We start from the raw sequence: 144179 nt of genomic DNA on the forward strand, positions 1-144179 counted from the left end.
TCCGAATGAACCGATTAAAGCCAATGAGGGTGTGTTCATAAGTGTAAGGGTCAATGGCAAATCACTCGCAAATCACTGTGCCATTAAAAAAACGACCGAATTTTGTCATCAGAAACAGTGATTGTTGGACAGTGATATGGTCTGGTTGGAACAGTAAACCCCTGTCATACACAGAGGGTTTCACTTCCATCCGTCTGCAAGCTCATCATGTGGGTCTAAAAAGGGAGTGAGAGAGACGGAACGGGAGCACTAGCAGGATTAGGGCTGTGAACCGGCACCCGACAGCTGTGAATCGCCCCACAGACGATCAGCATTTTTCCCAACAGCTCCACGACTGGCCCCCCTTCCCCCTCGGCAGATACTATACTGCTTAAAGTAAGGGTGCTTAGTAGTTCTATAGCTAACGTTCTTGAGAGCCATATGAAGCCACCCATTGAACCCATGTTGGTTTGAAAGAGTATTAAAACCATTTCTTCTGGTAGTGTAGAGCTCTAAATATGAATGAGCCTTGAGGGGACAGTCCTCAGTACTTAGTGCCACCCGGCTAAATGTGGCCCCTCAGTCCCAATCTTACTTAGCTGGGTGATTCAGATAAACCAACAGTCACTATTTCCAGCCAGGCGAGTGGCTTTATCAAATGTCTAATTTCAGTCAGGTGGCTGCTTCTGACTTGCAGCGTAACCACATTCCAACGGTGTGGGTCTCCTTTGGTGTGACTCAGAAACAGAAATAGGAAATGTTACCATAGTTCCCACACCCTGGGAGAGAACCTCACGCTGATCACATAACACAATTCAACTAATAGAAAACATATGCAGCCCAGACTTTGTGATACCACTCATGTTAAAAGAGGCTGATACATGGAGATGGCTATTATGATCATCAGGGCCTAGAATCACAGCTTCCTCTACAACCTTGATCTGTAATGGTTCCGTTTTGAAATAATGTAAGCAATCTGCATTCCTAGCTGCCACAAATAATCATCAAATGCCTTTGTACCTCAAGAAACGGGTCTTGGTAAATAACCACTATTGTCACTTAATTCCAAGGCCTATCAGGAATAGGTCACAGCCCAGAGAGATATAAGATACTATTGGATCATAAGGACCTTTGATGTTACTCTGTGTCCACTGTTCAGCCAGTTAATAATATATCTGGTTATCATCGACCTGTCTTGCTCTCTCTCTCTCTCTCTCTCTGTTTCTCAGTACGACCCAGGTAGAAACGATTTAGGTCAGACAGGCACGCAACCATGTCTTTATCAGACTAAACCCCCCATTCGGAACGATTGAATGCAAATGATGGCAGCGCGCCATGGTGAGAATGAAACAATCAGAACACCCAGGTCGGGAAGATTTCTCCGGAATCTTCTAGGATGCTGTAACATGCAGATGAATCGGTTCTGAGTGTAGCCCACTGAAGTTATACACTAGTTTTCTCTTCTGTCTGTCTTTTTGTGAATCAAGAGCTCCACCTCTCCTAAAGTTGTCACGAGTCGAGGAACTACCTCCTTTCAATGTTCCCTCAATTAGTTGCAGAGCGAGCGTAGTGAGGGACAGCGAGCGGCGAGGACGCCGAGGGAAGAAGCTGACTGAGCATTTAGGAGATATATACAGCAAGTTTTAGTTTCAAGGCATGCAGTTTAGATAAATAGGTACAACAACCACTCCACAAGCTCTACGGATCTGAAAACATTAGAGCAACTCAGGTGTTGATTAAAACAAAACACATTTTAGTGGATTCATTTAGAAATAGAATGGGTTCCAGAAGATACCGTTCGGAGAAGCCGGGAGAAGTGAACTACCCATTCTGCTGCATTGGGGTTTGTCTGATAATTATCCTACAGTTGTGTGCTGCGTTCAACTTGGACGTGGAAAACCCCACGGTCTACAGCGGACCTAATGGGAGCTACTTTGGATATTCCGTGGAATTTTACTTGACCAATTCTTCAAGGTACGTTTTTTTCTTTCTAACTTGGAAGTCATTTGGCAAGTTACTGCAAACATAGTGGGACAAATTAGGCATTTGTTGGTACATTTCATTATAGGCTCCAAGTGGCAAATATGATCCAAGGAGTTTAGAGTGTTTATTCTCGGGTTCATGCAAATAGCCTATCAACAAAATATTTTACAATAGCCTACATTTCATAAATCCAATTAATATATATGGTAATTGCACATTGAATTAGATGTTCTCTTTGATTTTGGTTAGAAATCCATCCTTTCTTCACGCGCACTGAAGAAAGGTCCTTATCTAATGACTTGACCAGTGAGTGACCACCCTATACTAGAATTCGGAATGGCCCGTGCCTCTGTATAAAGCGCAAACTTTCCTATCAGAAAAAGTGTTTTAGTCCGTGTGTTGGCCACATTATTTCCTTTATATGTCAGTGGCAATTAACTACAGCTTCAATTGTAACTAAATGGACTCAAAAAACAACAATTTTGCTAAGATGTACACTTGTTATCATACCTCATTAAGACTTCAGCGCGCACACCCATCAGTTTTAATAGAAAACCGTCAGGGCATCTTCCATTTTAGTTCGTCTCAGCCGTTGAGATTTCAAGATCACTCTGTTGCATGGATCTACCTGTGTCAACCCCTTTAAACCAGTCGGCGTCTGTGAGGTATCCAGTGTGTGTGTGTTGTCTAAGGTAAAACTGAACAATTTGGGTTTAACAGGCCGATTTTCTTTATAACCTAATTTACACAAATTACACCTAAAAAAAGTGTGTTCTGCAAGCCAGAGAGCCTGAAGCCTTTAGTTGGAAAGCTGGTCTCTATAATTTAGGTAACATTAGTAATCTGTGATAATTCTATGGGTACTCTATTAGAATGCTATAGAATATAAACATATAGGATCAAAAGTGAACATCAAGCTGAGATTAAACTCAATAAAGATGACATTTGTGCCATATTTGGGAAAACCTTTTCATATAATAGTCTTTAAACTGTAATCTCATTGTCCTAAAATTGGATTTCATTCTGATCTCTAATCTCTCATTGGCTCTAAATGTCCAACACAGAGCCAATTAGAAGCAGCTTTACCCTCAACTCTGTTCTTTTGATGTGATCACCATCCACCTCTTCCTCCATACCAGACTTATTGGTCTTACTCTGAAATGCTCCTGTGCAATCTAGTGTTATGCCGCTTGGCATTATGGGAATGTGATCTCTGTGTCTGTGTCACAAACATGCTGTGACTGTTATCTCAGCGTCCTGGCATGCAGTGGCTCCATCACATCAGTCCTGTCTATATTGCTGCTGAGTTCACTCATTAAGAAGGGCTTAGAGCTTAGTCCAGACTTATTACGGGGTAAACAGACTACTGGAGCAGCACAGTTGATATGTGGTCAGGTAAATGGACTGATAGATAGTCTGAAGACAGACATAGTTGATGATGGAAGGTGCCCGGACGGCCACAATGACATCCAGCAAATGACAACATCTGGTCTTTGTATCAATAACCATAGCAACAACAGCTCTTATATCAGTAGGAATACAGCATGAGGGAAGTAAATGACATGCTGGCAGATTCACAGCTGTGTCGCTGCCATCCTGGGGCTATGTGTGTCAGAATAAGATTGCTTTGACTGAGTCGACCACCACTCATCAGTATGCAGTGTCAGCGACTCAGCCTGGACCTAGCTGTCTGCCCTGTAATTGTAATAATCATTATCCAAAGTGAAGCTAGCGGCTAGCCGGGCCACTGCGGCCAGACGCAATCAGACATCCTGGCTGGCTGTGTTTTTTTACTGTCTCGCCAGCCAGCCAGGGGTTTAGGAGAGGGGCTTTGTGCCGAGTGGGCCGCCAGTGGCTCCAGTTTCTCCTCCCCACTTCACTAGTTCCTTCGACTACAGTTCAGACACAGACAGGGTGGGATTCTCCTCCTCACTCACTCCTTTAAGGGGCTGCTGCCATTGGTCTATATTTTTCTACCAGGCAGGGGCTCTACGTCTAGGAACACTATGATTTAGGACGTGAGGCTGGCAGTCTGTGTCAAGAGTGTATTAAATCCCCTATACCTCCCTCTTTGCCCCCTTCCTCTGGTCTGATGTAATTCTGCAGGGTCTTTTCTTTCATTTACCCCCCCCCCCCGTCCCGTGAATGAAGTCACAGCAGCAGCTAGAGCAGCAGTCATTTCTCTGGTCGATGACTTCATCTGAACTTTTAACAGCGGAGACGTCATGGCTAGGGGGAGGAGAGCTAAGACAATGGGTTGGTGAAGAAAATGTCTGCATGAGGGGGATACTAAATTTAGCATATCTACCCACTGTCTTTTACTCTCACTAATGCTACTGTTCAGATGCTTGCCAAACCAGACACGGGATGAGAGCAAAGTTTAAATCTGGTCTCAAAAATCTATCTTTGACTAAATCATTGAATTTTTCCCCCACATTTCACACGTCAGAAACATAATCCAGCAGGGAACAGAAACATACGTTTCCAGTTGTCACCCGTCTTCTTCTCCGTGAAGTTTTATTAGTTATCAGACTGTCGCCCATGTTGTGGCCAGTACAGGAGTAGCTGGAATCCATGGGTGAGGTCAGTCTCTGTCTGGGATGGGGGAGGATGTTCTCTGTGCCTGATGCAAGATGCACACACAGCACCTCTGACCTGTACCTGTAGGATAAACTCTTGTCTGGAAAACATAAAGCACGTGCCAAAGACTCCTCTCACGGCCAGCTGTTTGAAGACTCCTTTCTCTATCGTCTCTCTCTCTCTCTCTCTCTCTGTTTTATTTAGGAGCCTCAACAGTAGCATAGGCCTACGGAAACACACAAAAGTGAGAAAGGGCGAGACGGAGCGTACTCATACATTCATCTCCCACCCTACTACACACAGACAGACTTTCTCTGTCACTGATAGCGTGGCTCCATGAGTGTATGTGTGTCTGATTCCTGTCATGCCCCCTGGCCTGGTCTAATAGAATGAAATAAGCTAGCGGACAGAGAGGACACTAGCCCTGCACTGAGACCACCGTGGTAGACTGCCTGAGAATAGGGTTCATGAACTGTGTGTGAGGGCCCCTGTCAGTTAGACACCGGCGAGACTTTATTTATGGTCCCCTGTATGTAGAGTCTACAGAGAGAAGTAGCAGCACAGTATGGGGCCTTGTCAGGACAGGTCTCCTCCTCAACCTGACTTGGCTCTATGAATCTCAGCGAGGCCACAGCAGATCCACCGGGCTGAGAAGGAGAACTGCTTAATACCTCTCCGTCCATCCAGCAGCAGCAGAAGCACATTCCTCCTTCCCTGTTTCTGGAGCCAGACAGGGATTCAGGGTGTGGACTGTTAACATGGCTGAGGTCAGAGGTCAGACTATAGATGACAGGCCTGGCTGTCCGGGAGTGTCTCTGTCTGGACTGATCGATGTCTGCTTCTGGGCCGTATATTTATGTTATTTACTCCAATAACAGCAGGTAGTCCTGTCCGTCGAGAAAAGGGCGATATGTCAAGAGACAATTTTAACTTGGATGAAGTGAGATAATGTGAACCCTAGGAAGAGTAGCATCTGCAAAAAGCTAATGGTGATCCAAAGAAATAAATCCTCTGGGAATCACAAATGTTGTGGGCTGAGCAGAATGGGGTCTGTCTGTCTCTGTCTTTCTTGTGGGTCTGGTGTAGTGTATGTACAGATTGCATTGGAAGGCAGTCATAAGGAGATATTTAGTCATGGATACCACGTGGTTGAGATGGGCTTGGTGGTGTTCTCCATTAGATCATGGATGGTTTAACTGTGTCGTACCCAGATCGAGGTCAGGTCATCGTTCATGTTGGTCACTTTCCTGGAGTTTACCCACTTAAATAAGGTTTGTGCTAAACCAATATAAAATACTGGACCAGGGGCTGTGTTAGCTGCTAAAACAGAAATATTTTCTGTGTCTGCACTGTCTCCCTCACCATATGATCAAGCAGATTTCTGGTATTGTTTTCATTTTTGCTATTTTCTTTTGTGAGTTGCTGTTTATAAATCACAGTTCGTGTGAGGGGTGGACGTTGTTTAAATTGGGCCTGTATATTTGGGTTGCCAAGGTATTCTTCACTCAGGTTCTCTGCTCTGCGATTAGCTGCTTTTCATGGCCCTCTGTGTTGGACAATGGGACTCTTTGTGTGAATGTTTGCTGTTTTCCATCTGAGAAACTTTCCATGTGACTCCCATGTTCTTTATTTATTTATTCCCTTTTTAAAAGGCCTATTTGAGTCTTCCTCTGTTCTCGCTTCTGGCCTGTGAGGTTGGTCTGGTCATTCTATATTATAATAATAATAATCATTTGGGGGTGCTTATATTTGTCCTGTTACACACAAGTGTGTAATAATAATGTGTATTTTTGCATATCCCAACTCCGCCAGGGAATGCCTTGCTCAAGGGCACAGTGACATTTATATATTTTTCACCTTGTCAGCCCTGGTATTCAAACCAGCAAACTTTCGGTTTTCTGGCTCAACGCTCTAACCTCAAGGCTACCTGCTGGCCCAGTGTGTTGTTTTAAAGGTTAATGGGGACATGCTTAGCCTGCTGACCGGGGCCCTGAAACACCCCAGGAATCTTTAACTGACAGCAGTCCTGGTTTCTTTTGCCCTATTAGGGTCAAAAAGGGACTCCATTCATTGTACAGACTTGTAATGGCACTCTCCTTTTGGGGGAAATGGATCTAGCCAGACCAAACATTGGAATCAAAATAGACTTATTGCCATCATTCCAGTTCAGATTCAAATCTTGAATGACAATTTTAGTATTTATTAGGATTCCCATTACTCTTCCTGGGGTCCACACAGGAATGAAACAATTACATCAAAACAACAGTCTACATCATAAACAAAATTAGATTATTACTCTATTACAACTTTAATATAATATTTACAATATTAAAATGATACAATGCTTGTGTGTTTGTAGAGCGCGTGTGTGTGTGTGTATGTGTGTGCGAAATGGAATTGACCACAATGCTGCTACTCTCACGGTTAATGTTTGCACAAGGGAGACAACAGAGACAGTTTGTGTGACTCTCCTTCCGTCAGCCCCAGTGTCTTTCCCTTTAGAGGTATGGACCCCCCCTTGGTGGTCACTGTGGAGAGGTGTGAATGACCTGGTGTTAAAAACATCCCTCATTGTGTTTTTGCGGTCTGTGACTAGGGGTTTGGGGATATTTTTTTTTCCCGGGCTGGGGGTGGGTTGCAATTTGGCATCAGGAAAATATAGTCTCTCTAACCTCAGCTCCATGTTTGAAATGACCAACTTGCCACTTGTGAAACCCTTGCTGCAGTGAAATTACATTGCTGGTGGATTTGCTGAATGAGCCACAGTGCTTAGAAAGAGCTACGTCTCTAAGATCCTCACTAGCATGGAACACCTACATAATATGAGGTTTTATTCATTGAGATTTTTTTTATACCTTTATATAACTAGGCAAGTCAGTTAAGAACAAATTCTTATTTTCAATGACGGCCTAGGAACAGTGGGTTAACAGCCTTGTTCAGGGGCAGAATGACAGATTTTTACCTTGTCAGCTCGGGGATTCGATCTTGCAACCTTTCAGTTACTAGTCCAACGCTCTAACCACTAGGCCACCTGCCGCCCCATTAACATTGAGCCCATAATCGCAAATCAGCCCATAATCACAAATCAATCAAGTCTATTTCACAGATGTATTTGTTTTACAATGGAATTGAGGGTATCTGAATCCCTGTTCATCGTTAACTACCCTGTATCAGAGCCACGGAATTTATTTATTTATTTCACCTTTATTTAACCAGGTAGGCAAGTTGAGAACATGTTCTCATTTACAATTGCGACCTGGAATACATGAAGACGAATGGGAAAATCCACCCATATTTCAAACATCAGTGTCACTGTATGTTAGAGTACAGAGGACTGGCAGACTGCACTGACTAAGTCACTCTGGATAAGAGCATCTGCTAAATTACCAAAATATAAAGGTAAAATGTATTCACCAGTGCTGCTTTCTCCCTGTCACGAATACTAAACAGCAGTGTAGTGTAGTTAGCTCTCTGCACCTGGGACATCAGGCTGCTGAATAGCCACCACTAGTCAGCGACCGACTCCACCCTGGCCCCCTGCTGCTCCCCTGGACATTCCCCACCCTCAATGATCACTTACCTTACCTGCTGCTCCCCCTATTGACATTCTCAACCCCCCCCCCCCCACGGCATTCATCACTGGTGCAGTTGTTAATATGTATATTATTACTTTTTAAAATAAACATTTGTATTGTTTTTATTTCATTTGGTCCCCACACCACCTCAATGGTCATGCATCTCCCCTTATGGTCATCCCCCACCCCCTAAACAGTATTTACTCTGCCTCCACCCCAATTGACATGTATTTATTCATCTCTGCTACTGTTGTTATTATGTATATAGAGCTATTTCTATTGTTGTTTTTATTACCATTTTCATTATTTTATTTCACTTAGACCTGCAGGTTGGAGCTCGAAGGCTAAGATTTTCACTGTACCCTGCAATCACACCTGCAACCCTGTACATGTGACTGTTAAACACTGTACCCTGCAGTCACACCTGCAACCCTGTTCATGTGACTGTTAAACACTGTACCCTGCAGTCACACCTGCAACCCTGTACATGTGACTGTTAAACACTGTACCCTGCAATCACACCTGCAACCCTGTACATGTGACTGTTAAACTCTGTACCCTGCAGTCACACCTGCAACCCTGTACATGTGACTGTTAAACACTGTACCCTGCAGTCACATCTGCAACCCTGTACATGTGACTGTTAAACACTGTACCCTGCAGTCACACCTGCAACCCTGTACATGTGACTGTCAAACACTGTACCCTGCAGTCACACCTGCAACCCTGTACATGTGACTGTTAAACACTGTACCCTGCAGTCACACCTGCAACCCTGTACATGTGACTGTTAAACACTGTACCCTGCAGTCACACCTGCAACCCTGTACATGTGACTGTTAAACTCTGTACCCTGCAGTCACACCTGCAACCCTGTACATGTGACTGTTAAACACTGTACCCTGCAGTCACACCTGCAACCCTGTACATGTGACTGTTAAACACTGTACCCTGCAGTCACACCTGCAACCCTGTACATGTGACTGTTAAACACTGTACCCTGCAGTCACATCTGCAACCCTGTACATGTGACTGTTAAACACTGTACCCTGCAGTCACACCTGCAACCCTGTACATATGACTGTTAAACACTGTACCCTGCAGTCACACCTGCAACCCTGTACATGTGACTGTTAAAAACTGTACCCTGCAGTCACACCTGCAACCCTGTACATGTGACTGTTAAACACTGTACCCTGCAGTCACACCTGCAACCCTGTACATGTGTTAAACACGGAATCTGAATCTGCTGTTGACTTGCAGGTCTCCTGCTGTACTGAACTAATGTCCTTTGGGAGGAAATGTTTTTGCAGTGACATTAAGATCCGGTTCTGGAGAGGGGGGAATGTTTATCAGATCAACATTGGTGGGTGGGTAGTTTTTGTTGTAACTGCTGCTGTTGAAGTACAGTACTCAAAATGGGAGTGTGAGACAAACAAGGTTTTAACCTGGTCGCTGGGCAGTTTTGTTTTGGAAATTTGGGGTAAATTTATAGAAAGGAAACCATAATGAGATTGGAACTCTTCTATACCTTAAAAATAAGAATTTTCAGAACAGGTTCCTACCTCATTTACAGTAATTAGGTTCCGACTGTAGCAGCTGACTGTATGGCTATATTAGTACCATTTGGGATGCAGCTTATGAATGAGTGTTCTGTACAGTGTTCTCTCTTTCAGCATTAGCCATCCCAGCAGACACTGCTACTCTCATCATCTCCCTCTGTGTCTGGCCCAGAGGAGTAAGAAGGTCCTGGACAGCAGTTTTTGTGTGTGTGTGTGTGTGTGTGTGTGTGTGTGTGTGTGTGTGTGTGTGTGTGTAACTGAATGGGTGACCAGACAGAATAGCAGTTGGGAGACAGTCCGTCTCCTGGTCTGGCCTTGGCTTGGACCGAACCGAAGAACGTGTGTCAGACTGAAGGCCGTGTGTCTCTACATGGTCCAAAAAGTCTGAAGGCCGTGTGTCTCTACATGGTCCAAAAAGTCGTTATTATAGTACAGCACATTTAACTGGTATTCCCCTCCACAGTGACACAGTGAGTCATAAATAGCTCCAGTAATTTGGTCTAGTGATAATGTGACAATGTCATATTTGGTGTTCTTCTGACGATCCCATTTGACAGTTTGTTGGCATTGCTGACTGAAGACCCTCCTCTTGTACAGTAATGCATTATCTTAAGTGTATTTGTGTCAGTCCGCCAATGCTGTGCGACAGCCGGTTCCTCAAAGTGGAAGAGGAAAGCTGCTGTAACGGTTTACTCGTTGTGTTTGGGCACAGGCCAGATCTCAATATCTGCTGAGAGAGAGAGATCCACCCACCCACAGATTCAGTTTGAGTCACTGTACTTTAGTTAGTTCGGTTTCCCCTTGTTGTGAGGAGATTATTTTGAAGAGTTAGTTGAGTGACTGCATGTTTGTGATTTTGTTCAGATAGTCCCATCCCAAACTGAAGGTTGGACCAATGCTTTTGAAGGCTGTTCTACTTATTATTTGTAACTGTTTGTGGAGCAGAGGGCCTCAACCAACCCACTATCACAGATTATTGTGAAACAGACACAAAATACTTTTAGGAAATTTCGCATAGTAACTGCACAAAAAAAGTTGTGTCCAGTACACAATTTTGTATACAGTGCATTTCAATTACAGATAGAGAGTGGGTTACTTAGATAGTTTACCCAAATTACAAAATGACTTATTGGTTTCCTTACCCTGCAAGCAGTCTATGGACAAGGTATGACAGCAATCCATGCTTGGGTATAGTTTCCCTGGCACTGTTTCCACATGCTAACAGTGCATCTTGAGCTAACTCTTCTGTTTGGCAGTTTTCTTTATTTCCTTCTTTCCAGTTTTTTAAAACCTTTATTTAACAAGGCAAGTCAGTTAAGAACAAATTCTTATTTACAATGACGGCCTACACCGGCCAAACCTGGACGACGCTGGGCCAATTGTGGCCAATCCCCAATCACGGGTGGTTGTGATACAGCCTGGACTCTAACCAGGGTGTCTGTAGTGACGCCTCAAGCACTGAGATGCAGTGCCTTAGACCGCTGTGCTACTCGGGAGCCCAGGGCAGTTTTCATGACTGCATTCCAGGGGATTCCTGCCTTCTTAATTTAATGGCTCCAGTCCTCCTGCCCTTTTTTCCAATCTTTACATCATATGCAGGCCTACCAGCCCCCTGGGCATCTGTCTGTGCCATACCATTCCCATGGCATTCAGGGTTAACGACTGCAGATGGTGACTGCAGCCGTCCGGCCTGCCGCTGGGATGCCAAGAAAATATGAATGTGTTTTTTCCCCGACTGGCTTAAAGCAATTATAATAGTGTTCAAGTGACATACGCTTTGCAGCTGGGAGGAAGAACATTCACTGTGGAATGGGTAAAAAGCTGTGTTTGTGGGTGGCAAGGGGGCGAGAGGAATTTGGCTTCTGACTGCCTCTCTCTAACCTCATCAGAAAGTCCATTGTGTTAAGCCTGGGAAGATCAGTGGAAGATTAGTCGTTTCCATCATTATATATTACCCCTTAATTTGTCAACCCTGTATAAATAGTGGCAGCAACCAGTGGAATTATTGCCTCGCTTATGTATTGTTTAACATTTCTGCTGATTGCAGAAGCAATTATTTATACTGAGGAGTCTGTTTATGGTCTCAACACTAGCAGCCTAAACCAATGAATTTAATGCTGGAACCATCAGACTGAGGTCGGTTGGGGTCGTTTGTGTGTTTCTGATGGCGTAGGTGGGTATCGCTTTGGGAGATGAAGAGAAGCCACAACCGTTTTTCTTGCTTCCACCTACACTCATTCCCAACAATATTCCCAGCAGTAGATTGCTCAAGGTCTCCTTATTAAACCGTTGGCTATGCTGTAGTTTTATTTTATTTATTGCAACATGAAAACATGCTGCCAAAAAAGAATATATTTGGTAAGAAGTTTTAGGTTGTAGTCATTATAGGACTATTTCTCTAAATACCATTTGTATTTCATATACCTTTGACTATTGGATGTTCTTATAGGCACTTTAGTATTGCCAGTGTAACAGTATAGCTTCCGTCCCTCTCCTCGCCCCTACCTGGGCTCGAACCAGGAACACATTGACAACAGCCACCCTCGAAGCAACGTTAACCATTGCTCCACAAAAGCCGCGGCCCTTGCAGAGCACGGGGAACAACTACTCCAAGTCTCAGAGCGAGTGACGTTTGAAACGCTATTAGCGCACACCCCACTAACTAGCTAGCCATTTCACATCGGTTACACCAGCCTAATCTGGACATATTTTCACAACGATAAACAGTTGTCTCTGATTGGGAACCAATTCAGGCCACCATAGCTCTACATTTACCTAGACAATACCAAAACCCCATAGATATACACAAAAAACCTAGACAAGCCAAAAACACACATACCACCCTCGTCACACCCTGACCTAACCAAAATAATAAAGAAAACAAAGATAACTAAGGTCAGGGCGTGACAAAGAGAAATGACACAATTTCCCTAGTTTAATATTGCCTGCTAACCTGGATTTCTTTTAACTAAATATGCAGGTTTAAAAAAATTATACCTCTGTGTATTGATTTTAAGAAAGGCGTTGATGTTTATGGTTAGGTACATTCGTGCAACGATTGTGCTTTTTTTTCCACAAATGCACTTTTGTTAAGTCATTCCCCGTTTGGCGAAGTTGGTCTTCACAGTTTGCAACGAGCCAGCCGGCCCAAACTGCTGCATATAGCCTGACTCTGTTGCACAGAATGCAAGAGAAGTGACACAATTTCCCTAGTTAAAAGAAATTCATGTTAGCAGGCAATATTAACTAAATATGCAGGTTTAAAAATATATACTTGTGTATATATACTTGTGTATTGATTTTAAGAAAGGTGTTGATGTTTATGGTTAGGTATACATTGGTGTACGACAGTGCTTTTTCCGCGAATGCGCTTGTTAAATAACCGTTTGGCGAAGTAGGCTATGATTCAATGATAAATTAACAGGCACCGCATCGATTATATGCAACGCAGGACAAGCTAGTAATATCATCAACCATGTGTAGTTAACTAGTGATTATGTTAAGATTGATTGTTTTTTATAAGATACGTTTAATGCTAGCTAGCACCTTGCCTTGGCTCCTTGCTGCACTCGCAAAACAGGTAGTCAGGCTGCCACGCAGTCTCCCTCTCCCTCTGACCCTAAACCAAACCTCTACCAGCATGTTTCTGTTGGCCATTCTAGAACCCAGGGGCAGACTGGGACTATAATTCGTCCCTGGCATTTTATCCGCACCAGCCCGCATCACTATATGAAGAGGCTGTTGACGTTGAGACTGGTGTTTTGCGGGTACTATTTAATGAAGCTGCCAGTTGAGGACTTGTGAGGCATCTGTTTCTCAAACTAGACACTCTAATGTACTTGTCCTCTTGCTCAGTTGTGCATCAGGGCAGTGCGATGGCGATTGCATCGTCTGTGGATCTATTGGGGCGGTAAGCAAATTGAAGTGGGTCTAGGGTGTCATGTAAGGTAGAGGTGATATCCTAAACTAGCCTCTCAAAGCACTTCATGATGACAGAGTGCTATGAGGTGATAGTCATTTAGTTCAGCTATCTTTGCTTTCTTGGGTACGGGAACAATAGTGGACATCTTGAAGTGGGGAAAGCAGACTGGGATAGGGAGAGATTGAATATGTACGTAAACACTCCAGACAGCTGGTCTGCGCATGCTCTGAGGATCCGGCAAGGAATGCCGTCTGAGCTGGTAGCCTTGCGAGGGTTAACACGCTTAAATGTCTTACTCACTTCAGCCACAGAGAAGGAGAGCCCACAGTCCTTAGGAGCGGGCCACTGGCCCTGTGTTATCCTCAAAGCGGGCGAAGAAGGTGTTTAGCTTGGCCGGAAGCAAGACGTCGGTGTCCGCGACATGGCTGGTTTTCCCTTTGTGGTCCGTGATTGTCCTGCCGCATACGTCTCGTGTCTGAGCCATTGAATTGCGACTCCACTTTGTCTCTGTACTGACATTTTGCCTGTTTGATTGCCTTACAGAGGGAATAACTACACTGTTTGTATTCAGCCATTTCCCTGTCACCTTACCATGGGTAATTCTGCCATCTATCCATGGTTTCTGGTTTGGGTAGGTTTTAATAGTCACAGTAGGAACAACATCCCCTATGCACTTCCTGATGTACTCAGTCACCGTATCCGTGTATTCGTCGATGTTATTCTCAGAGAATACCCGGAACAAATCCCAGTCCGCGTGATCAAAACAGTCTTGAAACATGGATTTCGATTGATCAGACCAGCGCTGAATAGCACTTAGCATGGGTACTTCCTGTTTGAATTTCTGCCTATATGAAGGGAGGAGCAAAATGGAATCATGATCAGATTTTCCGACATGAGGGTGGGGGAGGGTGTAAACCTTTAGAAAAGTTGAGTTGTCCAATGTCTTATCAGTGTGAGTACTACAGTCAATGTGTTGGTAGAACTTCTGTAGCATTTTCCTCAAATTTGCTTTATTAATATCCCCAGCTACAATAAGTGCAACCCCAGGATAAGTGGTTTCCAGTTTGCATAAAGTCCAGTGTAGTTCTCTGAGGGCTGGTATCGGCTTGAGGGGGAATATACACGGTTATGACTATAATCGAAGATAATTTTCTCGGGAGGTAATGCGGTCGGCATTTGAATGTGAGGTATTCTAGGTCGGGTGAATAAAAGGACTTGAGTTCCTGTACGTCATCACAATCACACCATGAGTGGTTAATCATGAAACATACACCCCCGCCTTTCTTCTTCCTGGAGAGTTCTTTATTCCTCTCTGCGCGATGTACTAAGAACCCAGATGGCTGACTGGACCGGGACAGTATATCCCGAGAGAGCCATGTTTCCGTGAAACAGAGTATGTTACAATCCCTGATGTCTCTCTGGAAGGAGTTCCTCGCCCTGAGCTTGTCTACTTTATTATACTCCGTCTACTTTATTATCCAGAGACGAATCATTAGCGAGTAATATACTCGGAAGTGGTGGTAATAGTGTGCCTCCTCCTGAGTCGGATTAGAAGTCCACTCTGAATACCTCTTCTCCACCTGCAGTTTTTTGGAGCAGCCTCTGGAATAAATTAAATTGCCCTGGTGGGTACGAACAAAGGATCCAATTCGGGAAAGTTGTATTCCTGGTCGTAATGCTGGTGAGTTACCGCTGCTCTGATATCCAAAAGTTATTTCCAGTGTATGTAATAACACAAAACAATTATGTAAGAAATAACACACAAAAAAAATTATTGCAAATCTGTCGGCTCCATCTTAATACATAGACTACTGAGGTATTCAAGAAATAAGTTGTTTCATCTAACACATCCATGCAGGAATGCAGGATTCAAGCTATTTTGTTAAACCCAATCCAGTGATAGTCATGAATTCTGGGTTGACAATTAGACCATAGTTGTTATGTTTTACTCCAGGATTTCCAGATGTATGCAATTAATTTCTATTGAAATTATAAATACATCTTTATGTGCACTAACTAATATCATAGGCTAATTCATTTGGGGTTCAACACCTGAGGAAGTGTAAACTCAAAACACATGAACTAGATCGCTTACTCTAAATATAATACCCACTGCTAGCCATGTATTCACCCAACAGTAAATATAATGTCCCCAATTCTTTTTTTGCAGTTGTAGGCTATGACCCATGAGGCCCATTGTCCCATGCCCTCGCAATGGCTGTTGCACATCTATATCTCAAAGCCATATCAAATATCGTGGTTGTAAAATAGTTGCTGTTGAGAAATAAAAAATTACAGGAATCATGAGGACAATGTTTGACCAAATCATGGTTTTTATGTAGAATCTATGTAGAATGTGCTTTTGAGTAGTTGAGTAGTCCACATAGGCACCCTTTTAGTTTTTTAAGATCCATGATCTTGGCTGTCTAACTGATGACAGTTGAAGCAGGTCTCTTTGCTGATGCCGGGTTTGACTTTGAATGTGAGTTTGCATGACCGCAGCTCAGCCTATCAGAAAACAGGGCTGGCCCATCTTGGTAGGGGGACTGGGACGTTGCCCACGTAATAAATATTGCCAAAATCCTAGAATCTTAACAGGCACATGGGCCGTGTCAGCCATGTCACCTTTTTTCATTGTTTTATGTGTATATGTAAATATATATATATATTTTTCTGTCAATTTCGAGCAGCCCATCTAGCAGTTGGCATATTAAACCTCTACATATAATGTGGAACTCTTACTTCTTTTCTAAATCTCTGAGATCACTCATTCAAATTCTGATGTAGATATTGTAATGATGTCCCCCTAAAACAGTCAACGACATTCCCTGTAGATTTGAAAGTGCCTGGTGTATGCATGAAGCATCCGAAATGACTGCCCCTTTCCACTACACCTCCCCTCTGCTCTGTCTTAATCTTCAGAGGGCCAGACGGTCTCCTCCCTCCATATACACATAAAGCCGTTTCTAAATCCAGCAATCAGCCAACTACACTTAGGCCTTTATGAAAATGCTAATGCTAGCTAGACTGATCCCCTGCCAGATAAAGGCCCATTAAATGCTAATTGTTCCTTATTTACAATACTTTCAGATCACTATCAAGGTGTCAGTGGGTGTGTGGGTGGTGAGGTAGTGAAAACACACCCCTGTTTCCAGTTTGCTGATGAAAGCCTTTCCCCTCGTTTTGTTGTTTCCTGAGTTTTTTTCCCTTTGAAATGATATCCTCACTGAATACTGTTGGCCTGTATTCAGATCAGATTCCCAATAGATGTAGTAAGCCTACTTTCTTTGGCTTGTTTTTTCCCCTCTTACTGTCTTTGTTTGAATTTACACTGGACAAGGATTTGTAAAAAAAAAAATTAAAATAATATTTAACTGTACTCATGCTAATTTTTACATCTTCAAATTATGCAATATTGAATAACATTTGTTGAAAGTGTCTTACTCAAAAGTTCAGCCAAAACATATGTGTTTATATCTTCTAGGAGTTGAAGAAAGCGAAAGGTGACTTTTTCTCTGTGGATCTGAATGTTTGCGTCGGAGTCATCTCTTCCTGTCATAACTAGCACTGAAATATGAATGGCCAAATCAGATCCCCACAGCATTGTGGTCTATTCATCAACAAATGATGAACCAAAGAATATGCTATGGAGTTCATATGAACACATTTTTGCCAAACTTCTCTGTGTGTTTAGAAATGTGACGAGGGAATCAATCTGTGACTGCGAAGGATCTCTGGGATTTCCATTATTCTACAGGTGGAGCACCTTTAGCTGCTCTTCAGGGAGCTTCCCCCCTCAGTACACACACACACACAGCCGGAAACCGGTAAACTCTCTCTCTCTCTCTTTGAGCCAGATGGCCATGTTTTTAGTTCCCTCTTCAAAAATAAAAAAACAATGGATTTCTGCCCTTCGTTTTGGTTGGGTTGCTCTGTATCTCTTTAGAGATAATGCGACCAGTCAGAACACCACTGCTAATAGTGTGACATTAAATCCATATCCTCAGATTCATGACCTTGCCCTGTGTTAGGCCTCAGTATGTTTTCAACACCATAAGGTTTAGCTGGCACCTACTCCTTCCAGGCTCTCAGTGTAGTCTCCTACAAACCATGATTCTATGTAGAAAGTATTAAAGTCATGGCCAATGTCTAAATCCTAACTAAGATGACACTGGCAAGGATGACCAAAGATGTTTGACTAAAGCTGGTTTCAGAGTCCAGGGTGGCTCCTCTGGACTCTGTCTGGACCCTGCTGGGTAGTTGTCCCCTGAGGGAAGATGTTAAACATAGCGGTACCGTAAACTACCTCACATCATTGGGTGACTGACCTGGAGCAGGAAAGGGTGGGCTCTTCCTGTGTTTTAGGAAGACCCCTCAGGCTCTACTCCACTCATTGCCCTCTTCTCTTCCCTCTGTCTTCTGCCCACTTCACTGTCCAGCACCATGCCAGTGGTGATAGGATAATTGGAGCCGCAATGAGGTAATGGCTACACTGTGCTGGTTCAGCCAGACTGTCTACTGGAAAAAATGTCTGTCAATTTAGCCATGGCTCTTAGTCCTGGTTCAGTGGTTCGTATCAAAGTTCTCATTCACAAGCATTTCGCTACACCCGCAATAACATCTGCTAAATATGTGTATGTGACCAATAAAATGTTACTTGATTCCGTGGCTGTCTTTGTTTCTCCGTCATTGAATATTCTGTCCTTGTGATCTTTAGCCTGGTTGGCTGGTCCTCAGACTCACCTGTAAGACCACGTGTTGCTTGGGTTCATGCTATCCGGGATCCTTGGGATGTCCATACCCCCATTGAAGTTGACATTTAAAATGGTGAAGGTAAGGGTTAGGTAAGGGTTATGGTTAGGGTTTAGGGTAGGGACGTTCCAAGGATCTCGAATAGCACTTATCATGTTGCTGGTGGATCTGGTGAAGGGGTTCTTTGCTCTGGCTTTACGTTTACCACAGGGTTACAGCCAGCTAAATGTTTGTCCCAGACCTGACTTTACGTTTACCACAGGGTTACAACAGCTAGATGTCTGTCCCAGACCTGTCTTTACGTTTACCACAGGGTTACAGCCAGCTAGATGTCTGTCCCAGACCTGTCTTTACGTTTACCACAGGGTTACAGCAGCTAGATGTCTGTCCCAGACCTGTCTTTACATTTACCACAGGGTTACAGCAGCTAGATGTCTGTCCCAGACCTGTCTTTACATTTACCACAGGGTTACAACAGCTAGATGTCTGTCCAAGACCTGGCTTTACGTTTACCACAGGGTTACAGCAGCTAGATGTCTGTCCCAGACCTGGCCTTACGTTTACCACAGGGTTACAGCAGCTAGATGTCTGTCCCAGACCTGTCTTTACGTTTACCACAGGGTTACAGCAGCTAGATGTCTGTCCCAGACCTGTCTTTACGTTTACCACAGGGTTACAGCCAGCTAGATGTCTGTCCCAAAGTGGGACCTGTCTTTACGTTTACCACAGGGTTACAGCAGCTAGATGTCTGTCCCAGACCTGTCTTTACGTTTACCACAGGGTTACAGCAGCTAGATGTCTGTCCCAGACCTGGCTTTACGTTTAGCTTACTGCAGGGTTAGATGGGTTAGCTAGATGTCTGTCCCAGACCTGTTTTTACGTTTACCACAGGGTTAGATGGGTTAACTAGATGTCTGTCCCAGACCTGTTTTTACGTTTACCACAGGGTTAGATGGGTTAGCTAGATGTCTGTCCCAGACCTGGCTTTACGTTTAGCTTACTGCAGGGTTAGATGGGTTAGCTAGATGTCTGTCCCAGACCTGGCTTTACGTTTACCACAGGGTTAGATGGGTTAACTAGATGTCTGTCCCAGACCTGTTTTTACGTTTACCACAGGGTTAGATGGGTTAGCTAGATGTCTGTCCCAGACCTGGCTTTACGTTTAGCTTACTGCAGGGTTAGATGGGTTAGCTAGATGTCTGTCCCAGACCTGTCTTTACGTTTACCACAGGGTTACAGCAGCTAGATGTCTGTCCCAGACCTGGCTTCACGTTTACCACAGGGTTACAGCAGCTAGATGTCTGTCCCAGACCTGTCTTTATGTTTACCACAGGGTTACAGCAGCTAGATGTCTGTCCCAGACCTGGCTTTACGTTTACCACAGGGTTACAGCAGCTAGATGTCTGTCCCAGACCTGGCTTTACGTTTACCACAGGGTTACAGCAGCTAGATGTCTGTCCCAGACCTGGCTTTACGTTTACCACAGGGTTACAGCCAGCTAGATGTCTGTCCCAGACCTGACTTTACGTTTACCACAGGGTTACAGCCAGCTAGATGTCTGTCCCAGACCTGTCTTTACGTTTACCACAGGGTTACAGCAGCTAGATGTCTGTCCCAGACCTGTCTTTACGTTTACCACAGGGTTACAGCCAGCTAGATGTCTGTCCCAGACCTGACTTTACGTTTACCACAGGGTTACAGCCAGCTAGATGTCTGTCCCAGACCTGACTTTACGTTTACCACAGGGTTACAGCAGCTAGATGTCTGTCCCAGACCTGTCTTTACATTTACCACAGGGTTACAGCAGCTAGATGTCTGTCCCAGACCTGTCTTTACGTTTACCACAGGGTTACAACAGCTAGATGTCTGTCCCAGACCTGGCTTCACGTTTAACACAGGGTTACAGCAGCTAGATGTATGTCCCAGACCTGGCTTTACGTTTACCACAGGGTTACAGCAGCTAGATGTCTGTCCCAGACCTGTCTTTACGTTTACCACAGGGTTACAGCAGCTAGATGTCTGTCCCAGACCTGGCTTTACGTTTACCACAGGGTTACAGCAGCTAGATGTCTGTCCCAGACCTGTCTTTACATTTACCACAGGGTTACAGCAGCTAGATGTCTGTCCCAGACCTGTCTTTACGTTTACCACAGGGTTACAGCAGCTAGATGTCTGTCCCAGACCTGGCTTTACGTTTACCACAGGGTTACAACAGCTAGATGTCTGTCCCAGACCTGACTTTACGTTTACCACAGGGTTACAGCCAGCTAGATGTCTGTCCCAGACCTGTCTTTACGTTTACCACAGGGTTACAGCAGCTAGATGTCTGTCCCAGATCTGTCTTTACGTTTACCACAGGGTTACAGCAGCTAGATGTCTGTCCCAGACCTGGCTTTACCTTTACCACAGGGTTACAGCAGCTAGATGTCTGTCCCAGACCTGTCTTTACGTTTACCACAGGGTTACAGCAGCTAGATGTCTGTCCCAGACCTGTCTTTACGTTTACCACAGGGTTACAGCAGCTAGATGTCTGTCCCAGACCTGTCTTTACGTTTACCACAGGGTTACAGCAGCTAGATGTCTGTCCCAGACCTGTCTTTACCTTTACCACAGGGTTACAGCAGCTAGATGTCTGTCCCAGACCTGGCTTTACATTTACCACAGGGTTACAACAGCTAGATGTCTGTCCCAGACCTGTCTTTACCTTTACCACAGGGTTACAGCAGCTAGATATCTGTCCCAGACCTGGCTTTACGTTTACCACAGGGTTACAGCAGCTAGATGTCTGTCCCAGACCTGTCTTTACCTTTACCACAGGGTTACAGCAGCTAGATGTCTGTCCCAGACCTGTCTTTACGTTTACCACAGGGTTACAGCAGCTAGATGTCTGTCCCAGACCTGGCTTTACGTTTACCACAGGGTTACAGCAGCTAGATGTCTGTCCCAGACCTGTCTTTACGTTTAGCACAGGGTTACAGCAGCTAGATGTCTGTCCCAGACCTGTCTTTACGTTTACCACAGGGTTACAGCAGCTAGATGTCTGTCCCAGACCTGTCTTTATGTTTACCACAGGGTTACAGCCAGCTAGATGTCTGTCCCAGACCTGTCTTTACGTTTACCACAGGGTTACAGCAGCTAGATGTCTGTCCCAGACCTGTCTTTACGTTTACCACAGGGTTACAGCAGCTAGATGTCTGTCCCAGACCTGGCTTTACGTTTACCACAGGGTTACAGCAGCTAGATGTCTGTCCCAGACCTGGCTTTACGTTTACCACAGGGTTAGATGGGTTAGCTAGATGTCTGTCCCAGACCTGGCTTTACGTTTTGCTTACTGCAGGGTTAGATGGGTTAGCTAAATGTCTGTCCCAGACCTGTTTTTACGTTTACCACAGGGTTAGATGGGTTAGCTAGATGTCTGTCCCAGACCTGGCTTTACGTTTAGCTTACTGCAGGGTTAGATGAGTTAGCTAGATGTCTGTCCCAGACCTGGCTTTACGTTTACCACAGGGTTAGATGGGTTAACTAGATGTCTGTCCCAGACCTGTTTTTACGTTTACCACAGGGTTAGATGGGTTAGCTAGATGTCTGTCCCAGACCTGGCTTTACGTTTAGCTTACTGCAGGGTTAGATGGGTTAGCTAGATGTCTGTCCCAGACCTGTTTTTACGTTTAGCTTACTGCAGGGTTAGATGGGTTAGCTAGATGTCTGTCCCAGACCTGGCTTTACGTTTAGCTTACTGCAGGGTTAGATGGGTTAGCTAGATGTCTGTCCCAGACCTGGCTTTACGTTTAGCTTACTGCAGGGTTAGATGGGTTAGCTAGATGTCTGTCCCAGACCTGGCTTTACGTTTAGCTTACTGCAGGGTTAGATGGGTTAGCTAGATGTCTGTCCCAGACCTGGCTTTACGTTTAGCTTACTGCAGGGTTAGATGGGTTAGCTAGATGTCTGTCCCAGACCTGGCTTTACGTTTAGCTTACTGCAGGGTTAGGTGGGTTAGCTAGATGTCTGTCCCAGACCTGGCTTTACGTTTAGCTTACTGCAGGGTTAGATGGGTTAGCTAGATGTCTGTCTAGAGGAACAGGGCCATACAGCTGTGGAAACAACAGTGTGACTCCACTTAGGCCCTTTGCTTTCTTGTTTTCACATCCAATTTGCCCCACGGGGATCTCTCCGTTGTGTGTGTGTTTGATGGAGAGAGCGGTAGAGAATGTCACATGCACACATGTTTTAGCAACAATTACACATGGTTAGAATATTATGTAACAGTACTGTCGTTGGAACCTGTTCAAATGTTTTTGAAGTAGGGGTATAACTTTGTGAGCAGTAAAACTTGTGTACCGGCTCTGCATCAGGCTAAAACTGTTGACTGGGAGGTGTGGAAGGCATTTTAAAATTCATACCAGACCAAGAGTAGATCTTAACCAATTACAATGACAAAAAAGACTACAGATAGCATTAGCGAACCAATCCCACTGGTTGCCATACCTCAGCTATTATGTTGCTGAGGGAGGTAGCAGGTTAGGTCGAGGTGACATAGGGACATTTGAATGATCGAATCTTTCTTCTCTCTCCTAACAGTGTCAGTGTGGTGATCGGTGCTCCCAAGGCCAATACCAGCCAGCGCAACATCACAGAGGGCGGGTCCGTGTACTACTGCCCATGGAGTCTCGGCCAATCAGAGTGCCACAACATTGAGTTTGACAATCAAGGTAAACCCAGTCATTGGCAGACTACGATCAGTGTGACTTCACTACTTTAGGTCCTGAACATACCTCCTCACTGTCTGAACTTGATTTGAATTAGATTTTAAGATGATAAATTACATAGACTTACTTAATCACAAATGTACATTGACCCGTGAAGACATGGTGTTCCAGCAGATTTGATGATTCCATAACATAATAATGACAGCTGTCCTTCAGTTCCTGTAACACACACCACGTATCTCCTCATGGTGACTCGAGAGCTTGAGGCTCTTGCGACTGTTGTGAGCTGGAGATTTTAGAGGATGGTTACACACAGTTAAGCCGGTCTAGCCGCTCAAAGCACTTCTTAAAGCCACTGGTCCATGGCCACCATGCTTTGGTGGCCCGGCAGGTGATCATCTGTCACTGTTCTACTCCACTGATACTCCTTTGTTTGACACTTTGGTTCCTGGAAACTAGATGATCCATTTGAGCATGTCATTAGTTTCTTTCTTTTTGGGACGGAAAGAATAACGGAGTGTTTTAGACAAGGGTATCTTCCCTTTAGGCTAGATACAATTATGTTCCAACCCCAGGTGCTGTAGGGAAATAAACAGCTAATAAACAGTTGAAACAAAAGAAACGTCACTACATCCAACGACGATACAGTGCATTCGGAAAGTATTCAGACCCCTTCCCTTTTTCCGCATTTTGTTACGTTACAGCCTTATTCTAAAATCATCAATCTACACACAATATCCCATTATGATGGTGACATTTAAAAAAAACATTTTTGCAAATGTATTCAAAATTAAAAACAGAAATACCTTATTTACATACGTATTCAGACCCTTTGCTATGAGACTCAAAATTGAGCTCCGGTACATCCTATTTCCATTGATCATCCTTGGAGACTTATATCTCCCTCACTAACTTTAAACATCAGCTATCTGAGCAGCTTACCGATCACTGCAGCTGTACACAGCCCATCTGTAAATAGCCCATCCAACTACCTAGTCTATGTCATGGAAAGAGCCGTTCCTTAATGTTTTGTACACTCTGTGTATTTGGTCTAGCGGATATTGCCAACAAGCTTCATTTGAACCTGAATGTATAAAAATGTAGAACGACAGTAAGGGTCCCTGGTTGATGGGTCAACGATCATGCGCTATTCAGAGAGGTGGAGCAATGTTCCAGTGACTGGACAGTTGAAGGAGCCGTTTGCCTTTAGAGGAATGAGTAAAGGGTAAGTTAAAGAGTGACAGAGCTATCGGAGAGAAATCTGCTGTGTATTGTGTAAACTAGATCACCCTTTCTCTGACGCACACACACACAAACACACACACACACGTGCACGCACACGCACACACACACACGCACACACACACACACACACACACACACACACACACACACACACACACACACACACACAACACACACCCACACACACACACTCCACTGTCTTATTGCATGTGTTATACATGGATAGTGGTGTGTGGGTGTGTGTGCGCTCCCCAGTCAGTGCAGCGGGGGACTGTTGGCTTGTTTCTTGGGAAATCAAAGAGAAGAGTGCTGAGAGCCAAGACTGATTTACTGGCCATAAGGCACATTAGGGGAGAAATATTCCCCTGCAGCAGATTTCTGTTTTCACAAGCCCCGTTTAACAGTTGATTTGAAGGAATCCAACTGCAGGTCGCCTCTTTCTTCTAGTGTTTTCCTTCCCTTTTCTCTAGAAACAGATTAGAAAATGTGTTGCACATCCTTGGATGCTGGCCGAGGGCCATGATCGTCACAGTGATGTAATGTGCAGCAGGCAGGCGAGCAGCAGGGCGTTGGGGTGAAGGATAGTCCCTTAGGGTTTTAGACAGTGTGTACTTCATTTTACTTAATGGGCTTTGAAAGCACACATTTGATTTGTGTGGAAGAGCCAATTCAGCCACCTGGACCGGCATACAAGAACATAGCACCCCTGTCTGTATGACATAGGAGATATGTTTTCCTTTATTTTCTTATGACATGACATGGCTAGAGCTCAGCTGACTGTGGTATATATTATACTGCTAATATATTAGTATTGATGCTTTTTTGTGTGACATTATTCAGGTTCTTCCCTAAGTGTGGGTGAGGTCTTCCTTGAGCCTGACCGAGGGTACAGGCCCACTTAATTAGAGCCTCCTAATTGGGTCAAAGTGGTCATGGGAGGGCCTACTCCACCCCTCCTCGCCTACCTCTCCACTTCCCCTTCCACTAAGATAAGGAAAAACTGCCCAGGGATCTGAAGGAGAGAAAGAGGGAGGAAACCAGAGCCCTGTCTCTCCATCTCTCAATCTGACCCTCTTCCTCTGGCCAGTAACTCCCCCAGGGACAGCTGATGTGATGAGTGAATTCTGCCATTTTTCTTTGACCCCATCCGCCCTGCACTCTAACCCAAGACACAGGCTCTAAACTCCTCTAATGGGTCTCCTCTCGCACAGTTCAAAGGGGGGAGTGTCTGTGGACACACTCCAGACCTCACCCTATCCCATCCACCCCTCTGCTGTCCTGTCCCAGGAGAGAGAGGGGTAGAGAGACACTAGTCACTGCAGCACTTCTACCCACGTCTACCCAAGTTCACTGAAATAACATTACATGACATGTTATTGCGACATGTGTCTGCTAGCTTTTTCTTCAGATCCTGTTTGTATCAACGCGTGTTAGGCTTTGGGCATTTTTGCATGACTCAGGCTGACTTGTCTTGCCTGCAGCCACGCAAGAGCCTCTTAACCAACTGATCTTTTCATCTCTCCATCTGTCACACTGTATGAACACCAATGTACCATCTCTGACATGGACAATAAGAGCAGTGACAGACTCTGAGCTCACGTCACAGCCGCTCAGTGTAGCTAGAGAACACCCCAAAACCCTGCATGTTTTTTGTTGTTGTTGCCAATTTTGCCTCATGGCTGACAGTCTTGCACTTTGAACGTAGCGATGATGTCACTGACATAACTGTAGAGATGGCATGTAATTATTTTCTGTTTTAACATGACCAGTTGCTTTAGAAGAGCCCGACTACTATATTGGCCTGAAATGTGAATAAAATGTATTTCCCTGCTCATACTCATGGTTGCCAGGGTAGTGTGTCCCAAACACACATGCCTGTTTGGCTTGCATGTCTCCTCAGTGTCACCCCCTTCACTTTATCAAAACAGAGGCCCCCGAGTTATGAAAAGAGGAGGAAAGTAATGCTTCAGGGAGAGGGACTGTGACATGTGTAGCGCAGATTATTGCAGTGCAGTCGAAGAAACAAGTCTCTTAGATCTTTTAATGTGTTAGGCATGTTATTTGTTGTATCGCTAAAGTGTGTCTTTCCACACGTGAAGGAGTGGCACACGTGTATCCCGGTAGGGAACAGGGGTGCTGCGTCCCCATGAGTAATGCTGGAGAGAAAGCCTGGTGATATAGTAAATCTACTGTGATGTTATTAAAGGGCCCTAATCCCCACTTATTTCCTAGCAGGGCAGGGGGAGATCAAACTCCCTGAGAGAGGAGGGAGGGAGTGAGAAAGAGGGAGACGGAGAAAGAAAGTGAAATAGTGGGAGAGAGTAGACAGGAGAGAGACTATTAGAGAAAGAAGCGAGTGTGCCTGAGCAGGGATGACTGAGGTTGCTAGGAGGAAACGGAGCCAGAGCGTTTGTTTTCCTTGGACACAGCCCCCCCCCCCTCTTTCTGTCTTTCCACCAAGACACAGAGCAGAGCAGGCCCTCACCCAGATCCAGAGACCTCAGAGCTGGCTGGGGCCAGGGTGGAGGAGGAGGCTGACACACGGTCTACTTTCCTCACGTCCACAGGTCACAATCTCTGGCTCTCACCACCAGGCCCCCTTCCCGACAGATGGATATGGCTCTATTGCAACACGCTTCTGGTTTAACTGTAGAGAATAGTGATGGGGAAAAGAGAAGTAGGGTGCGCTTGCTGAGCTGCTGGGGTTAGTGGTTCAGAATCCAAATGAAATTTGTTTGGTACAAGTTCCACTGGATACGTCTTGTCCGAATTCCAAGCGTTTAGACAACTTGTTAGAGGATGTTTCATGGTATGTGAACTGTATAAACCAATTTGTGTTTGGGTTTTGTTTCTCACCATAGCAACACAGATGTTGCATCAGTCCTGCCAATAAAACATCCTGTTTGAACCTGACTCCACAGGCCATCTGTCTTGTCACCTGCTCCTGTCCTGTCAGAGAGGCAGCGTCCTAAATGGCACCCTATTCCCCACATAGTGCACTACTCTGGTCAAAGGTAGTGCACTATATAGGAAAACGTGTTCCATTTGGTAACGCTCTGGGTTACAGGCCAGGTGGCCAAAAAGATCCAGGGTCAGTGAAGTCACGCCAGAGAACTGTCTCGAGTTGACATCTGAACAGTGAGGACAGGAGCTATATTGCGGCATAAGGCTCTGGTGAACACCAAGGTTTTTCTCTAGATCCTAGATACATTCAGCCCCTGAACATTGAGTACCAAATACTTTCAATTTCTTCCGCTATGTTCGTCTCTGGAATGTTCTTCATGAGAAACTTGGTGTGTGTTTAATGATGCAGTATGTAAGTTCTGTGGTGCCAGATGACTAGATGTTTGGATGACGTTGTCTGGAGGAGAACTACAATGATTCATTAGGGACTTTTTTTTAATAGTCATCACTCATTCACTCTGTTATTTTTCTGTTCCTCCCAGGGGACCGAACAGTCACACTCAACAACACAGACTACCAGGCTGAAGTCAAGTCCCACCAGTGGTTCGGCGCCACCGTCCGTTCCCACGACGACACCATTCTGGTAAGATGACCCTCACTGACTCAGGGACAGGGGCGGAGAAAGTCAGTTTACTTTCAACTTTGGTCTCTACAGCTCAGAGTTCCTCAACTGTTATGATGACTGGGGTTCATGTCAAGGGGTTGTATATGTTCACTGTTCAAAGTTTGTCTTAAAGGTCTGCGTCTATCAGTTTGTTGTGACTGTTCCAATTTTCACCTCCAGTTTCTCTCTGAGGAGAAGTGTTTTGCGCTCCTGTGACTTCAACGTTGAGATGCCTGTATTTTCTGCTGATTGTTTGGGACATAACCTGGATTTAGTTACATGGTTACTTTGCTCCAGATGTAACATTGCTGTAACTGACAAAAAAAACTCCCCCCTCTACCTCCCCCTCCTATAGGCCTGCGCCCCTCTGTACTCCTGGAGGACCAAAGAAGACATGCCCCAGTCAGATACCACAGGAACCTGCTACCTCTCTGTCAAGAACTTCACTAAGTTTGTGGAATATGCTCCCTGTCGCACAGGTAATTATTTTCTGTGAGGTGATACGTTTCCCATAAAGACACGACATAACCCCAAAAGAACGTTCCATCCTCCTTCCTGTAGCCCTCCTGGTTAAGAGTACCACTCCATAAATAACATAGGTATTCCTTTTACATCAGCACCCATCTTTCTAATGCTGATCTCTCTGCCAGCCAACTACCCCACCACCCCACACTACAGGTGACTCCTGTGGCTTACCTCTGACACGGCAGCTGTCCACACAGCAGGCTATTAGAGAGGGGTTAAGTGGAGTGCCCGAGGGCCACAACAGACGGGATGTTTAGAGTTTCAAGTAACAATACCGAGTAACCACTTCCAGAGACATCACACGCTAGCTGTGGAGAAAGAATTTACCCCCCTCCGATGCAATCCATCATGTTAGCCCCATATTGACTAGTCTATCCCTACTGCTGTGGTAGTGACTGGCTGGCTTGGTTCTGTTCAGGATGCCCAGCTGAGTCATTGAACTCCACAGGTTCTAAAGTAATACAAAATTCAACATTCTAAAGTATTGGTTAAATATAAGGTAGAATTTATGGATCTTTCAAGTTGCTTTTTCAAGTCGGAAAAATGACTGATTTATGAACCTCTGTTTTTTTCAGAATTCATTAACGAGGGAGGCCAGGGCTACTGTCAGGGGGGATTCAGTGCTGATTTCACCAAGGTAACACTTCCTCTCAGTTCAGTACCAGAGCTTTATCAACTAATATGGACTAGAAACACATGATCTCATTCTGCCTCTCTCTCAGGATGGGAAAGTGGTGCTTGGAGGACCAGGCAGCTTCTTCTGGCAAGGTACACATCTCAACAACCCCTTGAGACAACAAGTTGTAGTATTCTGAAGTTATTTGTGTGTAACCTGAGAGGATCTTTCCATTCACTCCCTGCTTCCTGTGTCTTCTCAGGTCAGGTGATCTCAGCAGCCAAAGAAGAGATCATCAAGGCTTACTACCCAGGGTACTTCATGCAGTCTGTAGAGGGACAGATCCAGACCAGACAGGCTCAGCTCAAATATGACGACAGCTACCGCGGTAAGATTTTTCCTCTCATAATTCTACCACTCCCCTTACTTTCCACACATGCTGGTTTCCTGTGCAGGCTACTTGAGTCAGAACTAAGATTGGGAAACGTCACCACAATTCTTCTAAATCAAATCGTTTCCCAATCACCACGATTCTTCTAACCTTCTGACCTCTGATAAAAGGTGGACTGATGTATATTTGTTCAAAGTACATGCCTTAATCCCTAGATTACTCATCAAGAGAAATGGAAGTCTAAGGGCTCTGAACACTTCATATCAAATGACTAATGTCTGCTTTCTTGTGGTCTTGCAGGTTACTCTGTTGCGGTCGGGGAATTCAGTGGAGATGAGGTGGAAGGTAAGAGATCTGTACCACAGACCTTCACAGGCCTGCACAACAGAGCGCCATTAACGATATAGAATGTTTACTATACCTGAAGTAAACGCAATTCAACTCAGCAGATTCTGTCCCCCTACTGAGCTGGAAAACTGCAATCTCAGGAATTCTCAGAGTTCGACAGCTGTGACCTTTGTGATATTTCCCTTCCTTAATCTTCCACTTTTCTGTTTTCCCCCCTGTCTGTGCACCTCTCAGATTTTGTGGCTGGTGTCCCAAAAGGAGTCATGCTATACGGTTTGGTAAGAAAACCTCATCACCACTCTAATTTTGAGAGGAGATTGATTTTGAAAGGGAGGGCTATATAGGCTTGGGGGAGAAATGGAGCCTAAGATAACGAAAGTAGCTGTGTTTAGTGAAAGTAGAGGCGATGAATACCATATCACTGGCCTACTCTATACATACAGTATGTTGGACCTCAGGGATTCTGACCATATGTTCTGTGTGTGTGCGTCTGTGCTCCGCAGGTGTCTGTTTTAAATGGCACCGATCTGAAGTCTATGCTCGACTACACTGGTGAACAGGTGAGCATTCAAACCTCCCCAGCTCTGACTCATTAGGGTTAGAACACACATGACCCATTGGTTTTAACTCAAGTGTGGTTTTTCCACACAGACTGTGGTTCTATAACTTGCTGTTTCTCATGGCAACTCTTAATCTCTCGAGTCTGTGTACTGGAGCACTGATGATATAAGCAAAATAATTTCCTTTACAAGTTTCTGTTAACTGGGTTTCAAGCCCACTGTGGTTTTCTGTAAAAAAAATCATTATTGAAGTGAAAGTGCAGAAGCAATTTTCCCCCAAATGAGAAGCATGATTCTTCCCGCGAATGGAATGGAGGTAGCGTGAGCCCCTTTTTCAACGGTGCTGATTGGTTCAGCTGAATAAATCAAATCATAAGAGTGTGTTTGCTAACCCTGGGAGTCTGGGAATCAAGCTGTTTCTGTCTCTTTGTTGCTTCAGATGTGTTTTACAGACAGGACAGCTTCAAGTCAGACCAAGCAAGAACCATCCCTTTTCATTTACCATTTCTTCTCTCTCCCAGGAGTTTCTTCTACTGGATATTTTTATTCAAGTAGATTCACTGGACGTTAGAAGTCCCTTTTTGCTTAAAAGCAGCGTTTCTATTTTGAGCCTTTTTGAACCCAGATTCATGGTGATGTTCTCGAGTTGTGACGATGATGCTCTCTGATGTTTTCTCAGATGGGCTCCTATTTTGGGTATGCCGTGGCCACAGCTGACATCAATAACGACGGGTAAGTACAGTCTAACAGGACATTCTCACCATATATTCTCACCCATGAGTTGGGTGGTGGTGGCAAATTGGATTTGTCCAGTAATGTTACAGGACATTTTTTTTTGAATCAGTAATGAAGGGTGAGTAGGAGTCAGTTCTCACATAGCATTCTCAACCATAGGTTCACACCCATTTTTAATGTGCTCGGTTGTGACGACATTGTATTGGACTTGGCCAATGACACATTTTTATGGGAAACTCCAGTCATCGATGTCAAAAAGGCATCTGGAAACTTAAATACATTTCCAAGTTTTTCCAACCAGTATTTCTGGAAAGTATACAGCATTTTGCCACCCTAGTCTGTACACTATATACAGGTATGTCTGTAACCGTGTGTGTACCTCCCTCCCTTCAGCATGGCTGACCTGTTGGTGGGAGCTCCCATGTATATGACCCGGGGGTCAGACAGTCGCCTGGAGGAGGTGGGCCGTGTGTACGTCTATCTGCAACGTGGACCCCTGAACCTGGAGCCAACCCTCAACCTGACCGGAACCCAGGTGTTCGGGAGGTTTGGTAGCACCATCGCCGCTCTGGGTGATCTCAACCAGGACGGATACAATGGTGAGAGACGGAGGAGTGGTAGTAATGGGAGTTTAACGGGGAGAAGAAAAGGATGTTTCACAAGCATTTTTTTTCGTGTGTCACAATCTTGGTTTTGAGAGTCTACTACATGTAGTTTTGTTAGTCTCATGCAGTTCATTCAAAGTCCTAGTAGACTGTAAAGTTCTGAGTGATCTCACGGTCTTCTCCTGCTCTCTCCTCTTCTCTGATTGGTAGATGTGGCCATCAGCTGTCCATTCGGTGGAGATGACAAGCAGGGATTGGTTCTCATCTACAACGGATTTGTTGGTGGGCTCAGGGACACCCCCTCTCAGGTCATAGCTGGCCAATGGGCTTCAGGCACTGTGCCCGCAAGCTTTGGATTTGCCCTCCGAGGGGCTAAAGACCTGGACATGAATGGTTACCCAGGTGAGTGACAAAATTAATTTGTTTTGAAGACCTCTCATGCTGCTGATTTTAGCATATTATCAACTTAATACTTTAAAAAATATATATATTTATAAAAATAATAATAATAATTAGGGGGTAGATCAGCATTAATATTGCAGATAGATTGTAGCTTCCATCAATATAATCAATTTGTAAGTCGCTCTGGATAAGAAAGAGCGTCTGCTAAATGACTTAAATGTAAATGTTAAATGTAAGACAGACAGAGCATTCGGAAATATTCAGACCCCTTTACTTTTTCCACATTTTGTTAAGTTAATCAATCTACACACAATACCCCATAATGACAACGCAAAAACTGATTTACATAAGTATTCAGACCTTTTACTCAGTACTTTGTTGAAGCACCTTTGGCAGCGATTGCAGCCTCGAGTCTTTTTGGGTATGATGCTACAAGCTTGGCACACCTGTATTGGGGGTGGGGGTTCTCCCATTCTTCTCTGCATATCCTCTCAAGCTCTGTCAGATTGGATGGGGAGTGTCACTGCACAGCTATTTTCAGGTCTCTCCAGAGATGTTCGATTGGGTTCAAGTCCAGGCTCTGGCTGGGCCACTCAAGGACATTCAGAGACTTGTCCCGAAGCCACTCCTGTGGTGTCTTGGATGTATGCTTAGGGTTGTTGTCCTGTTGGAAGGTGAACCTTCGCCCCGGTCTGAGGTCCTGAGCGCTCTGGAGCAGATTTTCATCAAGGATCTCTCTGTACTTTGCTCCTTTCATCTTTCCCTTGATCCTGACTAGTCTACTAGTCCCTATCGCTGCAAAGCATCGCCACAGCATGATGCTGCCAACACCATGATTCACCGTAGGAATGGTGCCAGGTTTCCTCCAGACGTGACACTTGGCATTCAGGCCAAAGAGTTGAATCTTGGTTTCATCAGACCAGATTATCTTGTTTCTCATGGTCTGAGAGTCCTTTAGGTGCCTTTGGCAAACTCCAAGCGGGCTGTCATGTGCATTTTACAGAGGAGTGGCTTCTGTCTGGCCACTCTACCATAAAGGCCTGATTGGTGGAGTGCTGCAGAGATGGTTGTCCTTCTGTAAGGTTCTCCCATCTCCACAGAGGAACTCTGGAGCTCTGTCAATGTGACCATAGGGTTCTTGGTCACCTCCCTGATCAAGGTCCTTCTCCCCCAATTGCTCAATTTGGCCAGGCGGCCAGCTCTAGGAAGAGTCTTGATGGTTCCGAACTTCTTCCATTTAAGAATGACGGAGGCCACTGTGTTCTTGGGGACCTTCAATGCTGCAGAAATGTTTTGGTACCCTTCCCAGATATGGACATCAACACAATGTCTTGGTGCTCTACGGACAATTCCGTCAACCTCATGACTTGGTTTTTGCTCTGACATGAGCTGTCAACTGTGGGACGTTATATAGATGGGTGTGTGCCTTTCCAAATCATGTCCAATCAATTTAATTTACTATAGGTGGACTCCAATCAAGTTGTAGAAACATCTCAAGGATCATCAATGGAAACAGGATGCAACTGAGCTCAATTTCGAGTTTCATAGCAAAGGGTCTGAATACTTACGTAAATAAGTTATTTATGTTTTTTTTTCTAAAATCCTGTTTTTGCATTTTCATTATGTAGTATTGGGTATAGGTTGATAATTTAATACATTTTAGAATAAGGCGGTGATGTAACAAAATGTGGAAAAAGTCAAGGGGCCTGAATACTTTCCGAATGCACTGCATGTACAGTACCATTCAAAAGCTTGGACACACCTACTCATTCATGGGTTTTTCTTTATTATGACTATTTTCTACATTGTAGAATAATAGTGAACACATCAAAGATATGATATAAAATCATGTAGTAACCAAAAAAGTCTTAAACAAATCAAAATATATTTTATATTTTATATTCTTCAAAGTAGCCACCATTTACCTTGATGACAGCTTTGCACACTATTGGCATTCTCTCAACCCCCTTCACCTGGAATGCTTTTCCAACAGTCTTGAAGAAGTTCCCACATATGCTTAGCACTTGTTGGCTGCTTTTCCTTCACTCTGCGGTCCAACTCATCCCAAACCATCTCAATTGGGTTGAGGTCGTGTGATTGTGGAGGCCAGGTCATCTGATGTAGCACTCCATCACTCTCCTTCTTGGTCAAATAGCCATTACACAGCCTGGAGGTGTTTTGGGTCATTGTCCTGTTGAAAAACAAATTATAGTCCCACTAAGCGCAAACCAGATGAGATGGCGTATTGCTACAGAATGCTGTGGTAGCCATGCTGGTTAAGTGTGCCTTGAATTCTAAGTAAGTCAGACAGTGTCACCAGCAAAGCATCATCACACCACCTCCTCCATGCTTCACGGTGGGAACCACCCATGTGGAGATCATCCGTTCACCCACTCTGCATCTCACAAAGACACAGTGGTTGAAAGCAAAAATCTCAAAATACAGATTTCCACCAGTCTAACGTCCATTGCTCATGTTTCTTGTCCCAAGCAAGCCTCTTCTTCTTTTTGGTGTCCTTTAGTAGTGTTTATTTTTGCAGAAATTCGACCGTGAAGGTTACTTGAACTCTGAAGTATTTATTTGGGCTGCAATTTCTGAGTCTGGTAACTCTAATGAACTTATCCTCTGCAACAGAGGTATCTCTGGGTCTTCCTTTCCTGTGGCGGTGCTCATGTGAGCCAGTTTCATCATAGCTCTTGATGGTTTTTGTGACTGCAATTAGTTTTGAATCTGGTGTTGTTTTGCATATCAGTTCATAAACAATTTTGCCGTCAGCAAACCACCCTGCATCCCACTGCTGGCTTGTTTCTGAAGCTAAGCAGGGTTGGTCCTGGTTGATCGCTAGATGGGAGACCAGATGCTGCTGGAAGTGGTGTTGGAGGGCCAGTAGGAGGTACTCTTCCCTCTGGTCTAAAAAAAAATCCCAATGTCCCAGGGCAGTGATTGGGGACATTGCCCTGTGTAGGGTGCTGTCTTTGGGATGGGAAGTTAAATGGGTGTCCTGACTCTCTGTGGTAACTAAAGATCCCATGGCACTTATTGTAAGAGTAGGGGTGTTAACCCTGGTGTCCTGGCTAAATTCCCAATCTGGCCCTCATACTATCATGGCCACCTAATCATCCCCAGTTTACAATCTCCCCTCCTCTCCCCTGTAACTATTCCCCAGGACGTTGGTGTAAATGAAGATTGTGTTCTCGGTCAACTTACCTGGTAAAATAATGGTAGAAAATCAATGTGCCATGGAATCCGTGCGTCAGAAATCTATTCCCACTATTTTGCAATCTATATGGCACCTATGTGGCACAGCTGTTTGGTCCTTAAATGAAACTGGTATACTTTATTTATCACAATTGTCTTTAAACAATTTTGGTCTGGTTGTTTACCTGTAGTCCATGAACTTGATGAAATGTATTTTCTTGACAGATCTTATTGTTGGTGCTTTTGGAGTTGACAAGACAGTTCTGTACAGGTAACACTCTCTCATAGTCTCCTATCCGTCAATCTATTGAGTGATGTCTAATATAAGTTTAGTTAAGAGGTTTACCAAAAGGTGTGCCTCTTTCGTTTGTTAACCTGGCTTCTGTTCCCATGTATTGTACCACAGATCCCGGCCCATCGTCAACACCAGTGCCTCCCTGACTGTCTACCCCACCATGATCAACCCTGAGGAGAAGAGTTGTTCAGTCAACAACGGCAACACCACCATCCCTGTCTCCTGGTAAGTTCTGCAGTGTACCCGCCTCCTGGTACGTATTTCAGCATACATGTCTCCTGGTAAGTACTGCAGCATACCTGTCTCCTGTTGAGTACTTGTCTAGTCTCCTGGGCCTTTATTCTGGGCCTGTATGTGAAGCATCTCAGAGCATGAGTGTTGATCTAGGATCAGGTCCCCCCTTTCGATGTGCTGTCTCTTATACATTATGATCTAAAAGGCTAAACTGGTCCTAGATCAGCACTCATACCCTGAAACTCTTTATAAGTAAGGGCCAGACTTAATTTGCTGAACGTGTTTTACACTTGGCACAACACCAGCAGGAAGGAGATCCTCAACACTGGCACACAGTTGTACTTAGACAGGAAGACCCATTGAGAACATATTTACTTGAGAAACAGTCAGTCTTATCTGGTGGTGGTGACCTGTTATCACAGCAACTTCATAACAGATTATATTTCTTCGAAAGGAGAAAAAGTCAAATAAAATGCTGAATAAGGGCATTGTGGCTGGCAGCTATTTCCCCCTTCCGTTTGAGTGTGCTGCATGGTATTCCCCATCCAATGGGAGAGGAAAGAGAACTGAACAGGTCTCCTCTAATCTCTGGCTGTGCTGCTCAACATGCTTGACACTGTGCTTGTGTGTCTGCTGCCCCCCCCCTCTCTAGTCCCCAGATCCATAAAGGAAACTGTTGTATACACGTCTTGATTACACTGCGTTGCCTGGTGATGGGGAGGGATGTAGGTGGGGGTGGAGGGAAGGAGGGCGAGTGAGGGGTCAGGAGGTTTGGCAGTGGCTTTTGAATGAGATATTGTTTGGTGGTGGAACACAGCTGGGAAACATCAGGACGTGGAGACTCGTGCGCATGCACACACTCAAACACTAAAAAACCTAGAGACACAGGAGCACAATATATAATGGATATATATCCTAGATATAGACATCCTCTTTCTGGCTCTTTCATTCTCTTTCAAATATGTTCCTTCCTTTGTTCTGTCTATACTCGTCGGTTTCGCTCCCTCTTTTTCTCTTGTTCCCTTGATCCCTTTCCCTCGCTCCCTCTCTTCTTCCCTCTTTCTTTTCCCGTCAGTGTGAGTTTGGTTGTCGTTCTTGGGGTTTGGGTTGCTGACTCTTGGAAGCTGTGGCTCATGTCATGGGAGAGAGCAAGAGCCCCCGGCCCGTATAGATACAGACACTGATTGACTGTCCTGCCTGTGGGGCTACATGAGATGACGCTCAATTTCATCCTCATAAACTCCGGGGATGGGGCTTGGGCTGGGGGACACACACCATGTTATTAGCTTGGCTGGCTATAGCAGGCAGATGCCTTTCCCAACATGACCCATTGCGCCATATTATACAGTGATACCCATTATGCCGCTTGTCTTGTAAAGTAAGAAAACTGAAGAGTTAGAGTTTAGCCAAAGAGAAGAGGAAGAGAGGGAATGAGTGCGGTGTCTGTGCGTGTATGTTGACTTTTTGCCATGAATGCATATGCTTCCCTCATCATCATGTCTTTGTTATGTTCTCCTCTGTTCGAAACAGTGTCAACCTGAGTTTCTGCCTCTCGGCCAATGGGAAGTACCTCCCAGACAACCTAGGTGAGCCAACTGTCCACATCTGGTCCAGATGACGTGCAATACCATACTTTCAATTGCACACGGATATCAATTTATATAACAAGTTGTTGCATGTATGTTGAATGACTTTGTTGTTGCTCTGTATTGTATCGTGACAAAGAGATTAAGAGCAGAGTCTGGGTTCCAGAATCCCCATATCTTCCCCGATCCACTTTTAATGAGTTCCAATCAAAGCACAAGGCTCCTCTTACGCAACCTCAGCAATTATTCCACTAATTACCCCTCTATGCATATGGCTACTCTGCTATTTGTAGCATATGGTAAACGAACTACATAGTCTGGATTCTCTATTTGCTTGAGAGTGTGCAAGTGTGTTTTAATGTCTGATTGATGGTGTATAAAACAATGGCACATTCATGGTTGTGTCCTGTGTGTGTGTGTGATCCTGTGTGTGTGTGTGTGTGTTCCTTTGTGTGTGTGTTCCTTTGTGTGTGTGTGTTCCAGACTTCCAGGTAGAGGTGCAGTTGGACCGTCTGAAGCACAAGCAGAAGGGAGGGGTGAAGAGGGCTCTGTTTGTAGACTCCCAGCAGACAGTGCTCACGAGGAGTGTGAGGGTGCGGAACAGAGAGCGTGTGTGTCATGACACCAAGATCTATCTGAGGGTAAGTCTCACACACACACACACACACACACACCCCGCGCGCGCACACTCACACTCTTTCTAATGAACCCTGTCTCTCTCTATTTGACTCCAGGATGATAAGGAGTTCAGAGATAAGCTCTCCCCCATCTACATCTCCCTCAACTTCAGTCTGGATCCTCAGGCAGCTTTCGACTCCCACGGCCTCAGACCCATCCTCAACTACCAGTCCACCGAGCTCATCGAGCAGAAGGTACTTCAATACCCTCCCCCCCTGTCTGACTCTGCCCCCCCCCAGCACTGCACTCCTAACCCTGAAGACTGACTCGACGTTAACAGGCCCCGTATATCTACTGAGGTGGAGCACTGCACACGTTTTAATGAACAAGACGCAGTGAAAGACCTGGCTGGAAATCCATTCACTCACTCAGAGCTGATGGTAATGTTTTCTCCTTGACTAGACCTCCACCCCCTTAAAACGACTCAGGCTGCTCTCCTTGTTGATTTCCAAACCGCTCTGCTGGGACGGGGTCCAGAGGGTCTGGAAAGCAGTTTTCAACAAGAGAAATGTGAGGCGTGTGCATGGTACAGTGGAGATGGAGTTGGAGAGTGTTTGACTGCCCCACCAGGAATAGCTGCTTTCAGCCTGGCTGGGCTGTGTAACGGATCACAGGAGTCGTGTTCCGACCGAGAGGTGCACAGTAAGACCCCGACACACAGGGTTAATGGATATTTTTGGGTGGGGCCTCCGGGGCCCTTTGCTCGCAGCACACAGGCCATGTGCCATCTGGTGTAGATTTGCCAGTTTTATCCTGGCAGGGAGCGAGAGACGTGAGCAGGCCTCAGCGTGTGGGCTGCCTGCCTTCAGCTGTGGCGTGCTGCACCCTATGTGAGCTCAACAATAACCGCTGGATTGGATTGGAGTGTTTTGGGAAAGGCCCTGGCCGAGTTTGCAGTTCGACACCCACCCCCTCCATCTTTTTCTCAGTATTTCTCTCTTCTCCCTCGGAGCAGGGCAGTACTGAACCCTGTCATTGGTGTTCACTTGTCGTATCAAAGCTGCTGGGGATTCATCAGATGTGGTGCATTGTACTTACACTCCAACCAAGAGCTAAATACTGAACCCTGATAAAGCTATGTTGTTGTAGTACCGAAACTGAACTTCAGATAACATATTTCATTAATCATTGATACCCAGTGTGAATGTAGGGGATGTCTACTCACTACAGCCTGGATTGAATCAGATACATGATACCTTATTATGGATTCCTCCGTATGGCATCGTTTGTACTGTTGCAGCATAGGCTACATACAGGTAACTACCAAAATAAAGGAAACACCAACATAAAGTGTCTTAATAGGAAGTTGGGTCACCACGAGTTAGAACAGCTTCAATGCACCTTGGCATGGATTCTACATCTGTATGGAACTCTATTGGAGGGATGCGACACCATTCTTCCACACAAAATTCCATCATCTGGTGTTTTGTTGATGGTGGAGGAAACGCCATTTCAGGCGCCACTCCAGAATCACCAATATGTGTTAAATTGGGTTGAGATCTAGTGACTGAGACGGCCATGGCATATGGTTTACATCGTTTTATGATCATCAAACCATTCAGTGACCACTCATCCACCCTGTGGATGGGGGCGTTGTCATCCTATGGGGGTATAGCCAAGGTAACTAAAATAATGCCCTGCCCAGCATTTTTACATGTCACCCTAAGCATGATTGGATGTTAATTGCTTATTTAACTCAGGAACCACACCTGCGTGGAAGCACCTACTTTCAATATACTTTGTATCTCGCATTTACTCAAGTGTTTCCATTATTTTGGCAGTTACATATACCTGCTGGCTCACCCCAGTTCTCACACCCTCTGGTTGCTGAGTGAGAGTGAGAGATCACCGAAGCCTCTCTGCATAGTTTAATCGTTTCTCTATAATGTGCCCCACATGTTGCCGTGAAGCCAGAGCAATGGGAACATAATAAAAATGGATCCACAAAACGCCACTCTGAGAGTGAAGCTGGAAGCTCCCATGGGTGAATGCCTGATACATTCCACACACAGGGGCCGTGATTTATTTTCGCTGATATTGACACAGTTATTGAGTGAAACTGTATACTACACACGGTACCCTCAATACACTGACTGCACGCTATTCATCTGGCTTCCCTCTGCCAGTTGTTGTTTAACGGCAGCCAGGATAGGAATCTAAATAGCTTTTACCCTGATTGACTGAGTCTGTATATAGGCCAGCACACGCTGAAGAGGCCGAGTGAGTGAGCTGGTGGTTACTATGGTTACCCCGGTGTCTTAAATTAGAAAGCCCGGCTGTGTAATGACAGGGGAGGCAGTGCGCTCTCTTTCTAATCTACTTCTATTTATTATCTTCGTCGTCATCATGATCATCACACTGTGATGGAATCGCATGGGGCAACTATTACCTACGTCAAGCCTGGGCTTTTCCCTGCTACACAAACACATTCAGTGGTTACTGGGAGCCCTTTACTGCTTAGCTCATGTCTTTCTACTATTTCCACCATAGCCTCTAGCCCTCTAGATTACCCCCTCCTCCTCCCCCATGTCTCTGTACCAGCTTCAGCCCCTCCCTCCCCCTGGTTCATGTATGGTCCTGCATGCGGAGCGCTGGGTGGCGTCGCGTGTGGCTAGCTTGTGGTCCGCTGCAGAGCGCTAGTGGTGTGGGCGTCAGTGTGCGGCGCTGGTGGATGCGTGGACAGAGAGCTGCTGGCCTCCCCAGAGAGGCCCTCCTGGCGTACCGCTTCTCCTTCTTGTCCTCCTGTCTCTGGGCTGCGTTGTGGCGCTGCTCCTGCCTGCTGGTCCCTCCGTCCCCTCTCCTGAAGGGGAAGTCGGACACTCTATGATGGAGGTGGTTTTGTCACCCTACACACAGTCGGACGGCTTCTCCTGCCTTCTTATCGGCCCATTTCTCTCTGAAAGGACGTGAAGTCAGACACGGGGCTGAATTAGGGTTGTTTGTGTCATCACACACGGTCATAGTCACTAACCTCCCCCAGAAGATAAGAGCGTGTAACAGGGTTATTATTACAGGTGTTTGGTCTGTAGTGATGACACTTTGCTCAGGGGGCGGTGGGTGGTTGGGGCTCGGACTGGAATGTATTAGTCATTCTGGTCTGCACGACATGTCCTATCCCGCTGCAATTACTCCATTGTATGTTCACCACCAAAGCAAAGTGTCTAATTCTGTATGTTAAGTCTAACTGAAAGACGTGTAGGCCTCATTTTAATGGGAACTGTGGATCCTGTGTAAGCTCTGTCACTCTTTAACTTATTCCTCTCCTCCTCTTTCCTCCTCTAGGCCCAGATTCTGCTGGACTGTGGAGAAGACAACATTTGTGTTCCTGACTTAAAGCTGGCGGTGCACGGGTGAGTTATTCCAAACACCCATGAAAGCCACTAGATCAGGAGAATATATCTACTGTGTATGATGAACGGTTGAACTATTCACCCAACTATACAGATGAGTCGGCCTTGTTGTCGTTCTGATCTGATGGATAAATAAAGCTGTGTCGTGCTCCACCCGTTTGTTTAGTTTAGCTTGCAGAGCAGACCAGTCTGTTATTACACCCACAATGCTCCACTCACAGAAGATACTATTCTGCTTTGGAAACAGGAAGAAGCGCTGGTCCCTGGTCTAGGTGCAAGGATTGGTTGTCAGGCAGCTCGGGGAAAGAGACATGAGAGATGAAAGGGATTTGTTTTGAACGTATGGAGAGGGAGGTGTGTGTGTGTGTGTGTGTGTGTGTGTGTGTGTGTGTGTGTGTGTGTGTGTGTGTGTGTGTGTGTGCCAACCAGTTCTAGCCTCCTTCTATCAGCTTCTGTTGAAGTAGTATTCACAGCATCTCCATACTTCGATTTGAGAAATCTGTGGGCATTTTTCTCCAAAATAACATGCCCCCTTGCTCTCTTTCTGCCCTCTCATGTTCATATTTGTTTGTGCGCTAATTCCATTTCTCTATTGTAAAAGTCTATCACGTACCCTGAGTGTACAAAACATTATGAACACCTGCTCTTTCCCTGACATAGACTGACCAGGTGAATCCAGGTGAAAGTTATGATCCCTTATTGATGTCACTTATTAAACCCACTTCAATCAGTGTAGATGAACTGGAGGAGACAGGTTAAAGAAGGATTTTTAAGCCTTGAGATGATTTGAGACATGGAGTGTGTGTGTGTGTGTGTGTATGTATGTGTGTGTGTGTGTGTGTGTGTGTGTGTGTGTGTGTGCCATTCAGAGGGTGAACGGGCAAGGCAAAATATTTAAGTGCCTTTGGACGAGGTATGGTACTCTGCTGCGTTTTTCATGCTCAACAGTTTCCCATGTGTATCAAGAATGGTCCACCACCCAAAGGACATCCGGACAACTTGACAAAACTGTGTCAAGCATTGGAGTCAACATGGGCCAGCATCCCTGTGGAATGCTTTTGACACCTTGTAGAGTCCATGCCCCGACGAATTGAGGCTGTTCTGAGGGCAAAATGGAAGGGAGGGTGTGCAACTTAATATTAGGAAGGTGTTTGTACATTTGTCTGTAAGGGCATTCAAGCAGGATGAAATAAGGGATTTCAGTTGAGGAAAATCATAATGCATGAACTACTTGCCTCTGGCAGTCAGACTATAGTGATGATTCATTTAAATGCTTTGTTTAATAGTAGCTTGGGGCAAGGGGTCAATCATGAAATTCCCAGCATTGTATCCATCAAAATATTTCTTCTGTTTTCCTGCCAAAGCACACAACCTGTACCACCAATGCCCCTTAGGAGAGGTTTTAGGTTTTTGTGGGTTCTTCCAATGTATCCCTTTTGTTTTCTTTAAAGAGCGTGATGGCTGTTGGAGTCTGACTAGGCTGGCTGACTGGTTGGCCAATAGAAGATCAGTGTTTGAAATATGGTCCATGTTGCTTTCTCTCTCTGCCTGGTTTTACGAGTCCAGCTCTAATTAGAAGCGTCTGTGTGGCCCTCGTGTGGAATTCCTCTCTCATTGTGTTCAGAAAGAGAGCGAGAGATGGAGGAAGAAATGTGGGGAGGGAGAAAGGGAGTGAGTGGAAGGGGGAGGTGTTTTACATTCCTATTCTGTGCTCTAACGCATGTATGACTTTGTTGCTACATTTGAAAAGTTGTGTGTGAGGGGGATGCAGGGGAAGGGGAGGGGAGAGGGAATTTCCTGACATGAATCTAAGTGATGTGTTTTGGGCTGTGTCCCATTTCGAGAGAGATGAAGCACAGATATCAGGCTATAGCAACAGAACATGCAAGTACGTTAGTGACCTGACACTGCTTTATACTGTATACACTGTGCACACAGCCTTCACAGTTGTCTCTAGTATAATGGCACCCTCTCCCACCTCTCCAGAGTCTTATTTACACACGGAGACCCGACGCCTCTTGACCTGACGTCTGACCCGATTAGTAATCAATTTCTGTTTTTTTGGGGCCCTCAGGGACCGGAAGGAAGTGTACCTAGGTGACGACAACTCACTGACCTTGACTTTCAACGCTCGGAACGAGGGTGAAGGAGGGGCCTACGAGGCTGAGCTGTACGTGGTGCTGCCTCCTGAAGCGGACTACAGCGGTATAGCCCGCAATAACGAGGTGAGAGGAACTACTAAACATTCACCTGAACCCAACACTACTATTAGATGTGAAGTAATATAAGAGTCACAGTCTATTGGCTCATAAGACTTGTGATGATAGATCTATAAGGAACAGGGCTGTTATGGAAGTTATGAAATCACAAAATGGAACTAAATGTTTGTTCTTGGTGTTTGATCTGTAGACCTGTATCTATGATTCTTCTTTGTTGTGTTCTAACCAATGATAAACACATATGAATGTATATGGTTCTAAACCAGCACTCTTTCTCCTTGCTCTCTCTCTCTGTCTCTCTGTGTCTGTGTCTGTGTCTGTGTCTGTGTCTCTGTCTGTCTCTCTCTCTCTCTCTCTCTCCCCCCCCCAGAGCCTGACCCAGCTAACTTGTAGCTACGAGACAGAGAACCAGACCCGCTACCTCAGCTGTGACCTGGGCAACCCTATGAAGTCTGGCACCAGCGTAAGTCAAGGATTCATGTTCTGTTTGCCCTTCTGAAGATTGGTCATGAGAAGGGTCAGGAGTATTTCCTGGTTAGGTCACATGGGTGGAAAACAGGAGCAGCTCTGGGTCTTGGCGTGAAAAATCATTGATGTTTGTTTCGGCCATCTTGGTCTCCATCAGAATGAGAATAAGGTCACATGACATAAAAATAAACTTTGGGCCTGGTTCTACTCCAAGACCTTTCTGAAGAGCATTGGTTATGAATGGGGCGAGCAGTTTTTTCTGGTTAGGTCACATGGTCCTGGCCCTACTCGTAAGCAATACTCTTGTGTCTGACTGCAGAGGAAGACTGTAAAGTGGACATTGGTGGAGAGGTTAAGAAGGTTTTCTGATAGAATGGTTGTATTCAAAGTGTAAACAAAAATGTAAAAACTTTAGTGTGCAACAAACATATAGTACAGATCCCGCCATTGTAGTACCCAATGTGCTGAGGGTATTGTACTTTGCGTTAGTTATAATTCATAATGGCATAGAATGTTTATGAGCAGTGTTCTAATTGTTTCTACAGTGCACATCTGCAGTTCCATACACACTCACACTACACAGTTAAACAGCAAAAGCTCTAAACTAGCTGGAAAACAAAAGGGGCATGAAATCCCAGTTGAAATAAAGGGCAGCAAAACAGAACACTGTAAGCAGGAAGTCCCAGACTGTCTGGACCTGCAGGCCCAGGTGTATTACAGCTGTGTATGTGCCAGCCAGGCAGACAGGGAGTACCGACTGGTTGACAGATTGACCCCTGAAGACAACAGAACAGTTGGGAGGAGAGCGAAAGAGAGGACAGGACTGTTATCCTTTCGGGGACTCTGGCCCCCGCTATGCTGTTATGATTGTATAACAGAGAGTCTACTCACCGTCGCTGTACTGTATGTGTCAAAATAGTATCAAAAATAGTGCACACGTTTCCCAATGCCCTTACAAGGTTAGCTTTTTAGATATGTTGGTTGCATGATCCCCCTTAGACATTTGGAACTCTCTCGCCTCACATCATGTTGACATCGACCCCTTGTCCCTGATCACATTGCTTTTCCTCGTCTGCAGCTGTGGGCAGGTCTGCGCTTCACTGTGCCGCGACTGAAGGACACGCGGAAGACGGTTCAGTTTGAGCTGCAGATCCGCAGGTATGACTCCGTTCCATCGCCTCTCTAGGCATACGTTTGAGCCGGGCCTATAACTGGACACGTGTTATGTGTCACTGACAAAATGAATTCAAGGCTAAACTCGTAGGACGCAGAGCGTCAAACATACCGCAGTACTCCAATATCACCATATAGCTGCAGAGGTGTGTTGTCTCTGATTCATCACCCTCTCTTCCTCTCTCGCTTTCCCTCCACAGTAAAAATGAGAATAATTCCCACAGCGAGGTGGTTCCCTACAGGTTGGAGGTGGTTGTCCAGGCCGATGTTATTTTACAAGGGTGAGTCCAGAGGAAGTCAGAGAGAAGTCCAGGGGTGGGAGGAATCTCTGTGTTAGATTTCCCCCATCAGAGCAAAAACCCTTTGCAACTCCATAAAAGTTGTTTTATTTTTCTCCCCGCACAGTCTCATGCTTTCCTTTCCCTCTCTTTTGAAGAGTCTCCCGGCCAGACAAGGTCTTCTTCCCTCCTCCCAACTGGAAGGTGTCCAAGAGCCCCCAGGTGGAGCAGGACATCGGGCTTGCAGTCCAACACGTCTATGAGGTAAGGAGTTAAAGGGTTGGGGTTAGGATTAAGGTTAGGTTGGGAAGATCCAATGGGACATTCAGTGCATGGACAAAGGTGAATGCAGCCAAACTGTGAGTGGACATGTTTCTATGAAAGGAGCCAGAGGCCCTCCAGGAGGATAGCTGCTAGCTGGCTGGGCAGAGAGTTCTATACAGCAGACTCATCAGGATGTAGTATGGCAGAGAGTTCTATACAGCAGACTCATCAGGATGTAGTATGGCAGAGAGTTCTATACAGCAGACTCATCAGGTTGCAGTATGGCAGAGAGTTCTATACAGCAGACTCATCAGGATGTAGTATGGCAGAGAGTTCTATACAGCAGACTCATCAGGATGTAGTATGGCAGAGAGTTCTATACAGCAGACTCATCAGGATGTAGTATGGCAGAGAGTTCTATACAGCAGACTCATCAGGATGTAGTATGGCAGAGAGTTCTATACAGCAGACGCATCAGGATGTAGTATGGCAGAGAGTTCTATACAGCAGACTCATCAGGTTGTAGTATGGCAGAGAGTTCTATACAGCAGACTCATCAGGATGTAGTATGGCAGAGAGTTCTATACAGCAGACTCATCAGGTTGTAGTATGGCAGAGAGTTCTATACAGCAGACTCATCAGGTTGTAGTATGGCAGAGAGTTCTATACAGCAGACTCATCAGGATGTAGTATGGCAGAGAGTTCTATACAGCAGACGCATCAGGATGTAGTATGGCAGAGAGTTCTATACAGCAGACTCATCCGGATGTAGTATGGCAGAGAGTTCTATACAGCAGACGCATCAGGGTGTAGTATGGCAGAGAGTTCTATACAGCAGACTCATCAGGTTGTAGTATGGCAGAGAGTTCTATGGGGTGGCAGGGTAGCCTAGTGGTTAGAGCGTTGGACTAGTAACCGAGAGGTTGCAAGTTCAAATCCCCGAGCTGACAAGGTACAAATCTGTCGTTCTGCCCCTGAACAGGTAGTTAACCCACTGTTCCTAGGCTGTCAGTGAAAATAATAATTTGTTCTTAACTGACTTGCCTAGTTAAATAAAGGTTAAAAATAAAAAGCAGACCAGACACTAACCTTTGTGTAGATGCAGACCAGACCAGACACTACCTTTGTGTAGAAGCAGACCAGACCAGACACTAACCTTTGTGTAGAAGCAGACCAGACCAGACACTACCTTTGTGTAAAAGCAGACCAGACACTACTTCCTGGGGCTGCAGACAAGTCAAATGAGAAAGAAGAAAGAGAAGAGACACATTCCAGGAAGCACAGGGATTTGTTTTGAGCTTCACATCATTACAGGTCTAACTCAATTCGTAAGGGCAATTCGTAAGGGCAACCTCCCGTGATAGACATCACACCGGACCACCTTTCACAGTTCACAGAAAAACACTGCTCAAGTTTAGATGACATCACACCAACATGCCATTTCCTGGAAGTCTGGGTCAGTCTGGGTCGGGTTAATTTTTAGCAAAGACTAGCTGGGGGGGGGGGGGGGTATATGCTTGTAATATTCTTTTAACTAATTGCTCTCCTTTTCCGTCTTTCCTTCCGTCTCTCTCCCTTTCTCTCTCGTTATTTCTCCTGTCTGTCAGCTGGTGAACAAAGGCCCCAGTGGTATTAGCCACACAGTGTTTCAGCTCAGTTGTCCTCTCAGTGTTCAGGGCCAGGGTCTCCTCTACCCTCTGGAGATCTCTACTGAGGGACCCCTCAACTGCACCACCAACCACTCCATCAACTACATGCAGCTCAAGGTGAGCAATCAATCATTGGAATGTCTTTTGATGTATGACGGGGAAAGTTATTTTCATGTTTTAATGTTTATGTTAACACCTGTTTGCAAAAAGTTGTTTACACATTTGCAAGAGTACGGCAAATCTTGAACTCATTGTCTCGCTCGGTCAACACACACACACACACACACACACACACACACACACACACACACACACACACACACACACACACACACACACACACACACACACACACACACACACACACACACACACACACACACACACACACACACACACTCACATGAGGCTGACAGACATCTGTGTGAGGCTAGAACACTTCAGAGAGACGGGCACTGTGAAGATGTCCCACAGGTTCTAATTCAGTGTGTGATTAACAGTCTCTACACCCACCTCCACCCTCCCTGCCCAGCCAGCCCTAACCAGCCCCACCCAGGACACCATCCCCACTAACACTTTGATCTCTCAGCAGCACTTCCCTCAGCTCAGCACAGCTTGACAAACCTCTTCTGTACTGATACACTCACTCAACTTCTAACATTTAGGTCCCCTTCTGCAGGGTTTAAGCCTCAGGTTTTTCATGGGAACCGATGACTCTCGGGTAGTCGCTTGTTTCCGCTTCAAACTTCTAAATGGCCAGATGCTGAGATGAGGCCGGAGAGGTTTCCCATTTAGCTGTGATCTGATTTTCTTTGCGCACTACAGTGTGTTTCTATGGGAAACCATGTGAATGAAACCTCACATTCACTAGATTAATAACAAGGAAAATGATGGGTCACTAACTTCACTCCCTATATTGACAGAAAGGGCGGTGTGCTCGTCTCCCATGTGTGAGCTTTCTGTCTGTAATGTATTGACCTAATGGGTGGTCTGCTCGTCTCTCATGGGTGAGGTCTCTGTCCTAATGGGTGTTGTATGTTCTTTCCCTCGGTCTCCTCAGCTCCAGCAGTCGTCCACAGAGCAGCCTCCCCTACTTGTGCCTGGCCAGGATCACCACATCGAGAGGAGAGACGTCCACAGAGACCAGTTGGCTGAGCACACTAACCTGGTGAGGCCCTTAGCAAGGACAGATGGGGAGAGTTATTGGAACAGTGTGCTATTAATGCAACTGGCTTTTTGTGTGATGAGTAGAGCTTGTTGTTGCCTCTGGTGGTATTTCATGTTGTCAAATAGTTCAAATAGTTCAAAACAGGACAAGTGGATGGAAGTGACTAGAGACTTTCCTTTGGAATAGAGCTGAGCTGGAGGGTTGAACCTCTGCCTCTCTGCTCCTCTGAGTTGCCTGAAGCCATGGCATGTATTGATCTGGGACAGTGGCTCTGGCCCTGCTATTGGAAAGCCTCCTGGGATTGACTAATGAGGTTATAAGGTAATTGAGAGGAAGGGGTCAGAGGGCGTGGGGTGGTGGTGGTCCCGCTGTGGTGATTAACATTAAAGGGCTGCAGGGAGACTGGGAGGGTGGAGCTGGGGCAGTAGGGACATGGAAATAGGGGGATCTGTGGGACCAGGGGTATGATGCGCTGGTTAGTTCACAGACCGCCCTCTAATTTTCCACTCCGTGGTGTTGTTAGTGTGAGTACCACTGCCCCTGGCACACACTGGCCCTATTGATCCAACCAGCACCAGGAACAGGTAGCTCTCCCTCTGTTCTCCCCCTCATTGGTCTGTCACTACCCAGAGTGGTGAAAGAGGTCTTTGTCCCCCCCGCCTGTCGCTCTTAACCGCCCCTCGTTTATCAAGCCTGCTCGATGACACGTTTCTATAAAGGCCGCCATTCTTTGTTTCACTCTTAGCACTTCAGTTTCTATGCTGAGTTGGAACTAAGAACAGACGTCTCTGTTAAAAAAATAAGTTTCAAGAGAAAGTGTGTTAGTGGTCAGAGCTGTGCATAATGCCGTTGTATAGGCCCTTGATTGAATCTGGTTGTAGTAGGGGACTGGTAAAGGAGAGAGACCCCTCGCTATGTCTGGCCTTGTCCTAGAAAACCTGTAAATGAAGTAGCACTGTGAGCTTTGTCTCTAAATGGCTTTTAGAACAATCTAGGAAAATGTAGATTGAATTATTGTTTACATTCATGTCACACAGTAGCTGCCATTGTACACTTCAACACACACACACTGCAGGTCTATTATATAGCCAGTCACTGCTGTTCTACTCATTGTGGGAACAGAAGCTTCCCTCCCAGCTCCTGCCCCTGACCTCGGCCACCCCACTAGGGAGGATCTGGCGCTCTACCATATCCAAATGGACCATTTCCCCAGGCCTACCAGAATCCCTTAGCCTCCCCCAGCCTCAGTTAGTCTCCAGTTTTAATCAAGTGTAATATTTTGGAAACAATTGTCTGTCTGTCTGTCTGTCTGTCTGCCTGTCTGCCTGTCTGCCTGTCTGTAACTGTAATGCCGTTATTAAGCCAGTCTTAACTGTAAGGCCCTGAGGGAGGTTACAGGCAGTAGGGTAGGTACTGGGTTGTGTACTACACCCTCTCCTCCTGCGTTCGTTTGCCCTCCTTGGCTCTTGGCTTAATAGGCAAACTAATTCGCTCCCGCAGGAAGCCCACCAAAACCGCCCAATCCGGCCGGGGTGGTCTGTCTAACACGCCAGCATTAAAAGTCAGTTTGTGGAGGTTTACAATGCAAAGCGCCCAGCTACCATTATGAGGATTTAATTAAGATTGTGTATTCTAACAGTCTTGTGAAAAGGGAGCTGGTGGTTGGGCAATGATGTTGAGTGTCGACTGCATGCTGGATTTTTACAGTCTCATGACATTCACTCAATCTTTCTAATTGGAAGCAGCCCTGCATTGGATCATAACATTGACCTCTTTGTTCTATTTATTTGGCCTCCAGAGTTAACATTGCCCTTACTGCTCTTCCCACCCACCCCCTCCCTGTCTACTGACCTTCACGTCAGGTTTTAATTCACGCACTTACAGTAATTACTGTTAAGTTAAGCCTGACCGAATGTCAAATTAAGTTTGTTTTGTAGCTGTTTGGTTTTCCTTGCTGAGGACAGCAGTTATTGCATGGCATATCTCAAATGATGGCATATTTTATGTAATTTGTTAAGCCTTAACCCACTCTCTCTCCTCCTCCCTCCTTCTCTCTCTCTCTCTCTCTCTCTCTCTTCCTCCCACCCTCATTCTCCCTCTCTCTCTTCCTCCCTCCCTCTCTCCCTCTAGTCCTGCTCTAATGTAGAATGCTGGACGCTGCAGTGTGACGTTGGTCTTCTGGAGAAGGGGACCAGCGCCATCCTCAAAGTGCGCTCACGCATCTGGGCTGAGACCTTCATCGAGGTAGGGACTGGAGATGAAACCAACCACTCTGCATACAATTGCTCCCCTACATACCTTTTTAAAATTGCGATTGAAGAGTGGATCTTGGTCAGGTTCAGATGCAGAGATTAAAACCAACCCGACAGAACTACTGGCCTCCTCTCAAACCCACTGCACATGTAGATGCATGTTTCTGCCAGATGACATTGGCACTGATTGCATGAGACGGACTGTCTCCGTTCACGTTGTCGTCTGTGTATTTTCTCATGTCATGGTTTGGCTGAGTATAAGCAGAATGATTCCCTTAAGCATCTTACAAAGAAAAAATCAACACTCAAAACCTCAAATTCAAGACTGTGAAAGATGAATGTCCAGTCAGACTCACACATGTGATTGTATTGACTAGATGTCAGTATTAATGCTAGCTCAGAGCTAAACTCTGCCAGTGTCTCAAATAGTTGGCCCAAATGAAGGGAAAGTTGTAGCTAACAGAGAGTATAATTCAAATCTAATTTCAATAGTCGTATGTGTGTGTGTGTGTGTCTGTAGTGTTATAGTGTTCTAGTTAGAGCTGGATGGTATATGTCCACAGAAGCAGTTGTGAGAGGCCTTACACACAAAGCCTATGTGTGAGTGCATTGAAAATTCATTAGCTGGTGGTCGTGGCTTCTCATAGGATTGGAATGTCAGAGGGGTTTTGTGAGAGACAGCCGGTCTGGAAATAGAGTTGCATCTCTGGGCAGCACACGACCGCCACCTACTGCATACAAGAGAAAGTGCACCCATTACCAGTCCACACTAGCCTCGCTAACACATATACAAGCTGCAATTCCCAGTACTCCTACACTAATTATTTGCAGAATCACATTGAATATCCAATCTGATCCAGTTCCTGTTGTTTTGCTTCTATCCTCAGAGAGCATACAAAGGGTATGTGCTTGAGTGCCTGGCAAGATTCAGTGTGATCAAGATGCCCTATGCCATCTTACCCAAGGAACTACCAAGTGGATCTAAAAAGGTAGGTCTATGTGCAATACACCCATGTTACCAAACCTCTCTATGTTACTGTTTTGTTAGTCATGCATTACCATACAGTATGTCAAAGTTTTGTAGATCACTCCGCTGTTGGGAAACTGCAGGAAGCCTGGAATCGAGGCTATTATAGTATAAGTGGTGGTCATGACTAATTCTCTGCCCCCTCCTCAGGTGGTGACCCCGGTGGTGTGGAACAAGCCGGACAGCCAGTACTCTGTGCCAATGTGGATCATCATCTTGGCCATACTAGCTGGACTTCTTCTGCTGGCACTGGTGATTTACGTCCTGTACAAAGTGAGTGGTCAGGATGGTGCTGATGTTAACATCAGGCAGAATGGGTGGTTTCCATCTCTTCAGAACGTCCCGGATTTGCCTTTATAACTAAGACTTATTAGTCTCAGGCCAAACTCCATCTTGCTCTTAGCTCAGCCTTCTCCAGGCCTAAATGTAAGGCTGTCTGGAGAGACGAGAACCTCATTGACATATGAAGATTTGAGACGATGTTATAAATATTATATTCAGTTCAAACCTTTTCTCTTTTTTTCTTTCTCCCTCCCAGCTTGGCTTCTTCAAGAGGTCGCTACCCTACGGCACGGCTATGGAGAAGGCCCAACTCAAGCCCCATGCTACGTCTGAGGCCTAAACTCCACAGAAGGATTAAAACAAGCTACTTTGTTGTCAAAGAACCAAAGAAACCTAGATACCCACATGATTGCAACAGAGAAACGTGGTTCATTTAAATGTCCAGAGAGGATCAGACTGCAGTTGAAGAGTGAGGAAGAGGAGGAGAAAAGACCACTGGAACTCCACTGTACTGCACTAGAGGAAGACAACCCTAAGAACTCCAAACCAAATGAATGTTTTTAATTTAATATGTGTTGTTTTGTTTGTCGTCGTCGGGGTTGGGGTCGATCACCAAGATGAGCTTCAGTGTCACAGTCAGACAAACAGGCCTGAGACTTACTGATCCTATTTGAGTTGAAGTCCAAGACTAGTGACTACAGAAGATGGAGAATGGGAGCCCTTGATAAGCCCAGGATGGAGGACGACGCTTGGTTTCTCCCTCCACATCTTTTAAAATAGCTTTTAATTATCTCGGATCCTTGTGAAAGATAATAATGTTTAAGTCTTTTTAATTGCCTTCATTTTGGTGCTAAAAAGTACAAATGTGCTCAGTGCTTCAAACGGGATGGCCACATCTTTCTTCTGGTGTCGAGGGGAGTGAATACCTCTCTCTTCCTTTTCGTAGCATTAAAGTATCACAGCTGATACTTTCCCCACCAAAGACCTGGAAACTGCATGATCAGGGTTTCTACCCAGAGACAGATGATTGTGTCTGTATCATGTTGCCAAACTCTCTACACTTTGACTTTTTTACCTATGAACATTTCTACCAAAGATTTTTTTACAGTCTCGTCTGTTAATGTTTTATGTAGGATGTAAGTGCAGCCCAAGTGCTCCAGTAATGTTTGTCAGGCTCCTCTGTTTTATCTAAACCTACCTACATGGCTTCTGCCCGCTTCTGAGTGGTGGACATGCAGTGCTTGGTTCAGTTGTTTTGCACACAAAGGAAATCTACTGATGACTAACAAGATGGCAAAAACAGACAGGATACTGACCGACTGATCTTCCCACGAGTTTGACATGAACTCTTACCGATCACCTCGTGTTGATCCATGTTCGTTGTGACAAAATGAAAGCATTGCCTCAAAGTCGTCTGGGACTTGACTGGATCCACCACCATGGGCCTGTGAGATAGATCTCGCTAACAGCTTGAAACAGTGTGGTGCTTTGCCAGAACTCTGGCTGGTGACTTGTAAGCAAGGTTTCCAGACTTTGCCTGTGCTGCAAGAGGCAGTATGGAAATTGGGTTGAAGCAAAGGCCATCCAGGTATATCCTCAGCCTTGGTGTGTAATGATGTCTTGAAAGTCAATATATACCTATCGTGTGTGTTGCCAACAGAGATCAGGGAAGTTGCAGTACATTCTGAGTGGGTTGCTAGCAGGTCAGGGCTCATTCCATGTGAGTGTCAGGGAAACAGCCAAATGTCCAGTCCCTACACATTTGGCCTCGATCTTAGTGTGCTGCGAGCATCTTCACTTTGGTTGATTTTTTTTATTTTATTTGATGCCCTTATGGATAAAGAGAACTGACTATGAGTACCAAATGCACTCCCAACACAATGCTGCAGCTTCACCCAGGGACTGAAAATATGTGGGGTTCATTTATTTGTCATGTTTTTATGTAAATAAATAGTCTGTGCATGAGAGAGGTGTGTGTGTGTGTGTGTGACTGTGTGTGTGTGTGTGACTGTGTGTGTGTGTGTGTCTGTGTGTGTGTGTGTGTGTGTGTGTGTGTGTGTTGGACTGCGTGTGACTTCATGTGTACATGCTCCTGTCTGTGTATGTTTTTCGTGTCAATCAGAGAGATCTTTCCCTTTGCTAAGTCCGCTCCTTCCTCCCTTGCATCACTAGAGAAGGGTAGACTTGTCCAGCAGTAATGCTGATCATCGCGCCACTACAATTTGTGCTCAGGATAGGATGAGACTGCTGTTCAGGACAGCTAGGACCAGAGTAGCTATTCATTTAATGCAATAGAGAGCATGTACATACATGTCTGTACTGTAAAATCAGTTTGTGCCTCTTGTAAAGGAATAGCAACTGGGCATTGGGAACAAAAATCATCTTGTTTGTACGTGCAATATTATTTACTCTGGTTAATATCGTTTTCCTTTTTTGTTGTTTCAGTTTTTGTTATTTTCTTTGGTTTTGTTCCGGAGGAGTTGCGCTAAACCCATTGTATCTACCATCTGGTGATGAGTGTGAGATATCAACCATACATAAACTCTCCTCGTGGTCGGAGCGTTATGGTCAGATTTTTTCTCTCTAGGTCTTTCCCATTTTTGACCACTTACATTTTGCTCCACCATTATAACTAGCCAATCTTTAGTATCGATATTTTAGATATCAGTGGTAAAAAAAAAATATATACATATATATAACGACCTCCATCAAACCTCTGAGTTGAACTCGAGTTGGCCTATGTTACTTGTGTGATAATGTATGTGCAGTTCAATTGTATCAGCTATCTAAACACAGCCATAGTGTTACACATCTGTTTTGATCTGCTATGCTCCCTGGATGATAATGGGGATTTCATTCTGTGATTAGGCTTTTCATGAGAGAGCTTTATCCAGACTCGTGGTGCAAAGACTGCTAATGCCTCTCAGTGGATTCATTTTACACATATAAAATTGTTTTGAACAGTATTTGTATGACGTTAGTGTCCAGACTGAACATTTCAACCTAGGGTTATTTATATGTTGAGGATGTTTTAAACATAATCCTCTGTGGTTAAAGCAGGAGACTACACTGGGTTTATCCTAGCCCCTTTTTAATCATTTTTTTCTCCTTTTTACCAAAAAGTTGTAAATATATTTCTGACAAGGAGAATGTTTTTAGATCCAATAAAAAATAATTGCTTGTTGTGAAATTGACTCTCCTCATATTGGGGGGGTGTTAGTCTTTCAGTGATAATTTGTATCTTATTTTATGGTTTGCATTTCCAATAAAAAAAAAAAAAAACATTTTTTTTTACAAACTCATGCTTTGATTGAATACACATCATTTGGAAAATAATTTATTTAGAAAAAAATAAACGTACATGGTATGAAATGTTTTACACGTTTGTGTATGCGTTCTGGCAACATAGCTGATTGCTAAACTATTGTACACAGTTGTATTACAAAGTGGAAAAAGGTCAAAACAAACACTCCATAACTGCATGCTATAGCATATATCTGCTCTGCTGTATGTGCTTATGTAGACGGGTTACACCTCGATCACACCAACATTGTTTGGCAATTTGGTACACCGAAAGTACATTTATTTCAAATGGAACGCTGCGTTTGCCTTGCAGCATTGCGTTGCAGTTGCAGTGCGTTCAGTGTGGTACATACGTTGGATTTATCGAACGTAGCGCCAAACTGTATGCGTGGACGGCTTGACAGAAATGGTAGCAGAAGATGAATGTTGAACTTTGTTGCACACATCCAGATGATGCTGCGTCCTATTTTGTGCATAACACTATCGGTGTGATCAAGGCGTTAGCTAACAACGTCATGAAAACGACGCACTCGCATCAATGGGGCAGAAGTCTGTGTTGTGATTCAGGATGGCCAGATAGCTAGCAACAATGACAAGAAGCTGCCAGTGGGGAATCGTAGTTGGCTCGTTTCAACTAGTTTTTATCTTGTTCTTGATACCATGTCTTGTTTTGAGGTGTTTTGACTGATGTCACATCTATGCTAATATAGCAAAAAAAAATCGCTAGCTAGCTAACCAACAACTGTAACGATGTATTTGAGAGAAGTGCTCATTGTGCAAATGCATTTGTTTTCAAAAAAACATTGGAGACTAAATATAGTTTACATGTTGTCAACAATCTCAGCCAACACCGTCTCGTTTGCCCCAACCCGTATATGGCACTTGTGAAACCATAAGATTATCATACAAATAGTCTGCTATACATATGATCGTATACATAATGACTAATGCCAAAAATATGCACTTCTTCCTCCGGAGTGTAGTGGTATCAGAGACAGCAGTCACAGGACCAGCAACATCTCTGGTAAGGCACTAGGGGTCACTAGATACTGCCAGTTGGATCCCTCCTCAGGTCCTAGTCACTTGATTAGCAGTCCAAACAGCTGCTTCTCTTGACTGCGCTCTGTGTGATACTGAACAGCCCAGAAACATCCACAGTCCTCCATTCTTGACACCGGACATGCACACACGTCTATAGAAGAGCTTGCATGTGGATTAGTATGACCATGGAGGTGTGTGTATTCCCCTGCCAACCTCTTATTCACAGGCTGTCTTATAGACAGTCTTTATACACCGAGATATGTAGATACAGTACTTATACACTGGTCTGGTTCAGCACTCAGCGCTCCATTCCCCTGGACAGTTGTGTCAGTTTGCGCTGGTTGTCGATCACTTCAAAGTTCTGAACATAGTGGCGGATGTTGCTGGGATTCCGGAGAGGGAGGGACTGCTCAGAATCTGGACAAGCGACAAAGAGGGAGATTGTTTCTTAACACCTAAACACAGAAGAGCTACATTTACTTAATCTCATTTGAAGCTCTGAGTGGAAAATGAGTTAAGCATTGAGGCATAGCTATGTGGCATAGCTTACACGTGGACACCCGAATGGAAGGCGCCTCCAGAAACATTCTGTCTGCGAGCCCCTTCTGAGGCGAGGAAGGCACTGCGGGACAAAGAGCCGTTGAGTGTGAACACCATGCCCCAACATTGTCCTTATTCCATTCTTTCCTACAACTTTTTCATTTTGTTGTCTTACCGTAAGGCGTGCTTCGGCACCCTCGAACGATCTTCACTGTCTTGGCAATCATGCGCTGAAACAGTGAAAAGACAAGGCGGCTTATTTAGCCAATAGTTTACAAGACAAACAAAGAGAAGACATAACTTGGGTAAGGGCCGATGTAAGAATTTGATATTTAGGCTCGACAAACTCACCATTTTCTCAAAATTGACCAGTTTTTCAGTGTAGTTCTTGTTTCCCTCGTGGATGAATGTCATGTCTAGAGGAACCGATGGCGAAACAGAACAACATACTGGCTCAGTGTAGGGCCATGCAGACTTTACTTAGGTATCGAATGCTACATCTACCACAAGAGGTTTCTAACAACGTATCACTACTACCTTTTAGTAGCAGGGGCATGAAGGGGATGTAGGGAGGACTGAGCTTTGCCACAGCCAGTCTGTAGGCTCTGTGATTACGTGATGGATCCTGACACATGAAGAGAAATACACACACTTCTCCATTAGCTCTAGTTATAAAGGAAATATAGGCCATAAACAACGCACATATTACAAAGGAAGGAAAACATGATTCATACACACAGTGGAAATGAGGGGGAGGGATTGACAAGTGGCCTGTGATGTCATCTGTTGTTATCTATGACATTTAATAGAACACTTTGTTATGAAGCTTGTACACATTAACTCACTCACCATTAACCTCTCGTAGGCACAATAGACCCTTTTCGTCTTACTCGGCACTCTCTTTCAACAACAACAACAACAACAACTGTTACTCCTCTGATATCCATTTCACATATGTTATAAATAAAATACATTGTTATTATAAGCGATCCTAAAAACGTAGGTCATTGTCCCCAGCAGGCCTCACCTCCCAGGTCTTGTAAAGTCTCTGTACAGCACTGTTGCTTAGACCAAACATCACAGCAAAGAATGAATTGAGGTTTTTCTGCTCCTTCAACCTGAAACAGGAAACACAGCCAGTAACATCTGTGGGAAGACTAAACATATACATTACCAAAATGGTTATTAGAGCAACAGTGTCTACAGACATGACCAATATTTTATCTGGATATGAAAACATGATTTCTGCTGGTATGTTGAATATTTTTTGTATATAGAGTGTTATTGTACAAAATCACCAATATAGTATACTGATATGTAGGGATATTTACCCCGAAGATAACATAGTCATTAATCTGCAAGTTACAAGGTAAACTGTGTCTTAATTTAAGTGAGACTCACATGGCGGCCATCTTGATGAACTTCTTCAGCAGCATGGCTCTCTTCATCAGGTCAGCACACAGACACACCTCCGTCACCACCCAGTACTGCACCTCGTTGAAGCGATGCACAAAACGCTCCAGGTTAGCTGTGGTGGCGCCTTGGAATTTATGTCGCCCAAATATATAGTACACTAGTTCCACCTGGTGGGAGAGACACATTCATTTACCATCCGTATGTACTGTGGCACATTAAACACAGATCCAAAGTATTTGTATGTACCCAAATACAGGTATATCAAGCAACCATCCAATGGACTAAACCTTCAATTTGGCATAACATTTGAACTTGACTTGAACTTGATTTCCTTGTCAAAGAGGTATTTTGACCTCAGTGGGACAACCTGGTTAAATAAACTTGCATAAAAAGAGGTGTGTGTCAGATGAACACGTGGCTAATACAAGGTAGTAGTGTGTCAGGTGAGGAGTCGACCTGATGACTGATATGATGCTGCAGTAACAGTTACCAGAGAGAGGATGCCTCAGACACATGCCCGAGTGACAGATAGCGAATCCTTTAGGCCTGTTTATACCTGATGCTAAAATGTGTCCTGTGCCCACTTTTTCAGACAAGTGTAGACGATTCAAATACATTTTGTTAACCGATTGTGATCAGATCTTACAAGTGTAAACAGACAAGATCAAGACAAGATCAGGACGAATGATGCACGTTAGAGTATAATCAGGGCTATTGTTGTTCTGAGACAGACTGAGACAGCTCACATCTGAGTCACCAGGCCTTGTCAAACCAGCTCCCCACCACGGTGCATACCCACATGTGAGATAGATGTCATACCCTTAATAGACCTGTACATTCGAGTCATTTATAGCAGATGCTGTTATCCAGAGCGACTTACAGTAGTAGTGACTGCATACATTTTCAAACTTTTCTACCTCATTCTTATTAACTAAGCCCTTTTTTTTCAGGGAAATGGGGCATACTGGTGATACTCGGTATTTAAAGCTGGGTAGCAAATGATCCCACTCAAGCGCCTATTGCAAGCATACGTCACAGTTTCTCCTCTTTGAACTCTTATCCTGCTGGTCCCAAATCCATAACTTCCACTCCATAACACTGGCAAAGCTCTGGCATGGGCTCAGCTCATTTCCTTCCTTACCTCATGCATGGCGGTAAACAGTTCCCAGTCGTAGTTGGTGAGCTGGCTGGCGATGTCCTTGGAACACATCTGCTCTAAAGTGTCAATGGTGCTCTGATCAGGGCCCTGCTGCTCCTTCAGGGGCATCTGTCAAGATGCCAGAGAACAAACACCATAAATAATGCCATGAAATCACACAAATATCTATGAACGGTCTGGGATGTTTTTCTCTGATTCACCATGCGATGTAGTTCTTAAGTTATAGATAAGTTATATATGGTCATCTCAGCACCCATGAGAAACTATAGAGTAGATGTAGATTGTAGGTGAGGTTAGGACTCACCAGTTGTTCCACCTGGGTGGCAGTGCAGAGGAACAGTCTCTCATTCAGCCCCAGGGAGGTGTAGACTGCTGTGGCGTCCAGCTTCAGCTGAGCCCTGTCTATGATATGGCAAAGACAAGCCCTTTAACACACAATACCTCAGAGACACACATCCCGACTTAACATCAACACTCACTGACAGTTACACACTCTCTCAATAAAACTTACCATCATCTCAAATGACATGTCACAAGACATTAACATGCACCTATACCAAATTGTAAAGTTATGAATATAGCTGCTCTTGCCTGAAGGAGGGAGTATTGTACCAAGTGTACAAACTGAAAGGGAAAAAAATGAATGTCCTGTACAGCTGTATCTTAGAAAAGGGCTTCATATTGCTTCCAGATGACATGGAAAAAGAAAGAATAGCCACGCACCTCCCATGGAGTTCATTTTGACCAGAACGTGGTCTCCTCCTGGATTTACCAGCGATGACATCATTTCCTGAACAGAGGTGTTCACCGGCAGCATCAGAGTGATTGACGTATGGTCTGGCCGGAAGATCTCATACAATACTAGGAGAGAAAACACAGAGACACGGGAAAGGAAGTTAAAAATTAAAGGCCCAGTGCAGTCAAAAAATGGGATTGTCCTGTGTTTTATATATATTTCCACACTATGAGGTTGGAATAATACTGTAAATTGTGAAAATGATGATAATGCCCTTTTAGTGTAAGAGCTGTTTTAAAAGACCACCTGAAATGTCAGCCTGTTTTGGTGGGATGGAGTTTTAGCCTGCCTGGTGAAATCCTCAGGATGTAAATGAGTTAATAGACCAATAAGAAAGAGTGTTCCAAACCTCTCTATCAATAACAGCTAGTTTTCAGTTTTCCTCTCCCCACACCCAGAAATTGTTCTTTGTTATCAAGCTATTTTTGACAATTCTAATAATTTGAAACAATCACAATAAGGTACTTCATTTTTACTCAGAAATTATTTAACATTGAGATTTTAAAAAACAAACAGCTGCATTGGATATTTTAAACAAAGTATAGCAACAACCATTTTGTCACGACTTCCGCCGAAGTTGGTTCCTCTCCTTGTTCGGGCGGCGGTCGGTGTCGCCGGTCTTCTAGCCATCATTGATCAATTTTTCATTTGTTTTGTCTTGTCTTCCCACACACCTGGTTTCAATTCCATCATTACATGTTGTGTATTTAACCCTCTGTTCCCCCCCATGTCCTTGTCCGGAATTGTTTATTGTAAGTGCTTGTGCACGTATTTCTGGCGTGCGACGGGTTTTGTACCCATTGTATTGATTGTTCTGTTTACTGTGATTTTTATTATTAAACTGCACCGTTGTAACACAGTTTTTGCTCTCCTGCGCCTGACTCCTCTGCCGCCAGTACGCACCCCTTACAGAAATACGTGCACAAGCACTTACAATAAACATTCCGGACAAGGACATGGGGGGAACAGAGGGTTAAATACACAACATGTAATGATGGAATTGAAACCAGGTGTGTGGGAAGACAAGACAAAACAAATGGAAAATGAATCAATGATGGCTAGAAGACCGGCGATGCCGACCGCCGAACGCCGCCCAAACAAGGAGAGGAACCAACTTCGGCGGAAGTTGTGACACATTTACATTGATCCATCTGTAAGTGCATTTCATGGTTACAGTCGGCTGCCAATGGTTATCCAATAGTTAATAAACAGAAAAAAAGGCAAATTGTGCATTTTGTGTCATTATAGAAAAGGCATTGCCATGCTATTCATGACATAGTTATTACCATGCTATGGTAGTAGTAGTCTCACTGACCTTTGTCCTTTGATCTGATTGGCAGACACTTCCCCACTGGCTCCTCACAACTGGAAAACCAGTCAAACTGATGGTTAAGCTAATGGAAACAAACAATAGACAGAGTAAGTCAGCCACAAGTGTGACTTTTAATTTCTCTATGTTTTTTTATGCTTTTAATCTTTTATCTTTTAGCTCCAGCAGCTCTGAAGACTAACACGCTGTGTTATAAAGGTTGGAGTTGTATTGTCTCTTCTGCTATCTCCCAATCTGTCTAAGTAAAGAGAACATGGCATGTGGTAATAAACAGAGATGCAGATGTATTTGTGTGCGCAAGAATGACCTTTATAAGCCTTTATTAATGTGGTTCAACTTACCCTTGTCAGTGACCCGAGTTCATTCTCAAGCCTGGAAAGATATTGAAAAATACAAACATGACAGTAACCTAATTCAAATCTCAAATCTAGATTCCAGAAACACTCTTATTGGCTTGGTTACGATACTACATAATGTTATCAATATGACCGTAAAGGAAAGAACATGACTTTTGCTTTTGTTTCACATTCCTGTGAGCACAAGGCTTATATCCATACCATACTATATTGAACTTTGACCTTCATTATTCACCCTATGAGCCCAAAAGTTGTACATTTCAGATACACTCTGGCGAAAGGGGTGGCAGGTAGCCTAGTGGTTAGAGCGTTGGACTTGTAACTGAAATATTGAATCCCCAAATCTGTCATTCTGCCCCTGAACAAGCCAGTTAACTAGGCCGCCATTGAAAATAATAAATATTTTGTTCTTAACTGACTTGCCTAGTTAAATAAAGGTAAAATAAATAAAAATGTGTTACTACTCACATTCTGGTTCTCCTCCTGTCTCTGAGCTGCTCCCTCAGCATACTGGACAGACGGGAGTCACCTGCCACCTCCTCCCCCAGCGTCTGTCATGCATAGAAACACTCAATGTATCAACACTGAATGTATATTATTATGGTCACAACACACAGGCTATGATTCAATACAATATACTGCACAATTTACTGTATAACAGATTTTTCAGAGCGTGATATTTGGATAACATTGATATAAGGCTCTGCTATTTTTATTATTATTATTTATTATTTTTACCCCTCTTTTTCGTGGTATCCAATTATTAGTAGTTACTGTCTTGTCTCACTCCTGTACAGGCTCGGGAGAGACGAGGGTCGAGAGCTATGCGTCCTCCGAAACACAACCCAACCAAGCCGCACTGCTTCTTAACACAGCGAGTGTAGCCGATGTGAAATTGCTAGCTAGTTAGCGGTGGTGCGCGCTAGTGGTGACGTCACTTGCTCTGAGACCTTGAAGTAGTGGTTCCCCTTGCTCTGCAAGGGCCGCGGCTTTTGTGGAGCGATGGGTAACAATGCTTCGAAGGTGACTGTTGACGTGTGTAGAGCGTCCCTGGTTCACGCCCAGGTCGGGTCGAGGGGATGGGCGTAAAGTCTATACTGTTACACGCGCATCCAACCTGGAAGCCAGCCGCACCAATGTGTCGGAGGAAACACCGTACACCTAGCGACCTGGTCAGCGCGCACTGCGCCCGGCCTGCCACAGGAGTCGCTAGTGCGCAATGAGACAAGGATATCCCTACTGGACAAACCCTCCCTAACCCGGCCGACGCTAGGCCAATTGTGTGCCGCCCCATGGACCTCCCGGTCGCGGCCGGCTGCGAACCCAGGGTCTCTGGTGGCACAGCTAGCTTTTTTAGGCTGGGTTTCTGTACAGCACTTTGAGATATCAGCTGATGTACGAAGGGCTATATAAATTGATTTGATTTGATTTTGATTTGTTTGGTTATAGAGAATCCCACTACCCCTTCACTCACCTCCAGGAAGTCTACAGCGATGGGGTCATCTTTGAGCAGCTGGCCGAACAGCGCCACCCACTGGCAAATCAACTTCACTATCTTCTGCTTGGTGTTGAGGGCATAGGCTGCCTTCTCCAGATCTGAGCCCTCAGAAGGCTCAGCATGGTAGGTGCACTCAGGGATAAGGAAGAGAACCAACACACCTGAACAACAACTTAACACAGCTATTCTAGACCTAGACCACGGTCTGAGCTGCTTTCGACTTGAAGAGACACTGGTCTGTCTCTTCAGCTGGAGCGGCTGGATGCTTTGGTTGAATTATGTTCATTTGTTTTATTTATTTAATTGAATAACATTTAAACGTTTAATTTGTTTTTCGGGTACACAGATTCAAAATACTCCCACAAATGTTGGGTATGTGATCCTCTTAGAGACTAAGTGTAAGTAAATAGAAATAGACATAGCTTAGGACATCATCATCATCATCACACAACCACTACCACCACCGTCATCATCATCATTACCACCATCATCATAATCATCAAAGGATATTGGTGTTGCAGGGCCGGGCAAAGCTGGCTGGAGGGCATGAAGACCCTGTGGGTTAGCAGGAAGTCGCTCACACAGGGATCTGTGGGCACAGACAGAACAACACATAACTCACTAACAAGGACTAATGGCACTCTGTGTCCCTCCACTTTGTGTCCCATCCACTTCCTCCCTGAAAAACACAGGCGCAATGAGTCATCTGATGGCCTTTAGTGAGCGGATATAAAATAAATTTCCAGGAATGTGCCTGGCCTGATTCTGCCTGTTCTTTTCTGTCTTTGTTGGCTGTTTCATGTGAGTGACCAAAACAAACCGTTCCCATGAAACCAGAAACGATCTTTAAAGTTTGGCTGAGGATTCAGATGTGAAGCTACTGTACGGTCATCCTGGTACAGTATAGTGTGTTTTGTATTTGTATTTATTATTATGGATCCCCACTCTTCCTGGGGTCCGGCAATTTTAAGGGATTTATACAATTTCAAAAGCATTACAATACATTCATTACAGAATTAACAACACACTGAGTGTGTGCCCTCAGGCCCATACTCCACTACCACACACCTACAACACAGAATCCATGTGTAAGTGTGTATAGTATGTTATCATGTGTGTGTATGCATGTGTCTGTGCCTATGTTTGTGTTTGTGTTACTTCACAGTCCCCGCTGTTCCATAAGGTGTATTTTTATCTGCTTTTGAAATCTGATTCTACTGCTTGCATCAGTCACCTTATGTGGAATAGAGTTTCATGTAGTCATGGCTCTATGTAGTACTGTGAGCCTCTCATAGTCTGTTCTGAACTTGGGGACTGTGAAGAGACCTCTGGTGGCATGTCTTGTGGGGTATGCATGGGTGTTCGAGCTGTGTGCTAGTATTTTAAACAGACAGCTCGGTACCTTCAGCTTGTCAACACCTCTTACGAAAGCAATGATGATGATAATGATGATGTCAATCTCTCTTCCACTTTGAGCTATGAGAGATTGACATGCATGTCATTAATGTTAGCTGTCGGTGTACTTTTAAGGGCCAGCCGTGCTGCCCTGTTCTGAGCCAACTGCAATTTTCCCAAGTACATATTTGTGGCACCTGGCCATACTACTTAAAAGTAGTCCAGGTGTGACAAAACCAGGGCCTGTAGGACCTGCCTTGTTGATAGTGTTGTTAAGAAGGCAGAGCAGCGCTTTATTATGGACAGACTTCTCCCCATCTTAGCTACTGTTGTATCAATATGTTTTGACAGTTTACAATCCAGGGTAACTCCAAGCAGTTTAGTCACCTCAACTTGCTCAATTTCCACATTATTCATTATGAGATGTAATTGAGGTTTAGGGTTTAGTGAATGATTTGTCCCAAATTCAATGCTTTTAGTTTTGGAAATATTTATGACTAACTTATTCCTTGCTACCCATTCTGAAACTAACTGCAGCTCTTTGTTAAGTGTTGCAGTCATTTGAGTCGCTGTAGTAGCTGACGTGTATAGTGTTGCGTCATCTGCATACATAGAAACACTGGCCTTACTCAAAGCCAGTGGCATGTCGTTAGTAAAGATTGAAAAAAAAAGCAAGGGGCCTAAACAGTTACCCTGGAGAATTCCTGCTTCTACCTAGATTGTTTTAAAAGAGGAACTCCTGTTCTTTGAACAGAAAACAGTGGGAATATGTCAGTGGTCCAGCGACATAGAGGGGTCCAGCCACTACAGTAGAGAAACGTTTGGACCCATACAAGGCAAGCCATACAGGTTACCTACCTATAGCATCACTGCCATTAGTATCCAGCTTCACTGTCTCAAGCAGGTGTTCTAGGATCTTCTCTGGACTTCCAGCCATCACTGTATACCTGAGTGTGTAGGGGAGGGGGAGGGAGAGGGAGAGGGAGAGGGAGAGGAGGAAATAACAGAGGGAGAGGGAGAAAAAGAGGGAGAGCCGAGGGGAGGGGGAGAGCGTGTCAGTATGTGTGTAGTGTGGAAAGAGCCACAGGTGGACACATTGGTTAACAGTATAAAGAGGCAGCCATTTGAGCATCACATTGATTAAACTCAACATTTGCTAAAACACTTGAAGTGAGATAACAAAGCACAGTCTATTCAACTGAACAGGGTTCATGTCTATTTCTGTGTTGACTCAGCAATAGGCAGGCAGCTAACTGCCACAATTAACAACACTGTTAACTAAAACAGTGCTTGTTTCTTGCACATTTAATATTCTACAGTAAACATCTGTGTTTTACATGACATTGGTCTAAAAATGCCTTAGAGGAGTGTGTTCATTTAGGTCTTGATTAATGTATAAGTGCTTGTTTGACTGGTTGTTGTTATACAGTATAATATATGGGAGTGTCTTACTTGCTGCTGTTTCCTGCCCCTCCAGGATTGGTTGACTCAGCCTTCTCCAGCACCAGCACAGCTTTACCATGTTCCTCCAGACGCATGGTGTTAGCTTCCACATCCTGAAACACAATGTAAACACACAGTCATGCACACACTTTACATGCAGTTCACACTATACATGGTACACATGGATACATACACCTTTTAGCATATGCAATAGGCATATTTGAATCATTGGTGTGTATTCATGGATGCCAAGGGAAGCCAGGCTTCCCAAAATATTTGACACATTTTTACATTTTATTTATAAAATAATATATCCTTCGTCTCTCTGTGTTTTCAGAAATTTGAGTCAATTCGCAAGTGGCTGAATCTCACAGGAGAAATCTTCAGAGCGAAGGAAACAGCGCCCCTCTGTCTCAGTATGTGTAGCACACGTATCTGATGCTGCATTTTGCCGCTGTAGCATTTGATTGATCAATACCAGCAAGCATTTTGCCTCTCTTGATAAAAAAAAAAAGAATAAAAAAAGAATGAGCCAATCAGTGTTGAGCTGAGCTCAACTGTGGGTTGTCCTGGCACAGCAAAAGGCTCCCCCAAGGGAGGCCAGTTTTGGATTTGGCTTTACACCAATCAAATCACATTCTAAGGATAATCTAATTGTCAGAAAACATGTCTGTTTCTGGTCTACTTGTGTTGATGTCCTGCAGTAGCTAGCTTGCTAAATCGTCCCTTTCCTAAGCCATGTATGGAGTTGGGGATTTGGATGTGTGGTTATGTCTTAATTCTCTGGACAGGCCTATGATTATGATGGCGATTCTGATCTAACCAAAAATTAAAAATTTTGTGCCACTGGCCAGAGATGATTGAAGTTCAATATGTAGTCTAGTAGTCTCACGTTAACTAGCTGGCTAACTTAGCTGGTTCATTGTAAACCATACGAGGAAGTTAGGCTAGCAAGCAATTTCGATAGGTAGCCTATGAAAACAAAAAACTAAAAGCGTACTCTTCAAGTAGGGTGAGTCAACTTTTTTGTTTTACTTGCTTGCACATGCACGCAAACACACGCACGCACGCATACACACACACACACACACACACACACACACACACACACACACACACACACACACACACACACAAATCAGTGCCATGGACAGCCACATGATATTTAGCAACATGGGTTGGACTAAATAGTTTTTGGTATTTTTAAGTTTGCTTTCAGTGCATTAAACTAAGCATATATAGACTTGTTGATTTGATGATGTTTACATGTTTAAGTAGATTTTTTTCTATACATATATAGCAATATATGTGCTTTGTGGACTTCACTTGTTGTCACTGTCTTATTGTATATCACGGTGGTGTATGAACTAATGGGTATAGAGCAAACAACGCAATTATCACAACATAGGTTGTAGTATGACCTTTTTTACTGTCTTGGCTTCCCCAGTGATTTTACCCACACGCCCCTATTGATTTGAATAGAGTATGTACTGTACACAAAAGCAGGTTGTGATCAAAGAGAACGTGTATCTACTTTACATACAGTACACACACATCAGTATGAATACGATATGCACCCATCTTCAGTTTGTAACCAAACTTACCTTGAGGATGCGTATGAAGTCCTGTTTGTCGACTCGTAGGAAGTGGCAGTTGTCCTCTCTCAGGATGATGGTGGCTGCTCTGGGAGCATCGTTCACCAGGGCCAGCTGCCCAAAGTCTTCTCCCTCATGTAACGTCGTCACCAGGCCCTGCATCACGCACACACACACACACACACACACACACACACACACACACACACACACACACACAGTATAACTATGTAAGTGTGACCAAAAGGCTCCTTAACAACTTCTACCCCCAAGCCATAAGACTGCTGAACAGTTAATGAAATGGCTACCTGGACAAATTTACATTGACCCCCTCAATGATTTCTTTCTTTATTGTTTTGCACTAACTCTCTTGCACTGGCTCTATGTGCACATGTACTAGACTCTACCCACACACTCACACATACTACATTGACACTCCAACACACAGACTGCATACGCTCACACGCACAAAACACATGCATGAATATTGACGCCACACACACTCACAAATAGAGACACTTTCACACTTAAAATACCCTGCTGGTATTCTGTTTATTATATATCCTGATTGCCAAGTCACTTTTACCCCACCCACATGTACATATTGTATTACCTGAAGTACCTCGTACCTCTGCTCATTGAATCAGTACTGGTACTCCTTGTATACGGCCTCATTACTATTTTTTTTGTGTTACTATTTCCTATTTTATTTAGAAAATATTTGTCTTACTTTTTAACGCTGCACTGTTGAGAATGGGCTCGTAAGTAAGCATTTCACCTGTTGCATTTGGCGCATGTGACCAACAATTTGATTAACTTGATTTGATTAACTGTAAGAGTAGTGTGAATACAATTCAAATTCTCTATATCCAAACTATACTGTGTATCCTAAAGAATTGTACACAATTAAGATAACTGGGGTAAAGACCTTACCTTTCCATGTGTGATGACATTGACAGAGCCCTTCCAGATGATGTACCAGGAAGTGCCTTTGTCTCCCTGACTGAACACTGAGAAACACAAAGAGACCGAGATGTAGGATTCACATCAGTCTCAACAGTCAGCCAGCTCTACCAGACAAGGATGTAGGCACAGTGCTTCACAGGTAAGTCCAATAAAAACGAAAGGCCGGGAGGCAAAGTGCTGGTGATTTGTATTTTTTTCCCATGTTCATGGCATTTTCGGTTGACATTTCAGTCAGCTTTGCCGACAGACAGATTTCTCTGACAATCTAATGGACTGATTGTCCAAGATAAAGATTTTGAAATATTCAAGTGGGTTTCAGTAGGTTTTACATCCGTGGCAGAAATAATTTGTTCTGTTACTGATGGACAGGTTTGTTGTATGCTGCACTGAGGGGGAGGATGGTAACAGAGACAGAGTATCTCTAGCACCTGTGGTGGTGATGTGGGCCCGGTGAGGCTCTCTTTCACTCTCTCGCCCACCAGAGTTTTAAAAAAACATCACAGAGGACTATGACACTCACAGACTGTGCCTGCCTTGGCATGGGACTCAAACATCAGCACTGCTGCCAACTCCTTACGGACCTACAGGAAGAAACAAGGAAAGGGAACGAGACAGGATTAAACAGGGAGAGGTCAGAGAGAGGGTCAGTGTAAAGCCTTAGCGCTACAGGACATACAGTAGGGCTGCTTCCTCCTCTTGGACCCAGATTTAACCTATTCCTGGACTAAAAATAATTTCTAATCACTTTCAAAACTCGATTGAGCATTGCTTTTGCAGACCAGGATTGACTTTATCTGGGTCTGGGAAAACCGCTCATCGTGTGCAGATTTTCGAGTCCACTGGAGGCTCAATTCACGTTCTTAAGAACTGGGCCCATATTCAATTCCCTTTCTAAGAACTGGGCCCCATATTCAATTCCCTTTCTAAGAACTGGGCCCATATTCAATTCCCTTTGGAAGAACTTCTACCATATTCAATTCCCTTTCGAAGAACTGGGCCCCATATTCAATTCCCTTTCTAAGAACTGGGCCCCATATTCAATTCCCTTTCTAAGAACTGGGCCCCATATTCAATTCCCTTTCTAAGAACTGGGCCCATATTCAATTCCCTTTGGAAGAACTTCGCCCATATTCAATTCCCTTTCGAAGAACTGGGCCCCATATTCAATTCCCTTTCTAAGAACTGGGCCCATATTCAATTCCCTTTCTAAGAAATGTGCCCATATTCAATTTATTTTCTAAGAACTTCGCCCATATTCAAATCCCTTACGAAGAACTGGGCCCCATATTCAATTCCCTTTCGAAGAACTGGGCCCCATATTCAATTCCCTTTCTAAGAACTGGGCCCATATTCAATTCCCTTTCTAAGAAATGTGCCCATATTCAATTCATTTTCTAAGAACTTCACCCATATTTAAATCCCTTACGAAGAACTGGGCCACATATTCAATTCACTTTCTAAGAACTGGGCCCATATTCAATTCCCTTTCGAAGAACTGGGCCCCATATTCAATTCCCTTTCTAAGAACTGGGCCCATATTCAGTTCCCTTTCTAAGAAATGTGCCCATATTCAATTCCCTTTCTAAGAACTTCGCCCATATTCAATTCCCTTTCTAAGAACTGGGCCCCATATTCAATTCCCTTTCTAGGAACTGGGCCCATATTCAATTCCCTTTCTAAGAAATGTGCCCATATTCAATTCATTTTCTAAGAACTGGGCCCATATTCAATTCACTTTCTAAGAACTAGGCCCCATATTCAATTAATTTTCTAAGAACTGGGCCCATATTCAATTCACTTTCTAAGAACTTCGCCCATATTCAATTCCCTTTCGAAGAACTGTGCCCCATATTCAATTCACTTTCTAAGAACTGGGCCCCATATTCAATTCATTTTCTAAGAACTGGGCCCCATATTCAATTCACTTTCTAAGAACTGGGCCCATATTCAATTCACTTTCTAAGAACTGGGCCCCAATTTCAATTCACAAAGCATCTCAGAGTAGGAGTACTGATCTAGGATCAGGTCCCCCACATCCACATAATCGCATTCTTTGTGATCTATGATCTAGGCCAGGGGTATTCAACTGGGGGTCTGCGGCGGTACTGCAGGGGTTCAGCAATGTTTAAAAATAAATAAACAAATATATATATAGAGAGTAAATAGCCTAGTGGTTAGAGCAGCGTAGCCTAGTGGTTAGAGCGTTGGACTAGTAACCAGAAGGTTGCAAGTTCAAACCCCCGAGCTGACAAGGTACAAATCTGTTGTTCTGCCCCTGAACAGGCAGTTAACCCACTGTTCCCAGGCCGTCATTGAAAATAAGAATGTGTTCTTAACTGACTTGCCTGGTTAAATAAAGGTAAAATATATCAAAAGTTTGGACACACCTACTCATTCCAGGGTTTTTCTTTATTTTTACTATTTTCTACATTGTAGAATAATAGTGAAGACATCAAAACTATGAAATAACACATATGGAATCATGTAACAACCAAAAAAGTGTTAAACAAATCAAAATATATTTTATATTTGAGATTCTTCAAAGTAGCCACCCTTTGCCTTGATGACAGCTTTGCACAATCTTGGCGTTCTCTCAACCAGCTTCATGAGGTAGTCACCTGGAATGAATTTCAATTAACAGGTGCGCCTTGTTAAAAGTTCCTTTGTGGAATTTCTTTCATTCTTAATGCTTTCGAGCCAATCAGCTGTGTTGTGACAAGGTAGGGTTGGTATACAGAAGATAGCCCTATTTGGCAAAAGACCAAGTCCATATTATGGCAAGAACAGCTCAAATAAGCAAAGAGAAAGAACAGTTCATCATTACTTTAAGACATGAAGGTCAGTCAATCTGGAAAATGTCAAAAACTTTCTTCAAGTGCATTTGCAAAAACCATCAAGCGCTATGATGAAACTGCCTCTCATGAGGACCACCACAGAAAAATAAGACCCAGAGTTACCTCTGGTGAAGAGAATAAGTTCATTAGAGTTTCCAGCCTCAGAAATTTCAGCCCAAATAGATGCTTCACAGAGTTCAAGTAACAGACACATCTCAAAATCAACTGTTCAGAGGAGACAGGGTGAATCAGGCCTTCATTGTCGTATTGCTGCAAAGAAACCACTACTAAAGGACACCAATAATAAGAAGAGACTTGCTTGGTCAAGAAACACGAGCAATGGACATTAGACTGGTGGAAATCTGTCCTTTGGTCTGATGAGTCCAAATTTGAGATTTTTGGTTTCGACCACTGTGTCTTTGTGAGATGCAGAGTAGGTGAACGGATGATCTCCACATGTGTGGTTTCCACCGTGAAGCATGGAGGAGGAGGTGTGATGGTGTGGGGATGCTTTTCTGGTGACACTGTCAGTGATTTATTTAGAATTCAAGGCACATGGCTACCACAGTATTCTGAAGCGATACGCCATCCCATCTGGTTTGCGCTTAGTGGGATTATCATTTGTTTTTCAACAGGACAATGACCCAAAACACACATCCAAGCTGTGTAAGGGCTATCTGACCAAGGAGAGTGATGGAGTGCAGCATCAGATGACCTGTCTTCCATAATCCCCCGACCTCAACTCAATTGAGATGGTTTGGGATGAGTTGGACCGCAGAGTGAAGGAAAAGCAGCCAACAAGTGCTCAGCATATGTGGGAACTCCTTCAAGATTGTTGGATAAGCCTTCCAGGTGACTACTTTATGAAGCTGATTGAGAGAATGCCAAGTTTGTAAAACTGTCATGAAGGCAAAGGGTGGCTACTTTGAAGAATCTCAAATATAAAATATATTTGGATTTTTTTAACACGTTTTTGGTTACTACATGATCCCATATGTGCTATTTCATAGTTTTGATGTTTTCACTATTATTCTACAATGTAGAAAATGGTAAAAAATTAAGAAAAACACTTGAATTAGTAGGTGTGTCCAAACTTTTGAATGGTACTGTATATATATATAAAAGTGATAAAAAAATTAAGATTATTATGAATATCGCTAGCAACGACAGAATAAACACATTTTGAATTACATACCTACAGTAGAAAGAGTAGAATATCTTATTTCAAATTATGACAACTTTAGTTTTTAAATCCTAATACTGAGCAAATTACACTCTTCGGAGTCAATTACACTCATACATTTTGAAAAAGCCCCCACCAATAGGCTACCAGTGTGGCAAGTGCTGCTGGCCCCTCGTAATCTTTCTTGACCATATATCCTTGCCATTAGCATTCACCTGAATGTTTTAGCTAACATATGATGGGGGTCCCTGGGTTGCCGGTTTGCCTGGGAGGGGGTCCCTGGGCAAGAAAAGGTTGAAGACCGCCGATGTCGGCAAAACTGGTGCTTTATTAGTAGTCCTACTCTGAGACTGTGAATGTGGGCCATGGACCGGTGTAGCCCGGTTTCTACAGAACATCTTCTGACTAGACTCAGGCTGTACGTGTCCTCAATAGCACCACTTTCACTGTAGAGCTCACTACTTTTGGACAGCTCACTACTTTTGGACAGAGCCATATGGTAATGCAATACATAGGGAATAGGGCTCCACTTGGGACGCGGCCAAAGACAGGACAGGAAGCTGAGACTCACTGAGGTGGAGAGGTGAGCAGCAGCCTTGACATGAAGCAGCTCCTCATAGATCACCTCCATGTCCTCCGCACTACGCTGGCTGGGGCTGCAGAGAGGACGGGATACGCGCAGGTTACAATAGGGTCAGAGGTTAGGCCTTAGAATAGGATGATTGATATATGGTACGATAGGAGAGCAGATATAATACAATAGAAGTTTATTGTCCATCTGAGGATGGAAATTTCCCTTTGACTTGGAAGAGTAAAACAACCTTGATACAAACACACAGCATAATAAAATGGAACTCACCATTTACGTAAAATCATGGTCAAAAGAGCATCTGGACCAATCTGCAGTAATAACGACAAACCCTCCTGCAGCTCATCGTCTAATTGGTCCTTCTCATTGGTCATGTGGTTCAGTCCGAACTCCAAATCCAGGAAGCGGTAAAATTGAGTGTCTTTGTCATGGAAGTTTAACTCCTGCTTCACTACATTGTGATAGGAGACATTGAGTTTGGTTACACTCACAGCAGGGAGTGGTTGATTCTTGTCAAATGATCATATTTGACAATACATGATGATAATACATTCACTCTGATTAAAGTTTCTTACCATGAACAATGATTCCTTCATCCACCAGGACTTGCCACATGCCAACTGCCTGGCTCCTTAATTGGAAGCATTCGTTTAGCTTCATCAGCCAATCAACAAGCTCTTTCCCCGAACAACATTGTCTGTAAGGGAAAGAGTGAGATTTCTACAAGGAAACGATCTAGCATTTTCATTTCAGAAAGACAAACAGGCAAAGTAATAGTAGAATTTGCAATCATTGACAGGAGCAAGGCCCCATACCTGTAGGTCTTCAGGTGATGCTTTCTGTCTCTGATCAGGCCAGGGCTACGCTCTATCAAGGCACTGTACACCACCCTGGCTGCCTTCAGAATTCGATCCGACAGAAACTACAAGGTGTGCGAGAAAGAGAGAGAGAGAGGGAGAGAAATACTGGGTCAAATACTTGACACAGTCAAATGTAGGCTATGTGCAAATCAAAATGTAATTGAACAATGGACCTCTTCCTCTGCTTATCATATGCACACAACCAACATGCCTTTACTTCTGTGTCATTTCCATGACGTGATAAAGACATGAGGTCATATAAATGAAGCGGGAAATGTGAAGTGTCACACAGAAGGTCTTGTGACAACAGACAGTGACAACAGTGACCCACTGTGTAGACATGCAAGGAGCTAGAATGACAAGTGAAAAGCAAGTGGCAGTGGCAGAAAGCATATATTCTGTGAGAAGCATTACAGGAACCATGTGTGATGTCACATACGTCACTGGTGTGAGTGGAGTGTTTGGCTTTGCAGGGGCTAGAGTCCCTAATTGTGAGCGTGTGGGAGGAGAGCTGGTGAGAATGTGTTATGGAGAGAGTTACTGCACTGCTAAACTCTCCCACACCACACACATAACTGTCTCCTCATCAGAGAGTGAGTGGATGTCACTTGGCTACGTTGACAACTTTGCCATTCTGAGAGTTTTCACTTTGCCTCCTCTCAGATTCTCTAAGTAGTATAATTTCTAATACACCTCCCAGTCATTTTTTGTCCATTCCCTGCCCCCTCCTATCTCACTCCTCTCTGCTATGCTCTACCACCCAAACAGAATGTGAGAAAAAAAAAAACTGTAAAATTTGTATCAACCACTGATGCAGACTAAAGCTTATGTAACTCACAGCATTGGGTCTGTTGCTGTGCAGCCTATTTCCTACCATTTCCTGTTTATACGCAACCTCCATGACAAAACCAATATTACAAATGGCTAAATATCAACATTTACTGGTTTGTTAATGAACTAGAATGTCTTCATTTCACTCCCTTCCACTCAATATGTTCTTGGTCCTAGTCTTGTGATTCCACGAGTGACTCACACAGTTGATTGTTTGTTATTGGGCTTCCTTCAGGGCTCTGTTTGTCCAAGGTGGTGGTCTTGAGATTCAGATTGAACTTAACAAAGACCATTTCCTTTAGCTTTTGTCTCCACTTGGCGTGGTGTTGTGGTGGACGGTGATTTCCTAGCCTCCTCTCCCAAACGCCTGGCCCCTAGCCAGGCCTCAGCCCTTAGCCTGCTCTTGCTGGTGTTGTGGTGGATGGGGGCAGCCTGTGAGGCCCTCTCCCCTCTCTCCTGTCACCAAAGCCAGGCTCCTAGCCTGCCCTGGCCAATGGCTCTGGCTCCAAGCCACTCGGGATGAAATGATTGGCTCCTGACCCGTGACTGATCTGCCGACTCCGTCCTCGTCAAAGACAACACAACCTGACAGAACCTGGGGTTCTCATCCATTTTCAGAACCATGTACAAAAGAATGGGGAAACCTGCATGCTACTTTAAAGTTCAAAGAGACACACCTGCTGTGTGAGAAGTTAACTGAGGGGTCCCCAAAGCTCCCCATCCCCCAAGCCCCCCCTTCATTCCTCTGTTTTCCCACAGGCTGTCCTGCTCCCAGACCTAGTGTCTACAGACTGTATGCACCATTCTGAACCTTTCATCCTCTCCACTGACTCCAGACTGTTCCCAGGGGACTGCAGACTGGTCCCAGGGGACTGCAGACTGGCTCTACTGGCTGTGCTGGCTGGAGGTCACCACTATTCCCATGTGCCCTAACTGTTCCTGTGGGACCACTAGCTACCACCATGTTCTCAGCCTGGTCATCTCTGACCTCTGACACTGAGATAATAAACTCCAAATGCATAAATCCCCCCATCATCATTGCAAACAAGCTGGCATTTCTACTGTGACTGTGTTCAGCTTGCAATCTTAAACACATTTTCTTATAACAACAGACCAAAACAGAATGTTTCATACAGCACATCCTGGGTACAGCACCCCACCTACTAAGTAGCTAAACACACAGGACATAATCACTCATCATCAATCTGTTCGGTTCTGTATATACTGGAAGAACAAAAGCTCTAAATCTCTGTGAACTCTGTGATGAACTACTTGAGAACATGTAGATCTACTAAGCATGTAATCTAGGGCAATGGTTTTCAACGGGTGTGCCTTGAGAAGCTGTCCAGGTGTGCTGCAAACCTTTTCCCAATCTTGATTCTTTTTTTTTGAACACACTTATAAATGTGACCTGTGAAATGCACATTCAATTTTGACTTGGGGGCACCACTGCCACTCAGATAAATACATTGTTTATCTTGTATCCTGATGCCTAGTCACCTTACCCTAAAACATACCTCTATCACTCCAGAATCACTGCACATTGTAAATATGGTATTGGAACTGACCCCGTATAAAGCTTTTTAGTTATCTTGTTTTTATATCTTGTGTGTTTTTCTTCTACCTTGTGTTATTTTTAGTACTACATTGACATTGATTACTGCCTTGTTGGGTTTAGCGCTGGCAAGAATGGCATTTCACTGTACTTGTGCATTTGACATTGAAACTTGAATAGCTCATGGTCACATCTGTATCTACAAATCCAGTTTGCTCAGGCATGTTGTCGCATTTTTATCAGTTGAGGGGCGCACATCATGAGCAAAGTCCTTTCCCACTGGACACAGACGTCAGTTCAACGTCTGGTTTTGATTTACATTTGGTTGAGCTGTCATCTACTGTGAATTCAACGTGAAGTCAACAAAACCATTCACCATGTCATTCGGTTTAGGTTAAAAGTTAGGTGAAAAAAAGACGGAATGCGTTACAGTTACTTTTTGGCAAATCCATTTAGTTTTCTATGTTGATTCATCACCGGTGCCAAGCTTCCTGCCCTCCAGGACCTCTATACCAGGCGGTGTCAGAGGATGGCCCTAAAAATGGTCAAAGACCCCAGCCACCCTAGTCATAGACTGCTTCTCTCTGCTACCGAACGGCAAGTGATACCGGAGTGCCAAGTCTAGGTCCAAGAGGCTTCTAAACAGCTTCTACCCCCAAGCCATGAGACCCTGAACATCTAATCAAATGGCTACCCTAGACTATTTGCATTGTCCCCCCCCCCCTCTTTTACACTCCTGCTACTCTCTGTTATTATCTATGCATAGTCACTTTAATAACTCTACCTACATACATATTACCTCAATTACCTCGACTAGCCGGTGCCCCGCACACTGACTCTGTACCGGTACCCCCTGTATATAGCCTGGCTATTGTTATTTTATTATTATTTGTTACTTTTATTTTATTTTTTTAGGTATTTTTCTTTAAACTGTATTGTTTTGATTCAGGGCTTGTAAGTAAGCATTTCACTGTTGTCACGCCGTGACCTTAGAGATCCTTTTTATGTCTCTATTTTGGTTTGGTCAGGGTGTGAGTTGGGGTGGGAATTCTATGATTTGTGTTTCTATGATTTTCTATTTCTATGTTTTGGCCGGGTATGGTTCTCAATCAGGGACAGCTGTCTATCCTTGTCTATGATTGGGAACCATACTTAGGTACCCTTTTCCCCCCTGTGTTTGTGGGAAGTTAACTTTGTTTGATGGCACATAGCCTTAAGCTTCACAGTTTGTTTTGTATTGTTTATTGTTTTGTCGGTGTCATTTCGAATAAAAGAGAAAATGTACGCTCACCACGCTGCACCTTGGTCCAGCTCTTTTAACGGCCGTGACAACTGTAAGGTCTCCACCTGTTGTATTCAGCGCATGTGACAAATACAATTTGATTTGAGCCAATCTCATCGCAATGATTTATTGGGTTGAAATAATGTGGAAACAACGTTGATGCAAAAAGTTTTTGCCCAGTGGGTTGTATCAATTTACTTCGCCTGTGAGAACAGTTAGCACAGGCACGTCTGATTAAAGGCGCCACATGGTCAATCTGGATTGGCAAGGTCAGGGCATTCATACTTCTTACACTTCGCTTAGCAGCACAGAGCTGCTGTCAAGGAAGTAAGTTTGTGTTTATTCCGGACCTCCCGCCCTCACCTACCGTCACCCATTAATGTCAATGAGGAGCAATACGGAGCGATGCAGAGCTCAGTTATATTTAAAAAATGGTTGAGAGCTCAATTGGGCCTCTGCGTGCCTCCAGAGTCTCCGCAATATGCGTCACATTCCGTCCACATTTTCAAATGAAGAATAAATAGGCTTTTATAGATTTATCTGTACCACAGCCTCTGCCATATAAACAAACACAGCACACATGGCTTTGTGTCAGTGGTTGCACCTTTACAATGCAGAAACCCACAAGTCTCTAGCTCAAACAGTTAAACACTAAAGACCTATTTTTACAAAAAAATTGCACGGATTCGTGGGATGCTCTTACAGAGGTACACACAAATGAATCATCACGAGTAAGGAACTATGAAAATAGTTTAAATAAACTGTATTTCATCTTTAAAAAAATGTTTGTCACAGAAAATAGAGAATTTTACAGTAGGGATCAGATGAGATGGGGGTCATTGCCACTAAATAAATGAATAGGGACATTTTTGGTGGGGTGCTAAAAATGGATCCCATAAAGGTGTGCCGTAGTTCAAAAAAGGTAAGGAAGCACTGATCTTAGCCCATGTGTTAGTAGTATAGGCAGGAGGAACTCCCTGATTGTTCCCGACCCCATGCATCAGGTTAGAGAGTAAACCGTTTTCCCTCAGGTGTGCCAGTGCTGGTGAATGGCATACTGTATGTACTGTAGAAGTGGCCCTTTCTCTCTCACACTGCTCTCTCTGACGTTTCAGGTCCGGAACAGGCTGAGTATGTGCTTTAGATAAACATTAATGACACACTTTCTTACGGAGACCAAGTCAAAGTCTGCCTTTGAATGTTATGTCTGTGTTTGAATAGTGTAGTATCACAAAAGGAACATGGGCCTGTTAAAATGTTTTTTAAATATTTGTGGGTGGGTTGGTTTGTCTGATAATGGCTAATGTGGTCTGTGGTTATGGCCTTTCCACCCACACTTTCCCCCCCTTCTTATAACAACACTTACAGTGGGGAGAACAAGTATTTGATACACTGCTGATTTTGCAGGTTTTCCTACTTACAAAGCATGTAGAGGTCTGTAATTGTTATCATAGGTACACTTCAACTGTGAGAGACGGAATCTAAAACAAAAATCCAGAAAATCACATTGCATGATTTTTAAGTATTTAATTAGCATTTTATTGCATGACATAAGTATTTGATACATCAGAAAAGCAGAACTTAATATTTGGTACAGAAACCTTTGTTTGCAATTACAGAGATCATATGTTTCCTGTAGTTCTTGACCAGGTTTGCACACACTGCAGCAGGGATTTTGGCCCACTCCTCCATACAGACCTTCTCCAGATCCTTCAGGTTTCGGGGCTGTCGCTGAGCAATACGGACTTTCAGCTCCCTCCAATTATTATCTATTGGGTTCAGGTCTGGAGACTGGCTAGGCCACTCCAGGACCTTGAGATGCTTCTTACGGAGCCGCTCCTTAGTTGCCCTGGCTGTGTGTTTCGGGTCGTTGTCATGCTGGAAGACCCAGGCACGAACCATATTCAATGCTCTTACTGATGGAAGGAGGTTGTTGGCCAAGATCTTGCGATACATGGCCCCATCCATCCTCCCCTCAATACGGTGCAGTCGTCCTGTCCCCTTTGCAGAAAAGCATCCCCAAAGAATGATGTTTCCACCTCCATGCTTCACGGTTGGGATGGTGTTCTTGGGTTTGTACTTATCCTTCTTCTTCCTCCAAACACGGCGAGTGGAGTTTAGACCAAGAAGCTATATTTTTGTCTCATCAGACCACATGACCTTCTCCCATTCCTCCTCTGGATCATCCAGATGGTCATTGGCAACTTCAGACGGTTCTGGACATGCGTTGGCTTGAGCAGGAGGACCTTGCGTGCGCTGCAGGATTTTAATCCATGACGGCGTAGTGTGTTACTAATGGTTTTCTTTGAGACTGTGGTCCCAGCTCTCTTCAGGTCATTGACCAGGTCCTGCCGTGTAGTTCTGGGCTGATCCCTCACCTTCCTCATGACCATTGATGCCCAACGAGGTGAGATCTTGCATGGAGCCCCAGACCGAGGGTGATTGACCGTCACTTGAACCATTTTCTACTAATTGCGCCAACAGTTGTTGCCTTCTCACCAAGCTGCTTGCCTATTGTCCTGTAGCCCATCCCAGCCTTGTGCAGGTCTACAATTTTCTCCCTGATGTCCTTAGACAGCTTTCTGGTCTTGGCCATTGTGGAGAGGTTGAGGTCTGTTTGATTGAGTGTGTGAACAGGTAACGAGTTCAAACAGGTGCAGTTAATACAGGTAATGAGTGGAGAACTGGAGCGCTTCTTAAAGAAAAACTAACAGGTCTGTGAGAGACGGAATTCTTACGGGTTGGTAAGTGATCAAATACTTATGTCATGCAATAAAATGCCAATGAATTACTTAAAAATCATACAATGTGATTTTCTGGATTTTTGTTTTAGATTCCGTCTCTCACAGTTGAAGTGTACCTATGATAAAAATTACAGACCTCTACATGCTTTGTAAGTGGGAAAACCTGCTAAATCTGCAGTGTATCAAATACTTGTTCTTCCCACTGTAAATAAAGTCACTTTGTTACCTTCATTCTCTGGCTCAGTGACAGTAACTGTTTCAATAACTGAATGTGGTGTGTGGGCTTACTATATTTGTGCCCATAGTCGGTGTTAAATAAGTGTCAAATTTCTACTAGTGTTCTGAAGTTTCCTCTGTAGGCGAGTCTACAGTCTCCCTCTGTGCTGTGACCTTAGTGGGCTTTGTTCTCTCCTCTTCTGTTCTCTCTGGAACATGACTGTACCTGGAGGGAGGGATGGAGCACCACGCCGGTGGGCAGAGGAGCTGTAGGAACTGCATCTCACATCCCACTCTCTATACAGACTTCAGACCTTCTGAGGGGTTATTGTTTCCAACAAGTACACTTCCTCCTCCATTTCAGAAATACCAAGCTACAGCACTGGATTTTTTTTCTTCCTTTATTCAAAACAGGAAGTGCCAATTTAGGTAAATAGGCCTGACGGCATTGATGAGAAGTTTTTTATTTTTTAAAACCTGTGTGAATATACGTAGCACCAAATCCCAAATCACAATAACCATCTTGATCATCATTAGATAACTAACAGAACAATCTCAAATCTCTAAACCAGGAGTCTCAAACTCATTTTCCCAGCTCGCAAAATTCAGTCTTCAAAGAGGTCCGGAGGGCCCAACATAAAATGAATTACAGTAGGGAAGTATTCAGACCACTTGACTTAAAAAAATGTTTTTACAGCCTTATTCTAAAATGGATTAAATAGTTTTTGTTCCCTCATCAATCTACACACAACAACCCATAATGACAAAGCAAAAACAAGTTTTTAGAAATATTAGCACAAAAAAAAGAAAAAGAAAACTGAAATATCACATTTACATAAGTATTCAGACCCTTTAGTCAGTACTTTGTTGAAGAACCTGCAGTGATTATAGCCTCTTCTTGGGTATGACGCTACAAGCTTGGCACACCTATATGTGGGGAGTTTCTCTCATTCTTCTCTGCAGATCCGCTCAAGCTCTGTCAGGTTGGATGGGGAGCATCGCTGCACAGCTATTTTCAAATGAAATGAAATCAAATTCTATTGGTCACATACACATATTTAGCAGATGTTATTGCAGGTGTAGCGAAATGCATGTGTTCCTAGCTCCAACAGTGCAGTAATATCTACCAATTCACAACAATACACACAAATAGAAAGTAAAATGATGGAATTAAAAAATATATAAATATTAGAACGAGCAATGTCAGAGTGGCATTGACTATAATACAGTATAATATAATACAGTGTATACATATGAAATGAGTAAAGCAGTATGTAAACATTATTAAAGTAACTAGTGTTTCGTTATTAAAGTGACCAGTGATTCCAAGTCTATGTATATGGCAGCAGCCTCTAAGGTACACGGTTGAGTAACCGGGTGGTAGCCGGCTAGTGATGGCTATTTAATAGTCTGATGGCCTTTAACAGTCAGGTCTCTCCAGAGATGTTCGATCGGGTTCAAGTCCGGGTTCTGGCTGGGCCATTCAAGGACATCCAGAGACTTGTCCTGAAGCCACTCCTGCGTTGACTTGGTTGTGTGCTTAGTGTCGTTGTCCTGTTGGAAGGGGAACCTTCGCCCCATTCTGAGGTCCTGAGCGCTCTGGAACAGGTTTTCATCAAGGATCTCTCTGTACTTTGCTCCTTTTATCTTTCTCTCGATCCTGACTAGTCTCCCAGTCCTTGCTGCTGAAAAACATCCCCACAGCATGATGCTGCCATCACCATGCATCACCGTAGGGATGGTGCCAGGTTTCCTCCAGACGTGATACTTGGCATTCAGGCCAAAGAGTTCAATATAGGTTTCACCAGACCAAAGAATCCTGTTTCTCATGGTCTGAGAGTCATTTAGGTGCCTTTTGGCGAACTCCAAGCAGGCTGTCATGTACCTTTTACTGAGGAGTGGCTTCCATCTGGCCACTCTACCATAAAGGCCTGATTGGTAAAGTGCTGCAGAGATGGTTGTCATTCTGGAAGGTTCTCCATCTCCACAGTGAAACTCTAGAGCTCTGTCAGTGACCCTCAAGTTCTTGGTCACCTCCCTGACCAAGGCCATTCTCCCCTAATTGCTTAGTTTGGCCAGGTGGCCAGCTCTTGGAAGAGTCTTGGTGGTTGCAAACTTCTTCCATTTAAGAATGATGAAGGCCACTGTGTTCTTGGGGACCTTCAACGCTGCAGAAATGTTTTGGTACCCTTCCCCAGATCTGTACCTCGACACAATCCTGTCTCGGAGCTTTACAGACAATTCCTTTGACCTCATGGCTTGGATTTTGCTCTGACATGCACTGTCAACTGTGGGACATTATATAGACAGGTGTGTGCCTTTCCAAATCATGTCCAATCAATTGAATTTACCACAGGTGGACTCCAATCAAATTGTAGAAACATCTCAAGGATGATCAATGGGAACAGGATGCACCGGAGCTCAATTTTGAGTCTCATAGCAAAGGATCTGAATACTAATGTACGTAAATAAGGTATTTCATGTTTTGTCTTTTTCATTTGCAAACATTTCTAAAAACGTGTTCTTGCTTTGTCATTGTGGGGGGGGGGGTTATTGAATCCATTTTAGAATAAGGCTGTAACATAACAAAATGTGGAAAAAGTCAAGCGGTCTGAATACTACTGCACTGTATATTTCCTTGCCATGAAAATGTTTAACAAATTGTCCTCTAGCCATCGCTTTCTGAATTTTCGATGCTCCCTGACTGTCTAGCTTAAGTTTTGATGACTGTTAGCAAGCTGGACAGAGTAAAGAGACTATAACATTCGGTCAATTATAATTTCTACAGTTTCTATTTGGTTTTAGTCATTTCAATGTCAATTGACAATCGTCCCCCCCTTCCAAAAAATGTCCCTTGGGTCAGATTGAATCGGCTCGCAGGCCTTGAGTTTGACACATGCTCCAAAGACATAAAAAACAAGAACAACAACTACCAAACAAAGCACCAACAAAGCCAACCTCCCTGTAGCCTCGCTACTGTTCTCCCATTAGCTATAAGACCTGCATCCTCTCTCCCCTTTCCAAAATACACACAGCACTCACACAGAAAAAGCCCTTGGGAAGTTTGGAACATTCGGAGGCTGACTGGATATTTATTAAAGATACTCCCTATCTTCAGGTTCAGTGCAGAAAAAAACATAGACATGAACTCAACTTTAATGTTGTATAGGCCTATATACTGGCATTGATCTTTTACTGTGTTTTCATTCTTCCTGGAGTAGAAGAGAACACTGTTCCACTGTTTTTATTCCTGGAGATTCTGGATGCATCAAAGTGAGACCGGCTGTGTGTGTGTGTGTGTGTATGTATTCAGACGTGTGAGTGTGTGTGTGCCTGCCTGACTGCGTCTATGTATATTGGGTAAAATAATACCAGTCAGGAGCCAGGTTTGTCTTTCCATTTCAACACCGTTATTAGGCTGATTTCTCCTGCGAGGGGGCTATTGAAGGAGCAGTTAGATAAAGGAGTGAGAGGGCTGGGTCTGCTCTGGTCAGGCAGGGGGGGTAGTGAGGGCCTGAAGGCGGGAGGGGGGTGGGGGGTGGAGTGTAGTGTCCTTTAGACTCCTTGTGACTGCAGTGCTCGCCTTGATTGGAATGTGTTCTTAAAGCCTCCACTGCTCAAGCAGTGATATTAGGAACTCAAAAAGAACAGGTTCAGCAGTTACAGAAGATGCCAACGCTGCAACAACAAAGGCTGGCGCAGTGGCTAAAAGGGCCCAGGAGAAACAATTAGCTACAGCCTGAAGGCCGGGCCATGTCCGATGTCAACAGGTTGCGGGATTGACATTTCATTGAGATGACTAAAATCGTTGAGGAATGTCATTATGCTCATACATTGGATCATCGTATTGAGGCAACGTGTATGTTGAAGGTCTTGCGAGTCTTAGAATTTCACATGGCACACAATAGAAAATGTGGGGCATTATATGATGTAATATGACGTAAATGAATAACACTAAATGTTTAACCCCAAGGACCTACAGCTTTAAGAGGTGAACTACTATTTACTGTACTTGAGCTTCCAGTCACCATTTCTACTATGCTGATGTGGTGTTTCTATGGTGTAACAGATGATTTGAGGGTGAGGTCAAAATGTCCGACATAAATAATGTTCCTACATGTCAACTCGATGACCTTGTTGGTTCTCTTCTCATGAAGATTGTGATTCATCAAAGATGAATCAGAAGCCAGAGCAGTTTGATTAAGGTCTAAGACGGGGTTGGGATCAATTAGAATTGAAGGCAGTCAATTCAGGAAGTAAACTAAAATATGCCTTCAATTCAAACTGAGCCCAACCCTGGTGTGTGTGTGGCACTGTCCCTGATCGGCATACTACGTACCTGCTTCATGGTGTCCTGTGTGTCAAGGGCCTCTGGCAGTGGGGTCTAGGGGAAAGTGGGAGAGAAAGAAACATAACCTACTATTACATCATTTCATTATTCCATCATAGAGGTTCACGTCCAGTCCAGAAAGCCTACAATATCAAGGCATTGCTGAATAATAAGGCCTATAATATATTATGGCTTCCTCTCATAGGCATTCCAACAGAACTGGTTAAACTGGTTGTTCTCAGAAACCATTGGGTGGGACCAGAAAGATAGGTTGAATGTGAAATATTCTAATGTCTAATGAGATACATACTGTTGTGTTCAGTTTGTTTTCAATGAGTGTTTTCTATATGTCTACTGGTTCAGGCAATATATGTCCTAAACCCAATGATATATATGGGCAAACCCTCCTCTCAACTCATCAACACTATGCTGTAGCCTAATTCCCACTTCCTCTTTTGTTGTTCTATAACTCTTCTTTTATGATCCACTGACAGCCTCTCTAAATGTGTTCCCAAGCCAGCTGCTAAGTTGCATGACATGGATGGACTCCGCTGGCTGAGGTGTCATCGGAGTACACAATCATTTACAAGGGCTTTGTTCAGGGCATTCTCTCCTCTATCTATCCAGGTCTTGTTTACGCATGAGTGGCTACTGCCTCACCTTGAGGGCCACTCAGAAGAAGGCCTCACGTTTTCACTGTGTCGCGGTGTGGGATCGCCAGCTCAAATGATGAAAAATAGAAATATAGAAATATGGAACCTGACGAGTTATTGTCATCTCGTCTCTCTTTGTGTGGGAGCGCTATTGATGGCCTTGTGCTGGGCTTGGGTATCAAATGCAGCTAAAAAAAGAAAATGGTTTGAACACGTCATTTTTCCCTCAGCTCCATTTGCAGTCAAGAAAATAAATAATACAGTATTCTTCTTCTATCCCCTTTTCTTATTTTTGTACTAGATTGCTTTTCTTCTCTTAAGTCGGGTGTTCAATGGCTCCTAGCGTGGAGACCTCTCCACCCTTCATTTCTGTTGACAGAGTAAACTGTGCTGGTCTGTCCTACTGCCAACACTGTCACATGCTCCCAACCAGAGGTACTGCACATTGCCCTTTTCAGCTGTTAGCCAACTCTATAAAATAGACTTAAGTCTCTCTCATATGTTCTGTCGCTTCTGCTCTCTCTCTGCCATGCTGAGAGCAGCAAAACCGTGCTTGTAGAGGCGTCACTTCTTGCCTGATGTAGCACCGCACAGACACACCTGTAGGCTATGGTGACTTTGTTTTTTTGTTCCCTTGGAGAAGCCCTTGCATCTTAGAAAACAACTCAAGGAAACAAAGTTGAAGGCCTGGCAGCAGTATGGGGCATACAGTGGGAAATGCCAGATGCCATGTCCCGTCCCTCTTATCAAGAAGTGCCCTTCTTGCTATGTATCTCTTATTATGAGGACCTCTACCAATGTGAGTCATTTTGTCCTGTTTATCTCCAGGAGTCATCACCACCACCCCAGCACTGGTATGCATTGCAATAAGCATGGACATTGGGTTACAGACCTTATTAGCATCTATTCATTCTAGAAAAATGATTCTGTCTGCATTTGCTACTAGTGGTGGTATCAGACCACGCGTGCCATGTGTGTCTTAATTAACTAGAGTTAGCTGGCGCCCAGTGTGAAGCCAGTTTAATTGGGTCTAATGTTGTTGCATGGCGCCTCTGCATTCCAGACACATCATCAAACAGACACAAAGATGAGGTGGAGCCGCAGATGCTTTAGGAATAATGATGTTTGCCTGATCATCTAAGGCATGAAGCACTGCACCATGGTTCTAATAAGGCCAACTGAACTCAATCTCCAGTCTAAGTCTATTATTTAACATTTCCATATCCTACTGTATTATCAATGTAATAAGTGTATTTACGAATATCAAACTAGAAACAGGGTATTGGATGTTTAGCTTTTAATATTTTGCAATGCGCCCACAGCTATTGACATGAATAAGATCAAGCATTGATCTATTTATCTATCAGAGGGGTTGTAGTTGTTGTTGAACCTCTAGGGACTAGGTCAAGGTGGATTTAAGGACATTAAGCAGACGGGCTAGACTAAAACATCATCACCATAGGGTGTCCTAATGAATCAACTATAGGCTACTTGAGGAAGAACAATATACACATAAACAAATAAACAAACTCACTATGCATATGATATTTAGAAGCTTTCCTAAACCATCTTAATTTTTGGGTTCTCAGCCAATCCAGTTGTTACTCGTGAACACAAGATCAGGCTATTAAGTAATATTTCCATTGACGTCCTACCTACAGTAATATGTTACGGCTACTCCATAGACATTGCCAAATATATGTTTATTTTTTATATTTTTTTTATGGACTGTCCACTGACAGGCGACACCTTTGCTTGTTAAGCTGTTATTGATCATATATAAGACCTATGCCTTTTTATAGTCAGGTCATCACAGATTCAGCTAATCACAACGTCTGTAGGTTAATAACTCTAGATTTGTATAATCCTGAGCAATTCAATAACAAAGTCAAAAGCCAAATTTAGATCTTTCACGAGGAGCACTATTCGGAATCTTCCTGTGGCTGGGGGAAAATAGACATTCTTGTCTACCATGTAAACCGAATGGGGGTCAAGGTGAACAATAAACAATGCACTATAAATAACAAGAGTAATAAAAAAATGTAAAAAACTGTCTGGGTCTCCACTAGCTTCCTCTCCTCTGCCCCACACCCAAGACTAGTAGTCCCTGTGTCAGTCTGAACCTTCTCCACATTCTCACATGCAACGCAGGAAGCTGCTTTTGTTTCGGGGACACACACAGACTGTGCCTGTGGATGTGGTGAGCCCCCCCCCCCCACACACTTCTTCCATCAACACATTGTCTGACTCCACAGCCCCATTCACTCTACACCTCTGCAGTGAAACACCACCCACACATCTCACCATGCAGTGGCACAATCACATACGATGACGTAAACTTCTATGCTGAAGTGTTGCAGTGTTTTCAAGTGTGACCCGTCTTCCCTCCTCTTGTAGTGCCTATAGTAACTGATTGGTGAAGTGTGCAGTGTGTGCGGAAGGCAGAGAGACAGAGCATGACGGTGACAAGCGTGCAGCCACAAGGCAGACTTTCTGTAGAGAATGTTCTACCTCCCACTACATTACCTTTTGATCAAGTACTGTGGTGCTTCATTTCTACCTCACTCTCAAAACACGTCCACGTGATTGGGCTATATCATTTATTGAAGGCCTATTTTTGCTGCTGTCTCAAACTGCCATGGATGTGACTATTTTGAGAATATTTTCAGCCAAGAGCATTACTTTACTTTCTGAAGAAAAGTTGTTTTTATGAAGAATTATATTATGACCCGTGAGCACTCATTATCATCATCATCATTATTAATCACCATCACCATCGTCAGATCATCATCAAACCATCTCAAAGCTAAACAATAAGCACAAGGCAAGGACAAAAAAATAATGATGTTACAGATAATGATGAGGATAAGTAGCCTAGTGATGATGATTATCATCATTACACGATGAGTATACTATTAGCCTGTGCAACTGTAGGTTTTGTAGGCCGTCATTGTAAATAAGAATTTGTTCTTAACTGACTTGCCTAGTTAAATAGAGGTTAATCAAATAAAAAATAAAGGTATGCTATTATAGGCATGAATAATCACATACCCAACTGATGCCTCGAATGGTCGATGTTTCCCCAGAATAATGATCCGGGAATATTCGATAATTGTAACTCCGGAACAGATGCATATTTTTTCAAGTCAAACAAAACAACTTTCACGGTTACGCATGTCGAAGACGGGAGCACCAAGCATGTCTGTCTACCCGTTACAAAGACCGGACCCACATTACAACAACATAGCATACCGACAGTGGACATTGCACGACCAGTTGAATCGCCACATGTTGCTCTTGTGTCACTAAAGCCAAGTTTCCAACCTGACTGTTAGGCTACTGTGCCTACATCAAAACTCAACCCGGCTGTCACTGCCACCTCGCACGACGTTTCTGGCTGCTGCCTCTGCTCGACCGAGACTCCAACCCACTTTCAATCAGCCTCAGCTCTATCTCAGCACAGGCGCATGATTGTAGCTTTGCGTAAGCACACTTGCTCTCAAATGAGTCCCCGCTGCTTGTCAAGTGATTTCGGAGTCATTAAAATCGGCAGCCTTTTCAGAAGGATCTGATTCTCTTATTCACTGCAGCAAATTGCCTGTTTCTTGTTCGTGTTCCCAACATTCAGTTGCGATGACATTTCAGTTGGGAGTCATTCCAATGGCTGTTCTAAACTTTTTGTATATCCTACTTCTGTAGGCCTATCCCACGGGACAACAACTATGTAGTTGAATCAACGCTGTCTGTTTCCAAGTCATTTCAACCAAAACAATGTGATGACATGACATTGTATTAACGCCGAAAACTTTGTGGGATTTGCAAAAATGCATATATTTAACGGAATTTCGTCTTTTTTTCACCCAACTTTGAACCAAAATCCAATTACAGGATGAACATTTGGGTTGATTTCACATTGAATTCACGTTAGTTGACAACCAAATGTAAATCTAAACTAGACGTTGAACTGACATGTGTGCCCAGTTGGATGTGTCACAAATATATCTATTTTTTCTAACATTTTGTAGGTCAGGCCTATCTGATTCCAAAACACACCACAATATGTTGAGTCGGGGGTCCAACAGCTCCAGCACTCTGTATTTCGCCTGAGTTTGGTAGATGAGATTGAGTCAACGATAAGTATATCAAATATAAGTGTTCATAATGTTCCAGGCCAGTACTGTGGGCAGGCTACAAAATGATCCTGTCCAGATAGCAGCACCTGTACATCAGGAGTTAATGGTGCAAAAACACTTTTGATTAGGGGTAGAGGTACATACTAAAAACAAATGGTTCTATATAGTGCCAAATAAGGGTTATTTGGCTTGCTACCATAGCGGAACCCTTTTTAGTGCTGTGTGGAACCTTTTTTTAAGGTTTTATAAAGAGTCATGCTCAAAAGGTTCTAAATGGAACCTCTATGGTGCTAAAAATAACCCTATCCTAAGGTTCTATATAATAGAAAAAAGGGTTCTGCTAAGGTTACAACACTAAAACATCTCCTGTAAAATTTGCAGTAACTTACTGGCAGCAATTGGCCAGTAAGTTACTGTAATTTAATTTACAGTACACCCACTGTAATCCATTTTACGGTACCACAAATGTTACCAAAATCTAATTTACAGTACCAGGTCAGTTACTGTAATCTAATTTACAGTACAAATTACAGCATATTACTGTAATTACCCATATTACCCAATGCTCTTTGCAAGTTTTCATTTTCACATTTTCGGTCTTCCTGTGACATCGGATGCTGTAGTTGTCCTGGAGGTTAGGCAGTATGCCCCCGGTGATGCGTTGGGCAGACCATACCACCTTCTGGAGAGCCCTGTGGTTGCAGGCAGTGCAGTTTCCATACCAGGCGACGATACAGCCCAACAAGATGATCTAAATTGTCCATCTGTAAAAGTTTCTGAGGGTCTTAGGGGCCAAGACAAATTTCTTCAGCCTCCTGGGGATACACTGGTCTTCAAAATAATTGTAATTACAACAAGGTATCTTATGATATAGCTCTGATAGTGACAATACCTTACTGAGATATTCACCGTACCTTGATATCTGCTTCCTCTAAATTACTATAACGTCAAAGTAATGACTAATAAAATGTAAGAAAGTTATTTTTATAGTATTTTACTGTAATTACAAGGGATGCAGGTTGGCTGCTAGGCATTTGTATATTACAGAATATTAATGAATACTAGGTGTTTTATATCACTTTCCCTTCTTGGGGCCTTAACAAAGGCTTCAAAACTGGTCGTGATTGCAGGGAAAAACAGATCAAATGCACATGATTAAATAGTCAACCATTAATGGTTTTAGGACCCTCTTTCACTCTCATTTGTCCCCTATAGACATTTAATTGGTTGAGAACTACTACTACCACATATCACTTAAATTGGTACAGGGCTCTCACGAACGTGTGCAACAAATATAGTACAGGGCACACCTGAAATTCTTCCCCTCTCAGAACATTTTTCCACAATGCACTATAATTTACAGTACGCTGCATTAAATATACAGCAAAACAGCACTTTATCGTTGAATTGTATTGAAAAACTTTTACGAAGTTGCTAATAATGAATAAGTAATTCTATATTACAGAATGTCAACTGCTATTTGGTGTTTTATATCACTTGCAATTTAGGCCTTAACAAAGGCTTCTACAGTAACAGTGACTAGAGGGCAAAAACAGACCAAAAGGACATGGCTAGCCACTCAACACAGGTGTAAACCTTCCTGTCACTCTGATCTGTCCTCTATAGACATTCAATTGTTAGGGAGCCACTGCCACATATCTGTTAAATTCATACAGCGGGTGAAACAAATATAGCCTCTTACAAGACACACCTCAAAATATGTTAATCAGAAACAACAATACCACATACCCACTAGATTTGCAAAGGTTTTTGGCACTACAAAAATGCAGTATGGAACTGATTTACAGTAAATTACTGGCAGCAATTGGCCTGCAAATTACTGTATATTTTCAGAATAAGGTTTATAGAATTCCTAAAATACAGTATATTACTAAACTCAGCAAAAAAAGAAACGTCCTCGCACTGTCAACTGCGTTTATTTTCAGCAAACTTAACGTGTAAATATTTGTATGAACAGAACAAGAAGTTCCACAGACATGTGACTAACAGAAATGGAATAATGTGTCCCTGAACAAAGGGGGAGTCAAAATAAAAAGTAACAGTCAGTATCTGGTGTGGCCACCAGCTGCATTAAGTACTGCAGTGCATCTCCTCCTCATGGACTGCACCAGATTTGCTAGTTATTGCTGTGAGATGTTACCCCACTCTTCCACCAAGGCCCCTCCAAGTTCCCTGACATTTCTGGGGGGAATGGCCCTAGCCCTCACCCTCCGTTCCAACAGGTCCCAGATGTGCTCAATGGGATTGAGATCCGGGTTCTTCGCTGGCCATGGCAGAACACTGACATTCCTGTATTGCAGGAAATCACGCACAGAACGAGCATTGTCATGCTGGAGGGTCATGTCAGGATGAGCCTGTAGGAAGGGTACCACATGAGGGAGGAGGATGTCTTCCCAGTAACGCACAGCGTTGAGATTGCCTGCAATGACAACAAGCTCAGTTTGATGATGCTGTGACACAGCACCCCATACCATGACTGATCATCCACCTCCAAATTGATCCCGCTCCAGAGTACAGGCCTCGGTGTAATGTTCATTCCTTCCACAATAAACGCGAATCTGACCATCACTCCTGGTGAGACAAAACTGTGACTCGTCGGTGAAGAGCACTTTTTGCCAGTTCTGTCTGGTCCAGCGACGGTGGGTTTGTGCCCATAGACGACGTTGTTGCTGGGGATGTCTGGTGAGGACCTGCCTTACAACAGGCATACAAGCCCTCAGTCCAGCCTCTCTCAGCCAATTGCGGACAGTCTGAGCACTGATGGAGGGATTGTGCGTTCCTGGTGTAATTTGGGCAGTTGTTGTTGCCATCCTATACCTGTCCCTTAGGGGTGATTTTCGGATTTACCGATCCTGTGCAGGTGTTGTTACACATGTTACACGCCCCTGCGTGGATGATCAGCTGTACGTCCTGTCTCCCTGTAGCTCTATCTTAGGCGTCTTACAATACGGACATGGGAATTTATTGCCCTGGCCACATCTGTAGTCCTCATGCCTCCTTGCAGAATGCCTAAGGCACATTCACGCAGATGAGCAGGGACCCTGGGCCTATTTTTTTTTGTGTTTTTCAGAGTCAGTAAAAAGGCCTCTTTAGTGTCCTACATTTTCCTAACTGTGACCTTAATCGCCTACCGTCTGTAAGCGTCTGTTAGTGTCTTAACGACCGTTCCACAGGTACATGTTCATTAATTGTTTATGGTTCATTGAACAAGCACGGAAAACTGTGTTTTAACCCTCTTTAAGGAATACCTAGGATAGGATAAAGTAATCCTTCTCACCCCCTCCCCCCCCTTAAAAGATTTAGATGCACTATTGTAAAGTGGCTGCTCCACTGGATGTCATAAGGTGAATGCACCAATTTGTAAGTCGCTCTGGATAAGAGCGTCTGCTAAATGACTTAAATGTAATGTAAATGTAAGATCTGTGAAGTTATTTGGATTTTTCGAATTATATTTGAAAGACAGGGTCCTGAAAAAGGGATGTTGTAGCTGAGTTTATATTCTGTGAGGGTAAAGCATTTCCTCTCACGGGTGCAACAAATATAGCCTCTTACAAGGCACACCTTAAAATATGTTCTTGAGCCCGAAACTCTTTCCTCGCCCACAACATCTTCCCACAATGCACCATAATTAGTTATGAAGGTATACAATGAAGGTACACTGAAGGTATTTTACTGTGCATTCTACCGTATTTCACTGTTGAAATTACAGAAACGTCTTACAGTGAACCCTTTTCGGAGCTATATTATAGAAAAAAATGAATGGTTCTACAAAGGTTCTTTTTAGAACCATACAGTGTTTCTTACTCTGGTTTAATAGCCATATTAAGTGGTTATAATTCCATTGGTTTTATTATTGTTTTTATGAACAAGTTTTATCAGGAATGCTAGCTTTGGTACGTCTGGTGATTCCTGAGGAGAGAATTGAGTACTACTGACTTAATTAATCATTCTCACAAGACACCTTCACTGACCATAGTCATATGTAACATCTAAAGGCATAACACAACAGATTAGACCAACTGGAATGACTCCCGGTTGCACTAAAAGAGCTGTGAGAAAACCAGGTCCCAAAATATTAGAATGACCCACCGGCCCTACTTTCTAGTTATCACTAAAAGAGCTGTGAGAAAACCACGTCCCAAAATATTAGAATGACCCACCGGCCCTACATTTTAGTTATCACTAAAAGAGCTGTGAGAAAACCACGTCCCAAAATATTAGAATGACCCACCGGCCCTACATTTTAGTTATCACTAAAAGAGCTGTGAGAAAACCACGTCCCAAAATATTAGAATGACCCACCGGCCCTACATTTGAATTATCGCTAAAAGAGGAAATATATATATTTTTTAACTGCAAAGAACCATTGAAGGGCTCAAAGGGTTATTTGGGTCAGTATCCATCACCTTCCCAATGAACCATTGAGGAACCCATTTTTTTGTGTGTGTATAGTGGTAGTTTCCTACTGATTTATGGGTTATTTTTGACATGAGTAAATTTGCTTTGGCAAAGTCTCTCTCTCTCTCTCTGTCTCTGTCTTTGTCTCTGTCTCTGTCTCTGTCTCTCTGTCTCTGTCTCTGTCTCTGTCTCTCTCTCTCTCTCTCTCTCTCTCTCTCTCTCTCTCTCTCTCAATCTCTCTCTCCCCCTTTCTGTGTGTGTGTGTGTCTGCATGTCGGCGTGTCTGTCTGCCTGCGTGTGTGTGTAGGATTGGGGTGTGTGGACACTTATCAGAGTGGCCCCAGCTGTCTGTCTAACCATGCAGTAGGCCACAGACACGTGGACACAGACAGATTAACTGCCTCAGGCCAGGGACAGACAAAAACAACAGGGGAGGCATGACATAGTTACAGGACGGACAGCAAGAGTGATTCTCCCCCTATACACCCTATAACCAATACACACAGTCAGTCAGGAAAGCTAAGGCCAGCTTCTTCAGGCAGAAGTTTGCATCTTGTAGCTCCAACTCCAAAAAGTTCTGGGACACTGTGAAGTCCATGGAGAACAAGAGCACCTCCTCCCAGCTGCCCACTGCACTGAGGCTAGGTAACACGGTCTCCACCGATAAATCCACGATTATCGAAAGCTTCAATAAGCACTTCTCAACGGCTGGCCATGCCTTCCGCCTGGCTACTCCAACCTCGGCCAACAGCTCCGCCCCCCTCGCAGCCCCTCGCCCAAGCCTCTCCAGGTTCTCCTTTACCCAAATCCAGATAGCAGATGTTCTGAAAGAGCTGCAAAACCTAGACCCGTACAAATCAGCTGGGCCTGACAATCTGGACCCTCTATTTCTGAAACTATCTGCCGCCATTGTCGCAACCCCTATTACCAGCCTGTTCAACCTCTCTTTCATATCGTCTGAGATCCCCAAGGATTGAAAGCTGCCGCAGTCATCCCCTCTTCAAAGGGGGAGACACCCTGGACCCAAACTGCTATAGACCTATATCCATCCTGCCCTGCCTATCTAAGGTCTTCGAAAGCCAAGTCAACAAACAGGTCACTGACCATCTCGAATCCCACCGTACCTTCTCCGCTGTGCAATCTGGTTTCCGAGCCGGTCACGGGTGCACCTCAGCCACGCTCAAGGTACTAAACGATATCATAACCGCCATCGATAAAAGACAGTACTGTGCAGCCGTCTTCATCGACCTCGCCAAGGCTTTCGACTCTGTCAATCACCATATTCTTATCGGCAGACTCAATAGCCTCGGTTTCTCGGATGACTGCCTTGCCTGGTTCACCAATTACTTTGCAGACAGAGTTCAGTGTGTCAAATCGGAGGGCATGCTGTCCGGTCCTCTGGCAGTCTCTATGGGGTGCCACAGGGTTCAATTCTCGGGCCGACTCTTTTCTCTGTATATATCAATGATGTTGCTCTTGCTGCGGGCGATTCCCTGATCCACCTCTACGCAGACGACACCATTCTATATACTTTCGGCCCGTCATTGGACACTGTGCTATCTAACCTCCAAACGAGCTTCAATGCCATACAGCACTCCTTCCGTGGCCTCCAACTGCTCTTAAACGCGAGTAAAACCAAATGCATGCTTTTCAACCGATCGCTGCCTGCACCCGCATGCCCGACTAGCATCACCACCCTGGATGGTTCCGACCTTGAATATGTGGACATCTATAAGTACCTAGGTGTCTGGCTAGACTGCAAACTCTCCTTCCAGACTCACATCAAACATCTCCAATCGAAAATCAAATCAAGAGTCGGCTTTCTATTCCGCAACAAAGCCTCCTTCACCCACGCCGCCAAGCTTACCCTAGTAAAACTGACTATCCTACCGATCCTCGACTTCGGCGATGTCATCTACAAAATGGCTTCCAACACTCTACTCAGCAAACTGGATGCAGTCTATCACAGTGCCATCCGTTTTGTCACCAAAGCACCTTATACCACCCACCACTGCGACTTGTATGCTCTAGTCGGCTGGCCCTCGCTACATATTCGTCGCCAGACCCACTGGCTCCAGGTCATCTACAAGTCCATGCTAGGTAAAGCTCCGCCTTATCTCAGTTCACTGGTCACGATGGCAACACCCATCCGTAGCACGCGCTCCAGCAGGTGTATCTCACTGATCATCCCTAAAGCCAACACCTCATTTGGCCGCCTTTCGTTCCAGTACTCTGCTGCCTGTGACTGGAACGAACTGCAAAAATCGCTGAAGTTGGAGACTTTTATCTCCCTCACCAACTTCAAACATCAGCTATCTGAGCAGCTGATCGCTGCAGCTGTACATAGTCTATTGGTAAATAGCCCACCCATTTTCACCTACCTCATTCCCATACTGTTTTTATACTGTTTAAAAATAAAAAATAAATTACTTTTCTGCTCTTTTGCACACCAATATCTCTACCTGTACATGACCATCTGATCATTTATCACTCCAGTGTTAATCTGCAAAATTGTATTATTTGCCTATCTCCTCATGCCTTTTGCACACATTGTATATAGACTGCCCATATTTTTTCTACTGTGTTATTGACTTGTTAATTGTTTACTCCATGTGTAACTCTGTGTTGTCTGTTCACACTGCTATGCTTTATCTTGGCCAGGTCGCAGTTGCAAATGAGAACTTGTTCTCAACAAGCCTACCTGGTTAAATAAAGGTGAAAAAATAAATAAAAAAATAAATAAACATAGAACAACTCTGCTATGAAGTCTTATGAACTATTTCAAAGTCTGATGTGATTAGTCATGTGGGTTTCACAGACCTTTCTTGAAACCCAGCACACAACCCGTTGAACCGGAATTACCTGTAGCCTAATTATTAAGTGCGTAATGGTATTCAAATATGCATGTCATCATACAGTGTCTGTAAAACATTACAGTGTATCCAAGTCCTGTTTCTTTCTGGACATTTAATGCTTGATTTAAACAAACAAAAAAGTTGGATTGTAAAAGTGGCAAATTTCGCTATAGTGAATTCAACACTCCAACTCTTTCCTCACAATTCAGATAACACTCTATCCTTCTTTTAAATATGTTCATGTTTGTATTATGAAGAAGGAGAACTCGTGGTTGTCTTGGTGACCTGATGTATAAAGAGATAACTTACTTCCCCCTCGTCTGGTGTTATCCGTCTGGACGGCAACAAGATAGATTTGAAGAAGGTATCCATGGAGAACATGGCTGAAGCCGTTGCTAAGTGAAAGAGAAGAGCGAGGAAAAACAAATTCATGTATTTTCCTATACATTTTCCTCTAGTAATGTTCTGTGGAAACACAATACGTTTGGTTCTGTTTTTCTGTCATGCCCTGGCCTGGGGGACAGTTTCAGGAGATGTACAGTACCGTTCAAAAGTTTGGGGTCAATTTCCTTGTTTTTGAAAGAAAAGCTTCTTTTTTTTTTGTCCATTAATAAATAACTTCAAATTGATCATAAATACAGTGTAGACATTGTTAATGTTGTAAATGACTATTGTTACTGGAAACGGCTGATTCTTTAATGGAATATCTACATAGGCGTACAGAGGCCCATTATCAGCAACCATCACTCCTGTGTTCCAATGGCATGTTGTGTTAGCTAATCCAAGTTTAGAATTTTAAAAGGCTAATTGATCATTAGAAAACCCTTTTGTAATTATGTTAGCACAGCTGAAAATTGTTGTTCTGATTTAAAGAAGCAATAAAACTGGCCTTCTTTAGACTAGTTGAGTATCTGGAGCATCAGCATTCGTGGGTTTGATTACAGGCTCAAAATGGCCAGAAACAAATAACTTTCTTCTGAAACTTGTCAGTCTATTCTTGTTCTGAGAAATTAAGGCTATTCCATGCGAGAAACTGCCAAGAAACTGAAGATCTCGTACAACACTGTGTACTACTCCCTTCACAAAACAGCGCAAACTGTCTCTAACCAGAATAGAAAGAGGAGTGGGAGGCCCCGGTGCACAACTGAGCAAGAGGACAAGTACATTAGAGTGTCTAGTTTGAGAAACTGACGCCTCACAAGTCCTCAACTTTGCAGCTTCATTAAATAGTACACGCAAAAAATAAACAGACACTGGACAGAGGAAAGGCCAGCACAGTCACCGGATCTCAACCCCATTGAGCTGTTGTGGGAGCAGCTTGACCGTTGGTATGTAGAAAGTGCCCATCAAGCCAATCCAATTTGTGGGAGGTGCTTCTGGAACTATGGAGTGAAATCTCTTCAGATTACCTCAACAAATTGACAACTAGAATGACAAAGGTCTGCAAGGCTGTAATTATTTGACGAAAGCAGAGGTTGAAGGACACAATTATTATTTCAATTAAATATCATTATTTATAAACTTGTCAACGTCTTGACTATATTTCCTATTCATTTTGCAACTAATCTCATGTATGTTTTCATGGAAAACAACGACATTTCTAAGTGACCCCAAACTTTCGAACGGTAGTGTAAATCAGTATAATGTCAGGCTGGACAGACCCTTGACTTGGTCTCCGTCCTAAATGGCACCCTATTCCTTATACAGTGCACTACTTTTGACCAGGGCCGGCATAGGGCTCTGGTCAAAAGTAGGGCACTATGCAGGAAATAGGATGCCATTTCAGACGCACTCTTGCTCTCTCCCACCTACAGTAGCACAACGTAATGTGGTCATTTCATGATTCTCACCTGTGACATGGTTACATTATAAGGCTTGTTAGTAGATCCCAGCCATTGTTCCAGCAGAGAGATGCCCTTCCTGGGCTGACCCCACTGATGGTGTCACAGCTCATGCTCTCCGCCTCTTTCTAGTTACTAAGCTGCCTCAGTTACTACTCTGTCTTGTGTCATTCTATATAGCCACTGAGGAGATATACCCTGGACCTTGAGAAGAGATAGAGTTTATCTGAAAGGCTGAATATCTCAGGGTGTCTCGGCTTCTTTATCTCGACCCAGACACCTGTTGTTTTTCTTCAAAAGTATTTTTCTGTTGTATTTTTCTGATATCACCTCTCCTCATCATCCTCTCCCTAGACTGTAGGTGAGAAAGTTATTTAGGGTGGTCACAAAACGCAGTGTGCTGCCTAGTACAACAAACATCTGACCCTAAAATAGCACCCATTAAAAACCAGTAGGTAGTCTAGGTGAAATGTCTCAACCCTTCAAAGCGGGCTAAGAAACCTCTCCCTGTAGTTCGGACCAAAACAATACACCTGAAAAGCAGGCAATAACCATTTCTTACCAAATATGTCTTCCTGAGGACTGTGAAGAATGTTTTGTCTATCTGCGATCCTGCTTAGAGAAGATCGAAAATTCCCAAACATAAAAAAACAAATTAACTAAAAGTAGAGTCTCTGGCAGAGACACACACAGAACAAGCTAAGGAAGGCTGAGTGAGGCTCTAGTGTTTTGTCTTCCAGGGACATCAAGATGCCAGTTTAAGAATGCTCATAGCGAAGAAGGAATCCAGTTTTCATTTGTATGACCTCCTCAGGGAATGTCAACACGTCAGTTTGTTCGATAAGGAATAACACATGCTGTAGCTAACTGCTAGACTCCATCAGATAGCATCTCACAGAGCGACTGCACAGTGCACAGTCCAGTGTCATGAGGGCTGCAAATGTTTGTTATGTTTCAACTCGGTAGTTCAACAGTTTCGGTTGACTGGTTTAGGCCTACTTACAAAGCTTTTACTGATACACGGTTGATGTGGTAAAAATACATCACGCCTATTTAATGACCCACAGCTGATCTCAAACCACGTGTTAGGACTGAGGGCATAACGATAATTCAATCTTTTAAACAAATGATTGCAACACATTGAAACAAAAGCCAGTAAACATTGTGAGCTCAGAACTGCTCGCTGGGCCTTGTATAGTATAGGCCCTAAGAGATGGCCAAACAGTAACCAGCGAGCATCATCAAGCACTGCCTTAATAAATATTGTCATCCTCTGAGGTTAATGTGTGTCCCTTCCCTCCACTTCACCACCAGTCACAGTCTGAGTCATTGTGGATGTTGTCAAAATGTCCCCTACCACATTTGGACTTCCATTTCCATTTCTTCCATTTTGGGAATTTAATGCTGCCACCTAGTGAATACACCCTCACACTACGGTCTGAGTCACCTTTCTCAAATCATATCTACATGTGGATTTATAGTAAGTGATTTAAAAAAAATACAAATATTTGAGGGGAGACACATTATTTGCTCATTTGTTATTCAATTTGCACATTTATTACAGGTTCATTTGTTCATTTCAATTCAGGAATACTGAATTTGTTTTCTTCTGTATCTAAACTGTTAATCACCATTGATTTACAGATTGAATTAACAAAGAAAGAGTCCCATGGTCTGGTGTTCTTTCCCCACAACAAGCTTGTCATCAGCTCATCAGATTGATAAGTGTGTGTGTGTGTGTGTGTGTGTGTGTGTGTGTGTGTGTGTGTGTGTGTGTGTGTGTGTGTGTGTGTGTGTGTGTGCAGTTCCTCTGGGAAAGGGAGTGGAATTTCCTGCATCTACGCCCATTTGGAATGTGCTCTTAGCATGCTGTCTTTGTTGTGCGTCAGTGTTACAACGGTCTCTAAAATGTGCACAGACACACAAACGTATAATACTTTTGAGGACAAGCACCTCATGGGAGCAAAACACCAGACGTTTATACCATGGGACTTCTTCCTTTTCCTTGAAACATGTACCTACAGAACCATACATAGTATGTACGATTGTATTGCTGTTTTAGGCTTATTTATCTGTTCACACCCTCCCTCTCCCCCTTTCCTTCCTATTGTCTCCCTAGGCCAGTTAGCAAGTAGGGAGAGGATGGCAGAGTATTTATTCACCCGACCCTACGCTCATAGAGAACGACAAGTAGATAGTGATAAGAAATGGAGAGAAGGTGTTAGAAACAGATGTAATGTGAGAGATGACTATAATTAAGCAATATCAAATCAAATCAAAGTTTAATTGTCACGTGCGCCGAATACAACAGGTGTAGTAGACCTTACAGTGAAATGCTTACTTACAGGCTCTAACCAATAGTGCAACAAAGGTATTTGGTGAACAATAGGTAAGTAAAGAAATAAAAACAACAGTAAAAAGATAGGCTATATACAGTAGCAAGGCTATAAAAGTAGTGAGGCTACATACAGACACCGGTTAGTCAGGCTGATTGAAGTAGTATGTACATGTAGATATGGTTAAAGTGACTATGCATATATGCAATAAGCCTAAGCGGAGTGCCTGGATACAGCCTTTAGCCATGGTACGGCCATATACCACAAACCCAGAGGAGCCCTATTGCTATAATAAACTCGTTACCAACATAAGTAGAACAGTAAAGTATTTTTGAGCCATGGCTATGGTATGTTGTCTGGTATACACATGACTGAAATGCTGTTTCAGCCAATCAGCATGCAGGACCCAAACTACCCGGTTTATAATTAAGCAATAAGGCCCAAGGGGCTGTGGTATATGCATCGTGCCTAAGAACAGCCCTTAGCCGTGGTATATTGGCCATATTTCACCAACCCCCGAGGTGACTTATTGATATTAAAATTAGGGCAGTAAAAATAAATGTTTTGTCATATCCGTGGTATACGGTCTGATTTACCACGTCTGTCAGCCAATCAGCATTCATGGCTCAGACCACCCAGTTTATCATGTTTAATAGATACCTGTTTCATGGGTATCCCTTTGTCTCTCTTTCATTTGGGTCTCTCCTTATACCTCACTGAAATGCTTATTGGTGTTGTCCACCTTCACATTCTAAAAGACAACTGATAACCTTTGAAAGTCCCGTGTCTGAGAAGCAGCACATGGGGATATTGGGGCCATCTGCTCCTGATAATCTTAATCTTGGTTTGGTATCACATAAATGTACATCAATATCAAATTCATCCTTAAGTGTATTATGAGTACATTGTGCCCCCATCAAAAAAAGTAACAAACTAACTTATCCTCGATAATTACCACAATGAGTACAAATGATTACTTATTTTGCCCAAAGCTCATGATATTTCTGTAATTTGAACATGTGTGATAACAGACTAAAATCTTTTTACCTGATACCTCTTCTTCCATGTTTGTTTCTGCCTCCGTGTTCTGTTCTGAGAGCCCAAAGCTGTCTTTCTCTTTCACTCTCCTCTCCTGTTCTTTTGATATGACAACTGATGGTGCATCACAGTTTGGGTTTGTGAGCTTTGTGTGTGTGTGTGTGTGTGTGTGTGTGTGTGTGTGTGTCAGCTTCCTGTGGCTGTCTGATTGGATATGACTAGTGTGCTCTAGGGGCTTGGGGTGTCAGCATAGTGGCGGGTAGAGGGGGAGGTAGACAACACTGTGGCAGTCCTAAAATGGCCCCCTACTCTGCTACACCACCAAAGTAGGCTACTACCCATTTCACTGCACCTATCCTGTGTACTTGACAATATTATTATTATTATTATATATTTCTTTACTACAGTAGTACTCACCTGGATATGATGCATTGGAATGGAGGCCATAGTGATGAGTCAGGGGCAAGAAACATCTATGAATCAGTGTCCCTGCAGCCAAAATATGTTACACTTCTACAGCATTCTAACAGTCAAGCAAAGCAAGGATGTGGTTTACCTCTGTGAAAGACTGTTGAGTACACACTATGATAACCAACCTGGAAAGATGAGCTATGTCTGTCTCGATCCTACTTGTAATAGTCAATTAATAGGCCGAGAGATGACTGTTCGTTTGCTTGCTGTTTGCAACTTGGATTTAAAAAAATGATTTTACTCTCTCAGCTATATAATCCTAGTTATAATCCAGTTCCGCACTAGACTTTATCACTTTAACATATATGAATTTTGTTGTTTGTTGTTGGTTTTAGTTTGAGGTGCTCTACACTTGTTCCCACACTTCTACCCTACCTTCTACTCTACCTGCTACCTTACCTTCTACTCTACCTGCTACCTTACCTTCTACCCTACCTTCTACCCTACATTCTACCCTACATTCTACCCTACCTGCCACCCTACCTTCTACCCTACCTTCTACCCTACCTTCTACACTACATTCTACCCTACCTTCTACCCTACATTCTACCCTACCTTCTACCCTACAATCTACCCTACATTCTACCCTACCTGCCACCCTACCTTCTACCCTACCTTCTACCCTACATTCTACCCTACATTCTACCCTACCTGCCACCCTACCTTCTACCCTACCTTCTACACTACATTCTACCCTACCTTCTACCCTACATTCTACCCTACCTTCTACCCTACCTTCTACCCTACATTCTACCCTACATTCTACCCTACCTGCCACCCTACCTTCTACCCTACCTTCTACTCTACCTGCTACCTTACCTTCTACCCTACCTTCTACCCTACCTTCTACCCTACATTATACCCTACATTCTACCCTACCTGCCACCCTACCTTCTACCCTACCTTCTACTCTACCTGCTACCTTACCTTCTACCCTACATGCCACCCTACCTACTACCATACATTCTACTCTACCTGTACCCTACCTTCTACCCTACCTTCTACCATACCTTCTGCGCTACCTGTACCCTACCTGCTACCCTACCTTCTACTCTACCTGTACCCAACCAGTACCCAAACTTCTACCCTACCCTCTACCCTACCTTACCATTCTACCCTACCTGCTACCCTACATTCCTCCCTACCTGCCACCCTACCTTCTACCCTACCTTCTACCCTGCCTGCTACCTTACCTTCTACCCTACCTGCTACCCTACCTTCACCCTACCCTCACCCTACCTTCTACCCTACCTTTAACCCTACCTTCTACCCTACCTTCTACCCTACCTTCTACCCTACCTGCTACCCTATCTTCTACCCTACCTTTAACTCTACCTTCTACCCTACCTTCTACCCTACCTGCTACCCTACCTACTACCCTACCTTCTACCTAATAGATCAGACTGTAATACCAACTATTGGTTACACAGTCTGACACGATCAAATCATATCAAAGTTTATTTGTCACGTGAGCCAAATACAACAGGTGTAAGATCTTACAGTGAAATGCTTCCTAACCAACAGTGCAATTTTAAAGTTAAAAAAAGGTATTAGGTGAACAATAGATAAGTAAAGAAATAAAAACAACAGTAAAAAACAGTGAAAAATAACAGTAGAGAGGCTATATACAGTAGCGAGGCTATAACAGTAGCTGGGCTATTTACAGACACCGGTTAGGCGGGCTGATTGAGGTAGTATGTACAGTTGAAGTCAGAAGTTTACATTCACCTTAGCCAAATCCATTTAAACTCATTTTTTCACAATTCCTGACATTTAATCCTAGTAAGAATTCCCTGTCTAAGGTCAGTTAGGATCACCACTTTATTTTAAGAATGTGAAATGTCAGAATAATAGTAGAGCGAATGATTCATTTCAGCTTTTATCACATTCCCAGTGGGTCAGAAGTTTACATAAATTCAATTAGTATTTGGTAGCATTGCCTTTAAATTGTTTAACTTGGGTCAAACGTTTCGGGTAGCCTTCCACAAGCTTCCCACAATAAGTTGGTGAATTTTGGCCCATTTCTCCTGACAGAGCTGGTACAACTGAGTCAGGTTTGTAGACCTATTTGCTCTCACACACTTTTTCAGTTCTGCCCAACTGGGGGCTTTGTGATGGCCACTCCAATACCTTGACTTTGTTGTCCTTGAGCCATTTTGCCACAACTCATTGTCATTTTGGAAGACCTATTTGCGGCCAAGATTTAACTTCCTGACTGATGTCTTGAGATGTTGCATCAATATGTCCACACAATTTTACTTCCTCATGATGCCATCTATTTTGTGAAGTGCACCAGTCCCTCCTGCAGCAAAGCACCCCCACAACATGATACTGCCACCCCCGTTCTTCACGGTTGGGATGGTGTTCTTCGACTTGCAAGCCTCCCCATTTTTCCTTCAAACATAACAATGGTCATTATTACCAAACAGTTCTATTGTTGTTTCATCAGACCAGAGGACATTTCTCCAAAAAGTACTATCTTTGTCCCCAGTTGCAAACCGTAGTCTGGCTTTTTTATGGCGGTTTTGGAGCAGTGGCTTCTTCCTTGCTTAGCGGCCTTTCAGGTTATGTTGATATAGGACTCGTTTTACTGTGGATATAGATACTTTTGTACCTGTTTCCTCCAGCATCTTCACAAGGTCCTTTGCTGTTGTTCTGGGATTGATTTGGATTTTTCGCACCAAAGTACGTTCATCTCTAGGAGACAGAACGCATCTCCTTCCTGAGCAGTATGACGATGGTCCCATGCGTGGTACCATGGTGTTAATACTTGTGTACTGTTGTTTGTACAGATGAACGTGGTGCCTTCAGGCATTTGGAAATTGGGGTCTTGGCTGATTTCCTTTGATTTTCCCATGATGTCAAGCAAAGAGGCACTGAGTTTGAAGGTAGGCCTTGAAATACATCCACGGTACACCTCCAATTGACTCAAATTATGTAAATTAGCCTATCAGAAGCTTCCAAAGCCATGACATAATTTTCTGTAATTTTCCAAGTTGTTTAAAGGCACAGTCAATTTAGTGTATGTAAACTTCTGACCCACAGGAATTGTGATGCAGTGAATTATAAGTGGAATAATCTGTCTGTAAACAATTGTTAGAACAATTTCTTGAGTCATGCACAAGGTAGATGTCCTAACCGACTTGCCAAAACTATAGTTTGTTAACAAGAAATTTGTGGAGTGGTTGAAAAACGGGTTTTAATGACTTCAACCTAAGTGTATGTAAACTTCCGACTTCAACTGTACATGTAGGTATGGTTAAAGTGACTATGCATACATGATTAACAGAGAGTAGCAGTACCGTAAAAGAGGGGTTGACGGGTGGTGAGTGGCAGGACACATTGCCGATAGCCCGGTTAGCCAATGTGCGGTGGCACCGGTTAGTCGGGCCAATTGAGGTAGTACTACATGAATGTATAGTTAGAGTGGCTATTCATATATGATAAACAAAGAGTAACAGAAGTGTAAAAGAGGGGTTACACATTGCAAATGGTCTGGGTAGCTATTTGATTAGCTGTTCAGGAGTCTTATGGCTTGGGGGTAAAAACTCTTGAGAAGCCGTTTGGTCCTAGACTTGGCACTCCGGTACCGCTTGCCATGCGGTAGTAGAGAGAACAGTCTATGACTGGGGTGGCTGGGGTCTTTGACAATTTTTAGGGCCTTCCTTTGACACGGCCTGGTGTAGAGGTCCTGGATGGTAGGCAGCTTAGCCCCAGTGATGTACTGGGCCGTACGCACTACCCTCTGCAGTGCCTTGTGGTCGGAGGCCGCGCAGTTGCCGTACCAGGCAGCGATGCAACCAGTCAGGATGCTCTCGATGTTGCAGCTGTAGAACCTTTTGAGGATCTAAGGACCCATGCCAAATCGTTTTAATTTCCTGAGGGGGAATAGGCTTTGTCGTGGCCCTCTTCACATCTGTCTTGATGTGCTTGGACCATTCTAGTTTGTTGGTGATATGGACACCAAGGAACTTGAAGCTCTCAACCTGCTCCACTCCAGCCCCGGCGATGAGAATGGGGGCGTGCTCGGTCCTCCTTTTCCTATAGTCCACAATCATCTCCTTAGTCTTTATTACGTTGAGGGATAGGTTGTTATTCTGGCAGCACCCGGTCAGGTCTCTGACCTCCTCCCTATAGGCTTCCTCTCAATCCAAAATGTTGAATGCAATTATATTTGAACTTACTCTACCGGTTGTCTGTGCAGTTAGTTCTTATGTGGGTCGAAATTTTAGAAAAAATATCCACAGGAAAGTATTATTTACCCAACATTTTAGAGCGCCGGTGGTTCTGTCGGCTTGTATTTTCAATCTCCTGATGCATTCACACGTGATGCACACCATGTAAACAATAGCTGACTCTCGCAATTAGCTAGAAGTGCTTGAGTCTTACTGCACATCATCTGTTCTGTGAAGTGTGATCAATTATACAGTATAATAGCTCATCTGTGGATTGGTTATGCTCAGCTATTGCTTACATATTGTGCAAGTGTTTATGTCACATGCATCCCTAGATAGAAAATACAAACCAACAAACCAACATGTAACTTTTTGGGAGACCAGACCAAAATCACATAGAAATGTGTGTTTTAGATCTGTCACCCTCATTGAAAGCAAGTCTAAGAAGCGGTAGATCTGTTCTATGTGCTCTATTTCTATGCTTCCCATCCTTAGGTTTTGTTTTCACTTTTTTATCTGTCCGTTTCAGCATGTAAATCTCGGTAGGTAAAAAAAAATACAAAAAATAATTATGCATGCCAGCAAAGCCTCTACACAACACAACATTAACCAATACATTAATAGCTCTATAAGGGTGACTAACGGTTCCCACAAACTGTTAGGGCCCACATAAAGCTGTCCCAACAGCAATCCCAACACCTTACCACTGCTACACCTGGCTATCAGCGGAGCCTTGCCTGGCAGCGAAACAGTTAACTCAGCCTCATTTCCTGCCTTAAAAAAAACATAGCTGATATGACTGACTTGTTTAAACAAATGTGGTTTCTACTGACAATTGAGATGAACAAACTATGGCATAAGGTAACGATGAGCAGATAAGAGGCAATCCGTAATTTCGATTAAGAAGTTAATGAGTGAGCTAGGACGGACGTTGTCAATATAACTATTTGTTCAGCACCTTTCAGTACATTTGAAATGTACAGCGACAGAATTCAGAACATGGGCCGTTGTTGCAGTATTCTCCCAGTACACCAAGTCAGAACCGCAGGATAAATAATGGGGGCATTTAAGAAAACAATGAAAGCTCTTACAGTATTCAATGATTACATTTCTCTAAAACAGGCTATATGCTACATGTGCACCACCATGTCAGAAGAGTAGGTGAAATTAAGAGGGGTAAAGGGACCAAATTATTAGCGTGAAGCACATGGGCTACTAACAGCTTACTACACAACATACACTTACTAACTTTATTACTTTCTTAGCTACAGTATACATATCTCCCTGGCATGTTACATAATTTATGTAGCAGCATACAAGACATTTTTGGACTCACCTTGTTGTGCTGTGCTCACTTCCTTCCACACCACTCATTGTTGAATTTGCCATTTCCAACTTGTTGTGTAATGTTTATGTCCAATGGTCAATGAGCACCGATACGTTTTATCTATCATTTCTCTTCATTATTTATCTTCATATGAGAAGGATTGAAAAGGATTTGCCAGTAGATTGTCGACTTGATTCATGATGATGACTGTTGGCTAAGATGTTGAAAGTATGATGTTGACATCAGTCCAATCAAAGCTACTGTACATATAACATGATTTGACATCATTTTATCTGTGGCCAATGACCTTGAGCCTTTTTGGATGGGCACTTCTAATGTTTTTTTATACATTTTTTATTTCACCTTTATTTAACCAGGTAGGCTAGTTGAGAACAAGTTCTCATTTACAACTGTGACCTGGCCAAGATAAAGCAAAGCAGTGCGACACAAACAACAACACAGAGTTACATATGGAATAAACAAACATGCAGTCAATAACACAATAGAGAAAAAAAAGTTGAAATCCAGTGTGTGCAAATCAGGTAAGATAAGGGAGATAAAGGCAATAAATAGGCCATAGTGTTGAAATAATTACAATTTAGCAATTAAACATTGGAGTGATAGATGTGCAGAAGATGAATGTGCAAGTAGAAATTCTGGGGTGCAAAGGAGCAAAAAATGAAGATGAGGGGATGAGGATGAGATGTTGGATGGTAGTTGGATGGACTATTTACAGATGGACTATGTAATGTAACTCTATGTCAGCAGCCAAAGGGCAAGAATTTTCGAGGTCTCCCCTTACACTTTGCGGTTATGTAGTGTCCCCATGAGTGACAAAGCACTGAGCCCATCACGGCGCAACACTCCGTATTTTCTGCTAGCTTTCCCCACCACCACAGAAAGCACTGAGCTAGGCTGAAAACACCTGCACTTTGGAGCTGCCTTACTCAAGAAAACAAAAAAAGACCATGTTTGTATGCGCCTTTATCAACTCAATTGTATATATTTTTTACATCGTTTGCAAACTGATAAGTGACACGTATTAATGCCAAAATAACATGCAAAACAGGCAAGCCCCCCCAAAATATGTTTTTTTTTTTTTTTTTTTTTGGCAAAACATGTGGGGCTCTCGAAACAGATGGGGCTCTCGAAACAGGTGGGGCTCTCGAAACAGGTGGGGCTCTGCTTCTTTTACTTTTGGTTTTGTACACCACCTTCAATCAGCTGAAAACAATATTTTGGGTTATGGAAAATATATTTCACAGCAGTTTAGATGTACAATGATTTTTACAGTATACATGCTTGTTTTGTCACATAAACTGAAATTTAGCGGCCTATTCATATTCTTGGAACCAGAAAATGGCGATGCGTAGTGCATCTTCAATATATACCACATGGAAAATTCAATAAATCCGATTTTTTAAGTGAATAAAGACTTGCAAAAGTGCATCCTCTGTGACTTCTAGGAAGAGTTTAACCCACTTAACAGCAACATTTCTGATTTTTTTTTGCCTTGACTAAGTCATTTCTGAAGATGACTATTTCTTTCATGTGATTTAGGGATTCACATACTGTATGTCTGCCCTCATTTTTAAGGTCAACCCTTTTATGTGAACCGAAGTCTCGTTTTAAGGTGGTGAAACTAGTCCCTTCTTTTTGTTAACATCTAACAGTCAAACTATAGTGTAAAAGCAGGTCGACTGGTTTGACTTTCTTTTGGAAATGTTCTGGTGTTTTGTGGGGAAAACGAAGTGGGTCGGGTATAACACGTCAACCCTGTTAACCAGGCATAGTAGAAATGTTTGAACAATTTCATTATTTTGTGAAGCTCGCATGCAATTGCCCCTCCCGGTTGCACACAACAAGCTTCCATTCCCCCTGTCACAAGGAGATTTATGGCTGATTAAAGATGAAGTAGCCAACCCTCTTACGGTCAACTTTATTTGGCACTTAATAGGCACATACTATATTCCTTTTTTAAATTGAACCTCTTGAGATGGGAAAAACATGTTTTTCATTAAGTTGAAGCTGTGCTCTTTATGACAGAATATTAAAGTTAGGTGAAATAAAATGTCCTTGGTTTTGAAATAAAATATTTTTTTTGGTCCATTAAAATAACATCAAATTTATCAGAAATACACAAGTTTTTATTACTTAGCCATCATATATAAGTTATTCAAAGTTTTAGCTTTCAGGCTATTCTCGCTCCCGCATCCTGATCTACTTGTGCTAGCCTACCTGTACGGCTCCTGCCCTCCTCCAACAAGCCGCAGCAGCACTCATCTGAGTCATCCAGCATCATGAAAGCTACAATTATACTGTAACTACATACAGTATCATACTGCTTCACTAGCAAGTCACAATATCCTTGTGTTGTTTAAAATTATAGGCCTGCATATAGCCTATCTCTAGGCTGCAGGAGGCTCTGTTTAGGTCTGCCATGTGGAGGTTTGTTCAAAGCAAAGATCTTCCAATATAGTTTGCTAGATAGTTAACTTCTCAAATGTATCTGTTTATTTCCTTCACTTGTATTTGAGAGACAAAAAAGAAACGTTTTGACATGATGGATGTTTTTCAATATCCATGCATACAATTTGACTCTTGGCTGAAGACGGAAAGACACTGCAGCATTGGCTCTAGAACATAACACACAGTCTTGATCATTCCTGGGCCAGGGTCCGGAAGGAGTCTGGCAGTGGGAAGATGGCAGCAACTGATGTTTTGTTTGAAACTGCTGGTGAGTTGGGGGAAGATGAGAGCACAGAGAGTGAGAAGGAGTGGTTTACAGTGGCGAAAAAGAAAGGAAACAAGAGAAGTAAAGTTGTGGTGGAAACTAGGAAACCCCTAGACTCATTTTTAGTTGGAGTGAGGGTTTTGGACCAATGAAACCTGGGAGATCCGTTTGAAGTGTCGATAAATCTCATGGAAGCATTGGGTGAAGTGGGGTCAATGGAAGTCACAAGAAGTGTGCTTATTTAGTTTTTTTGTGTGTCCGAAGACAGGAAGTGCCTCAAGAAGATATATTTGTGGAATCTTTAATGTAGGATCTTCAAAACAGTGCACCTATCAAGGGGGTTATCACTGGGGTGGCACTTAAAGTGTGTGCAGAGGTAGTACCTGAGGCTGACCTGTATGGTAGATGGAGTGAAGACATTCACTTGATCCATACTATTGTTCTTTGATGAAGGGGTCTCTCCCTTTTCATGTCAAGTTGGGCTATGTGAAATACCCTGTAAGAGCCTTCGTGCTACAAGACCATGGTGCTTGCCTACGGAGCTGTGAGGGGAACGGCACCTCAGTACCTCCAGGCTCTGATCAGGCCCTACACCCAAACAAGGGCACTGCGTTCATCCACCTCTGGCCTGCTCGCCTCCCTACCACTGAGGAAGTACAGTTCCCGCTCAGCCCAGTCAAAACTGTTCGCTGCTCTGGCCCCCCAATGGTGGAACAAACTCCCTCACGACGCCAGGACAGCGGAGTCAATCACCACCTTCCGGAGACACCTGAAACCCCACCTCTTTAAGGAATACCTAGGATAGGATAAAGTAATCCTTCTCACCCCCCTTAAAAGACCTAGATGCACTATTGTAAAGTGGCTGTTCCACTGGATGTCATAAGGTGAAAGCACCAATTTGTAAGTCGCTCTGGATAAGAGCGTCTGCTAAATGACTTAAATGTAAAATGTTAAATGTAAGTGCAATCAATGCAAAATATTTGGTCCTGTGTCAAGTGTATGCAGACGGGAAGAGTATCAAACGCTAGTGGAGGTTAGATGCTGCAATTGTAGAGTGGGAGTTCTGTTTGTTATGTTTCTATTTTTGAATGATGTCATGATGCCCTTTCATACAATGGCTATTTGTTTTTAGTTTACCACCCGTACAGTAGGTGCCGGCATGCATCTCCAATGAACGTTTGCGGACTGCCATGATACCATAGATTTTTTTCTGCATGTTGATGATTGATTTACGGTGATCGTTGTTGTAAAGTAACAAAATGAAAAATACTTTGAAGTACTACTTAAGTCGTTTTTTGGGGTGTCTGTACTTTACTATTTATATTTTTGACAACTTTTATTTTTACTACACTACATTCCGAAAGAAAATATGTACTTTTTACTCCCATACATTTTCTCTGATACCCAAAAGTAGTCATTACATTTTGAATGCTTAGCAGGACAGGAACATGGTCAAATTCACACACTCACCCCTACTGCGTTTGATCTGGCAGACACTCAAACACAAATGCTTTGTTTGTAGAGGATGTCTGAGTGTTAGAATGTGCCCCTGGCTCTCTCTATATATATGTGTTTTAACGGGATCGATGTCCCTATACCAGGACCGTTGAGCTAATGTGCGCTAATGTGATTAGCATGACAGTTGTTAGTAACAGCACACTTTCTAGGACATAGACATGTCTTACATGGACAGACAACTTTAATTCTTGTTAATCGAACTGCACTGTCCAATTTACAGTAGCTATTACAGTGAAATAATGCCATGCTATTGTTTGAGGAGAGTGCACAACAACAAAAACTTATCACGGCAACTGGTTTGATACATTCACCTCTGAAGGTAAATAATGTACTTACATTCAGTAATCTTGCTCTGATTTGTCATCCTGAGGGTACCAGAGATAAAATGTAGCATAGTTTTGTTTGATAAAATACATTTTTATATTAAAATGTAGGAACTGGGTTCTACAATTTGAACCTCTGCTGTCTCTGACTCCACACCCACCCCAGACCGCCCAGCCATCTAGATCTAAACTAACATTTTGTATTACCATATCATTTTTGTATCTTCTCTATAGTTATGTACTTAAAACAGTAGCAATTGACACAAAATATTGTCCAGTATTGCCATGCATCACTGGATCAATCTGAAACTTTGCACACACACTGCTGTGGCCAAAATCTAAATTGTACCTAAACTGCAATATTATATGATGGCCTTTCTCTTGTATTTCAAAGATGATGGGAATTGTTTTTTTAGAAAATGTTTTTTTTTGTTTGTATCATCTTTTACCAGATCGAATGTGTTATATTCTTCTATGTTAATTTCACATTTCCACAAACTTCAAAGTGTTTATTTTAAATGGTATCAAGACTATGCTTAATCTTGCTTCAGGTCCTGAGCTACGGGCAGATAGATTTGGGTATGTAATTTTAGGCGAAAAATGAAAGCAAGAAAACTGTGCTGTCTGGTTTGCTTAATATGAGGAATTTTAAATGATTTATAGAATTTCCTTTTACTTTTGATACTTAAGCATATTTTAGCAATGACATTTACTTTTGATACTTAAGTATATCTAAAACCAAATACATCAAGTATATTTTACTTGGTGATTTTCACTTTTACTTGAGTCATTTTCTATTAAGGTATCTTTACTTTTACTCAAGTTTGACAATTGGGTAGTTTTTCCACCACTGAGTATGTTTTTAGCCACATAATTGTTGAATTTTTGGGATCTTTTTATGGTTATCCCGCACACTAGGTGGCAGCAATATAACTTTGTGGAAAAAGTCCGGTGTAAAAACCTAACGAAGAAGACGAACCTTCCTGGGCCGGTAGGAGAAGTTGTTAATTTGTTGCCACCGTAGGTTACTGTTTTTGTCGGTTGTGTGTAATTTACACAATTGCAGCGAGTGTTGTGTTCGCTCGATAACCAATTCGTTTGTATCAATTCGAGGTGGTTCATGTGATGTAGGTGAAATCAGTTGTTGTATAGCCAGTTCGGGTGATTTCAGGATAACAACAGCTAGCCAGGACTGCTGTTGCGTAATCACTACTCCGTGAGCCGTCTTTGTCAGGCTACGTTTATACATTGTTATTGACCGTCAAAATAGCAGCTTCCCCCCCAAAACAACTTTTCGATTTAGAGTTATAGTTATATCCGTGTTAATGGGGAAGAGTAGAACATACATCAGTATAGGATATGCTACCTTTGGTATGCTGGTTGGATTTTCAGCATTTTTTGTCTGGAACATAGCATACAAACAACCATGGACGGCGGCAATGGGCGGATTGTCAGGTACAGTAACAACATAGAATGACGGACATACCAGTGTGTCGTGAACAATATTAGCTTGAGCAACGATAGTGGATTCGGCGGTTCGCCTCCAAAATAAAAGTTCCCCATTGAAATCAATTATGTATTAAAACAAAAATCCTCTATTGCTGATGCTTTGAAGCCACCGGTCGGCCATATTGCTAACCGTCCCTACCCTAACTCGAATGTAACCATTTTAAATGTCATGGGGTAGGGAAGTCCCAACGATCCATGAAGGCAAGGGCATTAGGAATAGTCCTCTGTAGGAATTAATGGATTTCTGCAGTATTTCAGATGTTTCAAGGACACAATTGCGTGTATTTAAGTGCTGTAGTAGTGTGTATAGTAACATTAGTCATATCTAAAATGTATAAATGTTTTTATATATTTGTTTTATTATTAGTTTTAACACGCATAGTATAATGTAAAAGTATAAAAGTATATATATATATTAGATAATGCTAAACAATGTTGGAATGTTATGGATATTCAACAAGACAATTTGTTCATTTGAAAAAAATGTATCTGTTGAAATTGCATTGTGTATATATTCGAGTTCAGAATTACATTGGGCTACTTATGAATCCTGAGTCTATGGAATGAGGTATCAGCCTACTCCGTAAAACCCACAAATTACAAAAGTTACACAATAAGAGCTACGCTGCTAATATTTGTGTAAAGTCTTCCGAATTGTTGTCTGTGGGTGTCACTGAGTAGGCTGGTACCCCCATTTCATGGACCAAAGATAAGTAAGGCTGTACAGTGCAAATACATCCGCAGTACGATTTCAACAGATTTGTGTCAATTTAACTATTGTCATTTGTTGAATTGATATAACAACATTCCAACATTGCTTAGCATTATCTTGTCCAATTGGGGCATTGTTCCACAATTTTTAGCACTTCTCATGTTTCAATTGGGGACTTTAATTTTGAAGGTGAACCGCCAACTCCACTATTGTTGCTCATGCTAATGTTGTTCTCAACACAAACACACACGACAGACTTGTAGGCCAAGATAAATGGGCATTTCACCATAATTTCTCATGGTTTCAGTGAAATGTTTTTGTGTAATACTGTGTTACTGTAGCAAAAAAAGGCAAAAAGATCGAGCCCAGGGATGGGCAACTGGCACAGACCGTTAGATCAATAAAATAAAATATTTTTTATTTATTAGGATTCCGTCGGCTGTCTCAACATACTGTTTTGAGTTAAAATAGTAGAATACAGAAGGTGCAGTGTTAAATTTGGTTGTACATCAGTAGTTTCTCTCTTGTTATCTGAGTCACTGATAGTTTGTCTAAACTTGTTATCATGGTCAAATTACCTGCCGGGGGTTTTGTTATTCAGTCTAACTCGGATATAAAAACTGCAAACATTTCTCTTCAAAATGTTTAGAATTGCAGGAAATTAGCTGTAAAACAGCTAATGTACATCTCTGCCCCATGGCAAAATGTATAGAATTGCAGCAAACTCTTTAAAACTGCAACATTTTCCCTACACCCCATGGCAAAATGTGTGGAATTGCACAAAATTAACTCTAAAATATATCTTTAAATTATTATTATTATTTTTTAAATCTCCGCTGCAAGAGGGGGGCCACTATAATGTTTTGCTCGCAATGTGGGGTGTAGATCGGCCCCTCATGATGAGTTCAGATTTTTTGTGTCCTCCATCCCCATCAAAGTTGCCCATCCCTGATCTAGCCTAATGCCTTGATGAACTGAGACTATTACTCACAACTTATGAATAAATGTGTAGAAGTGTGAATTGAATAGGCTGACTGTTTGCATCACATTTAGCATCACAACCTTTAATTAGCGCAAGGGCCCCTTACATCTGCTTCACCATTGGCTTTTTCTGTGATGCTCCCTAACTTCGCACGCTGTCCCTATGTCCTAGTTCAGTCATGAGGTCTCACAGCATGCCTGCCTTTCTGGAGAGTATGATATGGTATTCCACATGTTTCTGTCACCCAACAGGAGTGCTGGCGCTCTGGGCCCTTGTCACCCACATTATGTACCTGCAGGACTACTGGCGCACATGGCTGAAGGGACTCAAGTTCTTCATCTTCGTTGCGGGTCTCTTCTCCATCCTGGCTGTGGTGGCCTTTGCTACTTTCCTCACCCTCGCCATCACACAGAAGCAATGTTAGTCTTTCTCTGGCTCATATTCTCTTATCTGCTATGTAACTATTGATTACAGATTCAGAAACTATATATCATCTAGTAATTAAGGGTAGAGTTATTCTGAGAAAGTTTGACAGATTGTATATTCTCTCCCGTCCTGCAGCTCCCACTGACCCGACGAGCCTGTACCTGTCCTGTGTCTGGAGCTTCCTCACTCTCAAATGGGCCTTTCTCCTAGCCCTGTACTCTCACAGGTACCGCCAGGAGTTTGCAGACATCAGTATCCTCAGTGACTTCTGATCACCATCCATTTTACCCACCATACACTGGGTAGGAGGTTTGGGGAACCAGCCAGCTGCAGAAGAGTTGGTTAAAAAAAACGTGTTTCAACGAAAGAGAGCACGGAGAATCTGGAAGGGCTGCATAAGAGTTCTTTGAACTTTTAATCAGCGTAGTTACACACTTCGGACAAGCCCTACATTGTTGTCAACCCTCACTACTATACATACAGTAACAGCTCATTTGTTTTGTTGGAGTGAGTAGCCATATAGTCACTTGGAAAAACTCCTTCTGATGGGGATCTACTGCTTATCTGTAATGGCAGGCAGCAGTGGCTTACGTTTCTAAGCAAGGATTTGCACAAGGCTATTTGTAGAGTGGTTTAGGGATCAAGACTAGGTCATGTAGGCTGTGGGGGTTTGTCTCTGAGGATTTGGGTCGAAGCTTTCCAAAAGGACACAGTTTTTAAGAATTGTATTTTAAATTTCAGGTTGAAATATATTGATCCAATGTCTAATCCAATCTAATGAGTAAGTGTCAAATACACCCATGGGAAAGTCACTGTGTTATGTGGTCTCTCTGCTGTTTCTCTCTCCATCACTAGGGAGAGCAGGATTATTTATCCATTATTTAGTCATTGCTATCTCTGTCTGGATGTTGGCTTGTCATATGCTTTTGAATATTTGTTATTCTCTTTTAGTTAACTACACACACATATTTGATGTGATGCATAATAATGCACTTTAAAGTGTTATTAATTCCATTGGATTGGTTCTTCCAATGCTGTCGTCTGCTTTTAAAGAGAAAAGGCCAGAGGGTGAGGATGGATATAATGCAAGCTAATACACAGGTGTATGGAAGTCCTGATTTGATGGGGTTTCTTTTTCACTGTTTCTATCTTCATAAGTCTTATATTCATGTTGATCAGCACATTTTTTGGCTTTGTTTTTATCATATATCATATCTATCTATTGTATTTAAACAGAATTTCCACCTTTAAACAAGTTGGTCTTGACTTTAAACCTGGTGTCCTTCTCTATTTGTATAGCAATGCCTGCAAATGTGTGAACGGTGTGTTTTTGTATGAGAAAGGCTGTTCGTGAGAGAAATATTTTAAATAAACAATTGGTTCGTTTTGCATGGTAAGAGTTTAAAAAATTTATTCACAAGATGTATTTTGGTTGTACATTCTATTAATAAATGTTGAACTGTGATTTATGTTGATGTGACTGTATGATATTATTTTTTAGACTAATCCTTGCAATAATTTAATAATTTCCTTAATAATTTCCATAATCATATTGCACTTCCACAATTAACTATTCCAACCAAACATGATGCCTATGACTTTCCCTCTAAAGGCAGCTAGGCCAGGGTTTCCCCATCTGTGGCTCCTCCCACGGAGAAGGTGTCAGCATAGCCCCAGTATAAAACAAATAATGAATCTTTTCTGGGGTGTGAAAACTCAAACCAGTGCCATCCGATGGTTCACTCTGACAGTACGGTACAGTGCGGCATACTTGCTTTGTTTTTGATTTTTGGTCACTTTACTCTGCCTTGTGTTAGATTTTGAAATGTGCTTAGTATGTTGCAGATCACCTCGTATCAAATGTAAGACACTTGGTGGTCTATTGTCTTCGTGTAGTCTTTCTGAAACAATATTTGCATTCGGACTCTGGCACACATGCAAGAAATGATCTTTCTGATCTCAAAATATAGTTTGTTATATCTATTCTTTTCACTTGCGTTACTGAAAAATCTAATCTTAATGGTCTGTCATTTGAAAAAATATATATTTAATGTTGAACATGCAACCCATCCAGTGTTTTAGTTCAGTATTACCATGGTCTTTGTAGTGTGAGAGGGGTTGACGTGTGACTGACCACGTGCCTCTAGTTTGTAAGATTGGTTATCTAGCTCTGTTCAGACAGAATGGCACTGGACCTACCTACCTCTCTCAAGGTTAGATTAGGAACCCAGCAGAACATGAGAGGTTTATACTCAGGAAATAAGGGTGCTTAATTCAACCTTACTTCTTTCTAACCACTGCCTATGTATTATAGTTGCGTGATATTCATAGACCTTCCTAGTATATGGATGCCACCTCAAACGATGCTCTGTGAGTGTCCTTTGAGTAGCCAGGGAAGAGTACCAGTCAGTTTCTCCTATCTTGCCAACTCTTAATGGAATTGTCACACCAAAGTCATGTTTATCTTGACAGTAACAGCCATGGAGTTGGCAAGAGCTCAAACAGATCTGGACCAGACTCATTTTTGAGCAATGGTATGTCATTTTATCAATGCAATGTAATCTCTCATTCACACCTCAGTGCAGCTGCATGGATACTAGCGTCAATTCTTGGCCTGTCTAACTATCCCCTGAATGGCTGAAACCATGCAACGAGAGAGCCCACGCTATGTGATCAACAGGCCAGCCTACTCCCTCCCAGACTTTGATGGGGAGTTTGACAAGAAGAAACGGACCTTCCCCATAGGAGAGAAAGTGAAGAAATGCTTCAGGTACAGCGTTTACATTCTGCTGACTATCAAAAGCCCACAACTGTTTATCTCTTTTCATGAGTCAATAAAGCTCACCTAACAACACTTGAGTACTTTCATTACGACATCTACATTTTAAACCAGTATGTTCCCCTTGAGAGAACTGAGCTGGTACTATACCAAATAAAGAGGAGCCAGCTATGAGGCCATAGGGTGACTGTTCTAACCAGACTTGCATGCTGATGCACGTTATTAGGTGCTCTGGGTCTCGACTCAAGTCCCTGCTGTTCAGACACCTGCCTATCCTGAGCTGGCTGCCCAAGTACAAGGTGAAGGAGAACCTGCTGTGTGATGTCATTAGCGGGGTCAGCGCAGGCACCATTCAGGTTCCGCAGGGTTTGTCAGTCTCCTCCTTCTGGTGTCTCATCATTTGAGCTGTTGTCCTGCTATATATTATCTCAGATGAGAGTTGGAAGCAGAATAGTTTCCTAGTGATGTTTTTAACGTTACAATTTATTGTCAAGAGTTTATGATTAATTCAATTCATGAGTCATGTTCTGTACAGGCATGGCGTTTGCTCTGCTGGCTAACCTGCCTCCTGTCAATGGCCTCTACTCCTCCTTCTTTCCTCTCATCCCCTACTTCTTCATGGGCACTGCTCACCAAATGGTCCCAGGTACTGTAAATCTACAGTAAATCTACTGTAAATCTACATGTAAAAGGATAATTGAAGACTTTAGATGAAAGACTAGATCTCCTTAAAGTGTGATGTGATTGAGTGATCTCTATGTCCAGGTACTTTTGCTGTGCTCAGTATCATGGTGGGAATGGTGTGTCTGAGTCTGGCCCCTGAGTCTGACTTCAGCCACTTCAATGCCACCCTCAATGCTACACTAGTGGATGAGGACAGGATGAACGAGGTTCGACTGGGCATCTCTGGAACACTGGCCTGTCTCACTGCCGTCATCCAGGTATTGCCTGAGGGCCACATAGAGGCTTAGTTCATCATTGTACAGTGTCAATACAATATGTTACCTTAGTGTGGTATTGTGGAAATAATAATATCTTCATAATTGTAAGTGACCTGGGACACAAATTCTATCTGAGCAGATGGGCCTGGGCCTAATGCAGTTTGGCTTCGTGGCCATCTACTTGTCTGAGTCGTTCATCAGGGGCTTCATGACGGCTGCAGGACTGCAGATCCTCATCTCTGTACTGAAGTACATCTTTGGTATTAAAGTACCTCCCTACAGTGGACCACTTGCCACCATATATGTAAGTATCCCATATGCATGCAGAACTACACTACTACTTACACTAACCATGATGCCCCTCTCTATAGTTTCTAAAAGTTGCCAAAATGATGTCCCTTTTTGTCCCAGACTCTAAAAGATATTTTTTATGGCCTGCCTGACACCAACATAGCCTCGCTGGTCTTTGCTCTGGTCAGTAGTGTGGTACTAATCACAGTGAAGGAGCTGAGTGCACACTTCCGTCACAAACTGCCTTTCCCCATCCCCATGGAGATCATTGTTGTGAGTAATCGAGGAAACTAATCTGTTCCTCTTATGCTATGCTATGCTATGCTATGCTATGCTGTGCTGTGCTATGCTATGCTCTGGAGTTGTAAGACCAATATAAATGGTTAAACCAGAACTTCCATTTGCACAGGTGGTAGTGGCCACAGCCATATCAGGACCCCTGGACCTGCCTGAGAAGTATCACATGGACATAGTGGGAGAAATTCCCCTAGGGTAAGGAGGACAGAATATTACCAGAAAAGTTGACTGTTATGGTTTGCTATTATGGCTGTTTTACAGTCTATCCTTACACAGTAGATTCTGTGGTCCCAACCTCTTCTTCTAGATTTCCTGCTCCGATCCTCCCAACAGTGATTCAGTGGGATGACATGCTGAGCACAGCCTTCTCCCTAGCTATCGTGGGCTATGTGATCAACCTGGCTATGGGCAGGACCCTGGCAGCAAAGCATGGCTACGATGTGGATCCCAATCAGGTATGAATAGGGGACAAGCATTTCTTCGTCTTTTTTTCATATGATATGAAAACCCCATTTTGTTCCATTTAAAAAAAAATGTAATGCCATCAAATCCCTGTCTAAGCTGCCTGACTATAGTCTCCATTACTCATCATAGTGTACTATAAACACTGATAGGAGTGTGCGTTTCTGTGCAGGAGATGTTGGCTCTGGGCTGCAGTAACTTCTTGGGGTCTTTCTTCAAGATCCATGTGATCTGCTGTGCTCTGTCTGTCACCTTGGCGGTAGACAATGCTGGGGGAACATCACAGGTCAGACACAGGGAGCAGTGAGGCAGGACCACGTAGAAACGTTGCACGGCACTAGACAACACAGTATTCATTGAACATACCTCTCACTTTTACGCCTAACAATTCACTTAATAATCGTTCAATTGTTCATTTGCTTTCTGGTTGACTGACTAACATAACGTACCAAGTTTCATAAGAGCTCTGTTCAGTACACAACAGTATGTAATATTGTGGTCTTGTCTCAATAATCAATCTCTCCTCTACTTTCCTCTTCACAGTTTGCCAGTCTGTGTGTGATGCTGGTGGTCATGGTCACCATGCTGGCCTTGGGGGCTTTCCTCAAACCACTACCAAAGGTGAGGACCTTTATTTCAGTGCATTAAATAAAAGATAAGAACAGTGACGTACAGCAGGTGTTCTCAACCTTTTCCATGCCGGGGCCCACTGAAGCGCTTTCAAATCAGGGACCCCCTGAAAGCTCTCTGAGGCCTCCCAGGCATCCTAGACCCCTGGTTGAGAATCACTGACGTACAGTAGCTCTGAAGGTAGAAAATCAAAAGAAGTCTTTGTTTCATCTTATATCATGCACGTTCATGATCTACAAATAACATGTCGAAGGTAGCGAGTGTTTTAATCACCATTTATTCCTGTAGTCTGTGCTGGGAGCCCTGATAGCGATCAACCTGAAGAACTCTCTGCTGCAACTCTCTGACCCATATTACCTCTGGAAGAAGAGCAAACTGGATTGTGTGAGTCAAATAATCCACGTTACGTGTCAGCTCTGGCGACGATACTCAAACACTGTCAAATCTACTGCTCTAATGATCCCGTATCTTGTCCAGTGTGTGTGGGTGGTGTCCTTTTTAGCCACCTTCTTCCTGAGTTTGCCTTATGGAGTTGCCATTGGAGTCAGCTTCTCGGTCCTCGTGGTTATTTTCCAGACCCAGTTGTAAGTAAAACAACAACATTGATTGCGCAATAAAAGTCATAAACGGGAACATTTGCTATAGTCATCTGTTTTATAATGGTAAAACAATGATATTCTACATGATATTTTGTTCTTCACAGTCGAAATGGTTCAGAGATGGCTCAGATCATGGACACAGATCTCTACAAAAATCCCAAGATTTACAGCAAGGTAGTGAAACATTGTATTCACCATTTACTTTGGATTTATGTTTGTGTCTTCTTTCATAGCAAGGTTTTATGAATGTGAATCTATCCAATGGAATGGAGACATTTTTATTTATTTTTTCTATAGGTGAAATGTGTAGAGGGGGTGAAAATAGTGAACTACTGCTCCCCTCTCTATTTTGCCAATGCAGAGATATTCAGACAAAAAGTCATCAAAAAGGTACTTTAATGACTATAGGATGGCCATATCCCTCTTTCTGCCATGCAAAGTCAATTATGTTTAGACTCGTTTCCCATATGGTGTGTATGTGTGTTTGTGCGTAGACTGGATTGGACCCAAGTAAACTTCTCTTAGCCAGGAAGAAGTTTCTGAAGAAGCAGCAGAAGGAGTTAGAAGGCCAAAACAAGAAGACCAAGAAGAAGAAGCCCTGCTCTTTGGTAACCATGAAGTCTCAGGTGAGAGGTCAGAGGTCAAGGGGCGTCAAGTCAAAGGGCATTCATGCATTAAAATGGACAGAGTTACTTTAAACTAGCTATCTTATGTTGACTATTTTGTGGTTATGTCCTCCCCCATGTCTAGACCATATCACAGATAGAGCTTCAGAATGACTTTGACATTGGTGACAGCAATCCTTACCCGCCACCATCACCAACCAACTATGTCAACTTCCACTGTAGTGACATTGAGCTGGGTGAGCAGCCTCCTGACCCAGACCAACCAAGTTCCTCCCCTGTTACCCTGGACTCTCAACCCAGGCCCTTCCACACCCTCATCCTGGACCTGGCAGGGGTCTGCTTCATAGACCTCATGGGAATCAAAGTACTCATCAAGGTCAGACAGCTAGCCATTTGTTTTTTCTTTGCTTTCCCTTTATTTGGGTCCCCATTAGCTGAAGCCTTGGATATTTGTTTGCTATTATGCTAGCTGCAGTATAGGAATTGTGTATCCCATTTTATTTCATTTTTTTAACAAGTCTGAAAGTGCAGGATGCATTTGAACATTTGCAGTGATATGCACTGCAGCTCTCATAGAATTGGTTGAGGCTTGATGTGTGCTGTTATGCGCTTGTTGTTCACAGATGAACTCAAGCTATGAGATGCTGGGGATCAAGCTTTACTTGGCCAATGTTCAAGGTAAGATCTAGTTTTCATGACGTAGCTAGGTGACTTTCAAATGTAGTCATGGGAACAGAATCTTACTTGCAGGAGAAAAAGCTGAGTCACTGAGCGCAAACTAAGGGCACATAGAAGATTACATAGAACACAGTTAATGGTTCAAATTCAATCTCAGCATGACCATAATAGGGTCTAGAATTTTCAATTTCCTTCTCCTTCTCACTTTTTCCTATTGAGATAAAGAGGTGATTCATCAAAGGGAATAGCGCAGGTTGGCATTCAATTTACCATTCATTTACAAAGTGTTCTCTGTTCTTCTGCTGAATCACATATGCAATGCCTTGGGCTTCCTGATCCAAAAGAATGTTTAAGGTCATTTGAGCTCCACAACGTTGGGTGGAAAATTCAGTCCCTCAACACAAAAGCCCATGTCTGTCACATTACTTACACAGAAAATCCAGGGTATCATAGAGGGCATGCAACGTCCCTAAGCTCACTAGTTTTTCTCCTTGTATTACTTTGTTGGTTTCTGGTGTGTGTGTTTTACAGCACAGGTGTACGAGGAGCTGGAGGGGGGAGGGGTGTTTGAGGAGGGCAATATCGCCCAAGGTCACCTCTTCCTCTCCGTCCATGACGCCATCCTCTGTGCCCAACAGAGGTCAAGAAACACCGAAACCTCTGAAAAGGCAGGTCCCACTTAATCCCACACCTTATCATTATGACCATGAATCACTTCACAGATCCTCATTTAGTAATGACAAAGTAAATCAAGAGGCAGGGGATTATTCTATGTAAATCATCTACACCCAGTACACATTAACTATGTCTTGTTTGCAATTTGGACAAAGACAAAGACAGAACACTTCCTTCTGAGTTATCCAATCAATAGGAAAAAATCCAGCTCAAACACTTCACAGAACGTCTGTGATTACACAGTTAAGATTTTAAAAGATATATAAGGAAGAGATAGGTAGATACTGTTCTGACGTCTGGTGGGGATAAGGGGACATTTGGAGCAGTGTGATAAGTTAGGGTGGGAATTTTCTTAGCTGTGCTCCTGGTACTCACCCTGCACATTCACTTGCTTCTTTTTTATTCAACCTCCACTACCTTATCTGGGGCAGTTAGTGTAAACAGACAAATCACACAACACAAGTCCAGGGAAAACTTGGCACCACTACCTAGAACATCTACTTCTCAACTTCACTTTGAATCCTGTTGTTGCCAGAGGTCACGAGAAAGACAAGCCGTCTGTCTGTTTCTCCTTTATTTCCCCTCCCATTACCTCTATGGCCTCCTGGAACTAGAATGACCATGCTGATCACTGGTTCAGATGATGTCACAGACACAGCAGTTGAGTTCAAAAGAGCAGTGCAATTATAAAATACATGTGTAGATGATCACGTACTGTATGTGTGTGTAGTCCTGAGTTCGCTAGGTGTTAAGGAGAGGCTCCCTGACTGAAGTGTGTCTCTCTGTGGGGTTGCAGACAGAGAAAGAGAGGAAGGAGCTGGTCCTCTCTATTCAGGAGGATGAGGAGAGGGATCTGGAGCAGGTACACTGACTAAATGAACCATTTATCACTGTTGTGGAGAATCTATCTCGATGAAGCAAACTGTAAAACAGGATGGTTCCCGTTTACTAATCGTTAGGTTACCTATCGACCCAGAGACATTCTGAATCATCCTTTATCTCTCCACAGGAACTGTTTTGAACATGGGATTTTTTACTACTGAATGTATGGAGAGTGTATGAAATGAATGAAGATCGAGGAAAATGTTCATTTAGGTTGATAATAAACCAAAACAAAAAAGTGTTGTCTGAACGGTCCATTTCTGCATCTCAATGATTGTGTGTTGTGCAAATAATTCTTAGATGATCTCAAAAATCATGATAATAAACACGTGACAGTCTATACTGTAAAAAATATCTGTAGTGACTGAACAGCTGGTCTCACTATTCAGGTTTCCATCCAACCTTTTTCATGTGAGTAAAAGCGCACGTCAGATAAAAACATGTCATGATATTAGGCCCAATGGAAACTTTCCCAATGTCCACAAACAACTAAATACTCTAGACAAGGTGGGATATTGTGCAAGAAATGTTGGTGGAAACGCTTTTATGTGCAAATGTTTATATAATAACCATCGCATGGAAGTAAACTTGGAGTCACGCGATGACATGTGTGGTCCTCCCACTGTGACTTGTCTGGAAAGCAGGCAGTGTATTAGGCTACAGATGAAATAAGTTATGAACTTCACAAGGTGGGGAAAGTGAAAGGTGATGAGCTTGATGCTCCTTTCCAAAAAATACTGAGGGTCTTATTCTGGAGACATGATCATCGATGCTTGGCTGCCGTTTGACAATTAAAAATAATCTTGCTCTTTTTGCCAATAATAATCTCATCATGTAGGCCCCTCAAACTCAATTCTGGACCTCGAAGCCAGTTCCACGGTGTTTTTTCATTGTTCCATTCTGATCAGGGTCTGATTTGGACCTGGGACACCAGGTGGGTGGAATGAATTATCAGGTAGAACAGAAAACCAGTAGGCTACGGACCTCATAGTGTAAGGGTCGAATGCCCCTGGTAAACCCCAAGGAAACAAAAATACATCATTAAATACCTAAATACTACATCCGCTGAAGATTTCCACAGCAGTTAACTTAATTCTGGCTCTTCAACCTCATTACTTCTTCAAATATAATAATAATCCCTTTCCCTCCCATACTGAAATGGAACATGACCACTGTCTCCATCTCCTCCCGACAATGATCACACCTAACTGTTGCCTTTCATGACGCTAGCATTTTATCCAATCAAATACATTTAACCTGTAATCCTTTCTCCGTTTTTGTAGTTCTCTAAATATACAGGCGTATTTGTATACTATTGGGAAAGGTGATTATGATGGCCACATTGGCCATGTCCTCACCTCAATAGCTAGGTTTCCATCCAATTGGCGACAGATTTTCACACCAATATATAAAAAAAGTTGTTTCCATCGAATGGACTTGTGCAGATGAAAGTTTTTGCGTGATGAAATAGTGCACATAGAAATACCTTTTGCAGTTACATTCCCATGTAGGCTACGGAAAAATAAATAAAAGTAAAATGGGTATCCATCGCATTTTCAACTCTACTGATGTTTTTCCCACACAAAAAAAATGTTGCGTTATAGCGAGTGTACCCACTCTGGTATTGGTACGGTGCTCGAGCATGCAGGGCTCAGATAGCGGGCTTTTAGCTAGAGCGCACGTATAGCCTACAGACCTTGACGCTCTCTGGTCCACACTCCAGTCCAGTTGGTGGCGGTAATGCACCTTAAAGTTGGTTGCAACTGACATACAAAGTCCACAGAAGAAGAAGGTGCGACGGTTTGAAGAAGTGGTTGGTCAATAGGCCCATGTTGTGATTAGTAGGACTATCACAGTGTATTTGTTTCTCCTGGAGGTGAACATGTAGTAATGTTTTTCCTATTTTGAAGTGAGACCTTCGCCGGTGTTATCCAGACACGGGAGGACAGGTGTGTTAAGTCGCACGCAAATAAACAGCAATACTGTCAGTATCTAGGGTAATTAGGTTACCTGTGGAATGTTAGTTTTTCTCTTGATTTGAGCAAACTACTACAATATAGACTGATCAACATGAACTTACATAAAATATACATATTTGATCTAACAAATTCCGTTATAGTTCAGATAGCCTCTTACATTTTTTTAACATTAAATTGTATGCGCATAACGGGTAGTTGTCAACATGGACCAATCTCCCTCTAGTGGAATATGATGTAACACAACACTGAAACAATCAAATGTTTGAAACGAACTTTTTATTGAATTAATAATATTCAATTACTAAACGTGTTGCAAAAGCATACAATGTAAAAATCAAATTACATCTATCTTATTGTACAGTTGTGGTGTTTTCCTGCTCTATTTTAAAAGCTGTCAAATATAGATCAGTGTGACAAAACAGAATGTGGACTTTCTTGGCACAGCTTCACAAAAACAACCTGAGCGATCATTTTCCTAGATCCTACTTTCTTCCCCTGTCAGATGTAAGTTCCCACCTGGATATCAGCACAACATGAATGTGGCAGCAGGTAAGCAACATCGTAGGCTTATTCAAATGTAATCTCCTCGGGAAAAATGGTAGCCTTGCCTTTACATTAGATATTGTACTGTAGAGTAGTTGCACATTACTGAACTATTGCTCTCTTCCATTTAGTTTTTGTTTGGTTCAGCCTGGTGGTCACTAAAGCCATTTGTACTCTGGAAGAGTACCGTCTGGTGTGCTATGTGAACAGCAGGACCCAGCACCATCCTGACATGCTTGCCTTCAGCCTGGACATGACTGACCCATTCCTCTGCACTCATATCATCATGGCCTACATGAACCTGGACCAGGACTATCACATCACACCCTTCACACAGGAGGACAAGAACCTCTGCAACTCCCTCAACATGCTCAAAGAGGGGTGTGTGTGTGTGTGTGTGTGTGTGTTACTACCTCAACCATCAGGTTGTATAATTCCATCTCTTCTCTGCCCTCCACCAGGAACCCAGATCTGAAAACTCTGCTTGCTGTTGGGGGAAGGAACTCTACGGACACCAGGTCAGTACCCCACTCACATGTAGAGTAATAATTGTAAGTGCTTTTGGAATTGAAAAGTTTTCACCCAAACAGTAACGTTCAACCATCCCTCCACCATAGGCTCCTAAAAATGTCCTCTGACATCACCAGGAGGAAGACGTTTGTCCAGTCTGTTCTGAAACACCTGAGGCAGGAGGGCTTTGATGGACTGGATGTGGTGTGGCAACCTCGCTCTGCTTCTAATGTAGCACAGGGGGGGAAACATGTATTCACTAATCTGCTCAAGGTAAGAGCTGAGATGACTTCATGTTTGCATTTTCATTTGATGTTGTGAAAGTGAGAAGTGTGTGTGTGTGTGTGTGTGTGTGTGTGTGTGCGAACGTAGGAGCTGCGTGGAGGAATTCAGGAGGAGGCTCGTGTCTCAGGGATTGAGGCCCTGCTCCTCTCCACAGCAGTGTCAGGCCTGGAGGACTATGCCAGAGAGGCCTACGATGCACATTCCTTCCCCCAGTGAGTCCACACACAGCACCAGGGAGTATGGGACTATGGTGGAGAGAGACACTCACCTCTCACAGTTTTAGATTGACGTCTGATACAGTAAAAGGGACATTACGAACGGCATAATCATGTAACATTGTCATTCATTGAAGTACTTGTTGATAGACCACACCACATATTATTTTACAGCTATTCCATGTGATGAAAAATGTTCCTAAGAAGGTAATCCTGACTTTTGACCCTGTAGGTATGTTGACTTCATCTCCTTGGTGACCTCTGACCTCCATGGGCCACTGGAGGGAATGTCAGGTCACATCAGTCCATTGTTCAGCCGGAAGCATCCAGCTATGGACACACCTCAGAGAGAAGTTCTCACTACAGTTCAGTACAAATAAATTACTTCATCATTTTATTCCTGATGGGTAGAGCTGATTGAAATCACTTGGACACCAAGTTTGTTTCTGCTGGTTTTACTTGTCATGATTTCCAAAGAACATGTTATGTTTGTTAGTCTCTTCTAATGATCCTTTATGCCGTACTGTTTTCCCAGAACCAAGTGCAGTACTGGCTCTCTCAGGGAGTGGATTCCCAGAAGCTGACTCTGGGGTTCCCTGCCTACTCACCTGTACCCCGAATCCTGAGGAACGAGAGAAATTCTGACAAGGAAGACACAGAGCTACAAGAGGACGCAGCGGAATATACTGAGACTGATACTACTGTACGTGTTATGGCCTACCATGAGGTAAAAAGCATACCTGGTGCAATAGGAACCCTGTTACGGTTCAAGTGTCAATAAAGTTTGTTCCAACTTTGCTGACATTCCTGACAGGTTCTGTCTCTATGCTCCACGCTATAGGTGTGTCAGTACCTCAAAAGTGGGGCGGTGGTGACATTTGATAAGAGCAAGAAGCTGATACAGGCACATGAATACGATCACTGGCTGAACTTTGAATATATACATATCCTGAGGGAGAAGGTACATGTTTACATCAGTACAGCATCTGTGCAACACATTTCCTGTCTTTATATATCAAGCAAGCCAATGCAGTTTCATTACATTGTTACTTTATTTGACGGGGACAATGCACATTAATCAACCCATTTTGTAATTATGCCAGGTTCAGCCAGCCGACTAACTTTGATCCGATAACTATCATAGCTATGTGTAAAATTCCTTCCTGCTCCTCTGCAGATGAGAGCGCTGCAGCGTCAGGAGCTGGCTGGAGCCATGGTGTGGTCTCTGGATCTGGACGACTTCACGGGGACGCTGTGTGGCAAAGGTCGCTTCCCGTTCACCAGACTGCTCAAAGCGTCGCTTCTCAGGGATAAGGGGCCACGACATCATAAACGCCACCACCGCTCACGCCACCGTCATCACCATCGACATCCACATCGTCATGGTGGTTTCCTTTCCCGTGACAGCCATCGCACTGGTTACCATGTCCATTGTCACCGTCACCTTGACCGCCACAACATTTAATCACACAATGGAGTGTGACTGTAACGTAACTCACTACACTCCAAGACTCAACATACCATCCCTGGGGCGGCAGGTAGTGTAGTGGTCAGAGCATTGGACTAGTAACCGAAAGGTTGCAAGATCGAATCCCCGAGCCGACGAGGTAAAAATCTGTCGTTCTGCCCCAGAACAAGGCAGTAACCCACTGTTCCTAGGAAAATAAGAATTTGTTCTTAACTGACTTGCCTAGTTAAAGGTCAAATTTAAAAAATCCCTGCAAGAATATATTAGCATATGTTTTTTTATATGGTAGATCAGGTTGGACTGTTTGTTGGCTCTGTGAGTGATTTCTGTCATGGTATAGTAGAGATGAGGCTCTAGATTTATCTTCATAACTTGCACTCTGTCCTCTATGGTGGAATACTATGCTTTAATTGTATTGTTTTATGACAAATTTGACTGCTTTACAAATAATAAAATGAATGGCTCCATTTCCATGGCCTAATATAACGTTTTGATATACCATTACATGACAGATTGTTTTCAGGTTGTTTGCAGTTCACTCTCACTGTAGCCTCTCCGTAGTTTAGAAAAATGGTAATATCTTCCTTAGCAGTACTGCACTCCGGTGCCAGGGGGCGGTATACTACAGTGTAAGGCGATCACAAATCGGTCCGTATGGGCCGGGGAAATCACAAAGGAAATTTCGCCTACAAAAAGTGTCTAGTGAAGTTGCTGACCAAGCCCATCTGCTGCATGGTGAGACAGTGGTCTTTCTGTAATTAACACCCAGTCTGAGTGTCCATTGAAGGACGCAGCTGTGGAGAGGAGAGAGCACTCTGCTCTGCCTTGTCCCCATGGAGACCTAGCTGACTCTATAGAAGGGCAATGCAGGCTGGAGAGCAAGGGGAGGAACTTGGCATCAGCAGTTTCACATGGCTTTTGTTTCCCTGGAATCATCTGTTTAATAGTACGCTATTACAGCGCATTTGGAAAGTATTCAGACCCCTTTCCTTTTATACATTTTGTTACATTACAGCCTTATTCTGAAATGGATTTTTTTTAAAAATTAATCTCAATCTATACACTAACCCATAATGACAAAGTGAAAACATTTTTTATATTTTTTAGAAATGTCTGTGAATTTATTACAAATAAAAAACAATTACCTTATTACATAGTAGTAGTTTTCATGTCAGAGCAAAAACCAAGCCATGAGGTTGAAGGAATTGTCCGTAGAGCTGCGAGACAGGATAGTGTCGAGGCACAGATCGTACAAAAACATTTATGCAGCATTGAAGGTCCCCAAGAACACAGTGGCCTCCATCATTCTTAAATGGAAGAAGTTTAGAACCACCAAGACTTCCTAGAGCTGGCCGCCCGGCCAAACAGCAATCAAGGGAGAAGGGCTTTGGGCAGGGAAGTGACCAAGAACCCAATGGTCACTCTGACAGAGTTCCTCTGTGGAGATGGGAGAACCTTCCATAAGGATGACCAACTCTACCAATCAGGCCTTTATGGTACAGTGGCCAGACGGAAGCCACTCCTCAGTAAAAGGCACATGACAGCCAGCTTGGAGTTTGCCGAAAGGACCTACAAGGACAGAGCGATCCTTGATGAAAACCTGCTCCATAGCGTCCAGGAACTCAGACTGGGGCTAAGGTTCACCTTCCAACAGGACAACAACCTTAAGCACACAGCCAAGTGGCTTTGGGACAGGTCTCTGAATGTCCTTGAGTGGCCCAGCCAGAGCCCAGACTTGAACCCGATCTAACATCTCTGGAGAGACCTGAAATTGGCTGTGCAGCGACACTCCTCATCCAACCTGACCGAGTTTAAGAGTATCTGCAGAGAAGAATGGGAGAAACTCCCCAAATACAGTTGTGCCAAACTTGTAGCGTCATACCCAAGAAGACTCGAGGCTTTAATCACTGCAAAAGGTGCTTCAACAAACTATTTAAAAAAATACATTTTCAAACATGTCTAAACCTATTTTTTCTTTGTCGTTATGGGTTATTGTGTGTAGATTAATGAGGGGGGTAAAACTATTTAATCCATTTTAGAATGAGGCTGTAATGTAACAAAATGTGGAAAAAGTGAAGGGGTATGAATACTTTCCGTATGCACTGTATGTCCTTATTGGGTTGATATGTACTCTAGTAGTCTCTATGTAGTGTGTGGGCTTGCTCTGGAGTATAAATGAGCATAACTTGACAATTTGCTAATGTTATTACTGAATATGAGGAGAAGAGAACACAAACACACTCACAACTCTGAGAAAACACCCCTTGGCTTGTATACTCTCAACAGAGAGAAGTGCTCTAAGTTTGACAGCAGTTTTAAGCCATTTTGCGTGCTACTATGGCCAAGAATAGTCTTATCTGTAAGCAGTAAGTAATATATGATTACATTATGTATTCATATATTAGTATAGATGCATCCACACTCATATTAAGTGCATGTCCAAGGGGACAACAGTGCCACCAACCCACTTAAGGTTTAGCAGTTGTGGCAGACCTCCAGTGGCCTAGCACTTGGGCTGGATGTTGAAGCGACGATGATTGAGTTTAAATTATGGTCTAAATTATGCAGAGATGGATGACGCCGGAGGGCATCCGGTGTTTGTGTGTGTGTGTGTGCTCGTGTGCATGCTGTGGGATACACATCATTCCCCAATCACATTATCCCAGCTCGTCTACTCTGACCTCCCTCTGATTCATTGTCACAATATGCATCCCACTAGATGTCACACCCAATGGCATTTTAAACTAATTCAATTCCATTTTACTATCTTTATCATGCCACAATCTTTAACATTTTCTTTTTAAAATCTGTAGAAGAAAAAAAAAATAGATTAACGATGTATGAGCTGAAGTGGTAGGCCTATTGTATACCTTAATTTCTATAACCACTGTATGACACTGGTATACTTGAATGAAAATATGCTAATATTTAGTGAGGGTCAACTGAATCCTTGCATCATGTTGGTAGCAGGTGCACTAATCATGCTATCCCAGCGGCAGTCAGTTGCTGTCGGTAACAGTGACGCATGAATAGATTTATGATGCTATTAGGAAATAATCCTAAAATGTTCTGTTTTACACCCGGTCCTGCAGCCTCCCTCCTCTCTGAAGAAAATAGGCACCGTAGGTAATTACAGAGTTCCTACGGCCATCAGCTTTAATCAGGAGCTGTGGGAGAGCCACTCCGAGACGCTGCACTTTTTAATGGCTTTCTCTCTATCATGCTGCCTTTTCCCTCTGTAACTCCTCTGTGGTAATACGTGACAGGCCTGTACCCAGCAGGTGTCACTGGTAGGCTACAGTACAGGTGAGAGCTGGTGAGATGTCCTGAGAATAGCAGGTGGATGTTTTGTGTTTAGAGAAGTGTTATTGTGAATCATGGTGGTTGTGTTTTTTTTTTAACAGGGTTCTAGAGTTTAATGGAATGCCATTATATTCTCTTGTTCATTCACCTGTAGGAGTGGTCCATTAAAAGTGATGTACTGTGGTAGCCAGATAGATTGTAGCCTGTGTTTATTCCAAATGTTCCACTGCTATATTCTCATCTGCACATAACAATCAATTTCAGTTTTATCATGTAATTACTTGTTAACTACTTGTATAAGCAACAGGAATATAATCATGTTAAATAATGATTTGAATGCAATGAAAGGAAACTGGAAAACTTATCTTTTCAAATGAGATAATATTTGTAGTATAGTTACGAGGGGCGTGGGTGTGTGTCTATTTGTCATTAACAGCTGGTGTGCGATTTCTAATATTAAAGAAGTCTTGAGGTGTTGCTCGCCTGAGGTAGAGTACCTTATGATAACCTGTAGACCACACTATCTACCAAGGGAGTTCTCATCTATATTATTTGTAGCCGTCTATTTACTACCACAAACCGGTACTGGCACTAAGACCGCACTCAACCAGCTGTATAAGGCCATAAGCAAACAAGAAAATGCTCATCCAGAGGCGGCGCTCATAGTGGTCGGGGACTTTAATACAGGCAAACTTAAATCCGTTTTTACCTCATTTCTACCAGCATGTCACATGTGCAACCAGAGGGAAAAAAACTCTAGACCACCTTTACTCCACACACAGAGATGCATACAAAGCTCTCCCCTGCAGACAAACCATCAAACAAGCAAAGCGCAATACATGATTAAGATTGAATCCTACTACACCGGCTCTGATGCTCGTCAGATGTGGCAGGGCTTGAAAACTATTACGTACTACAAATGGAAACCCAGATGCGAGCTACCCAGTCACGCGAGCCTACCAGATGAGCTAAATGCCTTTAATGCTCGCTTTAAGGCAAGCAACACTGAAGCATGCACATGAGCACCAGCTGTTCTGGACGACTGTGTGATAACGCTCTCGGTAGCCGCTGTGAGCAAGACCTTTAAACAGGTCAACATTCACAAAGCTGGGGTGTCAGACGGATTACCAGGACATGTACTCAAAGCATGCGTGGACCAACTGGCAAGTGTCTAAACTGACATTTTCGACCTGCCTACATAATTACCGCCCCTTAGCACTCACTTCGGTAGCCTTGTAGTGCTTTGAATTGCTGGTTGTGGCTCACATCAACAGCATCATCCCAGATACCCTAGGCCTAGACCCACTCCAATTCGCATACAGCCCCAACAGATCCACATATGACGCAATCTCAGTCGCACTCCACACTGGCCTTTCCCACCTGGACAAAAGGAACACCTACGTGAGAATGCTGTTCATTGACTACAGCTCAGTGTTCAACACCATAGTGCCCATGAAGCTCATCACTAAGCTAAGGACCATGGGACTAAAAACCTCCCTCTGCAACTGGATCCTGGACTTCCTGACGGGCTGCCCCCAAGTGGTAAGGGTAGGCAACAACATGTCTGCCACACTGATCCTCAACATTGGGGCTCCTCAGGGGTATGTGCTTAGTCCCCTCCTGTGCTCCCTGTTCACCCACGACAGCGTGGCCAAACACGACTCCAACACCATCATTAAGTTTGCTGACGACATAACAGTGGTAGGCCTGATCACCGACGACAATGATACAGCCTATAGGGAGGAGGTCAGACACCTGGCAGTGTGGTGCCAGGACAACAACCTCCTCCTCAATGTGAGGAAGACAAAGGAGCTGATCGTAGACTACAGGAAAAGGCGAGCCGAACAGGCCCCCATTAATTAACATCGACGGGGCTGTAGTGGAGCGGGTCGAGAGTTCCTTGGTGTCCACATCACCAACACACGATCATGGTCCAAACACATTGTCAAAGACTCCAGTCACCAAAGTCATACACTGTTCTCTCTGCTACCGCACGGAGAGCAGTACCGAGCACCAAGTCTAGGACCAAAATTCTCCTTAACAGCTTCTACCCCCAAGCCATTGGACTGCTGAACATTGAATCAAATGGCCACCAGACTATTTACATTGACCCCCCCCCCCCATTCGACTAACCTGTACCCCCACACATTGACCCAGTACCCCATGTATGTATGTCACATCTGTTTCACCTGTCCTTGTGATTGTCTCCACCCCCTCCAGGTGTCACTTATTTTCCCCAGGGTATTTATCCCTGTGTTTCCTGTCTTTCTGTGCCAGTTTGTCTTGTATGTTTGTCATGTAAACCAGCGTGTTTTTCCCATACTCCTTTTTCTCTTCTCTTTGCTAGTCCTCCTGGTTTTGACCCTTGCCTGTTTTCTGGACTCCTGCCTGCCTGACCATTCTGCCTGCCCAGACCTCGAGCCTGCCTGCCCTTCGGTACCTACTGGACTCTGAACTGGTTTTGACCTTTTGCCTGTCCATGACCATTCTCTTGCCGACCCCTTTTTGGATTAATGAACATCTAAGACTCCAACCATCTGCCTTCAGTGTCTGCATCTGGATCTCGCCTTGTGCCCTTATAATATAGCCTTGTTATTGCTATTTTATTGTGTTCGTTTTATAATTGTTTTGTTTATTTGGTCAATATTTTATAACTCTTTCTTGAACTGCACTATTGGTTAAAGGCTCAATACCTGTTGTATTCAGTGCATGTTACAAAGTTTGATTTGATTTGAACTGTGTTGTGTAATTTGAACAAATAATGCTTTTTTTCTTTTAACTACTTGTCGATAACCAAAAGTGATCGGCACACTGCTGTAATATGGTTACAGTTACTGTACAGTACTTTCATAAATGTACCCCTCATACAGCTGTCCCACAATGCATGTCTCTTCTAAACACTGTGCTCCCTGAGTGTATATGTCTCCATGAGGTATGTGTGCCCCTGGGCCACATTCAGCCACTGCATTAAATAAGTAGTAGCCAGTAGATTAGTGTGATGAATAACGACTGCACATTCATTGACCACAAAATGTCTTTGCTAGATAAAGCCCCGCCTTATCTCAGCTCACGGGTTACCATAGCAACACCCACCCGTAGCATGCGCTCCAGCAAGGAAATATTTTACTGGTCATCCCCAAAGCCAACTCCTCCTTCTGCCGCCTTTCCTTCCAGTTCTCTGCTGCCAATGACTGGAACGAATTGCAAAAATCACTGAAGCTGGAGACTTGTATCTCCCTCACTAACTTAATCATCAGCTGTCAGAGCAGCTTACCGATCACTGCACCTGTACACATCCCATCTGTAAATAGCCCACCCAACTACCTCATCCCCATATTGTTATTTATTTTTGCTATTTTGTACCCCAGTATCTCTACTTGCACATCAACTGCACATCTATCACTCCAGTGTTAATGCTAAATTGTAATTATTTCACCACTATGGCCTATTTATTGCCATAGTGTTATATATATTTATATATATATTTTCTGGTATATATATTATTATTATATTTTTCTATTGTGTTATTGACTGTACATTTGTTTATCCCATGTGTAACTCTGTTGTTGTTTTTGGCCAGGTTGCAGTTGTAAATGAGAACTTGTTCTCAACTGGCCTACCTGGTTAAATAAAGGTGAGATAAAGGCAGAGAGAGTGATCCACAAATTCTGTTTACACAAACCGTTCAAAAGGCTTTAGGGCGATTAGACTAATTGGAAATCCATATAACTATATTGTATTGTATATGGCTCTGGAATTGTTGACACAAATGATTTTCTTCTCGGTACTTGAGAGACTGTATCTGTAGACTCTTTTTTGGAGCTGCCATCCTCAGCAAAATGTTGGGTTTGACCTTTGCATTAGAATTGAGATTGACATTTGCAGCACTTAAATAACAACCTAGGAGGGAGGAGAAATCGCATTAGAGGCCACTGCTGCCCCAAATGGGATATGGGCTATCTAGGTATCAGCCTGCCTTGAAATAGAACCAGAATGTTATCCCATCTTCTCTACGCCGCCTAAGAATGATGGAGCATTTCAAAACACTTGCGAAATTTAAGTAACATTAGTTTGACATTGACCAACAGACTACAATTCGTCTTATGCATATGCGTCGGTCTGGGATAACAGGCGTGTGTTTGTGAGAGTGAGATCTACATTATGGAGCTTTGTTTTACAGCCAAGGAGATCATGAATCTTGGTCGTGCCATTTCAGCAAAATGCCGTCGTATGCCTCGCATTTTGGACAGGGTGTGTTTACAGTCTTGAATGGGGGCACATTTGACCACTGATATCTAATATTAATTCATGTCTATTGTCCCTCTCCACGAGTCTGTTGGCAAATAAATGGTTCCAAGAATGGAGCGTTTCCCGGGTGATTAATTAAGGTCTAAAATGACAGAGGCTGCTCCTGGGAAGAGGATGGTTAATTATTTAACAGCCAGTTATACGATCACACCACTGGTCTACGGCTCGATGTAAAATACTGTCTTCCATTTGGCCTCAAAAACAACAGAATAAGGGCCCAGTGCCTGTCTGTTGTTCTCTGAGAGTATTTCAATTTTAGAGCCTGCCAAATCGAACTTGTTGTAGAATAGTTGACCCATTTCCACATGTAGTATCACATTTTCGCTTGGAACAGTGTTTTATTTAAGATTGAATCTCTGTAATAAGATTTCAATTATGGACACTAGCTGGTTATCTTGCGATTGGACACATTGTGATATGATAAATACTTTTACTGTTAACACAATGGTTTGATTCATCCCTGTCAACACCAAGCATAACACAAATCAATAAGACTGAATAAGATTCTGGATAAAGAATATCATGATGCAATTCTTCCCTGATCCTCAACATAAAAATAGTTTATTTATCATGTTATAAAATGGCAATATTCCGTAAATGTACATAGAGCTCTTGCATAACCATAGCTGCCTTGCTACAACCTTTGTATTTTTCCATTTTTCCATTTTCCATTACATTGACCTTTCTGCAATAATTATGTGATAACAAACATTTGGATGTATTGTAAAGAGGGTCGTTTGAGGCTGAGGGAAAAACCTTTTTATGCAATTTTTCTCCCTGCATTATTGGGAAGGGCCCGTAAGTAAGCATTTCACTGTTAGTCTACACCTGTTGTTTACACCTGTTTTTTTTACGAAGCATGTGATTAATTACATTTAATTTAATTTTTCATGCATGGTTTCTCAGATAAATATAAACATGATCTAAAATGCTATGTAGCTAAGTCTCATCAGTCAATATACAGTTTAAATCAAAAGTTTACATACTCTTAGGTTGGAGTCATTAAAACTCGTTTTTCAACCACTCTACAAATTTCTTATTAACAAACTATAGTTTTGGCAAGTCGGTTAGGACATCTACTTTGTGCATGACGCAAGTTATTTTTCCAACAGTTGTTTATAGACAGATTATTTCACTTATAATTCACTGTATCACAATTCCAGTGGGTCAGAAGTTTACATACACTGAGTTGACTGTGTCTTTAAACAGCTTGGAAAATTCCATCAAATTATATCAAGGCTTTAGAAGCTTCTTGATGTCGCTAATTGACATAATTTGAGTCAATTGGAGGTGTACCTGTGGATGTATTTCAAGGTCTACCTTCAAACTAAGTGCCTCTTTGCTTGACATCATGGGAAAATCAAAAGAAATCAGCCAAGACAGAAAGAAAATTGTAGACCTCCACAAGTCTGGTTCATCCTTGGGAGCAATTTCCAAACGCCTGAAGATACTACGTTCATCTGTACAAACAACAGTATGCAAGTATAAACACCATGGGACCACGCAGCCGTCATACCGCTCAGAAAGGAGATGCGCTCTGTCTCCTAGAGATGAACGTACTTTGGTGCGAAAAGTGCAAATCAATCCCAGAACAACAGCAAATGACCTTGTGAAGATGCTGGAGGAAACAGGTACAAAAAGTATCTATGTCCACAGTAAAACGAGTCCTATGTCGACATAACCTGAAAGGCTGCTCAGCAGGCATTAAATCTAAGTCACCTTAAATACTTTATTACATGTTTACTGAGAACCATGATGACATAATGACACATTGACTTTCAAAAGACAAAGGCCTGATAATAGAGTAGGGGCAGATGTGTGAGCGATTGATATCTGATGTGAGTGATCATTGCAACGACTTGGGCAGCAGGTAGCCTAGCGTTGGCAGGTAGCCTAGCCTAACCGAAAGCCTGACCTGAGCCCCCCAAAAATAAAAAAATCTGTGTCCTTGAGGAAGGCATTTAACCCTAATTTGCTTCAGGTCTGCTGTACAGCTATGCCTCACCCTATAAAACAGCACATTTCACTGCACCTATCTGGTGTTACAATAAAACACACTTGTATTTTATGTTTTCAACTCATTACAGTGACTGGCAGGTGGGTTCTCCAGTCTGCTCATTAGATAAAGCTCAACATGATTAAAATATATCCAGATTCTGTCTCCTTATTGGGTTGTTCAGTATTGAACAGCAGGGAAATGAGATTGGACAATGTAAAGCTGTGCTGTGTGGTGGAACGTCAAGGGATGTCATTAGAACCTACAGTAAAACAGGAAACCACATAATGTGTTGCGACAGCATGTCATCATTGGCTATGTGTGTTTATTGCTCAGTGATAATCCAATAACTTGTGCACAATTACTTCATTCATGTTTTAAATCATGCATGACAATTATTTCTGTGGGCCTGGGTGAATAGTAATGGGGAGAGAAGATTGTGGGGGTGCAACATGCTGGTCACTTTTTCCACATTTTGTTACGTTACAGCCTTGTACTAAAATGTATTAAATAGTTTTTTTTCATCATCAGAATACCCTACAATACCCTATAATGGCAAAGAAAAAACATATTTTTAGACAGTTTTGCAAAACCACTAAAAGATTCCATTTACATAGGTATTCAGACCCTTTACTCAGTACTTTGTTGAAGCGCCTTTGGCAGCGATTACATCATTGATTCTTCTTGGGTATGGATGGAGAGTGTCGCTGCACAGCTATTTTCAGGTCTCTCCAGAGATGTTCGATCGGGTTCAAGTCCGGGATCTGGCTGGCTACTCAAGGACATTGAGACTTGTCCAGAAGCCAATCCTGTGTTGTCTTGGCTGTGTGGTTAGGGCCGTTGTCCTGTTGGAAGGTAAACCTTCGCCCCAGTCTGAGGCCCTGAGCACTCTGGAGCAGGTTTTCATCAAGGATCTCTCTGTACTTTGCTTCTTTCATCTTTCTCTCGATCCTGACTAGTCTACCAGGCCCTGCCCCTGAAAAATATCCCCACAGCATGATGCTGCCATCACCATGCTTCATCTTAGGGTGCCAGGTTTCCTACAGACGTGATGCTTTAATCTTGTTTCTCATTGTCTGAGAGCCTTTAGGTGCCTTTTGGCAAACTCCAAGCGGGCTGTCATGGCTTTATACTGAGGAGTGACTTCCATCTGGCCACTCTACCATAAAGGCCTGATTGGTGGAGTGCTGCAGAGATGGTTGTCCTTCTGGAAGGTTCTCCCATCTCCACAGAGGAACTCTAGAGCTCTGTCAGAGTGACCATTGGGTTCTTGCTCAGTTTGGCCGGGCAGCCAGCTCTCGTAAGAGTCTTCGTGGTTCCAAACGTCTTCCATTTCTAAAACTTCTTTATTATCTATGCATAGTCACTTCACCCCTGTCTACATGTACAAATTACCCCGACTAACCTGCCCATTGACTCGGTACTGGTACATATATGGTACTGGTACTGGTATATAGCTTTGTTATTGTTATGTTAATGTGTTACTTTTTATTATTTTTTTACTTGAATATATTTATTCAATATTTTCTTAACTCTTTTTTGAAATGCATTGTTGGTTAAGGGCTTACATTTACATTTACATTTAAGTCATTTAGCATACGCTCTTATCCAGAGCGACTTACAAATTGGTGCTTTCACCTTATGACATCCAGTGGGACAGCCACTTTACAATAGTGCATCTAGGTCTTTTAAGGGGGGTGAGAAGGATTACTTTATCCTATCCTAAGTAAGCATTTCACAGTAAGATCTACACCTGCAATATTTGGCTATTTGACCAAGGAGAGTGATTGAGTGCAGCATCAGATGACCTGGCCTCCACATTCACCTGACCTCAACCCAATTGAGATGGTTTGGAATGATTTGGACCGCAATGTGAAGGAAAAGCAGCCAACAAGTGCTCAGCATGTGTGGGAACTCCTTCAAGACTGTTGGAAAAGCATTCCAAGTGAAACTGTTCGAGAGAATGCCAAGAGTGTGCAAAGCTGTCATCAAGGCAAGAATCTCAAATATAAAATCTATTTTGATTTAACACTTTTTTGGTTACTACATGAATCCATATGTGTTATTTCATAGTTGTGATGTCTTCACTATTATTCTACAATGTAGAAAATAGTAAAAATAAAGAAAAACCCTTGAATGAGTAGGTGTGTCCAAACTTTTGACTGGTACTGTATTGTGTACTGTCAACTGTGGGACCTTATATAGACAGGTGTGTGCCTTAATAAATCATGTCCAAGCAATTCAATTAGCCACAGGTGGACTCCAATCAAGTTGTACAAACAGCTCAAGGATGATCAATGGAAACAGGATGCACCTGAGCTCAATTTCTAGTCTTATAGCGAAGGGTCTGAATACTTATGTAAATATATATATACATTTTTTAATTGAGTAGCAAACATTTCTATAAACCTGTTTTTGCTTTGTCATTATGGGGTATTTTGTGTAGATTGAGGTGGGGAAAAACGATTTGATCATTTTTAGAATAAGGCTGTAACCTAACAAAATGTAGAAAAAGTCAAGGGGTCTGAATACTTTCCGAAGGCAGTGTAGATCTGTAACATCAGTCTGATCTCTACCATGGCCTGGTTCTTCATCTTAAGTATGTCTGGACTGAAATGTGAGAGACTGAGTGCCTCAGTCCTACATTCCTCTTGACTTTCAGCTTGTATATGGGGCTAGATTGGTAATTATCCCCTGGGCACTCAGATTTTTGTATATATTTTTTCTGTTTTATTGTCAGATACACCAGATAGGTGCAGGGAAAGGTGTGTTACAGGGTCAGCCATAGTAGTACCGCGCCCCTGGAGCAAATTAGGTTTAATGCCTTGCTCAAGGGCACACCGGGAAATTTTTCACCTTAGGTATTTGAACCAGCCGTAGCGGTGAGTAGGTAAAATCACTGGGGAAGCCAAGACCGAAAGAAAAGCCATATTAACACCTGTGTGTTGTGATAATTGCGTTGTTTGCTCTATAACCCGTTAGTTCATATGCCTTGTGACTGTGATATATAGGCCTAAAGGCCAGACAATAAGAAGACACTGTGGCAGAATAAATTCAACCACAGCTTTGTTTCATCACAAAACCGGAGAGCAACATCTGTCTGGTGGAGTCCACAAAGCATATTGCATGTAACAAACAGTTACATGACCGACAGCAGGGTCAAGCAAGTTAAAGTTTCTGACATTTTCAGACTACTAAACAACTATTGATTTAGAACCAAGGAAAGTGAACGCAAGTCACAAAGAGAACAGGAGCTGCCTCCCCAATGCAGCACTATTTCAACATCAAATCACCTTTGCTTAGTGTAAAACAGCGACAGATAAAAGATACCAAAAACAATTTAGTCTCATCAACGTAAGCTAAATATGTGGTTGTCCATGGTTCTGATTTATGTGTGTGTGCTTCATGCAAATAGAAAAAAACATGTTGGCTCACCCTACTTGTAGAGAAACGACAATGCCATCCTCCTCTTTCATCTTGACTTAACAATCAATGACTCTGTCATGTACACACTTTTATTTTTTGTTGTCCTAGGCTACCTGGCTAAAAAGCTTGCTCGCTAGCCTAACTTCCTTTTTTGGGCAACGTTCGCCAGATAACATTAGCCTTCTACATCTAGCTAGATATTGAACTTCCATCCTCTCAGGCCAGGGGCACCATGTATGAATTAATGGTTGGATCAGAATCGCCATTATAGTCATCGGCCAGTGTGGAGAATTAAGTAAAATCTCAAGTCCAAATCACTATCTCCATCCATGGCTAATTTTGGAAAGGGGCACTTTTAGCTAGCTAGCCACCGGAAGACAACACAATGAGACGCAAC

At 43.2% G+C, this 144179-nt stretch overlaps 4 protein-coding genes and 1 pseudogene across 13 annotated transcripts; 4 read left to right on the top strand and 1 right to left on the bottom strand.

The window, feature by feature from the left end:
* Positions 1 to 1536: 1536 nt before the first annotated feature.
* Positions 1537 to 55473, top strand: LOC115102439 (integrin alpha-5-like). The gene is made up of 30 exons (XM_029622386.1): positions 1537 to 1953; positions 22932 to 23062; positions 27751 to 27851; positions 28228 to 28351; positions 28973 to 29034; positions 29120 to 29165; positions 29276 to 29401; positions 29705 to 29749; positions 29987 to 30030; positions 30256 to 30312; positions 30992 to 31044; positions 31441 to 31646; positions 31863 to 32054; positions 35478 to 35523; positions 35659 to 35772; positions 37312 to 37367; positions 37851 to 38008; positions 38102 to 38239; positions 41328 to 41395; positions 43470 to 43620; positions 43985 to 44077; positions 45161 to 45240; positions 45456 to 45536; positions 45692 to 45797; positions 47405 to 47563; positions 48507 to 48614; positions 50745 to 50858; positions 51754 to 51855; positions 52044 to 52166; positions 52432 to 55473. The coding sequence occupies exons 1-30, from the start codon at positions 1757 to 1759 to the stop codon at positions 52513 to 52515; spliced, it is 3165 nt and encodes a 1054-aa protein (XP_029478246.1). The 5' UTR covers positions 1537 to 1756; the 3' UTR covers positions 52516 to 55473.
* A 23-nt stretch (positions 55474 to 55496) lies between these two features.
* On the bottom strand, positions 55497 to 102828 carry LOC115102440 (rap guanine nucleotide exchange factor 3-like). Of its 7 annotated transcripts, none has more exons than XM_029622389.2 (28): positions 102722 to 102828; positions 97807 to 97892; positions 85447 to 85491; positions 74435 to 74541; positions 74195 to 74316; positions 73890 to 74070; positions 73602 to 73686; positions 69534 to 69594; positions 68981 to 69057; positions 68057 to 68203; positions 66462 to 66565; positions 65868 to 65956; positions 64125 to 64203; positions 63591 to 63741; positions 62585 to 62667; positions 62102 to 62132; positions 61746 to 61824; positions 60358 to 60495; positions 59939 to 60036; positions 59617 to 59742; positions 58461 to 58642; positions 58087 to 58177; positions 57909 to 57959; positions 57597 to 57684; positions 57411 to 57475; positions 57235 to 57289; positions 57070 to 57141; positions 55497 to 56936 (listed from the first exon to the last, which is right to left on the bottom strand). In XM_029622389.2, exons 1-28 carry the CDS (start codon positions 102738 to 102740, stop codon positions 56818 to 56820), a joined length of 2631 nt encoding a protein of 876 aa, XP_029478249.1. In that variant the 5' UTR covers positions 102741 to 102828; the 3' UTR covers positions 55497 to 56817. The 7 variants fall into 7 exon arrangements, with proteins under 7 accessions (XP_029478249.1, XP_029478248.1, XP_029478251.1 ...); XM_029622388.2 differs by lacking the exon at positions 102722 to 102828 and adding an exon at positions 99901 to 100037 and having other exon boundaries at positions 55497 to 56974; XM_029622391.2 differs by lacking the exon at positions 102722 to 102828 and adding an exon at positions 99901 to 100035 and having other exon boundaries at positions 58461 to 58546.
* An 11393-nt stretch (positions 102829 to 114221) lies between these two features.
* Positions 114222 to 118358, top strand: slc48a1a (solute carrier family 48 member 1a). The gene is made up of 3 exons (XM_029622398.2): positions 114222 to 114715; positions 116715 to 116882; positions 117025 to 118358. Exons 1-3 carry the CDS (start codon positions 114586 to 114588, stop codon positions 117159 to 117161), a joined length of 435 nt encoding a protein of 144 aa, XP_029478258.1. The 5' UTR covers positions 114222 to 114585; the 3' UTR covers positions 117162 to 118358.
* Positions 118359 to 118559: 201 nt separating this feature from the next.
* On the top strand, positions 118560 to 125977 carry LOC115102441 (solute carrier family 26 member 9). Of its 4 annotated transcripts, none has more exons than XM_065005464.1 (21): positions 118560 to 118644; positions 119475 to 119659; positions 119895 to 120034; positions 120204 to 120314; positions 120434 to 120609; positions 120749 to 120913; positions 121021 to 121173; positions 121310 to 121392; positions 121505 to 121652; positions 121832 to 121945; positions 122203 to 122280; positions 122578 to 122673; positions 122767 to 122873; positions 122993 to 123062; positions 123186 to 123278; positions 123383 to 123514; positions 123639 to 123890; positions 124138 to 124192; positions 124724 to 124864; positions 125668 to 125729; positions 125877 to 125977. In XM_065005464.1, the coding sequence occupies exons 2-21, from the start codon at positions 119523 to 119525 to the stop codon at positions 125886 to 125888; spliced, it is 2325 nt and encodes a 774-aa protein (XP_064861536.1). In that variant the 5' UTR covers positions 118560 to 118644; positions 119475 to 119522; the 3' UTR covers positions 125889 to 125977. The 4 variants fall into 4 exon arrangements, with proteins under 4 accessions (XP_064861536.1, XP_064861535.1, XP_064861534.1 ...); XM_065005463.1 differs by having other exon boundaries at positions 118560 to 118639; positions 119470 to 119659; XM_065005462.1 differs by having other exon boundaries at positions 118574 to 118644; positions 119470 to 119659.
* A 160-nt stretch (positions 125978 to 126137) lies between these two features.
* On the top strand, positions 126138 to 131220 carry LOC115101677 (chitinase-like protein 4; annotated as a pseudogene).
* Positions 131221 to 144179: the final 12959 nt, after the last annotated feature.

The sequence above is a fragment of the Oncorhynchus nerka genome, linkage group LG20 (genome assembly GCF_034236695.1).
Source record: "Oncorhynchus nerka isolate Pitt River linkage group LG20, Oner_Uvic_2.0, whole genome shotgun sequence".
Taxonomy (NCBI): Eukaryota; Metazoa; Chordata; class Actinopteri; order Salmoniformes; family Salmonidae; genus Oncorhynchus; species Oncorhynchus nerka.

Excerpts from the sequence above, each read along its gene's own strand:
- LOC115102439 (XM_029622386.1), top strand. The coding sequence starts at position 1,757 with ATGGGTTCCAGAAGATACCGTTCGGAGAAGCCGGGAGAAGTGAACTAC. Across the intron at positions 44,078-45,160 it reads CTATGAAGTCTGGCACCAGC|CTGTGGGCAGGTCTGCGCTT; the intron begins GTAAGTCAAGGA and ends CCTCGTCTGCAG. Across the intron at positions 51,856-52,043 it reads TACCAAGTGGATCTAAAAAG|GTGGTGACCCCGGTGGTGTG; the intron begins GTAGGTCTATGT and ends CCCCCTCCTCAG.
- LOC115102440 (XM_029622387.2), bottom strand. The coding sequence starts at position 99,982 with ATGTTTGGGAATTTTCGATCTTCTCTAAGCAGGATCGCAGATAGACAA. Across the intron at positions 74,071-74,194 it reads TGAAGGAATCATTGTTCATG|TGAAGCAGGAGTTAAACTTC; the intron begins GTAAGAAACTTT and ends ATCACAATGTAG. Across the intron at positions 58,643-59,616 it reads TGTTTACCGCCATGCATGAG|GTGGAACTAGTGTACTATAT; the intron begins GTAAGGAAGGAA and ends CTCTCCCACCAG.
- slc48a1a (XM_029622398.2), top strand. The coding sequence starts at position 114,586 with ATGGGGAAGAGTAGAACATACATCAGTATAGGATATGCTACCTTTGGT. Across the intron at positions 114,716-116,714 it reads GGCAATGGGCGGATTGTCAG|GAGTGCTGGCGCTCTGGGCC; the intron begins GTACAGTAACAA and ends GTCACCCAACAG. Across the intron at positions 116,883-117,024 it reads CGCCATCACACAGAAGCAAT|CTCCCACTGACCCGACGAGC; the intron begins GTTAGTCTTTCT and ends CCCGTCCTGCAG.
- LOC115102441 (XM_065005464.1), top strand. The coding sequence starts at position 119,523 with ATGGCTGAAACCATGCAACGAGAGAGCCCACGCTATGTGATCAACAGG. Across the intron at positions 120,610-120,748 it reads GTCTCACTGCCGTCATCCAG|ATGGGCCTGGGCCTAATGCA; the intron begins GTATTGCCTGAG and ends CTATCTGAGCAG. Across the intron at positions 123,063-123,185 it reads ATCCCAAGATTTACAGCAAG|GTGAAATGTGTAGAGGGGGT; the intron begins GTAGTGAAACAT and ends TTTTTTCTATAG.